The sequence below is a fragment of the Chiloscyllium punctatum genome, chromosome 25 (assembly GCF_047496795.1).
Source record: "Chiloscyllium punctatum isolate Juve2018m chromosome 25, sChiPun1.3, whole genome shotgun sequence".
Lineage (NCBI taxonomy): Eukaryota > Metazoa > Chordata > Chondrichthyes > Orectolobiformes > Hemiscylliidae > Chiloscyllium > Chiloscyllium punctatum.
In genome coordinates, this window is record NC_092763.1 from 50113424 (window position 1) to 50257602 (window position 144179).

The 144179-nt window shown below is 40.8% G+C and overlaps 1 protein-coding gene and 2 long non-coding RNA genes across 4 annotated transcripts; 1 reads left to right on the forward strand and 2 right to left on the reverse strand.

The window, feature by feature from the left end:
* Window positions 1–18707: 18707 nt before the first annotated feature.
* Window positions 18708–66072, forward strand: LOC140495937 (V-set and immunoglobulin domain-containing protein 4-like). 2 transcript variants are annotated; one of them, XM_072595258.1, is made up of 6 exons: window positions 18708–22366; window positions 41111–41467; window positions 43325–43381; window positions 58409–58522; window positions 61212–61233; window positions 65603–66072. In XM_072595258.1, exons 1-6 carry the CDS (start codon window positions 22312–22314, stop codon window positions 65742–65744), a joined length of 747 nt encoding a protein of 248 aa, XP_072451359.1. In that variant the 5' UTR covers window positions 18708–22311; the 3' UTR covers window positions 65745–66072. The 2 variants fall into 2 exon arrangements, with proteins under 2 accessions (XP_072451359.1, XP_072451358.1); XM_072595257.1 differs by lacking the exon at window positions 18708–22366 and adding an exon at window positions 22388–22536.
* LOC140495938 (uncharacterized) lies at window positions 54799–64144 on the reverse strand. Its single transcript, XR_011964130.1, has 3 exons — window positions 64063–64144; window positions 63359–63479; window positions 54799–57269 (listed from the first exon to the last, which is right to left on the reverse strand). It is a non-coding gene; the product is annotated as an uncharacterized lncRNA (long non-coding RNA).
* A 26977-nt stretch (window positions 66073–93049) lies between the features above and the next one.
* On the reverse strand, window positions 93050–99408 carry LOC140495936 (uncharacterized). The gene is made up of 3 exons (XR_011964129.1): window positions 99274–99408; window positions 98512–98719; window positions 93050–97381 (listed from the first exon to the last, which is right to left on the reverse strand). It is a non-coding gene; the product is annotated as an uncharacterized lncRNA (long non-coding RNA).
* Between the last annotated feature and the right edge of the window lie 44771 nt (window positions 99409–144179).

Sequence of the window (144179 nt, forward strand, 5' to 3'; positions counted from 1 at the left end):
ATACCAGAAGCCATAACCTAACCCAGTAAAGACCTGTCTCAGAAGTCAATTTGGCGAGTTTAGTTTTCAGAGTCTGGTTACAACACTTCATGACCCCTGTAGCCTGTGGGTGATAAGCACAATGTAGTTGGTGGTGGATCCCAAAATGAGAGCATAATTCTTCATTAGTATCACCATGAGGGCCATTGTCAGAAGATAGGCAAAAAGGGAATACCAAAGTGGGGAATAATCTGCTTGAGTAAAATATTTGCAACGGTCTTGACAGAAGAGTTGGAAGTGGGGTAAGTTTCAACCCATCTGGAAAAACCATCAACAATGACCAAAACCTACTTGGTGCTTACACATTTGCAACTCACTGAAGTCAAGCTGAAGGGTTTAAAGGACCCTTCAGGGAGGGGTGTCTGCTCCGCTGGGCAAGGTACACCCTTGCCCGGGTTGTGCTCTTGGAAGGTGAGGCATCAAACACTTTGGGCCATCTGCTGGAGTCGAGTGTGCCACCAGGTGGTCAAGAGGTGGTCAGATGGTGAGCGAGCACCACAATGAATAGCATTATGGAGACATTCAATGACCCATAAGGCAAGAGCATCAGGCATACAAATTTGAGAAATGGGAGTACCTGAAGATGTCAAAAACCCTCTTTTTCCAGAGCTGACCAAAATTATGCACAACTCCAAAAGCATAGCAAGAGTCAGTGTAAATGTTAACATGAAGGCCCGCCCTGAGGACAACAGCACGAATCAGAGCAAAACGTTCAGCTTGCTGGTCAGAAAAGGGAGTCTCAAATGTGATTCCAGGGCGGAGCCATGGTCATCAACTATCGCATAGCCTGAGCGGCACGTATCTGTATGGTCAGAAGAACAACTATCAGTGAACAGATTGATGTCACGGTCTGGGATAGGGGCATCAAAGATCTGGACGAATTTGGATATCCTCCTTGTCAACAGTCATGATCTGGAGAGGATAAGGGTGATGGGGGCTGTGCAAGGAAATCAGCATGATTAATGGTGGTACAGTACTTAAAGGTCAGTGGGGGGTTGTTGAGGAGGTAAACCTCACAATGGTTTTGGCAAGCAGCAGTCAAGTATTGAGTTTGCAATTGTCCTAACAGGCGATCATTGCACGAGAACTGTAGATGACGATATCTTGCTGAATTGTGAGGTTCTCTGCAGACTGTAAACTAAGATAAACAGCAGTAAGGATCTGAGTACAACTGGGATGTCCTAAAGGAACAGAATCAAGTTTAGTGGAGAAATAGGCTACTGGGTGGTGTTGATCTCCATGCAGTTGTGAGAACTGAGGAAGCACAGTCATCCAGAATAGTGCAGTAAAGTTGGAAAGGTCTGTCATGGGGGTGGGGGGGGTCTTCCCAAAGCTGGAGTTTGTGACAAGGCATGTTTAAGTTTGTTGAAGACTTGCTTTGCCTCTGAGGAGAGCGCGAAAGTACCTTCGTAAGAAGTAAAAGGGATCAACCTCTTAATGAGGAAGGCAGCGTGAGGGATCCATTGTCAGCAGAAGTTGACCCTGCCTAGCGACTAGTGAACCTATTTTGAAGTTGTTGGGACCAGAAAGTTGACAATAGGAGTGATGCGGCTCTGTTCAAGAGAGTGTGAGTCAGCTGCCAGGATGAAACCTAGAAACTTTACCTGCGTTGTGCAATTGAGACTTTTTTTTGGAGAGAAAACATAACCCAGGCATTTCAATAGTAGAGGAGGAGGACTACATCAGAGCGGTTAGATTCTCCATCTAGACTGGCAACAAGGAGGTAGTCTACGTATTGGATTAGTGCAGACCCACCTGTGAGGGTGAGAGACTGCAAGTGTTTCAGTAAGGCCTGAGAGAAAAGTGTCAGAGAATATATGAAACCTTGAGATAGTTGAGTCCACATCAACTGATGGCCATTAAAAGTAAAGGCAAATAGGTACTGACTGTCTTCATAAAGAGGCAGAGAGAAAAAAGCATGTTGCAGGTCAACAACAGTGAAACATTTCGTGTATGATGCTACCGAGGCTAGAATATGAGCTGGATTTGGGACCAGGGCATAAAGAGGCTGTACGATAGTGTTGATAGCTGTTAAGTCCTGAACTAGTCTATACTGGTCTGGCTTGCCAGATTTTGGGACAGCCATAATTGGAGTGTTATGGGGTGATTGGCAAGGGAGCAGCATGCCTTGGCAGAGAAAGTCATCAATTAGAGCACTGATGCTCGGTATCACCTATTATTTCAGCGGGTATTGGCAGATGGATGGTAGAGTAACATTTGGTTTTGGAGCGATCTGAATGGGTTCACATTCTGTAAGTCCAACATGGGAGGATGTTTCAGTCCATACATCAGGGTGGACTAAATTCTAGGACATCCAGGCTTTTATGGTGCAGGAGTGTGGCACTGAGAGGTAGGATTTGAATAATAGAGGATAGTCATCCCACCTTGGAGTGCTTGCAGATTATAGTAATGTGGGTCAGCCCTGGTGATTGCATGGTAGACCAAAGAGCCCAAGTCTTTCGCATGATAAGGTGGATTGACCTTCTGGGTAATGTGGGGGCTGAGGTATCTGCCCGTTTCCATAGGTGAGCGGGTATTTGAACATAATCTGCTTCACACTTCAGCCCGGTGGCCTGAGCCAGGATCTGTATAGTCCATTCAGTACCAATTAAATCCCTGAAAGAAATCTTGCAAGGGATTGATCTTGGCCTGTCCGATCGGAAGCAAGGGTGACATGACTTCTAGAACTTCGGAGCTCAAGGTCAAGTGACCATCATTGGCATTTAGTGGACATGTATAGTTGGCGTTCAACTGAGTCAGAATCAAGTTGGACACCGGGGAACAGGCAAATTTGACTTGAAAGACGCACAGCAGATCTTGTCCCATTAGATTGCAGGATAATGTGGTAGTAATCACAAAGCAGTGATCCAGGGAATAGCCTTGGAAACAGACAGGAACCGGATCAGAAACTGGATAACAATGGGTTTCTCCTTGAAAGCCAGATAATTTTTGGGTCTTCTTTGAGATTGGAAGGTTCATGTCAGAATTCACCGAGGGCATAGAGCCTCCCATGTCAATCAGAAAGGAATACCATCTGTTTTCAACTTTAAGTAAGATGATAGGTTTCTGCTTCTAAGATGCAGACTTCAAAGGAAAGTTTTATGTTGTTCGGAAAAGGGGCAATTTTGTGAAAAATTAGTAAGTCGTCCTCTGCCTCTCGCGTCAGAGGGTGATTATTATCATGGAGTTTCCCCTAGTTGTCAAAAGGGTCCTGAGGGTAACTTTCATATCCTCCTCCTTGGTAGTGTCTCTCTTCACCCCCCACCCCCCACCCCCCTCCTCCCCCAAAAGATGGTGGTCTGGAGCATTACTGAGAATGGACATATTTTCTTAGGGCTTCCAGGGCCAGTAAACACAGATAGTGGCATTTTGACTGGCAGCGCCAGCTTCTGGATTCAGCAGTTCTCTCATGGGGAATATTCCTGGAGTGGGTATTTCATCTTCCAACTCCTCAGAAGAGGAACTCAGCAAAGTTTCTGATCATTGAATGAGTTGTGACAAGGCATGGTGAGACTTTTTAGAAGATTGGTGAGATCTCTAATTTAGTTGACTGCGAGTATTCCAAGAACAGGATCAGTAAACTGAGGAGGGGGGTGGAGGAAGAGGCTTGGCCATGGCAGCAGCATATGTCTGAGGATGAGCTGTAGCTGCTGAACGAATGGGAATCTGAGGAGTATGAGAAGAAGCTGTAATAGCGGGGGCGAATCCAGGTGGGAGAATGACGGGAACAACGGGAATTTGAGAATTAGATGCAATAGTTTGATAGGCAGGAGGTTGAATAACCTGTGGAAAGGTGTTAGGGCAGGGGGGTGCTGGGGGCATTTGACTTGATGTGGCAAGTACTGGAGTAACCAGGGCGCATTAAGATGCACTTGGGGTTAGGTGGGGGTGAGGGAGGTGATGGCGGTGCAAGGTGCAGATAGGAACATTGATGTTTGACTCGAGCACATTCATTTTTGAGGACCTCAATAGATTTCATGGCACCACCATTAGTTAATTCAATTCCCAATTTGTTGGCAATATCCTGCCATGAACGCAAAACTGATTCATTGTGGCTTTCACGACAATTGCTACCACAGTCCAATCAATTCTTTCGTTTTTGAGCCCTGGTTTCGTCGCCAAATCAATTGCTGGGCTGATTTAACCAATTGAGTATTTTTATGGACACCCAGTGGCCACTGTTCATCTCCCAATGTCTTATTTAAGGCGCCAGAATGTTTTTGCATGCTTTCAGACTTTTCCAGATACTTCTCACAGTTTCACCAGTGAACAAGACTGATCTTCTGTCTTGTCTATATTCTTACACATCTTAAAACAACCTTCCTTTTATAATCCCAATTTAAGACCTTCACTATTTAACAACCCGACAACAAAACTAATGATTTTCGCAAACCCTTCTCAACTTTCCAAAACCATCGATAGTCTTGTTATAATGTATAGCAATACAGAGCAATTTGGAAATCAATTTAGATAACACCAATTTGACCGAATTTGAGTCCCTGATTCACTGGAAGTACTTCCTCATTCGGGTCCCTGACCTGTTAGTGGGAGTCCCTGACTCCTTTTTCTTAATGAAATCTTACCAGGACCAATCCTTTTTGTGTTGGACTTAGACGATAGACAGTGAAGGGTCGAGTCAACCACTACTTTGATGTGAGGAAAACCAAACCAGTTCCTCTACACTCAGTAGTGGAGGACTCTAGGCTCTTGCACCGCTGTCCACAATCCATCCATACCGAGTCTGAGTCACGGCATCAGAAGAAGATCTGAACCCCCAGTGGGGTGTCTCAGTTCTGCAATCGGTCTGACTTTTAAGATTTTGCTCTTTTTCATACGGCCGGGCACAGTGTGTCCAGAAGCATAGAGGTTATACCATCCTGTGTTCCTCAGAGGAGCTGCACACATGGCTTAAAACAAACTTTTCTTAAAGAAGGGTACATGTCAAGATCACATGGTACATTCAGAGAATTACTGATCAATACACTGAGCTGCTTTATTTGACAGATACTTGGTCCAATGATATTTCCTGGGAACCAACTTTGTTTTCCAACACTCAGGCCACCCTTATCTCACTAATGGAGCCATTGCACCTGCATCTGAAGGTCCATTCGGATGACCAGTAATGTCTAGTTATTTCTATGCTGTAAAGGGAGTATTGTCTGCTAATCTCTATTGAAGCAGACTGTGGTTAGTCAATCATGCAGCGATAACAGAATTAGCAGTTAGTAACTTAAAAGCCATTTTATGCAGAATTGTTCATTTGCAGCCTAGAAGCCATTTTGTCATGTTACTTGCATTGAGAAGCCATTTTATTGCCACCTAAGTTATTAAGAACATCTGTGAAGTGGTTGTTCCTGACATCAACGAATTACCTCAGCCTGTGTTCAAGTTTCGGATCCTCACTGAGACTATTTGGAAAGGTTTTGTTTCCATTCTGACACAAGTGATTGGTAAAGCCAATCAACATAATTTTATTTTGGGTATGCCATGAGGGATGTTTACTTATCGATTGTTTTAGGGTCTTTGGGAGGCTTAGTATTCTATAAAAAGTTTGTGAGGAGATCTACTTTCTACCTTTTGGGCTCCCAACTGATGCATTTTCCCTCGCATACTATTTGATTGAGGTAACACCAACAATCAGTCATCTTGAAGGGCGCCTGGGTACATTTCCAGGTGAATGAATTGGGAGGCACTCCTCTCTATTGGAGTGTTTATGTTCCTACATAACTTCCATTCTCCTGGAGGGGAGTCCTGGGGTTCTGGGTAAACCCCCCTCCCCCCCAACTTTTTTTTTTCAAGGGGAAAAGGGAAGGGGTTCAAAGGTTACTTCTGGGCCTTTCCTCCCAGAGTTACCTAAGTAGGGCAGCGCATTTGTGAGCAAAATGTCCTGGCTGTCCACAATTATAACCGTGATTCTTTTCTGACTGCAGACACAGCTGTGATTCAAAGGTTTTTCCTGTCCTGGCTGCAAAGAAGGGTGGTTGCCTTCTGACTGTGCTACATCCTCTCCCAGACCCCTTATTGCTCCACACCAGAGCTGAGTGTCCTGTTGACTGCATTAATTTCCCTTTCAGTTTTTCTTTGTTTTTCCAGTTTGCTATATTTCTTCCCAAGCCCTAGCCATGCATCACCGATCTCATTGCTCAGTCTGAGTATTATCATCTGGATCATGAGCATCACATTTAATTTTGGCTAGGGTGCTGCCTGGACTGGAGGGCTTGCCGTATGAAGAAAGGTTGAATAAGCTCAGACTTTGAGGGATCAATGTACTTGCACACTCCCTTTGTTCCTCCAAACAGCCAAGAATCCTGTCTTTAATCATATTCAGCATTCGCGTTCGAACTTCCAAAATGCATCACTTTGCACTTATCCAGGTTGAACTCCATCTGCCATTTCTCAGCCCAGCTCTGCATCCTGTCTGTCGTGCTGCAGCCTGCAGTAATCCTCTATACTATCGACAACACCTCCAACCTTTGTGTCATCTGCAAATCTACTAACCCACCCCTCCACCTCCTCATCCAAGTCATTTATCAAAAACTACGAAGAGCAGAGGCCCAAGAACAGAGCCCTGCGGGACCCTACTCAACACTGACCTCCAGGCAGAATACTTTCCATCTACAACCACTTTCTGCCTTCTGTAAGCCAGCAAATTCTGAATCCGGATGCCCAAATCTCCCTGTATCCCATACTTCCTGACTTTAAGAATGAGCCTACCATGCCTTGTTGAAGTCCACATACACCACGTCCACTGCTTGACCGTCATCGACCTGTCTTGACACCTCAAAGAACTCGATAAGATTTGTGAGGCATGACCTGCCCCTCACAAAGCCATGCTGACTGCCTTGAATCACACTATGCTTTGCCAAATAGTCACAAATCCTATCCCTCAGATTTCTTTCCACAACTTTGCTGACCACAGACGTAAGACTGACTGGTCTGTAATTGCCAGGGATTTCCCTATTACCCTTCTTGAAAAGTGGAACAACATTCGCCTCCTTGCAATCCTCCGGTCTGACTCCCGTGGAGAGCCTGGAGGCAAATATTCTCGCCAGTGGCTTAGCAACCTCCTTTCTCACATCCCGGAGTAGCCTAGAATAAATCTGGTCTGGCCCTGGGGACTTATGAATTTTAATATTTTCCAAAATTTCTAGCACATCAACTTCAATCTTGATTTGGTCAAGATTGTATCCCAGTTCCTCAAAGTTTTAATTTATGACAAGTTCCCTTTCCTTGGTAAAAACTGAAGCAAAAAACTCACTTAGGGCTTCCCCAATCTGCTCAGACTCCACACAGAAGTTCCCTCCGCTATCCCTGATCGGCCCTACCTTCTCCCTGATAGTCTTATTCCTCACGTATGAGTAAAATGCCTTTGGGATCTCCCTAATCCTTCTTGCCAAGCTTTTTTCGTGCCCCCTCCTGGCTCTCCTCAGTCCATTTCTGAGCTCCTTTCTAGCAAGCCTGTAATCCTGTAAAGCTGTGCTAGATCCTTGGTTCCTCCACCTTACGTAAGCTGCCTTCTTCCTTTTGACGAGAAGTTCCTTTGTTCTCATCATCCAAGGTTCCTTAATCTTACCCCTCCTTACTTGTCTCAGAGGAACAAATTCATGCATCACACGCAAAAACCTATCCTTAAATAGTCTCCACATGTCTTGCTGTGCCCTTTCTGTGGAACAATTGCTCCCAGTTTGTACTTCCCAACTCCTGTCTGATAACGTCATAATTTCCTTTTCCCCAATTAAATATCTTCACTTGGTAATTGCTCCTTTCCCACTCTAAGCCTATGCTTAATGTGAGGCAGTTGTAATCACTTTCACCAAAATACTCTCCCACCATGAGATCTGACACCTCTCCTGTCTCGTTGCCGAATACCAAATCCAAAATGGCCTCTCCCCTCATCGATATGTCTACATATGGAGTAAGGAACCCTCCTGAACACACCTGACAAAAACTGCTCCATCCAAACCACCTGCACTTAAGAGATTCCAGTCAATATTGGGAAAGTTGAAATCACCCATAACAACAACCCTGTTACGTCTGCATTTTTCCAGAATTTGCCTGCCTATGAGATCTTCAATCTCTCTACCACTATTAGGTGGTCTGTAGAAAACCCCCACCTCAGGCCAGTTGTGGGATTGCCCTTATTTTATCATGAGGCAACCAATATCACCTGTTGCATGTTCTGTGGGTTATTTAAACCTCTTTGTTGGGAGCGTGTTTGTTGGACTAATAGAGTCATAGAGATGTACAGCATGGAAACATACCCTTCTGTCCAACCTGTCCATGCCGACCAGATGTCCCAACCCAATCTAGTCCCACCTGCCAGCACCTAGCCCATATCCCTCCCAAACCCTTCCTATTCATATACCCACCCAAATGCCTTTTAAATGTTGCAATTGTACCAGCCTCCACCATTTCCTCTGGCAGCTCATTCCATACACGTACCACCCTCTGCGTGAAAAAGTTGCCCCTTAGGTCTCTTTTATATCTTTTTCACTCCTCACCATAAACCTAAGCCCTCTAGTTCTGGATTCCCCCACGCCAGGGAAAAGACTTTGCCTATTTACCCTTTCCATGCCCCTCATAATTTTGTAAACCACTATAAGGTCACCCCGCATCCTTTGACGCTCCAGGGAAAACAGCCCCAGCCTGTTCAGCCTCTCCCTATAGCTCAAATTCTCCAACCCTTGTAAATCTTTTCTGAATTTTCAAGTTTCACAGCATCTTTCCAATAGGAAGGAGATCAGAATTGCACGCAATATTACAACAGTGGCCTATCCAATGTCCTGTACATCTGCAACATGACCTCCCAACTCTTGTACTCAATACTCTGACCAATAAAGGAAAGCATACCAAATGCCGCCTTCACTATCCTATCTACATGCGACTCCACTTTCAAGGAGCTATGAACCTGCACTCCAAGGTCCCTTTGTTCAGCAACACTTCCTAGGACCTTACCATTAAGTGCATAAGTCCTGCTAAGATTTGCTTTCCCAAAATGCAGCACCTCACATTTATCTGAATTAAACTCCATCTGCCACTTCTCAACCCATTGGCCCATCTGGTCCAGATCCTGGTGTAATCTGAAGTAACCCTCTTTGCTGTCCACTACACCTCCAATTTTGGTGTCATCTGCAAACTTGCTAACTGAACCTCTTATGCTCGCATCCAAATCATTTATGTAAATGACAAAAAGTAGAGGACCCAGCACCGATCCTTGTGGCACTCCATTGGTCACAGGCCTCCAGTCTGAAAAACAACCCTCCACCACCACCACCCTCTTGTCTTCTACCTTTGAGTCAGTTCTATATCCAAATGGCTAGTTCTCCCAGTATTCCATGACATCTAACCTTGCTAATCAGTCTCCCATGGGGAACCTTGTCGAACGCCTTACTGCAGTCCATATAGATCACGTCTACCGCTCTGCTCTCATCAATCTTCTTTGCTACTTCTTCAAAAAACTCAGTCAAGTTTGTGAGACATGATTTCCCACGCACAAAGCCATGTTGACTATCCCCAATCAGTCCTTGCCTTTCCAAATACGTATACATCCTGTCCCTCAGAATTCCCTCCAACAACTTGCCCACCACTGAGGTCAAGCTCACCGGTCTGTAGTTCCCTGGCTTGTCTTTACCGCCCTTCTTAATCAGTGGCACCAGGTTTGCCAATCTCCAGTCTTCCAGCACTTCACCTGTGACTATCGATGATACAAATATCTCAGCAATATGCCTAACAGTTTAACCAGTTCTAAATCAACTGTCCTATGTAGGATCATCTGATCTACTGCCACAAAGGTGGCAAAAGAATCTCTCATTCCGTCAAACTTTTGGGATTTCTTTCCTGAAATCAACCACCTGGGCTCGCTTACAGCGGGCATAGCCAAAGAGGTCTACATTATGTGAAAAGTTGGTTTATTCCATCAAAGTCTACTCTGTTCAAAAATGCCTATTTATTCTAATCCCAGTTTCCCAGCATTTCCTATATCTTGTCATCGCAAGTGCACATCTAAATATTTTTAAAATGTTCTGAAAGTTTCTGCTTCTATCACCCTTGCAGTTGAGTTCCAGATTTCCATCACTCTGGTTGAAAAACATTTCCTCGCATCCTCATTAAACCACGTGTTACTTGTCTTAAATATATGCCCCATATCATTGATTCCTCCACCAAGGGGAAAAGTTCCTTCCTGTCTACTCTATTTATACCCCTCATAATTTTATACATTCCCCAATCCTATCCCTCCCATCAGTTTCCTCTACTCCATGGAAAACAAACCCTGTCTGTCCAATCTCTCTTCGTTACTACAATGCTCCAGCCGAGGCAACATCCTGGTAAACCTCCTCTGTGCATTCTCCTGTGCAATAACATCCCTTCCATAATGTGGATTCCAGAGCTGCACACAATGCTCTAGCTGTGCTTAACCAATGTTCTACTCTGTTCTTGCATGACCTCCCTGGGGTGTGAAACTTTATGTTTTGGCTAATAGAGGCAGGTATCTCATTTGCTGTCTTCACTAATTTTGTATGTGTGCCTTGCTATCTTAAGGGACTCGTGGACTTCCAAGCCAAGGTCCCTCTAATTCTTGGTGCTTCCCAATGTCGTCATGTATATCCTGGCTTTGTTTGTCCTGCCCAAGAGCATGACCTCACAACTTTCTGGGTTGAATTCCATTTGCCATTGATCAGCCCATCTGACCAGCCCGTCTGTATCCTCCTGTAATCTAAGGCTGTCATCTTCTCTATTTACTACCCCACTGATTTTAATTTCATCCGTCAACTTAGTGATCAGCTCTCCTACATTCAAGTCTAGGTCACATGTATATCAGAAATGTAAAAGGCCCCGACATGATCCCTACAGAGCTCCACTTTATACAAGGTTCCAGTCTCCAAAACACTTCATAACCTTCACGGTTTGACATGGTGCTCATTGTTGCTAAGTTTGGGTTCTGTCAGGCTGTTCAGCTCTGCCTTGGTCCAGACATGGTCAAAAGATCTGAATTCCAAGGTTGAGGCAAGAGGAAAGTGACCTGTCCTGGGTGTTCTGTGGTGAGTAACTCACCTGACTTTCCAAAGGCTGTCCACAAATACAGGCATGTAGTAGAGTGCTCTACTTGTCTGGATGAGGGCAGGTCCAGTAACACTTGAAGATCAATACCAACCAAGACAAAGTAGACCACTTGATATGCACCATCTTAAACATTTCTCCACCACCAATGCATAAAGGTAACAATCTGTACTGTGCACAAGATGGGCTGCAATACCTTGCCAAGGCTCTGTTGATAGTACCTTCAACATGCATGATCTCTACCACCTGGAAAGACACAAACAGTAAGTGAATGGGAGCACCAATACCTGCAAGTTTCCCTTCTAAGCACACACCATATTTACTTTGAACTATCTGTTAGCATTACTTCATTGCTGGGTCAAAATCCTGGATCTTTCTCAGTAATAGCACTCTGAATGTGTCTACTTGACTTGGGCTAGAGTTTTCACTAAGTAGCTTACCACCACCTTGTCCAGGGCAATAAGTACAGGTCCAGTCAGTGAACCTAACGGCCAGGATGAATTTGAAATTAAAAAATGAATAACAGAACAAGATGAGGTAATGTAATAGTTTAGACATAGTTCTGATATGAAATATTGAAGAGTTTGGGGAAATGGTGATTTCATATGTGATTTCAGATTTCATTTTGAAAAAAAATCTCATTTTAAAAGAAATCCAATTTTATATTCATGGGTTTATGTTTATAGTCATGAGTTGAATTAATTTGAAATAAATATGAAACAGCATATTAGAATGTTATGAAAGAAGAACGTAATCTATGAAGAGTAGCTTTTTTATACTTATTTTATTTAATTGTTTCATGTATTATCATAGAAGTATAAAATTTGATGTTTATTGTGTTGGTCACTTACTATACTGGTGAAAGATAATGTAATTTGTGTTGTGTGTGGGTAATGATATATAATAAGGAAGAAAAAGCACAAACATTGGAAATGAGGTTACATTGAATTTGGATTAGAAAATAGAATCAGGATTTGCAGCTGCAGATAAGGCTACTATTGTAGAAAATGACTAGAAGTACAGCAGGTCACTTGAGGGAAACAGACAGAGTCGAAAATGAAGTTGAATGCTGGGAAGTAATACCTGAAGAAAGGTTACTCTGGGAAGACCAATGACCCAGGGTTCTCAATTCTTTTAAACTGTAGAGAAAATGTTGGAATTTGTGAGGACCAGACAGAGTGTCCTTCCAATTCATGGATCGTTGTTTCAGAAAAGACTATTTGTTCCTGTCTCCTCGACTTTCTGCTTAATATGCATTTTGAAATTTAAAAAAATACTTCAGGGATGAGTTGTCATTTATAGCTAATACCAAAGTAGTGTTTTGCGAGTGCTGGAATTATTTTAATGCTCTCCCTATACTGGCCAAGATAAAATTGGACCAGCAACTTTTCACAGCTGGATGGAGAAACAGAAGTTGGCCATTTTAGACCCTTGAGGCTGTTCCTGACATTCAATTAAATCATGTTGGATATGTGATTTATCTTGACTTTGGCATTTGCCTGGTATTGCTGAACACCATTTTAATTCTGATATTGCAAAACTAACAATTGACCTAGCATCAATTGCTTGTTTTAAAAATTCTTTAATAGGTTGGGCACATTAATGGCTAGGTTAGCATTAAATGTTCATTCCTACTTGTCCTTGAAAAGGTGATTTTTGAGGTTTTTCCTGAGTTACTGCAGAATATGTAAACCCACAGTGCAGTCTGGAATTTGAGTTCTAGGACTTTGAGCCAAAGACAGTGAAGGAAGAACAGTTTTAGTTACAATTCAGGATGGTGTGTGACTTGGATGGGAATTTGCAGATAGTGGTATTTCCAATTTGTTGTCCTTGTGGGTTTGGAAGGTTGATAAAAGTATAGATTTGAGACAGCCCAGGGAATTCCTTATGAACTCCTAGCTGTAAGCCTCTCTTGGTTCTTCCCAGAGATCATACCTTTGGTAGTCTGGAATTAAAAAAAAAACTCTTACAGTTTAGTTTGATTTTAATCATCCCCTTCATTTACTAATAGCGTCACTGTTACAACATAACACTGATACCTATAAGCCAAGCAAACTGGATTTTAATAACCCCGGAGAGGAGGACATTGCTCTTCCTTCAAGCACCCTGGCAGGCTACTCTGTTGTACTATCACAAACAGACTACCTTTTATACACAAGTTTACAAAGGCTGTACTGTCACAATCAAAAAGTTAAGAAAAGCACTGCATGTTCTGAAGCAAGGCAAGTGGGTATGTGATTGTTTCCATGGGCAGAGAGAGATCCACATACTGGTTTTCATAAAGGTATTGTTTGAAACCATTAGCTTGACTTCAGTTATAGGCAATTCTTGAGCAGTAGATGTTATGTATGGACATCCGCTGTAAGAACCTACTGACGTATAGGGATTATAATTCAGTCTTACCATGGCTTCAGGTGAAGAAGCTACACAAATAATAGTGAAGGACAGTACTTGGGGAGAGAAGTTAATTGATACCAAGTTTTGTATTGAGGTCAGAATCAAACATTGTTATTAATTTCACAAAGGAACAGCTTGAATGTTATCACTTGGTGTCCTGTTTATACAGATTCACTGATGTTAAGGCAAATGTTCTTAATTGTCTTACCCGCCCTGCCTGTCTATTTTCTAGTGTTCAGCAAATCTGTTCTATAATTCAGAATTCCATTTTAGCCTAAATGTTTAAGGACAAGTTTTAAGGCAATAAACTTTCTCACTCCCTCCTTTTGTCATTTCATGACAAATACGTAGCTTATACAAATATAATTAGTCCATTTAGTCAGTTTGTATTCTTAATAAGTCAAGTACCTCCTTTGGCGAGTCATCACCTGGATTCAGCATGGAAGTTTGGGCATGGAGATAGAGGTGTAGACAAAGGTTGATTAACCAGATTCCTTTTTGGCTTAGGTGAAAAGCAATGTATGGTCCATTTCATGCATAAACAGATGATATTGTACATTCCTAGGATGAGTTCAAGGACTATCAGTATGTCACACATGATCCATCTGCATAGCGACCATAGCCAGCAAGTAACACTCCATCCACATGAACTGGACGATGGTTGTGCAGATATCTTCCCTGTGTCTTGACCAATTTAGTTGATAACATCTGTGTCATCTGAAATGTAGGCGCAACACTGCGACTGAACAAGCACCTCCTTTAGCAAGGAGGAAATCTAGTGCTGGCCGATTCTGAAGCGTCATCCGGGTCTCCTGTGACTCTTTGTTCACCAGCTTCAAAGTGTGGGCAGTTGAGTTGGCAAGTTTTTCAATGTCATCCACAAGGTCACTTATCTGATCTAGGGCCAGCTCAACACGCTAGCCAGGAATAAGACCTTCCAGCAATCTGGACCACCAGGTTTGTTGATGGAAAAAGTTGTGTGAGTCCTGTTTTGTTTTTCCTCTACTTTTTGTTCCATACTGATTCACATGTTGGTGAGCGTTTCATTCATCATCTACTTCAGGTGCTTCATGGTGGAGGGTAAAAAAGTGGTAAGGTGTATACTAGGGCACAACGTCCATACCAGTCATTGGGTAAATATGGGTAGGCTTTATTTTTGCATAGCCAATGAAAGCTAAAAGGAGTTCCAAGAGTGCACTTCTGTGAGTGAATGATGAGTACACTCAAAGCGAAAGCTGAATCTTGTAAACAGTGGGTGCTATCAAATGTATGTTGTCCAAATGTATTAATGGATGGAGAGTTGGAGTGCGACCAATGTCGTTGATAATATTTTTGCATAGTTTTTGTTCCACTTGCCCCATGTCATGGGTAATGGAAGGTCTTTCAATGCACCATTCTAACAGCGGAACAATGTTAACGTTGAATCCTTTAGGTTTGTTAGTGCACTTCACACAGCGACACACTGCTTCTACCAAATGGGTTTTTCCATCACAAATGAGGGATTGCATAAGTGGGTGAGTCCTGTTTATACACTACAGCAGAATGATGGAAGAGTGAGCAGATAACACATGGATCAGAGGGTTTAGCTTGAATAAAGAAACCATTTGTAACAGAAGGAGGATTGGGAATGCATATTATTTTTGGTCTTTCTTCTTCTTTCCAGCTTGTCTTGTTAACTACAGTAGCTACTTAACACAGGAAACGTAAAAGTATTCTGTCAGTGGTGGTAGGTCGGATAGGAAAGGATTCTGTCAAGAAGGTATAGGTGGGCAGTCTCGTAGCAATAGGTGCCTTAGGCAATGGGTACTAGTGATTTTGGTACTATGTGCTCAATACAGCAATCTGTACGGTTCATTTTGAGAGGGGAACAAATAAATATTTCAAAGTAACAGTTTCTGGTTAGCTTAATCAGGTACCTTTGCCATGACATGCACATCAACAGGGTGTTGGGCCATTAATGGTGTAGACCAGGGAGCCTCCATATCTCAGTTCATCCGCTGAGAATCCCGTCTTTTTCTGAGTCATGGTTCTCATATTAAAAAGAGCAGTTGGGAGTACTTGCAGTCAATTCAGGCCCATTTCTTCTATCAACTTGCTTAGCTGACCTTTTAAAGTACAATTCCCACTGCTTGGGGATGGTTGGCACAATGGAATTTTTGATTCATATTCCAACTCTTACGTAGTGCCTTGTTTAGCTCCGCACAGAAGTGGGGGCCATTATTAGAGGAGACCATTACTGATATTCCAATAATTTCCCTTTAGTAGAATTTTGCAAGTAGTTTTTGCTGTGCAGTCAGTACAGGGATAAGCTTCAATCCATTTACTAAATACATCGATTATCACTAAGCAATATTTTTTATAACAATGACATCTAGGTAACTCTATAAAATCTAACTGGATAGTATCAAAAGGTGCATTTGGCAAGGGGTTTCACCTGGTGGACACTTTACTTCTTTCCTGGGATTATTCTTTTGACAAATTAGGCAATTTGTAGCTGCTTGTTTTGCTTTTCCTTGCAATTTAGTCTAAATGTTTAAGGACAAGTTTTAAGGCTATAGACTTTCTCAAGGTGTTGTTGAAGGGACCTTGATAAGTTTTTTTTAAGATTAGATTCCCTACAGTGTGGAAACAGGCTGTTCAGCCTCACCAGTCCACACCGACCCTCCGAAGAATAACCCACCCAGACCTATTTTCCCTCTAATGCACCTAACACTATGGGCAATTTACCATGGCCAATTCACCTGACCTGCACATCTGTGTGACTGTGGGAGGAAACCGGAGCACCCGGGGGAAACCCACTCAGACACGGGGAGAATGTGCAAATTGCACGCAAACAGTCGCCCAAGGCTGGAATTGAACCTGGGATCCTGGTGCTGTAATGCATCTTGTGGGATAGTACATGGCTGCCTTGTTTTTGGGTTTGGAGGAATGAATCTTTAAAGTTGGGTGACAAGCAATTGAGTGCTTTGGAGTGTTTTTGTACCTGCACTCATCTATGAAAGTATTCCACACTCTTCACTTGTGCTTGTTTATGGAGGGGGATTTCAAACTAATAGCAGTTTTTATGTGGATTGTTTCCTGACTTCATTCCTGAATGGTTCAACTTTCACTTTTTAGATAGAGTTCCCAAGTCATAGTCTTCACGAGCAGTTACCAGTTTCTGCCTATCCACCCTATTTACTTTTGTTGCTTAACAGCCCAGAAAGCAGATTTGATCAATGGTAATCCTCTTTCAAATTGCCCTCTTACTTGTCCATGATTTTTCCAGCCAAGATATGGCTTCTCCCAGATGTGTCCATCGGAGGAAACCAAGGGAGAAAATCACTCAATGCTGGATTAACATTGCATCCCTTTTTCACAACATTTGCTGCCATATTTCAGGAGGTAAAAGTCCCAAAGGCGATGGTGGTTGAGCAAGCTATGGTAAGTGAAGGCGTCAGGTGTCAGGTAAGTGTCTGAGTGCTTAGGACACATTGAGGGACAGGGGCCTTGAAAAGGAAGAAGTGGTGATGGCAGGTTGGTGTTTAGAGGCGATGGGTGTTGATGGTGTTGGACCATGAAGTCTCAAGTCTGGTAGGGCCAGATTTGGATAATTGGAGGTTTGGTGCTGTGTTGGGTTGGACTGGTGATTTTGGACATGTGTCCAGGGATTGCTGGGTCAGGTTATGTTGCTGGAATGTTAGGGAAGCAGAGGTCACTATTCAGTAGTGCATCTGAGTTTTAAAAATTTCTTTATTTGCCTGAGTAACCTTGAAACAACAATGAGTAGTTTGATCAGCAGTGTTGAGGGAATTCTGTAGATAGGTTTTGAAGGAAACTCTCCGTTATTTTGGTTCTTCATCTCTGTGGACCCAGGAGGGGCAGTAATGTTTCTCCTTGCTCAGCAAAACTGTTGTGGCTTGCTGCAAATGTGCTTGGTTTTCCTGATGTTGCCATCCCACTGTCATGGTGGCTGGTGGCTGGCTTGGCATAGAGGTCCAACAATTTTAAGCTCTCCACAACTGTCAAACGTCATTGACTCTGGATTAGTGGTCCTGGAAGAGCACAGCAGTTCAGGCAGCATCCAAGTAGCTTCGAAATCGACGTTTTTTGAAGCTACTTGGATGCTGCCTGAACTGCTGTGCTCTTCCAGCACCACTAATCCAGAATCTGGTTTCCAGCATCTGCAGTCATTGTTTTTACCAAACTTCATTGACTTGCTAGTTTAGTATGTGTAGCTCTCCAGATGTACATAAATGAGATTTAGCCTCAGAATAACTTGGGCCATGCAGTCGACAGTGAATGTTGAGCAGGCGTGAATGTTAAATTCTTGCCAAGGTTTCATTGGACCTGTTTTTGGCCTCACTCTTTGCATTGCAAAATGTTACGAACCAAGGCTATAGCAGTAGTCCTGGCCCCTCATTAGTTAAACTGCTGTAGTACTTTGCTGTTGCTGAGCAATGCTGATATCTTGGATTGACTGAGAATAAATGAAAAGTATTATACAGCTCAACAGATCTTTCTTTCCAATGGGCAGTTGATCCACTAGCATTACTATTACAGCCGTGATGTGGAAGTGCCAGCATTGGACTGGGGTGGACAAAATTATAGTCCAAAAGGTTTATTTGAAAGTACAAGCTTTTGGAGTGCGACTCCTTCGTCAGGTAGCTAGTGGGGCAGATAATAAGGGCAGATAATTAAAGTAAAAGACAAAAGTGTCACACAACTGATGCGATGTATTGAACAAACCTAGTTTGCTGTTAAGTCTTTAATCACTTAGAATGGGGATGCAGGTTTCGATCGATTAATATGTAAATCTCAGAATTTCCTTCAAGTCACAGGTAACTTAAGGTTTTATTTTAAAAAAAAGTTGAAATCTCAGCTCAGACTGTGCATTACAGGTTTGAGGTTAGAGTCTGACTGTATCCTAACCTTGAGTCAGATTGATTCTACTCGAGGTTGGGATACAGACAGACTCTGGCCTCTTCCTTTAATGCATTGACTGAGCTGAGATGTCCTTTTTTTATATATACCAATAAGACCTTAGGTTATCTCAGGGCTGTCACTTGAAAGACATTCTGGGATTTACATATTAATCAATTGAAACCTGCATCCTAATGCTATATGATTAAAGACTAAACAGCAATCTAGGTTTGTTCAGGACATTGCATCAGTTGTATGATACTTTGCTCTTTTAATTGTTCTATGATCCTGCCCCACTAGCTACCTGATGAAGGAGCAGTGCTCCGAAAGCTTGTACTTTCAAATAAACCTGTTAGGTTATAACCTGACGTTGTGATGTTTAACTTTTACAATTGAAAGCCAATATCTACCCCATTTATTTAAAAGCTTTACTAATTTAGTTTCATAGTTTTAAACAGACTCTTTTATGATATCTTTGTCTTTTTTGTTATTTGTTAATTTTTCAAAGTTAATGACTAGGGTCATTTCACTTTCTGTTTTTTGAATGAGGGGGTCATGTACTTTGTCTACATTGTTAATCTCAGAGCAAACTGTCCCCACATACTATTGTCATCTGATCCCTAGCAGCTGGGACATTGCACAATTAGATTTCTTAGTACAAGGGTGGAGGGAATAAAAGACGCCAGCAAGTCTAAAATAGCGTGGGCAATGAGCCAGCAGGCTGTATGATGTTAACTTCATTACAGCTGAGTTCAATTGCAATCCTAGATTCACCTAATGTTCACAATAAATATTTTCAAGTAGAGGGTTGGTGGATGGCTTTCAGGGTTAGGAATCCTAAATCTGTTTCACGTTTTCTTGCCCAAACTATCTTAATCACCTTAATGAAATCAGCATAAATAGAGACTAAACCAGAGACTAATGTGACTCACCATTGTATGATGTGATGCATTAGAAGACAGATTGAACAAAGTGGAATTTATTTGTTTTTTAATCGGAAGTATTTTTGCTGACTTGAAACTAATGATGACACAAACCTTGTGCAACAACGCATCTTTCCTGAAATATTTGATTTGCATGCGTTCTTAAATAAATGTCTTTCATTTGTCTATCACTTACATTTTAAGCCTTTCTTACTGGTAGACATGGCATTTGTTTGTAACAATTGTGGCACTTGTGTTCGAGAACTAGATTTTTATTATGATGAGCTGATAGTTTTGTGTTCATCATTATTAATGCTACCTAACATTGTATAACAGATGTAATACCTGGTGAATTTAATTTATATCATTGTGGTGATGAGATTTGAATTCATAGCAGAAGGTCTCCATCATAAATAAGTCATCAACTTGAATAAATGCTAAGTTAGAGAATAGTGAATCAAAATTTAAAATATTGGAATGGCTGCAGTTTGATTTCACGTTAATTGAAATGGTTAACAATGATATGCCTGGAGATCATATCCATAAAACCTGTAGACTGGGTCTTGGATGACTTATAAGAAGAATTTATTTTTATAGAGTGTATTCCAATAGAAGAAATATAAAATCCAAGTTGATTCATTAGCTGGAGACAGACGTTGGAATTCTTAAAAGGATGGTTTTTAACCAAAAGAAGCGCACTGACTGAATCTTAAGAAGATGCAATTTGCATCATTGTGAAATTTGAGTTTTACTCCATTTGGAATAGAGATTAAACGTCAATATTAAGTTACCACCAAAGACAATAACCCCTTGGATATCTTGATTCTTGATTTTGCAAAATTGAGAAATAAACAATTCAGAAATTAATTGCCAGAACAAAAAAAACACATGATTTTGTTAAAATGAATATGGAGATGAGAAGTATTGCATGCTGTCTTTTGGAATATCTAGTGGACTTTTGAACTATCATGAAACTAACCAAGCTTTGTATATGCATGTGTATCATGGAATCTCTACAGTGTGGAGGCACGCCATTTGCGCCATCCAGTTCACACCATCCCTCTGAAGGACATTCCACCCAGACCCACCTCCCATCCTACTCCTGTAACCCTGCACTTCCCATGGCTAATCCACCTAGCTTGCACATCCCTGGATACCGAGGGCAACTTACCATAGCCAATCCACCGAACCTGCACATCCTTGAATTGTGGGAGGAAAGCTCAGTGCAACATCAAGGGTTGAAGGGCCTATGTGTGCTGTTATGTTCTATGAAACAGGAGCACCTTGAGGAAACCCACGCAGACACAGAGAATGTACAAACTTGACACCAACATTTGCCCAAGTCTCAAATTGAACCCAGGTCCCTAGCACTGAGAGGCAACTGTGATAACCACTGAATGACTGTGCCCCCATTCATCCCCTCTTCCAATGGAATTGCAGAATACTAGTAGCAGCTGTGAAAAGAAACTGCTGTTCTAGATTGAAGACAGCAGTATATCTGCTATGTTTTAATGTGTCTACATTCCTGAAGAAGGCAACTTTTTAAAGAGGACCTTTTCCACAAGATTGATTCCTGAAGATCAGCTGTATCTCCAAACAGCTAGCTGAGAACCAAAGCATTTGGATAGCTGTAGCCAGACCAATGACCAGGTAGAACCCAGTACCCCTTAGTTATTTTCAACTGAACTTTAGCCAAAATTAACCTCCTGTACTCTCTAACCCATTTCAGTGCCTTTGTTTTGAGTCTATGTACACGTGAGTTGTAAAAAATCAGGAATGTGTTTTACATTTTTAATAGTTTTAATATTTTAAATATTTTTACCCGGATGGTAACCCAAGAAATCCTTTATTGCTACTTTACATTGTGTAACAGATGTAATACCTGGTGCCTGCAAACAGAAGTGCACCCAGATTTGGCAAGTACAACCTTTTATTTACAGTCAAACCCTTGTTACTATAAAATTTGAAGTGTGAAAAGAAACAAGATATTCCATCTCCATCTGATTGTAACATCAGTCACAAGTAAGAATTCATAACAAACTTGTTCTTGAATCCCTTGAACTCATTTGTTTACAAAAGCATTCGCTTAGAATACCTTTCTCATTGACAAGTCTATTCCTTCAAGATACAAGAAAGTTCAATTTAATCCTCAACTTTTAGGTGTCCATCATATTCTTTGAAGTGTTTAAAAAATCTATTTGGACAATTTCATGTGGATTTGTTCACATCTTGTGGTTTGCTTGAAAGAGAGGATCAAATGAATGAGGTACCCTGAAACTGCCTTTCTTTTTGACAAAAATGTTCTCAGATGTCTTTCTGTGCTTCAAGACTGTCATGAAATACTCAATTATCCATCTTTACTGCTAATAGAATGACAAATATTGTGGTAATGGGATTGTGAAATAGTGTAGCAATTCAAAGCAGCAAATACCAGCATGCACAGAGAGCATTACAGATATCGGAACATTTCAAAATAACAGCTTTACCTACGGTAATAAGTGCATTTTATTAACTTAGAAATTTCCAAAGAACTGTGTTGCAATTCCAGAAGGTCCATTTTTATATATGGGTGAGCAGGTGGCAAATTAGTATCTTTGGCTTGCATCATGTTGAAGTAAATTAAATTGAGCCTCTTAATTGACTTTTTTCACTGCTTGCAGTAACTTGAAACATGTTGATAAGCATTGAATTTAGCATTTCAAATCCTGAGTTCAGGCTACTGATTGGATTAAGTGTGATTTACTTTCCAAATGGTAATTGCACTTACAATGCAGAAACAACTTCATTTTCACGACTGTCTAAGTCATAGCGTAACATATCTTTGTTTATGCTTGCGTCCACCAGTAAGCTGCAGAAGATATACTGTCATTGTTTTATTATCACAGAATATACGTGACAGAGAAAAGCTGAAATTTGCTGTCTGAGAGGATGTGGAAAGGTGTTGATCCATGATTTTAAAAGAAGATTGGATGAGCCTTGGAAGGACAAACCCATGCGGCCTGCAGGGATAGAGGGGGAATACAGCAAATGCTCTCTTCAGACAAATGGTATGGATTGATGCACTAAATGGCCACCTCCTTTAGTGTAGTAATGACGCTGATTCTGATTCATAGCAAAACTAAAAGGAAGTGTTTCTTAACTGACTTTAATAAAATTAGATTCGACATGGAGAAGCAAGTGTGTTGGTGGTTGGCATTGTTTTTGTTCCAGGATTTCAGTAAGTGCTAACTTTATCTTACTCCTTTGTTAAGAAAAGTATGTTTGATCATAAAATATTTGTGAAGTTTTGTTTACACCTTTGAACTTTCAATGCCAAGTTTCAAATCAGCCCACAAACGAGCTAATTATGTGTTTGGAGATTGTTATTTCTTCTTTTTTCTGAAAAGGATAAATATACAGAATATACAAGAATAGCAATTTTATGTCATAGCTCCTGCAATGAAATTATTATGTGGAATTATTCTTGAAGGTGCCCAATCTCAACAATATATAAACTAAGCTGATCTTAGCTAAATGTATAGGGACACAATGATTAACCTTGGCCAGTAGTTGACCTCGCAGCTAGATGTGAGTATATCTGTTTGCGTTCGACCTCTTAAGTGAGTGTTGTGAGAGAATTGAATTGGGCTTGGTTATGCTGACCCTAATGCTTATTTGAGCTCATGTTTGAATAGTCACATTGGTGATATCCGTTAGGTGGAAGATCTTGTGATAGTGTATCATCAATGTTGTTGCAGTGTGTTTCTTTCACTGACCGTAATAATTATGCAGAATCTCCAGGTTGTTGGCGAAATTACCTCTTATTGAATAAGATCTTGATGTTTGTGTTCAGTGCACTTTGAGCTGCAGACTAGTGAGACAAGCACAACTGTTGCCGGAAATAAGTGGGACACTTAGAGTGCTTTATGCAATAGCATCGAGTGCAAATGGGTAACATATATACTTTTATTGCCAATGTAAATAATTGCACATTTTAAATATGGATTTCTAGGTGTAGGGAACTGTATTTGAATAGTAGCTGTTTGTTTGCCTGGAAGTAGAACTGTGGCCATGAATAGAAGGACTGATGTGAAAACATGTGACTTGCTTATTGGAGTCCACATGAGGGTCAGCTACATTGCAGTATATCGAAGCAAAAATTCAAACATTATAATTCTGAAGATTACCACCAAATGGAATATTTAACAATATTGCCAAATGCAATATTTAACAATGTACAATAATATGTTTAATAGATTCTTGAGTTTGGTTAGGAGCAGTTTCCCCAAGGTAGAGAGTGCAAATTGATGGCCGTGAAACATATTTTTAAAAATTCTTATTTCCACAAATAACTAGCTTCAAGTGAAAAAGGACTGCTTTAAGAAGGGCAGCTTGCACTGTAACACCAATGGAACTTTCAAGACAACTTTGAAAATTGTAATCTTAGCTCAGACAAACCTAAAATTCCCATTATCCTTCACTGCATTTAGCATCTTTTAAATGGCACCAAAGTTTTTTGCTTTCTGGAAGTTCATTTGTAGAAGAAAGGAGTGTTAAAAAGAAACTGGAAAGAGTGAAAGTGCACATTCAGCACGTGATAGATTTAAGCAAAGGAACTCTTCAGGATGTTTGATCTCACTATCAGTAGTTTGCAGCCTTGCAGCCATGGAAAGGAAATTTTATTTGAGTGGATATGTACAAAGGTAGAGTGAGCTGCAATATATTTTAGGTTTGTGCAGTGGTGAAAACTACAATTTAATTGGATATGAGAAACAAGCTTCATTGCTAAAACTGGAAGACTTTATGGTGTTTGAGAAAAAGTGCAGAGAAAGGGAGTGTGGCAGCCCAATGTCATAAAGATGCAGGAGAAGTTAGGAATTCATGCACTCCCAACAGTGTCTGCATTAAATAACATGCTTCATATTTCCAAATGTTGATTGACACTATATAAATGAGAATTCTAGGAGAGTACTATACATATTTTAAATGCAAGAAGTGCGTGAGTAATCTTCTATGACATATCAACTGTTGGGTAAGTGCAAGGAAGAAGGTTGTATTAATGAGAGATTTATGTTTGATTATGCTGACCCTTATGCCAATTAACCGGTTAACATTGTACTTTAGCTCATGTTTGAATAATTACATTGGCAATATCCATTAGGTGGATCTCTTATAAATGTTTATGAATCTCTTATAAATGTTTAATACTAGAATGGTTTAAAAGCAGAGGATGGAATTTCATAGCAATCTGAGCAATGTGGGCTCTGGTGAAATATATGGCAATTCCAATTTTCAACATTAGGAGCAATTCATGCCATCTTTAATGCTTTCTACAAGTAGCATGGTAATATTCTCGCTAAACAATAGTGAAGTACTAGTTGATGGTGATAATTGCTTATGAAACTTTTTAAAAATCCTAACTCACCTCATTAATATTCATCTTACCACGCTCCCTAATGAAGTGCAATGTTGGGAAATCTCAGCAAACCAACAGAAGCAGGGCGCCTGGCAGTTTCAGCTAGTCATTTATTTTGAGCCATCTCCATATTGGAAACAAAATGCCAACATCCCTGAGCATGCTTCTCTGGCACCAGCCACGAGCACCCCATATCCAAGGAGATTGGTACTTGGGTATGTGCCAGCCTATAAGAACCATTAAAGCATGTTTTCAATCCACTTATAGGACGCTTCTGCCCTTCGGTGCTGCACTGACAGGTATCATTCTAATGTTGCAGCAAGCACACTGGGCACTCATAGTCATGAACACAACTCATGGATTGGACCATTTACATCTCTGGGATCTTCATTCGCTCTTAAAGTGATTGCACCTTTGGGATTACCTGAATGCTTACAGCATCTGTGCTTTGCCTTTTTGTACTTTGCCCCACAGCCAGAGCTACCCAGGCTCATATTACTGCTGTCTTGCCATGCAATAGCAAAGCCAGGGAGTTTGCCATAATTGTCAGCAGGCCTTAGTCAAGCCAAGAGGCATACCTTTCGTTCATTAGTTCTTGGCTCGGTAAGTCAAGGGCAACTCCCAAAATGAGTCCAAGGACAGTTTGGACAGTCAGAGTCAAGCTCCTCTGCTTATGTGGGCAGAGGAGCAGAAAAACAGGCAGAAACTTGCCTCTCTTGACTTTTTCTGGCCTATTGTGATCTGATTTCTTCATGGAATGAGAGAGGTATTACAGGAGTGGCATAGCTATTACTGTAGGTGAAAATGGGGAGGTGTCCCAAGGGAGTAACTAGGCAGCACAGGGGGCATGCAGGGTTAGTGATGTCAGGGTATTACGTTGATTAGACCAAGTGGGGAAGATGTTGTAGGCAATAGTGAGAATGGCAGAGAATGAGCCTTTTTTGAGGGTAGATACGTTGTCAGAAAGAGTGTGAGATATCAGAGAGAAAACATTGGGACTTAGCTTATGGAGAATGATATTTACTTAATTCCTACAGAGTTGGGCTTTCTTCCAGATGGTGAAGACTACACTGAGCTGGGTGGCAAACTCTTGACTGGATTGGCATGATCTGGCATCATGAGAGAGGAAGTCCCGTAATGCCGCCCTGTTCATCAGGATCTCTAGGAACGTGCCTACAATGTGGGGTGCTATTTCCACCCGTCTGCTGTGTCTGGGGCAAATGTCAGCTGCTATACTGGGCAGCTCCAGACAGGTGCACAACAGGCTTTAAAAGGCAGTGGGGGCACAAGGGCTGATGGTGAATTCTAGAATATCTAGTGAATACCAAGTTGTTCTACAAACAGCACGTCGTAAAATAGTGTGGAAATTGGACACGAGAGACACTGTAGGGGAGTGCTACATAATTAAAGAATTTAGTTGGCCAAAATATGACTAGACAACTTGCGATACCTTATAGAAGCACCCTTGAAACAAAAACTTTACAACTTTTAGCCGATAAAATATAACATTCGGCCTAGAGTTATGAAATATAATACAGTATTGTTTCATCATCAAGTGCAGTTGGGAAAGTGCAGCACTTTTTCTTGACATGTTTATGGAGAAGACACCAAGTTGCAGAGCTTCCATTGTCTAAGCTGAATCCAGATAGATTTGGTGACTTTGACATTTGTGAACTGGAGGTTCAGGTCCAGAGTTGAATGGACCTGTAGAGTATTGAATTTCCTGAATTAATCACCATTTACCAGCATCGTGCAAAGTTACCTTTTCTGAATTAGATTTTTAAATTTTTGTTGGCAGTATAGGATAAATTATCTCTGTGTTTCTACAGTTAAGTCAATGATGGTCAAAAGGGATTTGATTTCTAAAGTAATGTTGAATCACATTTCCTTCTAGCCCCAGTACTTCACGTGATACTGCATGAGGCAAACAAAGTGCAAGTTAGGGCCAAGTTGATTTTGTTCTCTGTGCTAAACTGTGTGACAATATGCTGTTTAAATTAGCAGCAACAGAATGCCGTTATTGTTTCAGTTCCTATTTGCTGTCCAGCGCATCTGTTAAATTGCAATGGACATTAGGTGAAGACAATTGGGTTTGTCCCTTATACCCCTGATTACTTTAATTTGAATGGACAGATAATTCACCTGCAGTTTTTGGCGGTGGGATGGTTGGAAAGTGGCCAGGAGGAAGATGAGGTTTTTTTTCTTTGTTAAGGATGAACATCACTGCTCCTGGTTTATCAGTAACTTACTTGATGCATTTGTCCATGTCTGGTTCAACATTTCGAATGACTTACTGGCAGCTTGGGATATAGCCTCAGCATAAGGATTCAGGGCATTAGTGATCTCTACAGGAGCCTATTTGTGTAGTGTCAGTGACAGAAGTGACGGGGCCAGATTGCACACATGGGATAACTCATTGAGTCGTCTTGTGAACTGCAACCTTAGTAAATGCTATTGCTGGATCAGATGTAGGTTGAAACACTGCTGTTTAGGCAGGTGTTGGGATGAGTGCCAGATGGCACCTATATTGGCTAACCATCTGATTTCCACCCTTCTCCTGATCTTTGTTTAACTCCCAAAGGAAATACTCTGAAAGAAAATCCCATCATTTCACTAATAAAAACTGAGACAAAAATTGAAGCCACTGAGGAGGACAGACAGTTCCTTATATTTTTAGGAGGAGGGAGGTGCAGGAAAATCTCAAATATGCATTAGAACTTCAAGTAAGACATTGTTTTCAGTACCAGTTCCATAACCCTTAAAATTATTTTAATATTTCTTTTTAGGCTGTCCCACAGGTTGGAGGATTTTAGATTAGATTAGAATAGATTACTTACAGTGTGGAAACAGGCCCTTTGGCCCAAAAGATCTGTACAGACCCTCTGGAGAGCAACCCACCCAGACCCATTCCCCTACATTTACCCCTTCACCTAACACTACGGGTAATTTAGCATGGCCAATTCACCTAACCTGCACATTTTTGGACTGTGGGAGGAAACCGGAGCACCCGGAGGAAACCCACGCAGACATGGGGAGAATGTGCAAACTCCACACAGACAGTCACCTGAGATGACTCTCTTCCACTCCAGTCTTTGTAGGTTCTGAGCAATGTCCCCTTTTATTTTTCTTGCTGCTGGGTGGACCTTGAGGTCCATGCTCAGCATTTGCTTCTGGAAGTTTACACTGGCATGCTGATCAACATGTGCAGAGTATCTCAGTGACTACTGCGTAGCTTTGAGGCAGTGTTGGTCGTGAGGTGACTAACTAGCTCAATAATGGATTTGCACAGCTTGCTGAAGGTATGGCAGATGATGTTTGAAGAATTGGCTGGGTAGGATGCTTGAGCTTTTGCATTTCCTTCTGCTGTTTGTGCTTAACCTCCCATCGGGACCTGTTGGAAATGTTTAGAATATGCACATGCACTTTCACAGACGTGTCTCCAGTTTGGGTCATTTTGACTTCAAGATTCCCATGAATTGATGGGGTTGTTGCGTTTCTTTTTCAAGGAGACTTTAAAAATGTTCTTGATGTGTTTCCTCTGTCCTGTTGGTAACAGCTAACCATGGCAAAGCTTGAAGTAAAGAGCTTGTTGTCTTGTGTCATGTATGCGGACGTTGTGGCTCACCCTGTGCAGCAGATTAATTATAGACAGCACTTGAATGCTGGGAATGTTAACCTGAGAGATGTCACTGATACTGGAGTGAATTTCCTGCCAGTGGATTTGCAGCGTTTTGCAGAGGCTTCGCGAGTAATATTTCTGTGATTTGCAATGCCAGCTGTTCATTGTCCACATCTCCAATGCGTTGCAGGAGACCTGGCATGAGCAGGCTGATAGAGGACCTTTTAATGTTCTTGATGTTTAGCCTAAGGTCAGTTCTTTGATTAGCTTCTGTGAAATCAATGATGATAGTTTGGCACTGAACCTCTGTGCACATGCACAAGAGTCCTTTGCCTTCAGTTCAGAACAGTCCAACCTCTGTCATCCAGCTGCAGAATGCAATGTAGGTCAGCAGTTTCCTGTTTGCCCTGTAGATTTTGTATTTATGTTGCTATTGAGTAGCAGCGAATGAAAGTTTCATATCGCTGTTCTTAATGCTGAGTAGAAATAAAATTTAAGTGTGATGATGATGCGATGTGCAGTTTATCACCTTTTCTTACTTGTCCAACTTTGGGTGTATCCATGTCACCATCATTCTAGTTGGAAATCATTATGACTTGTATTATTTGCAGGGTTTTAAAGAAGTGACTGTAGAGATAGTAAATGATTTGTGTGCAATCTTCTGAAATGTCTTTGATTCTGAAAGGGTCCTAGTAGGTAGGAGATTTGCAAAATAACACCTGTTCAAAAAATGAAAGGAGACAGAAGGCTGGAAACCAAAGGTCAGTTAAGCTGACATCTGTCATTGGAAAATTGCTGGAAGCCATTATTAAGGAAATTTTGGCTGGGTACTTAGAAACTCATAATATAATCAGGTGATTTTGTGAAAAGTAATAATCTTTTTAGAACTAGAAAAATGAAACAGGAGTAGGCCATTCAGTCCCTTAAGCCCATTGTGCCATTCTAGATTATGGCTGATCATCCATTTTAATCTTGTTTACTCGAGCTATCCCAATATCCCTTGATTCCATTAGTGTTTAGAAATCTATTGATTGTCTTGAAGATCCTCAATGGCTGAGCTTTCACAGCCCTCTGGGTTAGAAGGCTCCAAAAATCTGCTTTGAAGAAATTCATCTTCATCTCTGTCCTAAATGGCTTTCCCCTTCTTATGAAGCTGTCCCTCCTTGTTCTAGATCCACCAGCCAGAGGAAACGTCCTTGCTGTATCTATCTTTAAACCATTTAAGAATTTTAGAAGTTTCAACATTCACCTCTCATTCTTTTAAACTCCAGAAAAATCATGCCCTGTCTCCTTAATCTCACCTCAAAGAACAGTCCAGCCATACCAGCGCTCCTTTCCCTTTATCAGACTCCCTTAATATACTTCCTGAGGAAGAGGGACCAAAACTGTGGGTGATCCTGGATTCTGTCTCATTAAGGTTCTGGACAAATGAATTGAGGTATCTTTACACCTCGAATTAAATCATCTTCTGTTCACAACCACCTGATAAAGGAGTGGCGCCCCGAAAGCTGGTGTGCTTACAATAAGACCTGTTGGACTATAACCTGGTCACAGAGTCATTGAGATGTACAGCATGGAAACAGACCCTTTGGTCCAACCCGTCCATGCTGACCAGATATCCCTACCCAATCTAGACCCACCTGCCAGTACCCGGCCATATCCCTCCAAACCCTTCCTATTCATATACTCATCCAAATGGATCTTAAATGTTGCATTTGTACCAGCCTCCACCACATCCTCTGGCAGCTCATTTCATACACGTACCCCCTCTGCGTGAAAACGTTGCCCCTTAGGTCTCTTTATATCTTTCCCCTCTCACCCTAAACCTATGCCCTCAGGCAAAAGACTTTGTCTATTTATCTTATCCATGCCCCTCATAATTTTGTAAACCTCCATAAGATCATCCCTCAGCCTCCGACGCTCCAGGGAAAACAGCCCCAGCCTGTTCAGCCTCTCCCTATAGCTCAAATCCTCCAACCCTGGCAACATCCTTGTAAATCTTTTCTGAATCCTTTCAAGTTTCACAACATCTTTCCGATAGGAAGGGGACCAGAATTGCACGCAATATTTCAACATTGGCCTAATCAATGTCCTGTACAGCCACAACATGAACTCCCAACTCCTGTACACAATACTCTGACCAATAAAGGAAAGCATACCAAACGCCTTCTTCACTATCCTATCTACCTGCAACTCCACTTTCAAGGAACTATGAACCTGCACTCCAAGGTCTCTTTGTTCAGCAACACTCCCTAGGACCTTACCATTAAGTGTATAAGTCCTGCTAAGATTTGCTTTTCCAAAATGTAGCAACTCGCATTTAACTGAATTAAATTCCATCTGCCACTTCTCAGCCCATTTGCCCATTTGGTTCAGACTCTGTTGTAATCTGAGGTAACCCTCTTCGCTGTCCACTACACCTCCAATTTTGGTGTCATCTGCAAACTTACTAACTGTACCTCTTATGTTCGCATCCAAATCATTTATGTAAATGACAAAAAGTAGAGGACCCAGCACCGATCCTTGTGACACTCCACTGGTCATAGGCCTCCAGTCTGAAAAACAACCCTCCACCAACACCCTCTGTCTTCTACCTTTGAGCCAGTTCTGTATCCAAATGGCTAGTTCTCCCTTTATTCCATGAGATCTAACCTTGCTACTCAGTCTCCCATGGGGAACCTTGTTGAACGCCTTACGGAAGTCCAGATAGATCACATCTACTGCTCTGCCATCATCAATCTTGTTGGTTACTTCTTCAAAAATCTAAAATCAAGTTTGTGAGACATGATTTCCCATGCCCATGTTGACTATCCCTAATCAGTCCTTGCCTTTCCAAATACATGTACATCCTGTCCCTCAGGATTCCCTCCAACAACTTGCCCACCACTGAGGTCAGATAGTTCACCGGTCTATAGTTCCCTGGCTTGTCTTTACCGCCCTTCTTAATCAATGGCACCAAGTTTGCCAACTTTCTGGCACCTCACCTGTGACTATCGATGATACAAATAACTCAGCAATCACTTCTCTAGCTTCCCACAGAGTTCTCGGGTACACCTGATCAGGTCCTGGGGATTTATCCACCTTTAACCATTTCAAGACATCCAGCACTTCCTCCTCTGTAATCTGGACATTTTGCAAGATGTCACCATCTATTTCCCTACAATCTATATCTTCCATACCCTTTTCCACAGTAAATACTGATGCAAAATACTCGTTTAGTATCTCCCCCATTTTCTGTGGCTCCACACAAAGGCTGCCTTGCTGATCTTTGAGGGGCCCTATTCTCTCCCTAGTTATCCTTTTGTCCTTAATGTATTTATAAAAACCCTTTGGATTCTTCTTAATTCTATTTGCCAAAGCTATCTCTTGTCCCCGTTTTGCCCTCCTGATTTCCCTCTTAAGTATACTCCTACTTACTTTATACTCTTCTAAGGATTCACTCAATCTATCGTGTCTATACCTGACATATGCTTCCTTCTTTTTCTTAACCAAGCCCTCAATTTCTTTAGTCATCCAGCATTCCCTACACCTACCAGCCTTCCCTTTCACCCTGACAGGAATATACTTTCTCTGGATTCTTGTTATCTCATTTCTGAAGACTTCCCTTGTTCCAGCCGTCCCTTTACCTGTGAACATCTGCCTCCAATCAGCTTTGGAAAATTCTTGCCTAATACCATCAAAATTGGCCTTTCTCCAATTTATAACTTCAACTTTTAGATCTGGTCTAACCTTTTCCATTGTTGTTTTAAAACGAATAGAATTAAGGTCACTGGCCCCAAAGTGTTCCCCCACTGACACCTCAGTCACCTGCCCTGCCTTCTTTCCCAAGAGTAGGTCAAATTTTGCACATTCTCTAGTAGGTACATCCACGTACTGAATCAGAAAATTGTCTTGTACGCACTTAAGAAATTCCTCTTTATCTAAACCTTTAACACTATGGCAGTGTCAGTCTATGTTTGGAAAGTTAAAATCCCTACCATAACCACCCTATTATTCTTACAGATAGCTGAGATCACCTTACAAGTTTGTTTCTCAATTTCCCTCTGACTATTAGGGGGTCTATAATACAATCCCAATAAGGTGATCATCCCTTTCTTATTTCTCAGTTCCACCCAAATAACTTCCCTCAGCACAGCTGTAATGCTATCCCTTATCAAAAATGCCACTCCCCCAATATCTTGCCTTCCTTTCTATCCTTCCTGTAGCATCTGTATCCTGGAACATTAAGCTGCAAGTCCTGCCCATCCCTGAGCCATGTTTCTGTAATTGCTATGATATCCCAGTCCCATGTTCCTAACCATGCACTGAGTTCATCTGCCTTCCCTGTTAGGCCTCTTGCATTGAAAGAAATGCAGTTCAATTTATTAATCCTACCTTGTCCCTGCCTGCCCTGACTGTTTGACTCACTTCTGTTCTCAGCTGTACCCGTCTCAGATCGATCTCTTTCCTCACTATCTCCCTGGGTCCCACTGCCCCCCACCCCACCTTACTAGTTTAAATCCTTCCAAACAGTTCTTGCAAATTTCCCTGCCAGTATATTAGTCCTCTTCCAATTTAGGTGCAATCTGTCCTCCTTGTACAGGTCACTTCTACCCCAAAAGAGATTCCAATGATCCAAAAATGTGAATCCTTCTCCCATATGCCAGCTCCTCAGCCATGCATTTAAAACACTGGAGAATGTGGTGTTGTGTGATTTTTAACTTTGTACACCCCAGTCCAACACCGGCATCTCCAAATCATGTCTTCTGTTCGTGGCCACCAAACCATTTACCACCTGAATTGCTAGCTGTACTTGCTGTTAGCTGTCATGAACTTATGAACAAGGACCCCAGATGTTATGACATGGAGCCAGACAGCCAAATGGAATAAATCTTTCGACCTCTATATTGACAATGCAGTAAAATTAAACCCTTCAAAGACCCTCAATTGACCACAGTGGTTCCTCTTCAGACTTTTTGAAAAACCATTCCAGACTCTGAATAATCAATTCAAGACACTGGGTCTGTAGTCTAAACAAAAGACGTAACAATTTATTAATAGTACTTTAGCAGAGCAAAATTAAACACAGAAGTAATCTAATTAGGTCTGTGATTTAAATCTTTGTTTTCAGTCCCACTCACGTAAAATGCAGACAGGCAAAAAAAAGAGTTGAGGGATAATTAAAAGAAAATAACAAAGTTGGGCAGATTACTGGTGGTTTTTCTGACTTGATATTCTACAGACATATATGATTGTTCCTTGGCTGACTTCAGCTCACTCAGGAAGTCAGTAATACTTAGTCTTTATTCTCTGAACTTCCAATAACTGATAATGGAGGTTAGGGAGGGATTTTTCAAATCTACATGCTGTAGCATTGACAGTTCACATAGCCTTCTCACAAAAAGCACATTCTGAATCCCAGTCCAAAACTCTTGTCCTAACCCTGTCAGTCAGACTGTGTCTACCCATGAGGTCCCAATTACCATTCAATATCTGCCACCTGCTTGAGAATATGTTCTCTCCCAGACTTGCTTTAACCAGTTCCCAGGTGCTGACCTTGTTAATGCCAAATGTTTACTATCTGAGTATGCATACTGCTTTCTCATGTGTCAAAGCGTCTATAGAATCCTTTTGTTCAAGTTTCAATCTACAATTAATTTCAAGGCCTGATTTTACAAACCAAAAAAAACATCTTTTTTGTCCTCTCTCCCTTTTTTAACACAAGTTGCTGCCCATAGTCCAAAGACCATTCTCCGCTCACAATTCTCAGTTCACAGGTCCAAACCAAAATTGATAAAGAATAAAATAGAGATAATGAAAAATCAGTGAGTGTTCTAATAAAGGTCCCTTTAGATGTCAACCGTTCCAAATCTGTTGAAGTACTCTGCACCTCTGTCCCTCCTACCAATAACCTCCCACTAATCCATAGTATATCCCATCTGCCATCGTTGCTGAAAGGAAGCAGAGTATAGGGATAAATGGGTCATTTTTGGGTTGGTAAGCACAATGAGTGGAGGACCTAAGTTAATTATGCTAGGTCCTCAGTTATTTATCAAATATATCTGTGGCTTGGATGAATGGATCAAATGAATAGGAGCTAAATTTACTGATCAAACCAAGCTGGATAAAACAATAAAGTGTGAAGAAGCGGTAAGAGTGTCTACAAATGGATATATGTTGGTAGTCAACAGTTTTATTTTCTTTGAGAGAATTTACTGCCAGTATAGTTGTTTATGCATAACCAACGAGAAGGAAATAAAGAATTGCAGTAGCAATTTTACAGCCGATGTTGCTAATGTGAAACACCAACATGGTAGCCAAAGAGAATGAAGTGAAAGAGAAATACAGAAGAGTTTTGATTCTTCATACTTTTCATCCAGCACAGGTACATATGATGGTATGTTTGTCTAAATCAGTGATATGACTGTATCCTTCAAGCTGTCTTCTGTACTCAGTTGTTGGTGTATTGAGGGAAATAGAGGTGAGGCAGATGTGGACTTTTGGGAAAGTTTTCACTCCTATGTAGTCACAATCTGTCAGCAGGCACTTGGTTATCCTTAATATTCTGCTGTTTCTCAGCTTCAAGTAAGCTCCAGGTTGTGGAGACTGCCACTTTTGCATGCCCACCCACATTGGGTAGAGTTATTCCAATCGGAAGACACCTGCTGAGTAATAATGCCTCCAGTAGACTGACCCTCAACTCGTAGGCCCTGCAATATAGAGTCCAATGCCAACCAAAGAGTAACTCTTGGAGGAAGGGGATTTAGGGAGATAGCCAATGCATCTTGGATATTGTGTATTTGATGCAGCCAAGCCCAACTGGATTGCTCCTGGTTGACCATGTACTGAGGGCTCCATCTCCCTATCGACTTGGAGCCTTCTTCAAAATCTTCTTTCATGCCACCTCTGTCTTACCATAGAAATCAGTACCAAGAATAAATGCTTCATCCATTCTGTGCCTTTTGAATGAGCAAGAAATTTGCTCGATGGAATATAATGTGGGTAGATGTGAATTTCTCCATTTTGGCAGGAAGAATAGAAAAGCGCTCTACTATTTAAATGAAATAAAACTACAACTCTGTGCTACAGAGAATGCTAGGTGTTCTGAATCACAAAAGATTAAAATACAGGTTCACCAAGTAATTAGGAAGATAAATGGAATGTTTGTGTTTATTGCAAGGATAATATCAGCTCAGCACCAACAGAAAATTGGAGTGGTGGGAAGGGAAACCTCTCATTCCAAGCTTTCATTTCCCTCAAGACCATTGCAAGAATGATTTTAAGCTGGAGGAGGAACCATATGCAAACCTCCAGAAGCCCTTCTCAGGATGGCGAGGCCTTCCACCTCCATTCTGCCCACCATCCCTAACTGGTTGAAGAGTATCCTCATGTTCTTACTCATGCTCTCACAGATCTTCCTCATTCATCCCATAGCATCGATGAATACTCTGGATTTCTGGGTTAGAGATTTGTACTCAATCAGCATGCTCTGTATCAACAACACTGGTATGAAACTCCAGACATGACCGGCATGGAAACTAATATAGAGAATATGTCTTGCCAACCTGAAAATGACCCATTGATCCTGATGTTCTGTTTTCTTCATGTTGACCAATTCTCAATCCATGTTGATATGTTACCACCAATGCTCTAAGTTTCTATCTTCTGTACTAACCGTTTATGTGACTCCATGCTGAATGTCGTCTTGAAATCCAAATACACTACATTTACTGCTTCCCCTTAATCAACTCTGCTTGTTATATGAATTTATGAAATGGAAATCCTTCTTGACAAATACACTGGAATTCTTTGAAGATGTAGTTGGTAGAGTTAATGAGGAGGACCTCACTTATATGAGGTTTATTTGGATGTTCAGAATGCTTTTGACAAATTCCCATTTAAGAGATTAGCATGTACAATTGGAGAATATGGGATTGGGGATAGTGCATTAAAATGGATAGAAAATTGATTGGCAGACAAAAAAACAAAAAGTAGGAATAATTTTTTTTCCTAGGTGGCAGTCAGTCATTTGTAGGGTACTGCAGAGATCGGGTATTGACAATATACTCATGATTTAGATGAGGAAACAAAGAATAGAGCTGTGAAGATGATATAGAGATGCTTGTGTGATTTGAACAAGCTGGGTGAGTGGGCAAATGCCTAGCAGATGTGGTATAATATGGATAAATGTGAGGTTATCCACTTTGCGAGCAAAAGGCAGGAAGATGGTTTATTAGCTGAATGGCCATAAATTCAGAGGGGAATGTACAATGAGACCTGGGTGTCTTCACACCAATCCTTTGGAAGTTAAGTGTGCAGTTGCAACAGGGGGTAAAGAAAGCAAATGGTATGCTGGCCTCCTTGGTTTGAATGCAGAAACAGGGATGTCTTGCTGCAATTATACAGAGCCTTGGTGAGACCACACGTGGATTATTATATGCGTTTTTCTGTCTCCTTATCTGTGGAAGGATGTTGTTGCTAGAAAGGGGATATCCCGAAGATTTACCAGACTGATTCCTGGGCTGACAGTACTGATGTAAAAGGTGGGCTTGAATTGGTCAGGATTATGTTTGCTGGAGTTCAGAAGAATGAGGAGGGATCACTTAAAAACATATAAAATTCTAACAGGATGTTCAGCCAGAGTAGACGCAGGAAGGAAGACCTATGTGATGAGGGACTCTAGAACCAAGGGATCAGAGTTTAAGGATATAGGCAATGTGATCTAGGACTGAGATGAGGAAAAACTTCTTCATCCCGAGAGAGGTGAATTTCCTACCACAGAAAGCAGTCGAGGCAAAAACATTATGATTTCAAGAAGGATTTAAATGTAGCACTTGAGGCTAATGGGTTCAAAGGATGTGGGGAAGACTGGGAACAGGCTATTGAGTTGGACATAATAGTCATAATGAATAGAGCAGGCTTGAAGAGCCTTATTTCATAGGACCATAGGATCCCTACAGTGAGCAGAGGCCATTTTGACCATCAGGTCTCCACCATACTGCCGAAGATCATCCCACCCAGACTCTCTCCCCCTCTTTGTGAAGCAACATTTGGAGTACTGTGTACAGTTTGGTCTCCTTATCTGAAAGGAAAGAAGATGTCAAGGTTGAAGAGGTCGTACCGATGCCCATTAAATTTTAGAAGGAGAGGTTAGTGGGACTTGATCAGGTGAACACTCACAAGATGATCTGCCTTTGTGGGGGAGACTGGAACTTGGGAACAAAGTTTAATGTCAAATGATTTTTTTTTAAACAACAAAATGAGAGATTTTCATCTGAGGGTTTTTAGTCTGTGGATTTCTCTGCCCCAAAAAGCAATGGACATAGAATCCTTAAATTTATTGAAAGCTGCATTGGACATATTCCTGATAGATAGATAGATAAACGAATTAAAGGTGGGGGTAGTGGTGGTGGGCAGGGTGTAAAGTGGGAGTTCTGGCCACATTCAGAACAGCCATGATCTTATCAAATGGCAGAACAGATTGGAACGATCTACTCATGCTCCCATATACAACCAATCTCAGGACCTACTGAAAGCCCAGGCAAAGCAGCTTGGAGAATCTAAGGTTATTACCACTCAGTGAGAAACTTAGAAAAGTTGATTGTGTTAAGTATCTATATAATGGTTAAACCTATACGTATAATTTATTTTTGCTTCTGCTTAACTTGGCAGTAATCAGTTTCATTGGATATACTTTACGCAAGTTACAGTTCTTGTTTCAATATAGTAAACATTTCTAGTTTCTTGATCACAAAGAGAAAATGCTGGAAAATCTCAGCAGGTCTGGCAGCATCTGTAAGGAGAGAAAAGAGCTGACGTTTTGAGTCTAACTGAGCCTTTGTCGTAGCTTTGTTTTAGCATTGACAAAGGGTCAGTTAGACTTGAAACGTCAGCTCTTTTCTCTCCTTACAGATGCTGCCAGAGCTGCTGAGATTTTCCAGCATTTTCTCTTTTGGTTTCAGATTCCAGCATCCACAGTAATTTGCTTTGATCTAGTTTCTTGATGATCTTGGAAGGAATTCTATTCGTTTGATTTGAGGCATTCATGATTGGAACATTGAACTTCTGTCGAGTTTGGGTGGGGAAGAAAAGGAGATGTTATTTAAGGCACTTGGCCTGAAAGGGTTGACTGAAGGTTTGAAATAGCTCTACCCACCAAGAAATAAATAATTTGTTTTGAGAGGAGTCTGTCAGTTCTGCATTCTACAATCTATAATCATTTAAAATGATAACTAGATTTATTTCTTAGGAAAGAGCAATGTTTTCTCACCTATTGTTAACTTGTCTTAAGTGAATGGAACCTGTCACTTCACTTTTGAGTAACAAGAAATAGTTGATTGCATAAGTAGGTACCTCTTCTGCCAAACGCTTATTAATAGTCCATTATTCACCACCTAAGACTAGTAAGCACCCATAGACTAGTATTACAGAAAATGTTGATGACTGCTAATCTACCAAAGATGATCCCACCAGCAAACTGTGTCAACTTTATGCATCTCTTACAACAATTTTGACCTCTGTATCACCACCAGACTCCATCCCTGTCACACCTCGTTTGCTGTTGGAACCCTTCATACGTTTATGACTTCTAAACTAGGTTTTACAGCCCATTTCTTGCCAGTCTCCTGCCTTCCACCTTTACCAAACTTTAAACATAGAAAAAACTTTAAAAATGGGCCCATATCCTCACTAAGCCCAAAGCCTGTTCACACCTCATCCTGTGGTCTGTGACCTACATTGACTCCTAGTTAAGTGTCACCTGGGTTTTAAATTTCTCATCTTTATTTTCAAATCACACCACAACATTACATCTGCTTGACCCTAATCTCCACCAGCTCTACAATTCTCAGATAGCTGCATTCCTTCAAAACTCGCATATTCTTTATTCAGTCTTTGGTAGTGATGTCACAAATGAGGGACTTATTGTTTTTTTTTGAGGCAATGTGTCACTTAAATTATAAATGCTGCAACTAGAGTGTACTGACCCAACCTGGATCATGTTGAGTTTCTTGAGTGAGTATTTGATGGTAAATATCCCTTCATAATTCTTTCTTGCGCTTCATGTGTGGGAAGCTATTTCATATAGTCTTTTAAAAGTGAGAGGTCATTTTAAGTATTAGCACATAAAATTGTAATTGCGCCTTCTGAATAGGATGAGATATCCACATTGATACATGTAATGTTCTACTGTAGCTAACATTTGGGGCTGTGGTTTTGTGCACTACCCATCTAAGTTGTTAAGGAAAAAAAGAGGTTAGCAATTTCCTAGATTCTAAGTTAGTCCTTAGAGGTGAAAGACAGTGTTCCATCACTGTACCAGCACGTTTTAAAACAAATTAGTTCAAAAACGATCTGAGACCCAAGATTCAAGTAAATAATATGACAAAGGAAGGCCATGCAGAGAAAGCATGAAGTAAGCGATTTTATCAACACAAAAAAAATTGCATCAATGAGTTTTTTTTTAGCACTTTTGTGTGCTTCATCGCTATATACTGCATAAGAATTTATGTACATTAAAATTTGTCTCACTCATTTTACAATTTTTTTTATCATTAACCTAACCCGAGTCAAACATCTCAACTTCTACTAGTAAGAAACATTTCTGGCTTTTATACTGCAGTTCGAACCCAAAGCAAGATTGTACACTAATGCCCTGGTCTCTCCAATAACATTTTATCAGCAAACCTTAATGTCAAAAATGATGATCTTGCATCAATTTTGCTTTACATCAGCCTGCACAAAACTACTTTCAACAAAAAGTTAGATAGTTTTTATCTCTACAGCTCTGTTTACATTAGGCGCAAGTTTACTTGTGAGTGCATTCTCCCCAGTCGTACATGCTTGTGCACAAACACAAAGCTGGTTGTAACCAGCCCATCCCTCTGCATAGCAGTAATCTATTTGAACCTTCTCTCAACCACTATATGCAATTTAGCATGACTGCGTTAGAAACAAGAAGTAAGTAGATGACCACGACAGTCATCTTGTGCAGAATGGAATAGGTGACTACGTGACTATATTGGTTGAAAGAGGAAAGATGCCCAGGACACCAAAAAACAAATTCCTTACTCATCGAATATCTGTAGTGTTGTGAGCACATTAGTTCTTCTCTAACAGGTTTTTAAACTGGGATTCACAGACATAAAGGGGTTCATATTTGAGTACTTCATTTGATTTATCTGTATGTAACAAATTAACATTGTGGATGCTACCAATTTGCTCAAGTTTGAAAATCACTAATTTTAGCCAACTGGAAGCATGTTCTCCCTGTGTCTTGTGGATTTTGTCAGTGTGTTCTGGTTTCTCCCACAGTCCAAAGATGTGCAGGTTAGGTGGTTTGGCCGTAGTAAATTGCCGATAGTATCTAGGGATGTGCAGGCTAGTTGGATTAGCCATGGGTGACAGGGATTTTATGGTGTGGGTGGGAGGGGGGGAGGAAGGGGGAGGCAGGGGAGTGGTTTGGGTGGGATGCTGTTCGGAGGGTCGGTGTGTACTCAATGGGCTGAATGGCCGTCTTCCACACTGTAGAGAGTGTATGAATTCTAATTTCTCATGTTACAGAGCAAATAATATGGCAATCCAGACAACTGTAATTTTAAAATAACTTCACTCCTATATTGTGTATCGACTCTGTTCGCTTACTCCAATTTCACTAACTGAGAATATCTTATTCTTTGTTGATCTCAAAATGGCAGCTGCAAAATCTGCACTATTGACTGAGTATTCCTGCAGACTTTATTTTGCTCCTTAGTGGATCATGGAATCTATTATTTAATGTCCTGTTTATCTATTTTACAGCTGACTCACTTACTCTGACTGCTCCTGAGCTGGTGACTGGGCGGTTGAGGAATTCAGTCAACATACCTTGTACCTACCATCCATCGCCTTTGTATGTTGAGTTAGAAGTCACTTGGTATTTTAATACATACAGCATTATTATTCGAAGAGATATAAATGGTTATTATATTCCTCGTTTCAACAATCGGGACAGAATCAGTATTAAGCGTAGTCCTGGATCTGGTGATGTTTCACTTATTCTGAAAAATCTGGCATACAGTGATCGAGGAACCTATACTTGTGAAGTAAAATGGCAGACTAAACATGGATTAAATCAAACTGAAACAAGAGCAGATGTCGATTTAATTGTACGAAGAGGTAAGTTTTCTTTTGGATGTTGATTGTGATTAACTACAACAAGGATCAGAATAATTGCTGAAAGATTGTGATCTAGCATGCCAGAATTTGAGTTTATGGAACTATCTTCTTTCTCCATAGATACACAGCAGTTCCCATGACATTTTCACAATGAATAATTTTACCTTTTGTAAAGCTGCATATTATTTAGGTTAAGACAAGTTTTGCAGTTTCCTTGTCTTATTTGGAATTGCTATAGTACAAGTTTCCCTCAATGAGTGAGTTGAAGTCAAGTCCTATGTCCATTCAAATAAAAATAATCATATCTGCAGCTTTTTTGGACTTTATACACTTGTCTACTCTTCACAAATAATTTAACAACATTCAGAAATGCAAAAGTCACAAATAACATCATTTGCAAATTGACCTCTGACACAAGCAAAAGAGGGCAGTCTCTATTGAGGTGCTGTCACTGATAAGTGGAATTCATTTTGTGAGCGAGAGGCAAGCAGGCCTTGGCACTTAGAGGGGTGAACCCTTTGGTGCTTTTATTATTGCCATTGTTGCCAGGGCACCCCTTTCGGAGTTTAAACACTCAGGAAACCTAAGCCCTCTTTCCCCTTGCTCCTTCCTCAAAAAGGTGCTGGGAGGTTGGTTTAATGCAGTTTGGGGACACTCCAAATGGCAAGGGAATGTTTAAATGCTGGCAGTCTGATCAAATATCCAATAATAGACAAATTAATTGGCTATCTACCATAGGTGACCATGCTTCTGTTGACACCATCGCAGGTGGCAGTGGGAACTCATGGGGGTTCCCTCTCACAGATTTTCACCACCATTTTATCACTGCTGCCAGTCAGTCTCAAGCTCTGAGGAAATCTTAGCCAATAACTTGTCAAAACTAGAAAATGCTAGAGACTAACAGCATTTAAGCAGAAATAGGGAACAGAAGTAGGCACAGGAAAAGAGCAAAACTAGAGTGTGGAAGCAGGCTGTTTGAGTCCACACTGACCCTCCAAAGAGCAACCCACCCAGACACACCCCATTCTTGTAACCCTGCATTTCCCATGGCCAATCTAATTAACCTGCACATCTTTGGACTGTGGGAGGAAAGCAGACAACCCAGAGGAAACCCACGCAGACATGGGGAGAATATACAAACTCTATGTAGACAGTTGCCTGAGGATGGAACCCAGGTCCCCTGGTGCTGTGAGGCAGCAGTGCTAAACACTGAGCTAACAGAATGGGGGCAGAGGAACTAATATACCAAAAATGACTTGATTGTGGCCAACTTTAACCAGTTTGTTTAACATGATTGTATTCTCTCAAAAGACTGAATAGCTACAAGTGACTAGGATCAACCAGTTCTGTTCAGAACTGATTTTGCAGATACACCCCCATCAGCATTCATTGTAAACCTTGGTGCTGATATTTATTTTGAGACAATAATTAACCTTGTAACTTGAGTATGCTGCACACAGTCATAAAGTTTCTTCTAGTATATTGGTTCCAGTTACACTGCAAGTAATAATGGCAGAACACAACAGCTGATTGTTTAATGAATGAATGCAAAATACTTGTGACTTTTCTCCATGATTCATTTTCTCAGAGAGAGGGAATTATTACACAGTTGTTTTTTCGCTAAGATAGTAACAGAGTTCAGTGCCAGCACATAAGTATATTAATTCACTGATAATCGCCACACTAAATTTCTACTCTCATGTGTTGGAATTACTGGTAACTTCAAATATGCCATTACAGAGTTGTGTTTTAATGCCTTGGTATTTCTGAATTAGTCTTTACATATCTTCACACTTTGGATGTCTTATTTCATGTGAAGATAAAACTTTTCTGTAACATTTTAATTACTTTCCCCAGCTTTACCTTCAACTAGACCTCCGGCTAGTTTGTCCCCTGTGGTTACTTCTGCATGTGGTAAGATTGTTACTCTTATATTTCTGTAGGCCTCTGTATTGTGATTCTGTTTTTCAAAATTCATTATTACAATTTTGTTCCTTTTAGAAAGGACAGATTAATATTATTAACTTGAAGCACAGATTTGGATGAAAAATGAAGGCAAGAGAGAGTTCGACAACACAAGAGTTCTTGTTTGGTTTTGCAGTTCATGCATCTTGATATAAAATTAAGGATGTTAGTATTGTATAGTATTATTTTAATTCAGTAACATTTACATAAGTAAATTGACAGACAAATCAGTTAAAAGTTCATCTCTGTTGGGATGGAATGTCTAAATATATCACTTGACACCTAGAGTACACTTGCAGGATCAAACAGCTTATTGAAATTACACCAGTGGGAAGAAACCACCTGGGGGTTAGAAGTTTCTTCAATGAACAAAGGAAAGGCATAAACTTTTATACATTTATTTTGAATCCATTCTTTGCAATTACAGATCAATCATGTTATTAATTAATTACATACGCATTCAATCAAATTTATTATGTGCCTATGGTCAATGATGGGCAGCCTTATAGACAACCCTTGGTCGTATTCCATGATCTTCTAATATTCATCAAACCCCCTTATCTCTATCCTTGGGACTTTCACAATGCATGCTGTATGTAACTATATTCTGACTTCTGCACCTATAGTTCAGTCCTCCCTGCTAGTAATATGGGGCCCACCCTTATTCTGTAGTGCTGTATTGTCCATTGGGTTTATAATGGAATCCCTTTAATGCTTATTGTATTCTTTTTAGGAGGTTATATGTATAATCTTTCAATAATTCAAAATATATACTTATGATTATCTGGAAATATTAACCAAAGTAGATCTATTTGTGATGGATCTCAGATTTTATATCAGTTCAGTATGGAATTCTTTTATCAGCATACTCTAAGTTGTTCTTATCCACCTGTCTCTGTATAAACACCTGTATCTGTGTGCTTGCAACAGGACCCTTTGTGTGCTAACTTTAACTCGTTACCTCGAATATATTCTGTCTACAAAGCTACAATTGTCCTAACTTATGGCTTACTTTAATGCTACACTGAATAAGCTATTCTAGGTCAACTCAAAACCACTTTCGGGATTTTGTGCTGTTTTCAGCCATGGCCACTCCCAACACTGACTTATCCAAAATCCTGGGTGGTGAATCTGAAACTCATTGTGTCAAGTAGACAAAAATCTTACTGTCTCAATACAATAAATGCAGCAATTGGTACCTCAATGTCTCAGGCCCTATGACATAGGGGCAGAAGTAGGCTCTGAGTTTGTTTTGCCATTCATATGATATGATAATCCTCAACTCCAGTTTTCTGCTTTTTCTCTGGAACACAATAGACAATAGACAATAGATGCAGGAGTAGGCCATTCAGCCCTTCGAGCCTGCAACACTTTACTCCCTTGCTGCTTAAAAATCTATTTTAGCCTTGACTATGTTTTGTGACCTAGCCTTGACAGCCCTCTGTGATATAGAAATCCAAGATTCACAACGTCTGCTAGTTTCACTGGCTGTCCCAGTATTTGTCCATAAATCAGTCATAAATGTTAAATTTGAGATCGGATAATGTCTATCAAAGTTATTAAGGGCTAAAGGATATAGGTTGTTCTATTAATTTAGGTCATATAGTCGTCACACTTTCAGGTGTGGAGCTGATTAAGAGGAATTTTTATTTATTCACGGATGTAGGCCTAGCTGGCTGCCACGGCATTTCTCATCCATCTGAGTTGCCCTTTTGAGCTGCTTAATTCTATTTTGTGTAGATACACTTACAGTTTGAGAAGTTATTCCAGGATTTTGTCCACGTGACATTGAAGGAAAGTCCAAGTCAGGATGGACAGTGGTTTGGAGGGGAACTTTCAGGTGGATGATGTTCCTGTGTATTTACTACTTTTGTCTTTCTAAATATGTTGTCTTCAAGACGTAGATCATGATTGATTAGTTGATCACAGAAACTGAGTTGTTTTCACTGCTTACCCATGTTCCTTTGCTGCACACATGTCAAGCGTCTTGATGTTGCATGAGTTCCATTTACTGAAGCCAAACAACTAGGGAAAAGCTTATGCTCTTAATAGTACTTGCCAACTTGTTGCATTGTTTTAATTTAGCCCAAATAGAGAAGAATTTCCTTCTTATATCTGCCTTAAATATACAACATTTTATTCTGAGATTAAGCCCTTTGGCCCTAGACTTCCTCCCCGGGGTTGGGGGGTGGGGGTGGGGGGGGTAACAACCTTTCTGCATCTGCCCGGCCAAGTCTCCTCAGAATCTTGTGTGTTTCAATAAGGTCGCCTTGTATTATTCTAAGTTCCAAAGATACAGCCCCAAATCTATTGACAGACCCTCCATTCTTGGTATCAGCCCAGTGAACCTTCATTAAGCTACTTCCAATGTCATTATTTCTTTACTTAGGTAGGGGTCACAGTATTCCAACTGTGGTCTGACTTATTTCAGCGAAACAACCCTATCTTTGTACTCTATTCCCCTTGAAGTAAAGGCCAACAGTCCATGAAGGGATTAACATTCCATTAAAGTTGATCATTTATGAAGATGAAATGACTGGTCAGTTTTGTTACAGTTCACTTTCTTTTTGTTCCACAGCTGCTTTCTCTTGTGGTAGGACCTTGAAAGGCTGGCGATTAAACTAAATAAAAATAAGTTATACAAGTAGACAGCTCCAAATGATTTAAGACTCAGGCAGCAGTAAAATAACAATGTGTCTTCATTAAGTCATACAGCACGGAAGAAGACCCTTCAGTTCAATTCATCCATGCCGACCAAGTTTCCCAATCTAAACCAGTTCTATTTGTCTACATTTGGCCCATATCTTTCTAAACCATTCCTATGCAATGGAGATTACAAGTGGGTATTTTATAGCTTCACTAAGAGCTTCAAAATGGCAAAATTAAATTAAAGAATGTTCTGAATAAATTCCTTGTATAGCTGTTTCAGATCTATATTGCTAATTGGTTTCATCTTAGAGGTAACACCAGGCAGAGATAAGGCAGAGGTAAATAGATACTTCACCATCAAGGAAATCAAAGTGTATCAGATGTAGAATTGAAGTCAAAGACAGATCAGCCACAACCTTCCTGAATGACTGAGCAAACTTGGGCAGCTGAACTGCCAACTTCTCTTAATTCACCCATGTTTGTGTCCACAATAGTTTTGCTGCTTTCAGGCTTTTGTTAGATGCCATTTCAGTATCTTATGAAATTTTTTGTCACATTAATATTACTAAATCAAATGTGATACAATCTTTGCATTGTTTTGGCTTGCCTTTGAGTGTTTATAATTGTCTTTGACTGGAACACTAAGGAGAGTGCACCCTGATTCTTTCAGAAAATAAAGATGGAGAAATGAGGAATGCCATTTGGTGTATTGTACCTTGAAAAATAATGGAGTGCACTCAGTGTCTGCAGTTGAAGCGCTTGCACCTTCTTTGCATTCTGTCAGAAACTTCGCCAGTAAGATCTTGAAAACCATAACAGTTCACTCTTGAAAACAGCACTTTCTAGAAAAAAGAAAAGGAAATTAAGACAATCAATTCACCCATATTTCCTGTTCTTTAAAGTGTGTGGATGTGTATGTAATGTTTAAAGTGTGGGAATTACAATACAGGACTTGTGATGTATCTTTTAAGCACAAAAGTAACAAACAGAACATCGAAGGGAGTGGAGAATAGGTCGATGAACAGGGTGGTGATGAGGGAGGAGATTGGACAATTACAGTAGAAACAACAACAGGAGCATTGCTTGTGGTTCCAGTTCAAGTTTCTAGTTATGGTGTGGGTGCACAATTACAACACTAATGGCACCAGTTTCCTGTGTTATTGCATTAACAGGAAATACTAATAAGGTTAATAACACTCCAGTCGTTTGTCCATCAGAGTATCCAATTAGTTTCCTTGAAGACTGTGGGGGTTTTGACTTCACTATCCTACCCAGAAATTCACTGTCAAACCTTAACTTCTCTTTATTTGCAGAAGAGATTTCCAAGTGTTCCAGACTGATTTCTTTTTACCACTTATTATCTTACAAACGATGTGATCCATTCTTTTTACATCATTGTCTTACTTGAAGAATTGATATGATATTTGAGTGGCAATCACTTGGGTGACTGATGTGCAGCAGAGGGCAGTAATAACCCACTAACTGAGAGTCCAAATTGAAATTATCTCCTTTCACTGGGAGAAAAATGCATGGCAGAAACTTTTATAGTTCACATTTTTGTCAAGCCCAAAAATTAATGCGTGTGATCACAATTTTATTCCTGATGCTTTTGCTTTTGTCTCTGAAAATCAAAACCATTAACACTGTATATACATTTTTTGTTCCTTTTCATAACTCAAAATGTTAAGGGAGCAAGAATAGCTAGAGACAAATCTGAGGAGTCTAGGACTAGGGGAAAAAACTGGCAATTAGAGTCTGACCTTTCAGGAATAAAACTAGAAAATATCTCTTCATACGGAGGGTGGGAGACATTTTGGAATTGTAAGGCAAATTATGATAAATCGGTCATAAATTTTCAACAAATCAGTAAGAAATATTTTAGGAACTGATGTGTGAAGCTACTATATTTCAGTACTAGAAACAGGCTTTTCAGCCCACCATGTCAATGTGGATTCTCTGCAAGTACAGTTCAGTTAGTCTTGCTCATCTGCCTGTTCTCTGGAGTGTTATTTTTCCTCACAGTTGCTTGTCTTGACTTTTTGTCTTGCATGAACTTTTATGGGGCATGCTGCCGTGACCTATTTACAATAATTAAGTAATTCAATCTGATTGGGTCCCTGGAAACAAGTTGTGACCTCAGGAATGCCTTCCCATGGCTTTGCAGTTGAAAGCAATTGGCAACATTCTGGATGTTCCAGTGGCACGGATCGCGAGGTCTATGCGCAGAATACTGCAGCAGAATGATGTCACAAATTACAAGGTGAAACAATAATGATGAATGATGAACCTAGTCCATCTAAAAATAAACCAAAAATATACAACTTCCATTGGGAAGGGGAAAATGAATTTCAGTTCACAAATGTTTTTAAAAAAAGAGGGTGTGCCTTGTGTGTCACCAACTTATATTGATAAGTTAAAGGGAGAGTTTTAGGATGACAACACCGAATGCTATCCAGTAAAATCCAGAATAGCTTTTATTGGACAAAGATAGTTGACCAGTTGAAAGCCAGTTTTGAAAGATCAACAGTCATTTTTACTCTTGACCAGCAACAAAAGCTAAGCCTGAATGATGCATTGTTTTGCATTTGTGTTTTTCTGGCAAAAGGCAAGAAACCAGATGGTGAAATAATATAAAAAAGACAAAATCCCTCCATGAAACAGGCAGGAAGTGCTGTTCTCTTTCACAACGATAAGGACCCTCCATACAGTAGACAGGGTGTGCTGCTTTCTATAACAAAGGCAGGGACTCTCCGTAACACAGACAGGGAGTGATGTACTCGAAAAACAAAGCTAGGGACACTCCAAACCAATGATTGTACTGTGGTACTGTCTCTCCATTTTTAAAATCTTCGAATAAAGAAATAAAAATGACAGTTCAGAGCATGTTGCTTGGTGCTTCAAGTGGCATCGTGAGTGGAAAATGTGTTCAAGGATGTATTGCAGCAATTATAGTAGGACTGAATACTTCTCACTGCTGTTTAATGAATCAATTGGCTTGACTGACACAGCCCAGCTGATTTGTTTTTGTTTCAAGGATGTAAGCGATAAGAAGATCTTCACTCCCTTTTGCCCCTTAAAGAGAAATTCAAAAAATACATGTTTTGAGGAAATATTCCAATCGAGAAGATGGTTCCCATTCCCAATTGATGCTGCATTAGCCATACTGGACACAAATGCAGACTTGTTGCATTTTGTGGAAATGATCCCAATTTTCCCCTCTTTTTTTTCCCAAAGAATCACTGTAACGTCCACAAGTAAGCATTGTCAAATAGTTATAAACTTTTGTCTTATGATAAATGTTATTCTTATGAAGCCTTCAGTGAATTGATCATATGCTGATATGAGGGGATGGCCAGGAGGATCTTTAGATCTGATGCCTGAAATCATCACTCCCTGAGGGAGTCAGGGAGCCGAGGAGGGAGTCAGGGGACTGAGTTGAGTATGGTTGCCATTACAAAAGAGAAAGTACTAGAAAAGCTAAAAGGTCTTCAAATTGAAAAATCTCCTGGCCCCAATGGGCTACATCCTAGAGTTCCGAGGGAGGTGGCTGAGGAAATAGCGGAGGCGTTGGTTGAGATCTTTTCAAAAGTCACTCGACGCAGGGAAAGTCCCGGATGATTGGAAGATCGCTGTTGTAACCCCCTTGTTCAAGAAAGGATCAACACAAAAGATGGAAAATTATAGGCCAATTAGCCTAACCTCGGTTGTTGGTAAAATTTCTAGAATCCATCATTAAGGATGAGGTTTCTAAATTCTTGGAAGAGCAGGGTCGGATTAGAACAAGTCAAAATGGATTTAGTAAGGGGAGGTCGTGCCTGACAAACATGTTGGAATTCTTTGAAGAGGTGAAAAGTAGGTTAGACTAGGGAAACCCAGTGGATGTGGTCTATCTAGACTTCCAAAAGGCCTTTGATAAGGTGCCACACGGGAGGCTATTGAGCAAGGTGAGGGCCCATAGTGTTTGAGGTGAGCTACTGGTATGGATTGAGGATTGGCTGTCTGACAGAAGGCAGAGAGTTGGGATAAAAGGTTCTTTTTCGAAATGGCAGCCGGTGACAAGCGCTGGTATTGGGGACAAAGTACTAACTTGGATTGAAAATTAGTTGGCTGATAGGAAACAAAGAGTAGTGATAAATGGCTCCATTTCAGAATGGCAGGCAGTGACCAGTGGGGTACCGCAGGGATCAGTACTGGGACTGCAACATTTTACAATATATGTTAATGATATAGAAGATGGTATTAGTAATAGCATTAGCAAATTTGCCGATGATACTAAGCTGGGTGGCAGGGTGAAATGTGATGAGGATGTTAGGAGATTACAGGGTGACCTGGACAAGTTAGGTGAGTGGTCAGATGCATGGCAGATGCAGTTTAATGTGGATAAATGTATGGTTATCCACTTTGGTGGCAAGAACAGGAAGGCAGATTACTACTTAACTGGAATCACTTTAGGTAAAGGGGCAGTACAGAGAGATCTGGGTGTTCTTGTACACCAGTCAATGAAGGTAAGCATGCAGTACAGCAGGTAGTGAAGAAGGCTAATAGCATGCTGGCCTTCATAACAACAAGAGGGATTGAGTATAGAAGTAAAGAGGTTCTTCTGCAGCTGTACAGGGCCCTGGTGAGACCACACCTGGAGTACTGTGTGCAGTTCTGGTCTCCAAATTTGAGGAAAGACATTCTGGCTATTGAGGGAGTATAGCATAGGTTCATGAGGTCAATTCCTGGAATGGCGGGATTACCTTACACTGAAAGACTGGAGCGACTGGGCTTGCATACCCTTGAGTTTAGAAGACTGAGAGGGGATCTGATTGAGACATATAAGATTATTAAAGGATTGGACACTCTGGAGGCAGGAAACATGTTTCCGCTGATGGCTGAGTGCCGAACCAGAGGACACAGCTTAAAAATATGGGGTAGACCATTTAAGACAGAGATGAGGAGAAACATCTTCACCCAGGGAGTGGTGGCTGTGTGGAATGCTCTGCCCCAGAGGGCAGTGGAGGCCCAGTCTCTGGATTCATTTAAGAAAGAGTTGGATAGAGCTCTCAAGGATTGTGGAATCAAGGGTTAGAACATAGATCGTAGAACAATACAGCGCAGAACAGGCCCTTTGGCCCTCGATGTTGCGCCGACCTGTGAACTAATCTAAGCCCATCCCCCTACACTATCCCATCATCATCCATGTGCTTAAGCAAGGATTGTTTAAAAGCCTCTAATGTGGCTGAGTTAACTACATTGCCCTGCCTGCTAAAGAACTTGCGGCTGACATTTGTCTTAAACCTATCACCCCTCAATTTGTAGCTACATCCTTATATACAAATTGGTGTCATCATCCTAGGAAAAGGACTCTCGCTGTCCACTCTTTCTAATCCTCTGATCATCTTGTATGTCTCTATTAAATCCCCTCTGAGCCTTTTTCTCTCCAATGAGAGCAGAGCCAAGTCTCTCAGCCTTTCCTCATAAGACGTTCTCTCCAGACCAGGCAACATCCTAATAAATCTCCTCTATACCTTTTCCAATCCTTCCACATCCTTCCTGTAATGGGGTGACCAGAACTGTACACAGTATTCCAAGTGAGGCCGCACTAGTGTTTTGAACATTTGCAGCATGACATCGCGGCTTTGGAACTCAATCCCTCTACCAATAAAACCGAACACACCGTATGCCTTCTAAACAGCACTATCAATCTGGGTGGCAACTTTCAGGGTTCTATGTACATGGACACCAAGATCCCTCTGCACATCCACACCATCAAGAATCTTTCCATTGACCCAGTATTCTGCCTTCCTGTTATTCTTCCCAAAGTGAATCACCTCACATTTATCAGCATTGAACTCCAGTTGCCACCTCTCAGCCCAATTTTGCAATTCAGCCCAATTCTGCAGTTTATCCAAATTCCCCTGCGACATTTTTCCACTCTGCCCACCACTCCATCGACTTTAATGTCATCTGCAAACTCACCCTCAATCCCATGTCTCTGCATTTTCTCCAAAAACCAAGTGGAACTTTATCAAAGACTTTACTGAAGTCCATGTACACCATGTCAACTGCTCTACCCTCATCCACAGCTTGGTCATCTTCTCACTCAACAGGGTTTGAGAGACATAACCTGCCCTTGATGAAACCACGTTGACTATCTGAAATCAAACTGTTGCTTGCTAGATGATTATGAATCCTCTCTCTTATCTTCTCCAACAACAGATGTAAGTTATGGAGATAAGTCAGGAACAGGATACTGATTAAGGATGATCAGCCATGATCATATTGAATGGTGGTGCAGGCTCGAAGGGCGGAATGGCCAACTCTTGCACCTGTCGTCTACTGTGTCCCACAGGGTTCAGTGTTGGGGCCGAAGCTGTTCGCGTTATATATTAATGATCTGGATGAAGGGACTGGGGGTGTTCTAGCGAAGTTTGCCGATGATACGAAGTTAGGTGGACAGGCAGGTAGTACTGAGGAAGAGGGGAGGCTGCAGAAGGATCTAGACAGTTTGGGAGAGTGGTCCAAGAAATGGCTGTTGGAATTCAATGTGAGCAAATGTGAGGTCTTGCACTTTGGAAAAAATAATACAAGCATGAATTACTTTCTAAACGGTGAGAAAATTCATAAAGCCAAAGTACAAAGGGATCTGGGAGTGCTAGTCGAGGATTCTGTAAAGGTAAACATGCAGGTTGAATCCGTGATTAAGAAAGTGAATGCAATGTTATCATTTATCTCGAAGGTTGGAATATAAAAGCAGCGTTGTGCTACTGAGACTTTATAAAGCTCTGGTTAGGCCCCATTTGGAGTACTGTGTCCAGTTTTGGTCCCCACACCTCAGGAAGGACATACTGGCACTGGAGCATGTCCAGCGGAGATTCACACGGATGATCCCTGGAATGGTAGGTCTAACATACGAGGTACGGCTGAGGATCCTGGGATTGTTCTCATTGGAGTTTAGAAGATTAAGGGGAGATCTAATAGAAACTTACAAGATAATACATGGCTTGGAAAGGGTGGATGCTAGGAAATTGTTTCCGTTAGGCGAGGAGACTAGGACCCGTGGACACAGCCTTAGAATTAGAGGGGGTAAATTCAGAACAGAAATGCGGAGACATTTCTTCAGCCAGAGAGTGGTGGGCCTGTGGAATTCATTGCCGCAGAGTGCAGTGGAGGCCGGGACGCTAAATGTTTTGGCAGAGATTGATAAATTCTTGATGTCACAAGGAATTAAGGGCTATGGGGAGAATGCAGGTAAGTGGAGTTGAAATGTCCATCAGCCATGATTGAATGACGGAGTGGACTCGATGAGCTGAATAGCCTTACCTCCACTCCTATGTCTTATGGTCTTATTATTTCAGAAATGCTATGAGACAGCATTGTTTAGAAACAGCATGTTCATAAGTTTGTGACATTGAGAAATTGTTTTCTTAAGAGTTTTGCCGACCAAAGTTAATTGCACCAAAGTTCAGATGAAAAACAGACCCTTTTTACTTGGCCGCAAAGTCATCTTATTGCATGTTCTCTGAAATATCAAAACTGTTTCTTGGTCAACTCTGCCAACTCCATCATTAGAGTGGGTGCTGAAAACAAGTGCTGCATTATTCTACAGGATTTGAAAATTCTTTATAGGTATACCATTGACAAATCCAGCTTTGTTGTTCCTCTGCAATTGCCCTTGACAAGTTGCTGATAACTGCTGAAGTCTATCTTGTGTAACTCACAACTGTGTTTTAAAACATCTTCACAATTTGTAAATTAAAATATTTTTTTTCAATGATATTACGTTTTTCTATATATTCGCAAATTATTTGTTATTGATTTTAATTAAAAATCTATATTCTCCTAAAATCTCCAATAAATCATTAAAATTATGTTATCTATTACATCATGTAATCTTCTCTTACAGAAATATTATTCTGTAACACTGATTATGGGAACAATGAATTTGCATTGCATTGTCTGTTAAATCTACACAGACACACCTATTGGGAGAAAGTGAGGACTGCAGATGCCGGAGATCAGAGTCGAAAGTGTGGTGCTGAGAAAGCACAGCCAGTGAGGCATCAGGAAGAAGAAAGGCTTTCCTGATGAAGGGCTTATTCCTGAAACATCGATTCTCCTGCTCCATGGATGCTGCCTGACTGGCTGTACTTTTCCAGCACCATGCTCTCGACACAGGCACACTTATTGCATATCAGCATCGACTTCTGACTTATTTCTTCTATAGTTATGTGTTTTAACATCTGTCATTTGTCTGACATTCATAGTTTACTGATTTTACTTGCCTCTTGAGTCCTGTATTACCAAAACTCAAAGCAGCTGTTGTTCCCAACCTTTCCCAACTCCAATCTTCATTTACACTGTAGAGATTCAGCTTCAGACTTTAGCATTTTTAAGCTTAAAAAAAATTTATTTAAACCCTTTTCATTTTTTGTCACAGTCAACCACACCATTTCTCTCAAGACCAGGACCATGAGTGCTTAATTATTTGTTCTTGGATGTGAGCATTGCTGCTCTGCTCAGCATTGTTCCCCATCTTTAATTGCTCTCAAGAAGATGCTAATGAACTGCCGTTCCATTGGACACTGGGTACAACTACAGACTGCAGTGGTTCATTAAGGCAGTTCATTAGCATCTTGATGGTGAACAGATGATCATGGAGCAGGAGTAGACCATTCTGCTCCTCTAGCCTGCTGCGAGCACTTATTCGAATCTTAGCTAACCTGGCTGTAGCCACAGTATTTATGTGGCTGCTGTATTTCAATTTTTGGTTAGTGGTAATCAGAGCATGTTGCTAATGGAATATTTAGAAGTGCTAATGACTTTGAATATCAAAAGGAGATGGTTAAGTTCAGTTTTTTGGGAGTTAATCATTACCCGGTATTGAGTAACACCAATGTTATATACCACTTATGAGCCCGATCCTAAATGTTTTTGTTACATATGGAATTAGCTGCTTCAGCATCAGTTTGAAATAGAAGGATGAAGAATCGTGAAATAATTGAACCAAATAGAATCAGATAGGCAGCAAAATCTATAGAGTGAATGCAATTAAGGAAGCTAAAGAGATTGTCTGGGAAATGACGCAGTGTTAATGACTTTGCAGTGACTTGGGCTGAGAAGTTGGACAAAGATCATTCTGAAAGGACTCCTAATTATTGAGTACAGTGCATGATGTTTGCATCTGATGTTGAAATGGCATAATGCACTTTTGCTCAAAACGTGTGACGTCAGTTCAATATTGAAACTGCTGATGTTGTGATGACACAGGAACCCCCAAAGTACTTACAGTACAAGCATTTTGAACTTTTAATTATAAGATGCATTTAAGGCATGTAACCAAAAGATGACTGCAGATGTAAATTCAGTGGCTGCCTTTCGAGAGGAGCCAGAATATCGCACAACAAGGTATAAAGGAAGCTTCAAACCGGTGACTTAAAAGAGAGAAAATACAGTACAAGCTGAACTGCAATCAGCAACAATTGACAAGTTTAGTGACTTCTCCCTTCGAGAATATGTAGGAATACAGGTTAAAAGCCAGTTCAACTCTGGTCTGTGTGTGCCAATAGAAGAAAGTGTGCTAGTAAGCTGAGACATTCCTGTGTGGCAGTGGAATGAGGTACTTGTTTGTACTCTGCTGGGTTCGAGCACTAATATGCTATGAAAGTCACATTCAAAGAGCCACTCATTAGTCATTTCTTCAGTGGATGTAAAGGGTATTGTAAGTCACCGTCAAAAATAAGCAAGACAAAAGAATTTTAAATAACCTGTCATGTCAGAAATCCCAATACTGACTGCTTTACTATCAATGTTCCAATATCTCCTTTCCATTTCCTGTAGACACAGATCCATGTATCTTTTCAACTGTATCTTTTTTTGTACTTCTCCTTTCTAACCTCTGTGTATGTGTGTTTCATTTCTGTTTCTTCTCTCTTCTAGTAACAAGAAATGACATTTTTAACTCCAGTTTGGTTAAATTGGCTCCTTTTGAAACACAATTTTATTTGGTCTGGGTGAAAGGTATACATGAGGGAAATGATCCTTTTCTAAATTAATTCTTGTGATCACCGCAGGGTGCGGGTGAATAAAGAAGGGGAACCAGCTCATCTATCCTCATCTGTGAGCTTGACAATTTGGGGTATCTGGAAAAATGATCAGGTTTGGGAACCTTACCCAGAGTCTATCACACAAACGGTAATGAGATTAAAATAGATTCTATAATGCTTTTCATTAGGAAAACACTGCATGTGATTTTGTTATCATAAAACACTGGTTACATCCAGTGCTGCTGGGAAACCTGTGTTTAATGAGAGAGTATTTGCATTTTTATTCAGAGAGTATGTAAATTTTAACTTTGGCCTTCATGAACTGAATTTAAGTTTACTGGGCAGTTTTGTTTATTTCAGGAAGCATTTTTTTTAATGGACCAGCGATTTACTGACAAGATTTACCCCAATAGATTGAAAATTAGTTTTAAGTTATTATCATTACTGGAAGGGACACTGACACTAGGGTCAACGTCTTGGTTTTTCTTTGCACCATTCTCTCTGGATCAGTATGCATCTTCAATAAACGAACCACAGACCCAATGTGTTAATTTTCCATTTATAGTTGACACCTAAATGTTTAAAGTTGTCAAGTATAGTCAGACTCCAGTAAAGGACTGAGAGTCATGCATTATGGGATGATCCATCCTTCAACAGACACCCTGAATGAAGGCACACCTGCTCCATGCTGCTAACCAGGAGTGATTAGGTGCAGGAAGTAATGCTCCAGCAATTCCCTGTGCAAAATGGTAGATCTATCTTTGTCAGTATACCAGCCATCACTACCCTGCTGACTCTCCTGTGAATCTCTGGAATCTTTGTCCTTCCCCAGGTACAAACAGAAAATTTACTGCTTACAAAACAGCCACATTGCTCTAGAAACATTGCAGCCAAAGGATACCAAGCTTTTTTTTTGTTTCCTTGGTCATTTGCTGCTTCAGTTGTCCATCATCATCTTGTTTGCCCAGTAGACTTGGAACAAAAGCCATTCTTAATGAAGATCCAGGATTGAGAGTCAGGTGTACAGGGTTTCCTTTACAAACTCATACTGGCCGTGGACAGCTATGATCAGTTTTGCCCGAAGTTCTCATGTCGAATAGATTTATTTTCCAGTAGCATGAAGTCAGTGCTAATAGCCAAGTGTTTTGAATAAGCTCCTAAAAAAGGCAATCAGAGAAACCAGTTCCTCAATCTTTTGAAAGATAATTCTTTGAGGACTTTACTGCATATTTTGACTTTAGTAAGCATCTACTTTCTTTTTTTTTTGCTAATACTTGCACCTTATATCTTTGTTAATAACTCAGTCCACATTATTATTAACTCAAACTCAAATACCTGAAATATAGACTTTGAAATATAGATTTGTCTTTTGAAAAGTTGAATGCAACCTTAAGACAATTAACTGCAGAATTAGTTGTAACAATATAGATATACAGAAGACCAGTCTAATAGCAAACTAGGAGCTGTAAAGATTATCCAGTAGCTTTGGTTGTATTGGAGGTTGGAAATGTATTCGAAGTAGTTCTAGCAGTTGGTCATTGTTTCTCCTCAGACTAAGCCACAAATGCCAGTAGGCAATGCAGAGATCACTCTAAGGATGATGTTTCTTATGAAAAGAATTTCTCTCTTTAATTTAAATGTGATTCACAAAAAATTTAATTCAAATGTTTTTGCCTGTGGAGAGTCTCCTGATTTGCTATATGGCTACAAAATGTGAAATTTCCGCAGAGATTCTGTTGAAATTATCATTGAATCATAGAATCCTTACAATTTGGAAACAGGCCATTCCGCTCATTGAGTCAACACCAAACCTCTGAATACCATCCGACCCAAATCTTCCCCCCCCCCCCCCCCCGCCAACCTTTTCCTGTAACTCTGCATTTTCCATGGCTGATCCACCTAACCTGCACATCTTTGGACTGTGGAAGGAAACCAGAGTACCTGGAGGAAACCTACACAGAGAATAGCAGAATGTGAAAACTCCACACAGACAGTTGCCAGAGGGTGGAAACAAACCCAGGTCCCTGGTGCTGTGAGGCAGCAATGCTAACTACTGAGCCACCGGTGCCACTTACAGTGAATACTAAGAAACCCTTTTCAAAGTTCCAAGTCCTCCTTTGTTTCTATCCCAACTGTTCTAATGCACATGCGCCACATTTGAAAACTATGGCCCGTAAGAATCCTATGAGGTATCACTGGTCCAGGCAAAACTAATTCTATGGATTTAAAAAAAAATTCTTTGTTTTTGTCTTATTGTGACGATATTGGCACTGATTACTGTGACTTTGTCTTTTAGGGTTCAGTAACGCGAAAATTGATGTCTGGGTGTTTGCGTTGACAGTTTCTCTGATCATACTGATTTTTTCAGTTATCGTTATCTGCATTGTGCTCTGGAAAAGGACAAAAGCAGGTAAAAGTATAAGTTACTTCAGAAATAACTGACTAAGAAACTGTGGTTTAATACTTAGGAACATTTGACCTTAGCAAGCTTGGGTTCCAAAGAAGGACAAATAACCTGTGGTGTTGTCCTGATCGATGATTAGCAATGCCTGCTGAAAACTGCATATGCATGGATATATCCGTAGACATAGAATCCCTACAGTGAGGAAACAGGCTATTTGGTCCAATAAGTCCACTTCGACCCTCCGAAGAGTATCCCACCGAGACCCATTCCCCTACCCTATTACTCTATATTTACCCCTAACTAATGCACCTAGCCTACACATCCCTGAACACTATGGGCAAGTTAGCATGGCCAATTCACCTAACCTGCACATCTTTCGACTGTGGGACATATCCATGCAGACACTGGGAAAATGTGCAAACTCCACACAGACATTTGCCGGAGGCTGGAATTGGGTCCCTAGCGATGTGAGGCAGCAGTGCTAACCACTGAGCCACTTTGCTGTTTATGGAGACGTGACCTGTCTCTGCTCTGAAGCCCCACAAGATCAACTAACCTCCAAATACTCGCTCTTTGGGCTAAAAAAAATAAATTAGACCCACAGGGAAAAGTACTCCTGATTTGTGCAGCAATTACTCAATAATAATCAGGGTTTGGGGATAAGATACAACAGAAAGAAAAGCCAGGGTGGACTATGGGGACAACTTGGAATATACCGTGGCAGCAGGAAACCTTAATCACCCTATGCATCAAGGAAAGTTGAAAACCCAGTGCACAGCCGATTCAGACCAAGTCACCGACAGAAAACTTGTAGTTTTCTAATCGATGCTTGGAAGATTTCCATTATATCATTTTTGTTTTGAATGCGCCAAACTTTCTTCTGAGTCACTCTGCAATCAATTATAAATTGCACTGAAAAGGGCAACAATATGTTTGAAATAATAATCACAACCAACTAATAGTAACATAAAACCATAGTTTTGGAGAACGCAATAGGTCTGGCAACACCTGTGGTGGGAGAAACAAAGTTAACTTAAAATGTTAATCCTGTTTCCCTCTTCACATGTTGGTAAACCTGAGTTTCTCCGGCATTTTGTGTTTTCTTCAGAATTCCAGCATCTGCAGTATTTTGCTTCAGTTTGAGGGATAATAGCATGGTTTGTTCAAGATGCCATTGACCTTCCATGTACCTCCTGGAATAAGGTGAAGTCTCTGTATTTGGGTAATTTTGTGGCACAATGGACATGTCGGAGAGTGGTATAGTTCAAAGGATATGGGATAATCATAGGGTCACTCAGATTAGGGATTGGGTGGCTGGTGTGAAAGGTTGTAATGCTGAATATTGTTAAATCTTCAGTGGGGGCTTGTCCTTTGGACACTGGAATGCTTCACAAACCCTTCAGCTCTATTATAGAGTCATAGAGATGTACAGCATGGAAACAGACCCTTCAGTCCAACCTGTCCATCCCGACCAGATATCCCAACCCAATCTAGTCCCACCTGTCAGCACCCGGCAATATCCCTCCACACCCTTCCTATCCCTATACCAATCCAAATGCCTCTTAGATGTTGCAGTTGTACCAGCTGCCATCACATCCTCTGGCAGCTCATTCCATATATGTACCACCCTCTGCGTGAAAAAGTTGCCCCTTAGGTCTCTTTTATATCTTTCCCCTGTCACCCTAAACCTCTACCCTCTAGTTCTGGACTCCCCAACCCCAGGGGAAAGACTTTGTCTATTTATCCTATCCATGCCCCTCATAATTTTGTAAACCTCTATAAGGTCACCCCTCGGCCTCCGACGCTCCAGGGAAAACAGCCCCAGCCTGTTCAGCCTCTCCCTGTAGCTCAAATCCTCCAACCCTGGCAACATCCTTGTAAATCTTTTCTGAACCCTTTCAAGTTTCACAACATCTTTCCGATAGGAAGGGGACCAGAATTGCACGCAATATTCCAACAGTGGCTTAATCAATGTCCTGTACAGCTGCAAAATGACCTCCCAACACCTGTACTCAATACCCTGACCAATAAAGGAAAGCATACCAAATGCCGCCTTCACTATCCTATCTACCTGCGACTCCACTTTCAAGGAGTTATGAACCTGCACTCTAAGGTCTCTTTGTTCAACAATGTAAACATTCGTCTCAAAGTCCAACACACACTTGAGGTATAAGCTCCCATTTTCTTTGCTAAAAATCACGCAGCACCAGGATATAGTCCAACAGGTTTAATTGGAAGCACTAGTGTTTTCAATTAAAACTGTTGGACTATAACCTGGTGTTGTGTTATTTTTAACTTTGTACACCCCAGTCCAACACTGGTATCTCCAAATCATTTTCTTTGCAGTTGCCAGTGATTACTATGGATACCTTAAAGGCCTGTAGACTCTCTCTGTCCAATTTTCTAAACGGAAATCTGCCCTGTACCCTAAACATTGTGACTTTAATGTAGTCTTATGTTGTTGACACCAATTTCTGTTTTAAATGTTTTATCATGTTGTCTGGATATTGAAATTAACAAAGCCACTATTTCCACAAAACCTTTCCACATTTCCATGTAGTGATTCAGTATCACTCATCAGATCCTTGTATTCCACGTTTGGTCCTTATTGCCTATTGTTACAAAAAAAAAATCAACATTTACATTAATCTAATGCCTTTCAATTCTAACTGTTCCTTTGCTTTCTCTCCTTTAGAGCACTTAAATGAATTGTCAAGGTAGGCATATGTTCACTTGTATTGCTCAAGTTAATTGCTTAAGAGTTAACTTTAGAGGTACACTGAATAAATCAAATTTGACTTTCAATACTTTAAATTGTAAGAATTGCAGTTCCTGGTGATACTTGATTTTTCTGTTGTAAATTTCTACCAGTGATCTTCATAAATTGTAATTTAAAAAAAAAGTCTTTGGCATATGGGTGTTCTTGGCTAGGCCAGTATTTATTATCCATTCCTAATTGGCCTTGAGAAAGTGGTGGTGAGCTGTCATCTTGAACTGCTGTGGTTTTGTGGACCTGACCATGAGTCATAACTCTGCATCAATGGGGCATTCTGGACTTTCAGTTACGATGGTCTTTTCAAAATAAAAGATGATGTATACAAAAATTCTAGAATGTCACTTATGTACCAGGGAAACTTCGAGCAGAGGGACTAAAAAGAAAGAGACACCGAAAGACTGACTAACCTCTCCCCTTTTGAAGGAAACCACCTCCTGCAAACATATCCTTTCAGGGATATATAGAATCAGATTAAAAGTGAACACTAACTCTGGTCTCTGTGTATTAGTTATAAGTTGATATGGTCTCGATAAAAGGTATTCACAACATTTCTTGTCTGATATGACACTTCTTCAGAACCTTCAGCTTGACAGAAGACTCCTATTGGACTCAAAAGTATTCACACTGTTTCACTCTCCACAAATACACCAGACCTGCTGCTGAGTTTCTCCAGCGCTTTGTTTTTATTTGAGTCAAGCATTCCATTTCGTAAAGGGAAATTGCAGGACTGCCATCACAAACTCTGTTTCTGCCCAAGATGAATTAACAGGGTGAATGGGTTAGAGAAAAATCCGATCTCTTTTAATAGAAGAATTAATGGCTTTGCTCGTCTTTAATTTATGGTGTAATGAAGAAGTCAGATGAATTGATGAGTCGGGGATTCTACTTTCTCAAACTTAAATAGTGATTGACACATAAATCGCAAATAAGGTTGGAATTACAAAGACCTATTGACTCATTTCTTTGTCATTCTTCCAAAATACAATCAGTTTCTTCTATTGTGACATCTGACTGTTAACAAATGGGAGCATTATCCTGATATCAACAACCTACTTCAGCTTAAAAAACACCAGTGACTAACATGAGAAGTGGAACTCACATGGTTAGTTACCAAGTGTGCAACTACAAGAGAAAAAAAAGCTGATGGTTTAGATCAGAATACAAGTTCAGCACCAAAGGTTCCTATTTCATTTTAGAATCAGCAGGATCTACTTAGTCACCCTCCTGAGGCAACTTTTAAACATAATGGATTTGTGTAGTTTTTCATTTGTTAATGGTGCACAAATAGCCTGATTTCGCTCTATTTGTGCTTGACCCAAAATTAATGGATATGAATTTTTTTGCTCTCTTCTCACTGTTAATATATCAGATAAGCCCCATTGCACTTTGCCTTGCATGCTTTTGGTTGTAATTCTAGTGGCACAGTGGTTAGCACTGCTGCCTCACAGCGCCAGAGACCCGGGTTCAATTCCCGCCTCAGGCGACTCTCTGTGTGGAGTTTGCACATTCTCCCCGTGTCTGCGTGGGTTTCCTCCGGGTGCTCCGGTTTCCTCCCACACTCCAAAGATGTGCAGGTCAGGTGAATTGGCCATGCTAAATTGCCCGTAGTGTTAGGTAAGGGATAGATGTAGGGGTATGGGTGGGTTGCGCTTCGGCGGGGCGGTGTGGACATGTTGGGCCGAAGGGCCTGTTTCCACACTGTAAGTAATCTAATCTAATCTAATCTAATCTAATCTAATCTAGTATTTTACAAATGAGAACTCTTATGAGGATAGTATGACCTGGAGTGATGTGGAGGGTTACTTGATTATCAACTGACCACAGACTTCAGGTTTGTTTTGGAAAGTTGCAAGCTTGGAAGGAGCATCATTTGACTACTTTAAATTGAATAATTAGTAGGCGACTTGGAATAGCAAGGGTTATTACAACCAGACTTGCTAACTATGACGTTTGTAGGCAACTGTTCTGCTAGATACTCATGATAAATTATATTTTTGTTCAAAGTTCCTTGACCTTTGATTCAAACAGCTGAAATGATAAGTTGCTACCCAATGAACTTGACTTACTCTTGAAGTTCTTCCTGTTTGAAGTTTCCCTAGCTCTTTATAGATGCAATGTTCCACGGGCTTCACACAGGACTTTGCCAATGAGTAAATTTACATCCAGTTTTCCTTTTCTGTAACAGCTCTTTTAAAAAAAAAAATACACATTTAGAATTAAAAGTAAAAAAAGTCTATAACTTCTTCAGGATTTAGATCCATTGTGCGAAATGGAAACCTGAGAAAATGAAGCAGAAGACATTGTAAAGTCACTGTATTCTCATTGCTATCCAAGCAGCAGACATTGTAAAGTCTCTAAATTCTCATTGCTATCTAAGTATTGGCACTCTTCTTCCCTCGGAGGAACTCACAGAAAATTCAAAGCATCACAAAAAGACAGTGACCAGATATCAGATGGCCTCTTGCCGTTGTGCCCAGTTTTATGGCCAGGCCAGACCCCCTGAAAATATTTTAAGAAAGTCGCCTGGACCCTAACTTTTAAAGGCAGATGTGAAGAGGATATTCCAGGTGTGATGCAGCTCATCAAACTAGAATTTATTTAAACACTATAGTTGAAACACGAACAAAAGAAAATGGAATTTAGATTAACCTAACTGTTGGAAAACTTAATTGACCCAATATAGCAACTTAACTAAGGAGCTGTTCCAGTCCAATAACATTCCGTAACCACAGCCCTTGGCAAAAAGGTAAATTCAAACACAGATTCTTACATGCAGGAAGGAACAACATCCAAAGAGATGTCTGAGAGAAAGTTCGTCAGGAATCATCTACAGAAGTTTGCAACCTTTCCTGGTCTCCTGCATCTGGTGACTGTCACAGCTAACCGAACTGGAAAACTCCTGAACTGGGCGACTGGCCACTCCCCTGCCAGATTTAAACTAAGCTCTTTCTAAACTCCTCAGCACCTCTGCCTTTATGACCACTCCTTAAAAAAAAATCCAAGGACAAAATAACTTTGTTAAAGTGATAGCATCGTCACACCAATGTAAAGCCTTGAGGAAATCAGCCTGAATATTTTCAGTTATAGAGGCCAAATTGCTTGTTTTATTTTACTTTCCATTGTAATGTAAGCTTCATTGCTAGGGCCAGTATTTATTGCCCTTCCCAAGTGTCTTTAAGAAGGTGGTGGTGTACATCCACAGTGCTTTAGAAAGAAGTTCCAAGATTATGATGCAGTGACAGTGAAGGAGTGACAATATAATTCTAAGTCAGAATGATCTGTTTATTGCAGAAGAATTTGTGGGTCATTTTCATTTCTTGCACCTGCTACAGTGATGGTGATACCATTGTATGTCAAGAGGAGGTGGTTAGCTTCTCACTTGCTGGAGATGTTCATTGCCCGGCCCTTCTGCACAGTGAATGTTACTTGTCACTTATTAGCCCAAGCTTACATGTTGTCCAGGTGTTATTGCACGTGGGGATGATTTGAATTATTAACTGTGGGATTGCAGTAGGTACTAAATACTCTGCAATTAACTGTAGGCATCTCCAATTTTGAGCTTATATTGGAGTAAGGATCATTGCAGTAGCTGAAAATAGCTGGAATGCAAAAAGAAAATAGTTGGACATACTCAGCAAGGGTCTGGCCTCACCTAGGAAGAGTGAGAAACCAGAGTTAACATTTTAATTCAATGACCTTTCATCAGCATTGAGAAAATCTATAAACCCATAGAGACCAGTAACATTTAAAAAGAAATTTGAATATCTTGTTTGTAGATGAAAAACATCTTGAGTTCGCATTTGTTAAACTTTTACCGTAACTGTTGACTAAAACTTTCTCTAGATACCTTATGTTTTAAATGACAGAAAGGAAGGGTCCCCTTTTATACTTAATACACATGATAGTATCCACAGAATCCCAGTCCTTCTAGCAAATGGTCCACTGTAACTTTCAGATTCTAGTGAGTTTGTCTTCCTGTTTTTCCATGTAGCAATTTTGAGGAACCGTCCCTTGGTGCGTCTTTCAGTTTCAGAGGCACCCAAATTTACTATCAGCAGTAAAGTTGTTTGAGCGCTTCAGCCCCTGCCCCACACAGGTTAAATGTCCCACAGCCCTTGTTGACTGCAGAAGGTATCTCTCTCACACAAGTTTGCTTCCCTCCTGTGTCTGGGTTCCCAAAGAGCCTATGGCTGTGGTGTTGGCCAAATTCCGGAGTCAACGTTGGACTCGAATCAATTTACTCTTTTATATTTGTATTGCTGTCTCTTCTTTAAGACTGTAGAACCTATTCACTTTTTTTTTACTTTCAGTGCTAGGTATGAAAGTTTTCCGTATCCGACATCTACAAATGTGGTCATAAGTGGAAATAATGAATATGAAACGATGACGACAATAAAAGAGAATGAATATTCAGTCATATGTGCGGAATCCACCTATGCCTCTGCACAGTGACATGTCTCAGTGTGAAGAGTTTTGTGAGAAGAACAATGTGAAGTTTTCTTCCTGTGCAGATTCAGAAAAATAAAAGTTTAAAATTGCATGTTGAATTCCGTTTATTGCATTTACTTAACCTCAAAGACAAATGGCGTAATAAGTTTATTAATGTTTAAGTTGAGATAAATGAGAGAGAGTTTGGGCTGTTTCTGTTCACAGTGCTAGTAATACCCTGAAAGATCCTAACAAAACTTCAAATAACCTTTTTATTTAGTTTCTCAATTTTATCTAATACCTTCCAGAAGATTATGCTAACTCTTACTAGGGGCATAATTGCATTGGCTCAGATGGCTTTCTATTAAAATAAAATAATTTTCCATTTAAAAATGTGTTTTTTTTGTTTATCATTAACATTTTTATCTATATACACAGGCATTAAAGCAGTTCTGTACAATCTTGGCATATAAAGAGCAAACAAACATTGGAATTTGACATGCCCTACAGTTGCAAAAACCAAAGACGTTTTCTACTCATGCAGGACACTATTTACATACATTGCCTCAATGAGATGGTCTGATAACTAAATGGACCCTGGTTGTATTTTGGTAGAAAGACCTTAGATGGTAACATAAATAATTATTTTAAAAGTATGCTTTATTCATAAAAGCATCTTTATATACAAACATAATCACTGGCGCAGTTTGTTTCTGTGCAGTCTTTTACATATTGAAAAGAAAAAAACATTGGAGTTTGACTCTCCAGGTAGTTCCAACAACCCAAAGGCATTTCGTGTTATGCAATATATTATTTACATAATTGAGGTACCGGGAGAGTCCAATAACTGAATGGACTATTATTGCACTTTGGCACAATGACCCTGGATGGTCGTCTTGGTGACAGCTGCTCTTAGCTTTAGTACATCCCTCAGCACATGGTCCTGGACTTTGGAATGTGCCAGTCTGCCCCACACAATAAAGCTCCACTCCTTGTTCTGGAAGGCCAACAAATTTCGTGCAGACCAAAGAAGGTCTTTCATCACGTTGATAGTCCTCCATACGCAGAAGATGTTTGTCTCTGTGTGCGTCCTTGGGAACAGACCGTAGAGCACCGAATCCTGTGTCATGGGGCTGCTCAGGACCTTGACAAAAAACCTTAAACGAGAATAAAAACATAATGCTCCAAGTTTGCAATGAAAGCAAGGTGCTGGAAATGTTCAGGTCTGGTAGCTTCTGTACCGAGAGAAACCTTTCTTGTTTTGTGTTGACTGTGAAACTTCAAAACATTGTTAGCTTTAGGTTATACTTGTTACTTGGTCATTATTCATTGATAACTTTTGGTTGGTGAGTTTGAGCATAATTGAGAGCAGCAGAACTAAGTGTCAAGGTGACGCGCCTGTGTAATTTTCCAGTAGATGTCATTTGAACAGGACTCTTATTGGTTCATTTTACTCCGAGGTGCCAAAGCTAAACAAAGATTTTAAATGGCAGTTCATTATGTTTTTAGTTTTATTACTATGTACAAAAAAGTTTGTTCAGTGCTTGTTCCATTGCTAGCATCATTTCTTTCTACAATGTAAAATATTTTTCAGGCTTGTTATTTTAGATAAGTATTTGATTTTCATATCTGACTTTACAGTTAAAATCAATATCATTTCATTTTGCATGCGATGCTTTAATTAAGATTGGTGTATTAGTTTGTCTTCTGATCTAAAACTGCAAAATCTTCTAGTAAATATCTGACCCAGTTATTCACATTTACTGCAGGGGTATGAAATTAATAACATATGTTTGCCTTTGACCCCTTGCCTTAAATGCACGAATAGTATCTGTTGTCATGATGTAGAGGTGCCGTTGTTGGACTAGGGTGGACACCAGGTTATAGTCCAACACGTTTATTTGGAGAGCTGCTCCTTTGTCAGGTGAAGTGGAGAGACATACACAGGCACAGAATATCATAGAATCATAGAATCCCTACAGTGTGGAAACAGGTCATTTAGCCCAAGTCCACACTGAGCCTCCGAAGAGTATCCCACCCAAATCCATTCCCCTATCCTATTACTCTACACTTACTTCTGACTAATGCATCTAGCCTAGACATCCGTGAACACTATAGGCAATTTAGCATGGCCAATTCACTTAACCTGCACATCTTAAGACTGTGGGAGGAAACCAGAGCACCTGGAAGAAACCCACACAGATGCCGGGAGAATTTGCAAACTCCACACAGGAAGTTAACTGAGGCTGGAATTGAACCCGGGTCTCTGGCGCTGTGAGGCAGCAGTGCTAACCATGGAGCCAGTAGGCAGAGAGATAATGGCAAGATAATTCCATGTAATTAAGAGTGTCAACATATCAGTTTCTGCTTGGCAATTTTATTTTGTCATGAATCTCAAAGGCTGCCTTAACTGAAGATTGGAGGCTGAATGTTTTTGACCATTGAAGTGTTCCCCGATTGGGAGGGAACACTCCGGCCTGGTGATTGTTGTGTTCAGTGTCTGTTTATCTGGTGTAATAGTGTCTGCACGGTCTCACCGATATACCATGCCTCAGGGCATCTTTTCCACCAAAATTGATAGCCAAGTTGCGTACTCATGAGGATGGACTCAACCTGATCTTCGGTCCATGTCGTGTTACATGTAACGTCACCATACTGTTCTGTGTTTGTATGACCTTTCTTACTGTTCTGTTTTGACACCATTGCCTTGATTACTTATTATTATCTCTCATTTAATCAGTCTGTTGTGGAAGTGCTGGGGTTGGACAAAGTCAAGAATCTTATGACGCCTGGTTATAATGCAATGGATTTATTTGAAAACACTAGCTTTTGAAGAACCTGACGAAGGAGCAGTGCTCCGAAAGATCGTGTTTTCAAATAAATCAGTTGGACTATAACTTGGTGTCGTGTGGTTTTTGACCTTAATCAGTCTATACAGTTTTTTTTATTACAGAAGAACCTCCATTGTCCAAATATCAAATATTGGCTTGGCAATGGAAGAGTGCTCACTACTGATTGAGAAAAAAGCTACCTATAACGCTCCAATATATCCTATTCAAATAAATCCATTGCATTATAACCAGGCGTCGTAAGATTTTTGACTTTGTCCAATCCTGGCACCTCCACAACAGACTGATTAAATGAGAGATAATAAGTAATCAAGGCAATGGTGTCAAAACAGAACAGTAAGAAAGGTCATACAAACACAGAACAGTATGGTGACGTTACATGTAGCACGACATGGACCGAAGATCAGGTTGAGTCCATCCTCATGAGTACGCAACTTGGCTATCAATTTTGGTGGAAAAGATGCCCTGAGGCATGGTATATCGGTGAGACCGTGCAGACACTATTACACCAGATAAATAGACACTGAACGCAACAATCACCAGGCCGGAGTGTTCCCTCCCAATCGGGGAACACTTCAATGGTCAAAAACATTCAGCCTCCGATCTTCAGGCAAGGCAGCTTTTGAGATTCATGACAAAATAAAATCCACTAATTCCCGTTCTAGTTTCCCTTTTCTGGATGACATTTAAAGTGGATTCCTCATCTACCCTCTCAGGTAGACAAGAAATTCAGTGGTATTTCAAAGAGCAGAAGCGTGACCTGGCAGCACTTGTTTCTGAATTGCAGGAAAGGTAAATCTGTTAATGCATTAATGTGGCTGGTTAGTCCATGCTGCATTCATATCAATGATAATTGCACTGTTTTTCACCTGATGTGTCGCAACCTTGCTTGCCTGAGCAGGCTTTTGTTTGTTGAGAGGACCTCTTGCAGATACATCCACCACACAGGAAGAGATTACTGGATACTTTAGCTGATTTTAGTCAATTTGTATGTGCTTGCAAGTACAGGTAAAGGAAGGTTCAGTTGGGAACAATTCTTGAGCAGGGTGCCTGCTCACACCCTCCTGTAATTGAAAATCCAGCCCCATGTCTTCCTTGGACGGTGTTAGGTTCAGTTTTAAAGCTTCATCAGCTCAAATGGTGGAAATTGTCTACCAAGGTGTGTGGCCTTCCAGAAAGGACATAGAGAAAAAGAGAGTCACAATACATGCATGCAATCTGCTTTTTTATTCAGAAATGTGTGAAGGAATGCCCTGTTTTCTAAAGACATCATTGTGTTAAGGAAAGGTAATCAACAAAGGAGATGGTGAAGTGTGTACAAATGATTTACAATTATTACCATGTGTTTAAAGGATTGAGTAATTGAGAGGAATCAAATGATGCTCTTTCAAATTATAAATGATTAATTAGGCAAATCAGAATTTAAGAGCAGAGGTAAGCCATTCCATCCTTCAAGCCTGCTGTCATTCAATAACATCATGGCTGATGTGATTGTGGTGTCCAACTCCACTTTTCTATCTGCTTCCATAACCCTTTATTTGTTTTGTCTATCAAAAATCTATTGAACTCAGCCCTGAATAAATTCAGTGACCATTCTCTGCTGCTATCTGAGGAAGAGAATTCAATAAACTAACAATACCCTGAAAGAAGGAACTTGCTTTCATCTCCATTATAAAGGGGAGGCCTCAATTTTTAAATTGTGTTCCCTAGTTTGAGCTTCTCCAACAAGAGGAGATATTCTGGATTGCACTGTACCAAGTCCCCTCAAGATCTTGAATGTTTAAATAAGATCACTCTTCATTCTTCTGAATGGGTATCCAACTTTCTGAACCCTCTCTGAACTGCTAACACAATAATACAAATAAACAGACTACAGTATACATAGTACTCCAGATGTGATCTCTCCAATGCACTGTACAGCTGCAATAAAACTTCTCTACTTTTATATTCTGTTCCAGTTGCAATAAATGGCAACATTCCATTTGACTTACTAATCACTTTCTGTAGCCACATATTAACTTTTCCTGCTATGTGTACCAGGATACCCAGATTCTTCTGTACCACCAAGTTCTGCAATCTCTCTAAGTTTAAATCACACATTGACTCTCTGTTTTTCTTGCCATTTTCATTTCACAATATATTCCCATGGTCAAATTTATATCCACTTGCATAATACCAATATCCTTTTGCAGACACTTGTTCTCCTGTTGATTACTTTCTCCCTACCTTTGTGTCATCAGCAGGTTTTAGCATTTGGTCCCTTCATCCATGTCATTGATTTATATTGTACGTAATTCAGTTCCCAGCACTGATCCCAGTAGTACTGTGCAACTTTGCTTTATTTATACCGGCATGTTATCCCTACATCACGTGCTCTCATTTTGTGTCGTAACCTTTGATGGGTACCTTATTAAAATGTCTTTTGAAAATCCAAATACGCTACATCTACAGGCTCCTCTTTCGTCATTTAAATGTTACTTCCTTAAGAAGCTCCAGTCAATTAGTTAAACACAATTCTTCTGTTACAAACCAGTATAATTACAACCTGATTGTATTATGATTTTCTAAATATCCTGCTTAATAATGGATTCTAACAATTGCCCTGTGATGGATGTTAGGCCGCCTGCTTTCTGTCTACTTACTTTCTTGAATAAACATTGGATTGCCAAATAGCAAATAACTATGTGACCCTTCCTAAATCTAAGGAAGTTTAGAAGCTTATATTTATCTATCTTGGCAGGATGGGGTGAAGTGTGTAAAACAAACAGTCGGTTTGCTGTTCTACATTGATAGTTACATAAACAAGAGTGAGAAAATACTTTTTATGCAGCATGGATGTTAGCAGTGACTAAATACAAGTAAAAATGCCATGATATTGAATATCTAAAATAACAACTGGAGAATGCTGAACAAGCTCTGCCAGTGTGATAGCATTGGTGGAAAGAAAAAAGTGTTAATGTTTTTAGTCCAAAGACTAATTATAACTGAAGAGGGCTGGAAAACTATTATTTCTATACTGTTGACAATATCGTAAGGGAGGAGCAGCAACTGGAACAGATGGTGAGGGTGTCCAGAGTAAAATACAAAGGGAACTGATGGTGGTAAGAGAGATTAAGATGTAAAATAGAGGCAAATAGTAGAACATACTACAGTGGAGTATAGGTCTTTTAGCCCTCGATGTTGTGTTGGCCTTTTATCCTATTCTAAGATCATAATAACCTGTATTACTTTGATTGTACTACCTTCCATGTGCCTATCCAAGAGCTGTTTAAATGTCTCAAATGTAGCTGTCTGTACTACCTCTGCCAGCAGTGCATTCCACGCACCCACCACTCGCTATGTAAAGAACCTACCTCTGACATCTCCCCTAAATCTTCCTCCAATTATCTTAAAATTGTGCCCCTTTGTGATAGACATTTCTGCCATGGGAAAAAGTCTCTGGCTATCCCCTCTATCTATGCCTCTCAACATCTTGTACACCTCTATCAAGTCACCTCTCATCCCTTTTCACTCCAATGAGAAAAGCCCTAGCTCTGTCAATCCTGCTTCATAAGACATGCCCTCCAGGCAGCATCCTCTCACCCTCTCTAATGCTTCCACGTCTTTCCTAGAATGAGGCGATCAGAACTGAAGACAATATTCGAAGTGTGGTCTAACCAGTGTTCTATAGTGCTGCAGCCAAACCTCGCAGCTCTTAAACTCAATCCCCCTGCTAATGAAAGTCAACACATCATATGCCTTCTTAACAACACTACCTACTTGGGTGGCAACTTTGAGGGATCTATGGACATGAACTCCAAGTCCCTCTGTTCCTCTGCACTGCAAAGAATCCTGCCTTTAACCCTGTAATCTGCATTCAAATTCGACCTTCCGAAGTTAATGACTTTACACGTTCCAGGTTGAACTCCATCTGTCACTCATCAGCCCAGTTCTGCATCCTGTCAATGTCCCATCATAACCTACAACAGCCCTCCACATTATCCACAGCCGCATCAACCTTTGCATCATCGGCAAACTTACTAACCCACCCTTTCACCTCCTCATTCAAATCCTTTATAAAAATCACAAAGAGCAGAGGTACTAAAACTGATCCCTGTGGAACACCACTGGTTACCAAGCTCCAGGCTGAATACTTTCCATCTACCCTCTGTCTTCTATAAACTAGCCAATTCTGTATCCAGACAGCCAGATTTTCCTGTATCCCATGACTCCTTACTGTCTGAATGAACCTACCATTGGGAATCTTATCAAACGCTGTGTTAAATCCATTTACACCACATCTACTGCTCTACCTTTATCAATGTGTTATGTCACATCCTCAATAATGTTTTTAGAATTAGAATCCCTACAGTGTGGAAACAGGCCATTTAGCCTAACAAGTCCACATTGACCCTACGAAGAGTATCCCATCCAGACCCATTCCCCTACATCTAATACTCTACATTACCACTGACGAATGCATCTAGCCTACAAATGCCTGAACACTATGGGCAATTTAGCATAGCCAATTCACTTAACCTGCACATCTTTGGACTGTGGGAGGACCCCCATGCTGACACTAGGAGAATGTGTGGAGTTTGACAGAGTGTCGACCGAGGCTGGAATTGAACCTGGATCCCTGGCGCTGTGAGGCAGCCGTGCTAACCTCTGAGTCACTGTGCAGTTTGTGAGGAATGACCTGCCCCTCTCAAAGCTATGCCGACTATTTCTAATCAAACTATGGTTTTCCAAGAAATCATAAATCCTCTCTCTCAGAATCCTCTTCGTAATTCCCAGGGTTATTCCTATTCCCTTTCTTGAACAAGGGAATAACATTTGCCACCTTCCACTACTCCAATGGACAGTGGGGATGCAAAGATCATTGTCAAAGATGCAGCAATCCCTTCCCTCACTTCCTGTAGCAACCTAGGGTATATCGCATCTGGCCCAGGGGATTTATCCTTATGTTTTTCAACATTTTTAGCACATCCTCCTTCCTAACGTCAACCTGTTCTAGCATATCAGCCTGTTTCATGCTGTCCTCAGAAACATCAAGGTCCCTCTCAGTAGTGAATACTAAAGCAAGGTTTTCATTAAAGATCTCCCTTTCCTCCTCCAACTTAAGGCGCAAGTTCCCTCCACTGTCCTTGATCAGCCTTCCCATCACTCTTGTTCCACACATAAGTGTAGGATACCTTAATCCTACCCATTAAAGCTTTTTCATGCCCCCTTCTAGCTCTCCAAAGTCCATTCTTCAGTTTCTTCCTAGCTACCTTGTAACCCTCTAAAGCCCATATGATCCTTGCATTCTCAACCTTAAGTAAGCTTCCTTTTTCCTCTTGACTAGATGTTCCACATCCCTTGTCACCCAAGGTTCTTTCAACCTGTTATCCCTTGCCTCAGTGGGACAAACCTGTCCAGCACTTTCAGCAAGTGCTTCCTAATCAATCTCCACATTTCTATTGTGCATTTCCCTGAGAACATCTATTCCCAATTTAGGTGCCCCAGTTCCTGCCTAATAGCATTGTAATTCCCCCTCCCCCAATTAAATACTTTCCCATACTATTTGCCCCTAAGCCTCTCTATAAGTATAGTAAAGGTCAGGGAGTTGTGATCACTATCACCAAAATGCTCTCCCACCGAGAGATCTGACACCTGGTCTAGTTCTTTGCCGAGCACAAATCCAATATGGCGTCCCCTCTAGTAGGCCTATCTACATATTGTGTCAAGAACTCTTCCTGGGAACACCTGACAAAACAGGTCCATTCAGACTATTTGAACTAAGTGGCCTCTAATCAGTATTAGGGAAGTTAAAGTCACCCATGACAGCAACCCTGACAGCAAATTCTGCTTCCCAATCTGCTCTTCCATGTGTCTGTTGCTTTTGGGGGGGGATCTATTGAAAGCTCCCAATAAAGTGACTGCTCCTTTCCTGTTTCCGACTTCCATCCAGACTAACTCTTTAGACACATCCTCCTTGACAATTTCCCTTTCTGCAGCTGTGATACTATCCCTGACTAGCAATGTCACTCCTCCACCTCTTTAACCCCGTCCCACCCCATTTGTTCTGAAACATTTAAACACTGGAACATCCAACAACCATTTCTGCTCTTATGATATCCAAGGCTCTGTAATGGCCACAACATCGTAGTTGCAAGTACTGATCCATATTCTGAGTTTGACCCTTATTCCTGATCCTTCTTGCATTAAAATAGACATACTTCAACCCATTATACTGACTGCACCTTTGCCCTATCAAGTGCCTATCCCTTCTCACAGACTGCATGCTGTATCTGCTTCCTACTCCCATCATCTATTTGTTTTTTTTCCAGAAGTTGTTTGATAAGATACTATGCCATAAGCTACTTAATAAGATTATAGCCCATGATGTTAGAAGTAGTGTATTTGCATGGATAGAGAATTGGCTAACTTATAGAGGGCAGAGGGTTGGGATAAGTGGGACATTTTCAGGATGACAACCTGTAGTGGACTGCTACAGGAATCAAAGCTCGGTGCACAATTATATACAATATATATTGATGACTTGGATGAGAAATGTGAATATACTTTACTCAAGTTTACAGATTGCACAAAGTTATGGGCTTGACCTGACCCCCCCTCAATATTTTAAGAAGGTAGCCTCAACTCTAACTTTTTCTTATTTTAAAGGTAAATGCGAACTTCTGTGTTCCAGATGCAATGTGACTGATCAAACTATTCGGTGTTAAGCAAAACACAATTTATTTAATCACTATAATTAAAATACAAACAAAATAAAGTCAAATTTGGAATAACTTAGCTCTATTAGAAAACTTAACTGAAAAATAGATATAGTAGCTACTACTAATTAACTGTTCCAATATTGTAATATCCCGTAAACAAACACTTACCAAAAAGGAAAATTCAGAAACAGATTCTCATATGCAGTTCTCCAATCCAGGAAGGAAAAAAAAGTATCAAGAGAGAATAGAAGCCAAGTAACAATTCTTTTGAGTCTGATGCTAATGAGAAACCAAAACCGAAAAATCCTGATCTGTGAGAGCTTGTCGCATCCAATCATGCTGTTAGCACAAAACCTAAGGTCTCCCAAGCTGTTTACTCAAGTGACATTCAGTAGTCAGCTCAACACATCTCTTTAAATCTCTCTCTTTAAAGAAACCAGGACAAAATAACCTGTTAAAGCCACAGCATTGTCACAACAAAAATAGGTGAGAAGGGAAATGATGAGGATAACACAGTCTGCAGATGGACATAGACAGGTTAAGTCTGTAGTCAGAAACTAGGCAGGTAGAATAGAACATGGGAAAATATGAAGTCATGCATTTCGGCAGGAAGAATAGAAGAGTTGAATATTATTTAAATGGAGAAAGAATGCACAAATTACAGATCAGAGTAATTAGGGAGTCCTCATCCATGAATCACAAGAAGCCAGCATCCAAGTTCATCAGATAATAGGGAAGGCAAATGGAATGATTGCATTTATTGTAAAGAGAATGGAATATAAAAGAAGGAAGGGTTTGTTAAAACTTTACAAAGTACTAGTCAGATTACAGGTTGAATACTGTGAACTGTTTTAGGCTCCTTATCTAAAGAAGCATATGCTGGAATTGGAGGTAGGTTCATGAGGCTGATGCTGGATACAGAGAGACTGTTTTATGAGGAGAGGTGAATTAGGTTGGAATTTAAAACTATCAGCAACAACCTTATTGAAACATGCAAGATTCTTAGGGGAATTGACAGGGTAGATCCAGAAAGGTTTCCCCTTGTGGGAAACTCTAGAACCAGAAGGCATAGTCTCAGACTTGGAGGTTGTACATTTAACACAGATGAGGAGGAATGTCTTTTCTGAAAGGGTGGAATTCATTACTACAGAAGGCTGTCAAGGCAGTGTTGGTAAGTACTGATGGGCTGAAAGGCCTACTTCTGTTCAAAGTACAGGCTGTAGATGTCTCACAATGTAAAGGAGACTATATAAACTGGACTAAATTAAACAAAGTACAAATAACTTGCTGCTTCTGTTGGAAGGTGCATTTGAGGCTTTGGACAGTGAACGGGGCAGAGATAAAAATTCAAGCATTATTCTTGATCTCTCCATCAAGAGCTGGTGCTTCCCTTGCCCTGTCTAACCTGTCTCCCTGTACTTGCTGCACTCTGTTTGCTCAGATCTAACCCTGATTTTGTTATCATACTTATTTAAGGTGACACTGAAGGGCTTTTGCCCGAAACGTCCATTTTCCTGCTCCTCAGATGTTGCCTGACCTGCTATGCTTTTCCAGCACCACACTAATCTTGACTCTGATCTCCAGCATCTGCAGTTCTCACTTTCACCTAGGGTGGCACTGTTGTATGGCATGCTGATGTCTATCTTACAGGGGCAGAGCATGAACCCTTAGACACGTCTTCCCACCTAGGCCATGACGCCACACTGAACATCAAGCTGTTATTTCCAGGACTGTCACTAACCTCATCTCCTCTGGAAATCTTCCCTCCATAGCTTCCTACCTCATACCCTGAATTAGCCCCCTTGTACCTCCATCCCAAATTCCACAAACCAGACTGCCCTGGTAGACCCATCATTTCAGCTTGCTCCTGTTCCAGTGTACTTATATCTTCCTATCTTGGCTCTTGTTTCTCATCGTGTCCAGTCTTTTCCAATTTACATTTGTGATTCTTCTGACACTTAGCACTGGTTCCACAATTTCCAGTTTCCTGGCCCCAGTCACCTCTTCTTCACTATGAGTGTGCTATCCCTCTACAGCTCCATTCCCCATCAGGATGGCGATCTCACTGCTTCTTCCTTGAAAGGAGACCTGAACAGTTCCCATTCACTACCACCCTATTTTACCTGGCTGAGCTTGTTCTCACTTTAAACAACTTACCCTTTAACTCATCTCACTTTCTTCAGGTCAAGGCTGTGGCCAATGGGGTATCCGCATGGACCATAGTTATATCTGTCCCTATGCTAGGTATATTAGAATTAGAATTAGATTTTTAGGATGAGAGTTAGATTTTATTTTCATGCATACTCAAGTATAGCAATACATAAAAATAGTGAAAAGTGTACAAAGGTGCCAGTCTTCGGCGCCATCTTGGTTACAAAACCAGAATCTGAGGAAAAAAGAAATAAAAGATAACCAAAAGGCAGGAAAAAACATCCAGATGTCAAAGTCCAAGTCATATCTCCATGAAGGGTTTTGGAATCATTGATGCAGGCACTTGGGCCTACTCACGGCCTGAAGTCTTGGTCAGCTTGCGAGTCTGGCATCGATTGCTGGGAGGAGCCACATTCTTGCTGCCGCTGCCACCTCTGATTACTGGAGGAGTTTTGCCACCCCTGCCACAGCGGGCCCTGAACGCTGGGAGAACGTACTTGCCACCATCTCCAATCGCCAGGAGGAGCTGCGCCTGCTACCGCCCCCCCAAACTGTTGAAAGTTTACCACCATTCTCTGCATGGCCCGCCCTCGTTGCTGTGCTGATGCTGCCAATTAACCCACTGCAAAAGGTTTTGAAGAAAAGAAGAATGAGGGAAAAAAATGTAAGAAGAAGAAAATAATAAGAACAGAAGTTAAAAGAAAAAAAAAGGAAGAGAGCAGACAAACCCTGCTACTCTACCACCTTCTTTGAAAGCTCCTGAACTGCAATGTGAAACATTCCTTATTCCATCCAAAATGTTTTCTCCAGCACATTGATAATGTCTCTGGTGCTTCTTGGCTGAAATTTGAAAAAGCCATCAATTTTGCTTCTAATTTCCATCCTCTCATTTTCACCTGGGTGGTTGATAGGCTGTCTACCAAATCTAGTACAACCCTTGACTCCCATAGTTATTTTGACTGCCCCTTCTCACACCTTGCTTCCTGCAATGATGCTAATCCATTGTTGCAGATTCTCCATCTCTGTTGTATCTATTCTGATGACACCTTTCACGGGGTGAGTCTGACATATTATATAAAAGAGACTTTATAAAGCTCCGGTTAGGCCCCATTTGGAGTACTGTGTCCAGTTTTGGTCCCCACACTTCAGGATGGACATATTGGCACTGGAGCGTGTCCAGCGGAGATTCACACGGATGATCCCTGGAATGGTAGGTCTAACATATGAGGAATGGCTGAGGATCCTGGGATTGTATTCATTGGAGTTTAAAAGATTAAGAGGAGATCTAATAGAAACTTACAAGATAATACGTGGCTTGGAAAGGGTGGACGCTCGGAAATTGTTTCCATTAGGCGAGGAGACTAGGACCCGTGGACACAGCCTTAGAATTAGAGGGGGCAAATTCAGAACAGAAATGTGGAGACATTTCTTCAGCCAGAGAGTGGTGGGCCTGTGGAATTCATTGCCGCAGTGTGCAGTGGAGGCCGGGACGCTAAATGTCTTCAAGGCAGAGATTGATAAATTCTTGATGTCACAAGGAATTAAGGGCTACGGGGAGAATGCGGGTAAGTGGAGTTGAAATGTCCATCAGCCATGATTGAATGGTGGAGTGGATTCGAAGGGCCGAATGGCCTTGCTTCCACTCCTATGTCTTATGGTCTTATGGTCTTATATTCTCCCTTTTCCGCAATGGAGGATTCCCACTCCCACTTTGCTTGACAGGACCTTCTGCCATGTCCAACTCATTTCTTGCAGTTCTGCCCTTATCCTTTCCCCTTGCTCCAAGGGCAAGGACAGGGTTCCCTTGCTTTTTCTTTTTGAATTTGAAAGTTGTCTAGAGGATTTGGAAACATTAGAAAAGAAGTGAGACACTCTACATTTCTCCATTTAGAAATGCTGTTTTGTTTACTCTGGTTAGAAGGGAAAAGGAAACTATTTTCTCTTTTATCCAACTTTCCTTCATTCTAAATGTAGCTATCTATCAACATATCAACACATCCCTTTTTTGCGAAAACAATGTTCTCGAAGAGGAAGTCATGAATAACACTGTTATAGACAGATCGCAGAAAGAAACTATTATGACATGGCCTACCTCAGATGCATGGAGCGTTTGTTTATTAATATGATCACATACTCTCGTTGGTTGCAAAATAGCAACCATTTTGACTTAATTTTCAGTTTATAATTTAAACATGCAACATATGCTTTAAAATTTTCTACTAATTTTATTCGAATCAAAATGTGCAAAAGTGGAACTACAGCAGAAACAGATTATGTCATCTTCATAAGAAATGGAAAATGTTGGAGTTCAAATGTGCATGTTTTGTGTTTAGATTCTTTACTGTTTGAGGCATTCTAATAACAAGTTCACATGAAGTAAACTGGCTTTAAACTGTATCTTCTCATTCTATTTGACAAAGCTGCTTGCACGGCACCACTCATACAGAAAAAGGTAAGAATCAAGAAAGAAATTACTTCTATTTTGTAGAACCTTTCACAGGCTGTCCAAAAGTGTGTTTTTGAAATCATTTCACTTTTCTAAATGTGGCAGTCACTTTGTGGCACAGCAAGATCTCACCAACGGCGATGTAAGGAAATGACCAATGTCTTGTTAATAACTGAGGAATTGGGCTGGATAATCCCCTGTCGGTTATTAAATTGCACTATGATCTGTGTACATCCACTTGAGACAGCCTAAAATACTATAAGACAATAAGATGTAGGAGCAGAAGTAGGCCATTTCGTCCATTGAACCTGTTCTGCCTTTCAATGAGACCATGGTTTAACTGATAATCCTCAACTTCCCTTTTTGCTTTTTCTCCATAATCCTGGAGTCTCTTCCTGATTAAATATCTATCTACATCAGCCTTGAATATCCTTACTGATACAGCCTCAAGGGGTAGAAACTTTCCACATTACAGGTCAAGCCACCTCAGAATCTTATATGTTTCAATAAAGTTACCTCTTCATTTTTCTAAACGCCAATAATTAGCAGTTCAACCTACGCACAGTATTCTTAGTATGACTAGTACTTTGTATCGTTTTAGCAAAACTTCAGTTCTCATGGAAGGCCATTGGACCTGAAATGTTGATTCTGCTAGCTGTCTCCATAGATGCTGCCAGAATTTCTCCAGCAATTTCTGTTTTTGTTTTAGCGGGACTTCCCTGTTTTAATACTCCATTCCTTTTGAAATAAAAGTTAACATTCTATTTGTCTTCCCTATCATTCACTGAACTTGTATCTTTTTGTCATTGATGCATGAAGGCCACCAGATTGTTTTGTGATGCACCTCTCAGCAGCCTTTCACCACCCTTGCTGCCAAAGTGAATAATCTCTCAATTTCCTACATTGTATTCCAACTACCAAGGTTTTGTCCACTCACTTAACTGTCTGTATCCCCCTGCCGATTCATTGTATGACCCCCCATTAAACACCCATCATGTGCCTCTTGTCAATTTTTGTGGCATTCACAAACTTGGTGATAGTACATTCATTTCCCTCATCCAAGTCACTAATGCATTGTATATTGTAAATAATAGTGCTCTCATAGTTGATCTCTGTGGCACTCCATTAGTTACAATCAGTGTTGCCTCTAATTTTTCTTTTCTTCTGCACAGACATCCAAGGTCTGTGTTTGGAAGTTTTGACTTCCAAAACTGGAAGTCAATGTTGCAGTTTGCGTCAGCATACTGATCATCATGTGTGGGATGTCAGAGTTGTACAACTTGAAACATTGTACAAATGTTGTACAATGCCATCCTGAAAATGTCTCCCTTATCCCTATCCTTTGTCTTCTACACAGTGGCTCAGTGGTTGGCACTGCTGCCTCACAGTGCCAGGGACTGAGGTTCAATTCCAGCCTCAGGAAACTGTGTGGAGTTTGCACATTCTCCCTGTGTCTGCATGGGTTTTTTCCGGGTGCTCCAGTTTTCTCCCACAATCCAAAGATGTGCAGGTCACGTGAATTGGCCATGCTAAATTGCCCATAGTATTAGGTGCACTAGTCAGAGGGAAATGGGTCTGGGTGGGTTACTCTTCAGAGGGTCGGTGTGGACTTGTTGGGCCGAAGGGCCTGTTTCCATACTGTAGGGGAATCTTTTAGTTGGCTAATCCTCAATCCATGTTCATATACCCTCCCACCATCATGGGCTCTTAGCTTATTATTATTATTATGCTTATGGGCAGTATCTTATCAAATAGCTTTTGGAAATCCAAATATTATATCCAAATGAACTTCATCTGGTTCTTTCCCCTTGTCTATCCTGCTTATTATCTCTTCAAAGAATTTGAATAAATTTATCAGACATGATTTCCCTTCATGAAGCCATACTGACTCTGCTTGATCATGTTATTTGTTTCTAAATGCTCTGCTATTAAACCTTTTGTAATACACACAAACATTTTCCAAATAATTTTTAAACTATGTGGCCTATCATTACTTCTTTCACTCTCCTGCCCTTTTTGAATATGACAGTTTTCCAAATCTTTTGACTTTGCACGAGTCTATGGATTCTTGAATGATTACTGTCAGTGCATTCATTATGTCTGTAACTGTAAGGCCTTAGCTTAGTGTGTCAAATAATAGACAGAACCTTTTAATAGTATAGCCAGTACAGGACTGAACTTCTAGTTTCTAGCTAACACTGAGTAGACGCCACATTGGAAAGTAATTGTTAGTTATTGCCAAGGTTGTGGTAGAAAATATTTATGCATTTTAAAGATTCTGAAAACGAATGAAGGAGAAGCAGGCATAGTACAATAAGACTAGATTTTTACAAAATTTGCAGTGAGGATGTCAAATGTGTAAGTTTTTGTATTTACAGCTTAAAAGGAATAATAATCGTAAAAACCAAGTATATACTTTTACAAATGGCAAAAATAAAGATAATGTTACAGCTAGCAAGGTGGACGGGGAGCTAGAGGAGAGGGATCAGCTGTCAAATTTCTAGGTGTCCTTCCTCGTCACTTTTCTCATTGATCGAGCACTCTCGTGTTTCCTACTTTCCAACAGTGACTTCAGGCACTGCCCTGGGAATGTCAGTGTCTCTGTGAAGCACACATTTAGTGTCTTCTGTCAGGGAGATAGCATTTTATCCTCCCAATTCTGCCCTGCTGTACAGAACCTCAGCCAACCAGCCAACCAGTCCTGACTGTTACCTCCAGTGCTCAGATGACGTTGTCTGCAGCTTGGCCTTTTAGGAAAAAAAAGGCTGCTTGAAATTGTCCATCAGGATCAGTTGCAGTTTCTTCCACTGGAGGTCAGCAGACTTCCATCAGCCACAAGGATAGCATTGCATAAGAGCAGTAGGATGCTACCCTATGGAAGATAGGCACTAAGCAAACGCACATGGGTGAATAGTTATCTTTACCATGCAGTATTGAATGATTTACTTTCTAACTTAGTTTTGGAATGTTTATTTAATAGTGGTTTTTATTTTTCTAGTGGGGCCAAATTTAATGGTTAATGACAGAGAAGGCATGATACTCCTTAAACATTCTTTCAAGCTCTTTCTTTTTCTTTTGTTAATTCTTTCTTTTAAGTTAGATTGACGGGAATGGGATCCTGACAAGAATTCAGAAGGGAGAGAAAGTGTGAGTAAGTCTGGAAGGCAAAGGAAATATAGACTAAATAGGAACAAAATGCATTTGGACAGGCTAAATTGAATATATTTTTGTGCAAGCAGCCTGAGGTATAAGATAGATGAGCTCAGGGCACAGTGGGGCATGTAGCAGTGTGATAACATGGCTGAAACATGGGCAGGGCTGGTAGCTCATCATTCCTGGTAATAGGATATTCACTTGTACCTGGTGACATATGTTGAACCCTTATCATGGCAAGATTGTGCAGCATGTAGCAGGCCATGAAAAATCTTAACTCCAACCCACAGAGTACTGCAAGGCTGTTCCAGAGTTGTCCAGGCAGCAGAAACATGAGCTTAGCACACCGACAGTCTGCTGTGTTATATTTTGTATGGCTCTCATTATGTTCATGCGTACACCTCAATGATTAACAAAGACTGTTGCAAAGATGCCAGGTATTGACCTATATGATTTGCTGCCTCTGGTCATACACTGGCTGGGTGGTTTTGCAATGGAAGCCTTTTCAGTTGGGTATTGGGTGCAGTTGACACATAGTGCCTTCAAAATGACGCATGTGCACTCAATGGCACCATGTACCATGGGGAAGAATACAATCCAGTGGACCCATTGGTTTGCACTATCTGCTTCTGTCTGGCATAAGTGAATGAAATGGCTCCAATAAATATTGAGTGTCAGCAATGGCAGTCTGTAAGATGTTGTGACTATATCCAACTTCAGCCTGGAAGGAGGCAATCCATGACTTCACTTGCCTTTACAGTTGCAGGCCATCAACATGATTTGTACGTTGCTCCCACGTGTCAGGGTCAAAAGTGCCACAGAACAGCAGCAGGACATTCTGAATGGGGAGGATGAACAGCCAAAGTTTGTGGACCATGTTGGAACCAGTGACACAGGAAGAAAGAGCAATTAGGTTCTGCAAGCAGACTTGAAGGAGTTAGATAAGAATTTGGAAACCTGCAAAGGTAGTTAACTCTGGATTAGAGGATATCAGTTACAGCTCAGGTGGTCAGAACAGTGGCAAATGGAATTTAACCTGGAAAAGTGCAAAGTCTTGCAACTGAGGAAGACTAACAGAGCAAGGAGTTATGCAATGAATGGTATGGCTCTGGAAAGTAGTGAAGATTGAGGGACACGATATACATGTTCTCAGGTCTCTGAAAGTAACGGGACAGGTACCTATGAGATTGTTAAGACATATGGGTTGCCTGCCATTATTAACTGATGCTGAAAACTGTATAAGACATTGGTTTGGTCACAGTTGGAGAACTGTGTGCAGTTCTGGTCACCACAATATAAGAAGGATATGATTGCACTAGAGAGGGTGCAGATGAAATTTACCAGGATGCTGCCTGGGCTTGACAGTCTGATCCATGAGGTAAAAATGGAAACACTGAGGTTGTTTTTCTTTGAGAAGTGAAGGTTGAGAGGGAACCTGATAGAGGTTATAAGATCATGAGGAGAACAGTTCAGGTGGATAGGGAGGCACCTTTTCCATTTAAATACCAGCGCGCACAGACTTAAGAGGTAGAAGGTAAGAGGAGAATTAAGGAGATTTTATTTTCACCCAAATGTTGGTGGGCATCTGGAACTCTCAAAAACACTTAAGCAGTACATAGCACTACCATAGTCACTTGCACTACATAGTCTCCAGGGCTAAAGACCAAAAGCTGGAAAATTGGATTTGTGTAGTCAGAACTTTGTTAACCAGAATGGATATGATGGGCCAAATGGCATCCTTCAATACTGTAAATATCCCAACCCCGTTAGATTTCTGGAATCGGTTTTTGCAGTGCACTCGACATCTATAGAAAGTTTCCAGTCATTGTCAAACTTATTTCTCTTAGGTTCTTTGAGACTGACGTGTAAATGAAAATCTGTTGGTATAACTGCAAAAGTTGAGGAAATGTTGGCAGCTGCTTTTAGAAGTTTGAATTCACATTTTCCAAACTATAACTTCAACAATTAATAGCAAGATACAATTACAATGATTTCCAAATGCTAACTTGTTGTTTATGTTTGTTCTGACCAGGCTGGGAGAAGCGGTTTGAATGATAAACAGTTATATTAAAAAAAATCTGATCGGTTTGTTACGATGTGTTATGACACCCCTCTGACTCAGGTGGTACTTGAACCTGGGCCTCCTGGCTCAGAGGTAGGGACACTGTCACAGTACACTATTACTCTGACTCTATCACAAGAGTCCCTGAAGCATTTATAGCTGGACTATAAATATTGTTTATTTTCTACATGACAATGGGAAAAGATTTTACAGTTCACCAAACCTGGTCCTTCCACATTCCATGTAAGATGACCTCAATCGAGGATTTGCCTCCATATAGATACACAAAGTATTTTCACTGCCTTGCTAAGATTCATGTCAGTTAAATGAGATTATCAATATCTCTGTAATCTTCAATGTTATTCCTTAATGGCTCATGATTTAGTTTCTTGGCTTCATGCAGTTTGTATGCTCCAAAACAAGAATCTAGTTTTTGTAGATGAGAAGTGATTTGGAAGCTTGCGGTGAAGTTAGTTAGACTAGTCATGTTACTGATATGCACTCTCACTGTGATTTCATATGGAAGCACTAGGTGTTAAAGATATCTATTCCCATTAGTGTCTCATGTGGAATAGTTAGAGATTTTAAACAATACAGCGAACTGGAAGAAATATACAATTACTTTGTCAGGGTCTGAAAGAAACAAAGTTGAGAAATGTTACAGAGAAAGGGTGGTCGGAAACCCTATCTTTGAATTCCTTGAAGTGACCCATCAGATTGCTTCTCTGATCTGACTAGCAGGGATCTCAACTATCTGCTGTTGTCTGTTCTGTCCTAAGCACATAACTGCACAGAAATTGGACTTGGGAAAGTGAACCATTTCTTTGTCTTCCTGCCACTATATCACTGACTCACAGTTATACCAGTACTGGGTGACTTTTTTAGAGGAAGAGCACAGCATTGAGTGGAGGGGGAGAGAGCCTATTTTTGGCCATGCCACCTGACCTTTCTTTGTCAGCAAGTCATTAGAGCTATGAACATGCATGTGTTTGGAGACCATCACAGGACTCATTTTACACCAGCTCATTCCCATTCAGATGGTGCATTATGTGTAATACTGTGGCTGACAGTAATGTCTTATTTTGAAAGTTGCTGAGTTCGAGGATACTTCTGTTGCGTTACACATTTAAAGATTTGTACCTTGCTTCTTTTTATTATTCACGCTTGCAATGTATGTGCCATTATACCAAGCATTGATTTCTCAGTCCTGGTTACCTATGGTACAACAAAATAATTTGCTATACTACTTCAGATGGCAGTTAAGAGGCAATAATTTTGGTTTCTCATTTATATCACATATAAACGAGACTGGGTAAAATTGACAGATTTCCTTCTCTAAAGGAAATTAGTAAATTTGTTGAGCTTGTGCAACAATCAAGTAACACCTATATTTGCAGATTTTAAAAATAAACAATTTATTTTCTAGTAGCTGAATCTGAATTATTTAGTCTAACCCTCAGGTTTACTAGACCAGTAACAACTATAACATCTGATGAAAAAGCATGACCTGAAACCTTGGCTATCTTTCTATATCTAAAACTACTAACGCATTGGCTGAATATTTCCAGCAATTTTCTGTTTTCATTTTAGATCTCCACAATCTGCACTATTTTTCTGAGGACTACTGTTCCCACTTTAGGTAATAGGATTTTATTAAGTTTGCATATTAATTATGAGCTGATTTTCATTCATTTATCTATATAGATACTTCATGTTAAAAGTCATAGAGTTAAAACTCATGTTTGGCATACATTAAGATCAGCTTCATTAATTGTACAGTATACTCAATAATTTCCAGCATCTACAAGAAATGCAAGTGTGGTTTTGTAAAATATTTAGGAAATGGATGTAAGATTCTGGTGCTGTAAACATTTCTCAATTTGCAGTGGTAATGTGCTGTTGGAAATGTTGAGCAGTATAGCCTGAGGTTACAGCTTGTGTGTAATAATTACAGAAACCCACAGCTTCTCCTTTTGCTGTCATAGTTGCAACAGTTTGCCCATACACCCCTCTAGATCTTATGTTTTAGGTTTAACAACTGAAAAACCAAGTAAAGTACAGTGGAAGTTGCACATATCACAAAATGACAGAATTGTTACAGGGCAGGAGGAGGCCATTTTCTTAATCATTTCTGTCTTGACGTTTTGATCATTTTAGTTTGGTAGCAATTTCCTGCTTTTCCTCCATAACTCTGGACATTGTTTTGGTTTAAGTAATCATGCAATACTCTCTTGATTGACTCAATTGAACCTGTCAGCACCACACTTTCAGGCACTGTATTCCAAACCCACTCTAAAATAATGTTTTCACCCCTCACTCGTTTCTAATACAATACATTTTAAAAGTGAACCCTCTGGCTCTCAATTTGTTTACAAGTTAAAACTAACTCTATATCAACCCCTTTGAAAACTTCTGTAAATCTCCACTTAGCCTTATCTCCAAGGAAAACAGTCCCAAGTTTTCCAACCCTTTATCATAACTGAAATGTCTCATCCCTGAAACTATTTTCGTAATGCCCTCTCTCTGAAGCACTGACATCCTTTCTATAGAGTGACACTCAGAACACTACACAATACTCCAACTGAAGTCTAACTAGTGTCTTACATAAGTTCATTATAGCCTCAACTAAAAGCAAAATACTGTGTGAAATAAAACAAAAAGCGCTGGAAAATTGCAGTAAGTCCAGTAGCATCTGTGGAGAGAGAAAAACAGTTAACATTTTGAATTCTATGTAACTCTTTATCATAACCTCCCTGCTCTTGTACCTATACTCCTATTTATGAAACCTAGAATACAGCATACTTTATTAACATCTCTCTCCATTTGTCCTATCACCTTTAATGACTTCTGCACATACATACTCAGGTCTCTCTTCTCTTGCACAGCCTCAAGAGTAATACCCTTTGTCTTGTCTTATCTCTCAACAACCTTTGTACCAAAGTGCATTACTTGATGGTCCCTGGAATGGAGACATTGTCTTATGAGCAAAGGCTAAACAGATTGGGACTCTACTCACTGGAGTTTGGAGGAACAAGAAGTGACCTTATTCAATATATTGGATTCTTAAGAGGCTTGACAGGGTAAATGCTGAGAGGATGTTTCCCCTTATGGGAGAATCTAGGACCAGAGGGCATAATCTCAGAATAAATGGGCACCAGTTTAAGACAGAAATAGGGAGGAAGTTAAGTTCTTCTCTCAGAGCGTTGTGTGTTTTTGAAATTCTCTACCACAGAGAACTGTGGGGGAAGAATCCTTGTGTATTGTTAATGCTGAGATAGATAGATTCTTAATCAGTAGGGGAATCAGGGGTTTTAGAATCATAGATGAAGAGTTGATGCCTGAAATGTTGACTCTCCTGATCCTCGGATGCTGCCTGACCTGTTGTGCTTTTCCAGTGCCACTGTTTTTGACTGCCACATTCCTACAGTCCTTTCCTATTAATGAACTTATCCAAATGTGTTTTAAACATTGTAACCAAACCCACATCCACCACTTCCTCTGGCAGTTCATTCTACACACTAACAACTCTGTGTAAAAGCGTTTCCCCACCCTCCTCTCCCTACCTCATGTTCTTTTAAAATCTTTCTCCTGTCAACTTAAAAATATGCACTCTAGTTTTGAACTCCCCACTAATGGGGAAAAAAAACCTTTGCTATTCACCTTATTTACGCCTCTCATGATTTTATACATCTCTATAAGGTCACCCCTCAACCTCCTATGCTCCAATGAAAAGTCCCAGCATATCCAGTCTCTTCTTATAATTTAATCCCTCCATTCCCAGCAACATCTGGTAAATATCTTCTGAACCCTCTTCAGTTTAATAATATCCTTCCTGTAATAGTAGACCAGAACTGTAGAAGAGGCCTCACCAATGTCCTGTACAACCTTAACATGATGTCCTAACTCTTATACTCAAAGGTTTGAGCAATCAAGGCAAGCATGCTAAATGCCATCTTAACCACCCTGTCTTCCAGTGACACAAATTTCAAAGAATTATGTACCTGAGCTCCTGGGTCTCTCTGTTCAACAAACTACCCAGGGCCCAACCATTAATTGTATAAGTCCTGCCCTTATCTGTTTTACCAAAATGCAATACCTTGCATTTATCCAAATTAGGCTCCATCTGTCACTCCTCAGTCCATTGCCCAATTGACCAAGATCTCTTTGTAATCTTAGATAACCTTCTTCACTGCCCACTATGTCACCAATTGTTGTGTCATCCACAAACTTACTAACCATGCCTTCTATATTCTCATCCAAATCATTTATTTAAATGACAAACAAAAGTGGACCCAGTACCAATTCCTGTGGAACATTGCTGGTCATGGTCCTCCAGTCCGAAGAACAAGTCTCCATCACCACCCTCTGTCTCCTGTAGCAAAGCCCTCTGCCTCCTACTCCCCCCTCCCCACCCAACACTGGGCTCACTCTCCCACAATACTGGGCTCACTCTGCACACCCTGAATCTCATGTGACCTATCTTTCATTTTGATATCAACCTAATATACATACTATGGGAAAGAGAGGAAAGTGGACTTGAAGAATGTCGGATCAGCCATGAGGCTGAGGGGCCAAATGGCCTGCTCTTGTTCCTGTTTCTTACAGTCTTATGTATTCACACTACTCCACATTGAACTTCATCTGCTGTCTATCTACCCACTCCATCAACATGTCCATGCCCTTTCATAGTTCTACACTGTCCTCTTCACAGTTTATAATTCTCCCACGTTTGTGTCCTTCACAAACTTTGAAATTGTCCCTTACACACCAAAATCTAGATCATTAATATAGATCAGGAAAAGCAAGAATCCCAATTCTGACCCCTGGGGATCTCTACTACAAACCTTCTTTTAGGCTGACAATGATCATTGCCTATTACTCTCTCTTTTCTAATCCTCAGGCAATTTTATTTCTTCAGCATGGTTGCTCAATGATTAGCACTGATGCCTTACACTGCCATGAACTGGGTTCAATTCCAGCTTTGGGCAACAATCTGCATGGGTTTCCTCTGAGTGCTCCGGTTTCCTCCCACAGACTAATGTACCTGACTAATGCAGGTTAGGTAGATTGACCATGCTAAATTGCCCATTGTATCCAGAGATGTGCAGTCTCGATGGATTAGCCATTGGAAATACAGGGTTACAAGAATAGGGTTAGGGGTATGGGTATGGGTGGGAGGCTCTTCAGAGGGTTGATGTGGACTCAATGGGCTAAATGGCCTGCTTCCACACTGTGAGGGTGCTATGATGCTAATGTGCCTTTTATTCTATGACCTATACTTTCCTCTCAAGTCTATTGTGTGATACCATATTGAATGCCTTTTGGAAGTCCATGGACACCATATCAACCTCATTACCATTAACACTCTTTGTTATCTCTTCAAAGAATTCCAGCTAGTTCGACATGATTTTCATTAGTGAATCCATGCTAACTCTTCTGAATCAATCAATTTTTTTTCTGATTATTAATTCTGTCCTGAATAATTTTTCTTCGAAGTTACGCTACCACCAAAGTTAAACTGACTGGTTGTTTTTGCTGGGCCGATTGTTTACAACATTATTTGAACAAAGATTTAATGTTTGCAATTCTCTAATTCTCCAACACCATCCCCAAATACAGGCACTGTTGAAAGATTGGAAGATAATTGCGTTTGCAATTTCTAGTCTCACTTTCTTCACCATTCTTGAGTGGATTTCATCTAGTCCTAGTGCCTTCTCAACGCTAAGTACTGACCGTTTATCCAGGACCACCACCTTATCAGTTTTCAAATCTTCTAGTGACTCAACTTCCTCTTCTGTCACCATGGCATGGGTGACATCTGCTTCATGCATTAAGACAAATGCAAAGTATTCATTTAACAGCTCAGCCGTGTCTCTTACCTCACATTGTAAGACTCCTTTTTGGTTCCTAATTTGTCATCCTCCTCCAAGTTTTACCATCCTTTTACAATTGACATGCCTAAAGAAGTTGGTGGGATTTCCTTTTGTGTTAGTTGCCTGTCTTTTTTTTAAAAAATCCATCTTTACTCCTTCCTTTTACTTTAACAAGTCCCTTCTGACCCTTCTGTATGCAGCTTCATTCTCAACTGTATTTAGGACCAAAGACCTGTCATCACTACACGTTTTCTTCTTTAATTTCATTTCTATCTCCTTTATCATCCTGAGAGCTTTGGATTTTGGGGGGATATACCTTGACTGTGCTGAAACCATCTCCTCTTTGAAGGTGGCCCATTATTCAAGTGTTTTTCCTGCGTTGATGGAGTCATAGAGTCACAGAGATGTACAACACAGAACCAGACCCTTTGGTCCAACGTGACCATGCCAACCAGTTATCCTAACCTAATCTAGTTCTATTTGCCAGCACATGGCCCATATCCCTCTGAACCCTTCCTCTTGCTATAGCCATCCAGATACCTTTCAAATGTTGTCATTGTACCAGCCTCCACGACTTTCTCTGGCAGCTCATTCCATACATGCATGACCCATCTGCTTAAAAATGTTACCCCTTCGGGCCCTTTTTTAAATTTTTCCCATCTCACCTTAAACCAATGCCCTCTAGTTCTGGACTTGCCCACCCCAGGGAAAAGATCTTGTTTATTTACCCTACCTAAACCCCTCATGGTTTTATAAACCTTTATAAGATCACCCCTCAGTCTCCAATGCTCCAAGAAAACAGCCCCGGCCTATTCAGCCTCTCCCAAAAGCTCAAATCTTCCAACCCTGGCAACATTCTTGTAAATCTTTTCTGAACCCTTTCAAGTTTCACAACAACCGTACAATAGGAGGGAGTCCAGAATTGCGCAGAATATTCCAAAATTGGCCTACCCAATGTCCTGAACAGTCGCAACGTGACCTCCCAACTCCTATACTCGATGCTCTGTCCAATAATGGAAAGCATACCAAACACCTTCCTCATTATCCTATCTACCTGTGACTTCACTGTCAAGGAACTATGAACCTGCACTCCAAGGTGTCTTTCTTCAGCAACACTCCCATGACCTTACCATTAAGGATATAAGTCCTGCTCTGATTTGCCTTTCCAAAATGCAACACCTTACATTTATCTAAATTAATCTGCCTTTCCCCCACCCATTGGCCCATCGAACAAAAAAACTTCCCTAATTCAGAGACAGGAGGCTCCATTGGATTCTGAAATACTCATTGCATTATTTTCTCCCCTTGTCATTTCAATTTCTTTCATTCTCCAGTGTATTCACACGGATTCAGTACCACAGGCTGCAGCAGGCAGACCTTCATGGTTGAGTCTAGATTATATGCAAATACCTAAGTAATTAAGGATGGAATCATAATCAAGCTTGATCCTGTTCACTCTCTGTTTCTACATGACTGTACTCTCCAGCATGTGGTAGTAGTCATGAGTGGGAGTTCTGTCTGAGCTTTCCATTCCCTTGGCTGAAGGACACTGAAGTTGTGAGGTAATTCACCAATTGCCACTTTGACTGAGATCAATTAATCCAGAACAGAGTTGAATTAAATCTGGATCTTCTAAGCTTTTATGATTGAGCATTATGCCTTCATTAAAAACCTCCAGTGAACTTAGTTGGCTATCAAACAATCTGTCAAATATTAGTGGTAGAGAGTAATTGCCTTTCCAGTAACACATTGTAGCTAGTTTCTGAAAAATAACATGCTCTAATATCACATAATCTTGGAACAATTTCCTCAAAACAGAAAGCTGATAAAAATATGTGAGTAATATTGAATATTTTCAGAAATGTTTGCATTTCTTGCAAAACTTAAATGAAATACATTTTCTAAATCAATGTATTGACTACAATTAAAACTACCTCCTCAACAAATATAACAAAGTGTGATTGCACTTTTCAGATGAGTCATTTGTGCTGAAATATCTTTTAACTTGTGGTTATGTTAAATGAGTCACTTTACTTTGCAAAGCTGTGTGTTTTTAACTTTGCATTTCTTACCCAGTATAGTGAACAGAACATGTTAAGTCGCAAACATAATTTTATTAATATTCTCGGTTTCATTTAACTTATACATTCTTCACAAATTTGGCTCAATCTGCATCATATCATATAAAGCAGTGTTTTCCATCTTTAGAAATTTTAATGCATGAATTTGCAAATTTAGAAATTGTGGCAACTCTGAAGATTTATATATATGATGAAGAAATAAGCTGTCAAGCTGTATATCTGAAGTAAAAGCAGAAAGCCTGCACCAAAACTGATTTCAGAGCTGATACATAGTGTCAAACTCAAATATTAGCCTGTCTATTCTCTTTTCAGAAACTGATGGAACAGTTACTCATTAGAGAGAGTTTTTATTTCTATTCTAAGCCTCTCACTAGCAAATAGTAATTTCTCTTCAAAGAAGATCACGCAGTGATAAACCTAAATGTGTGGAACATCTGAGGTGTAAATCATAGATATTTTCAGTTTTATTTACTAACCACAGATTACCAACTAGAAACATTCATCAGATAGAAGCAGTCTTTTGAACCTGTTGGCCAGGGGATTGGACCACAAGAATAAGGAACACTTGTTACAATGTATAAGGCTTTGGTGAGAACACACGTGGAGCACTATGTGAAATTTGGGCTTTATTTTGTTAAAAAGAATATACCCTGTACTTGCATTGGAGGTGGAATAGCAAATGTTAACTTAATTGATGTGTTGATGAAAGGGTTTTTTCTATGGTAATAGGTTGGGTCAACTGTGCCTATTTTCCCTGAAGTTTAGAAGAATGAAGGGTGATCTCATTGATACATGCAAGATTTTGAAGGGGTTTAACAGAGTCAATGGTGACAGATTCTTTGCCCTCACTGAGAAACCTAGAACACATGGTCACAGTCTCAGGCCAATGGACCAATCATTTTGGACTGAGGTTTGTGAACTGTGTTCTCTATCCCTAATGATTATGGATGATTCATCGTTGAATATATCGAAGGCTGAGATAAGCACACATTTGAACTCTCAGGAAAAGAGGCTGTGAGTGGGCAAGTGCATGCTCAATGGAATGCGATGGAGAAAAATGTGTGGTTATTCACTTAGGAAAGAGGAATGGAGATACAGAGTATTTTTTGATTGTGAGATTGGAAAGTGTTGATGTCAAAAGGTGTCTTTGTTAGTAATTCACTGAAAGCTAATAGTCAAGCAATTTGGAAGGAAAATTGATAGGCTATCTTTTATCACAAGAGGATTTGAATATATGATCAAAGAAGTCTTGCTTTAATTGTATCGTCACTGGAGTAATGTATGCAGTTCTGATTCCCTTGCCTAAGGAAAGATATAGGGAGCAGCAGAGATTTACCAGACTGCTTTCTGGGATGGTGGGACCCAATGAAGAGAGATTGAGGAGACTAGGCCTATATTCTCTGTAGGAGAAAGTGAGGACTGCAGATACTGAAGATCAGAGTCGAAAAGAGTGGCACTGGAAAAGCATAGCAGGTCAGGTAGCATCCAAGGAGCAGGAGAATTGTGTTTTGGGCATAAGCCCTGATGAAGGGCTTGTGAAGATCGATTCTCCTGCTCCTCAGATGCTGCCTGACCTGGTGTGCTTTTCCAGTGCCACACCTTTTGACTATATTCTCTGTAGTTCAGAAGAATGACAGATGATCCTATAGAAACATGCAAAATTCTTAAAGGGGCAGTCAGAGTAGATGCAGTAAGGATGTTACCCTGGCTGTGCGCTCTAGAATCGGGAGACATAATGTCAGAGTAAAAGACAAGTCATTTAGGACTAAAAAGAGGAGGAGCTTCTTCACACATAAGGTGGTGAATCAATGGAACTCTCTACCATAGTGAGCTGTGGAAGCTCATTTGTTCAATAAGTTCAGCTGAGAGTTACTAACGACATAAAGGGATATGAAAATAGTGAGGGAATATAACATTAATGTAGACAATCAACCATCATTCTCAAAGGGCTGAATGGTCTAATCATGCTCCTATGTTCTAAATGTAGGAGAGGATTTAAAATTGGATTTAAGCCAATCATCAGGCAGCATGGTGGCTCAGTGGTTAGCACTGCTGCCTCACAGCACCAGGAACCCAGGTTCGATTCCAGTCTTGGGTGACTATCTGTGTGGAGTTTGCATATTCTCCCCATGTCTGTGTGGGTTTCCTCTGGGTGCTCTAGTTTCTTCCTGCAGTCTAAAGATGTGCAGGTCAGGTGAATTGGCCATGCTAAATTGATCATAGTGTTAGGTGCAATAGTTAGAGGGAAATGGGTCTGGGTAGGTTACTCTTTGCAAGGTCGGTGTGGACTGGTTGGGCCAAAGGACCTGTTTCCGCACTGTAGGGAATGTAATCTAATCTAATCTAAAAAAAAATCAGCTAATGTCAGAGCAAGTTTGATAGACTACTCTGATCTATTCCTGCTCATATTTCTTCTTTTGAAATTTTTTTGTTGATGGGATGTGGGCATTGTCGACTAGGCCAACATTTGTTGTCCATACTTTATATATATGTGTCACTTACTAATGAAACATAAAGGCTCTTGCCGTAAATGCACGCGGCCTGTCCTGAAGGTGCTGAGAAATGGTTTGAAGCTTTGCTAGAGCATCCAGAGTAAACCCACACAGACATGGGGAGAATATGCAAAGCTTTAACAAAGGGTCAGTTAGACTCGAAATGTCAGCTCTTTTCTCTCCTTACAGATGCTGCTAGACTTGCTGAGATTTTTCAGCATTTTCTCTTTTTTGGTTTCAGATTCCGGCATCCGCAGTTATTTGCTTTTATCCAGTGTCTTTCAAACCATTTCTCAGCACCTTCAGGACAGACCGTGTGCATTTACAGGCCATGTCAACTATTTTCTCTCCTTACAGATGCTGCTAGATTTGCTGAGATTTTCCAACATTTTCCCTTTTTTGGTTTGAAAGACAGCCTGATTCTGCAAGCGATCAGAGAATTTTCTTTAAACTGATCCTAATCTTATCAAGATAACCCTCATACTTGCAATTAAATTTCAGATGGTGTAATGAAGACAAAAGTTTCAAATCAGTCAATGGTCTGTTGAATGCAACAATGGAAAAAATGTAACTTGTTTCTTGTTGATGACTTAAGGTGAATTCATAAGTACCTGTTTTATTAACTTGCTGGTTTCCACATTAACAATGTTACTTGAGGACAGAAATTTAGACAATTGACCTATGTTGAACATTATCAAATGTCCTCTCCAAGGAAGAACAGCTAGTCTTCCTGGTCCATTTATGTTAACTGATGGAGAGGCATTGATCACATTGTTCAGAATTTGCCTCCTGCAGAGGCAGTGATAGAATGTTCAGATATTGATGATAAATGGAAAAGGTGAAAAGGTGAAACCTGTCTCATTGAGAATGGATGGGGCCTAGACACTCTGAATATTTTTACTGTTCATGCAGGAAAATAAGTGCTGGATAAGCACCAGAGATTCAACTGTTTATTTACATTAATAAAAATTCTTATTATTTTAACAGTCTTAATATTGATTAAATTAAATTTCCTACAGTATGGAAACAGGCCCTTTGGCCCAACAAATCCACACCGACCCTCTGAAGAGCAACCCACCCAGACCTATTCCCCTACATTTACCCCTGACTAGTGTACCTAATGCTATGGACAATTTAGCATGACCTGCATATCTTTGGATTGTGGGAGGAAACATACGCAGAAATGGGGAGAATGTACAAACTCCACACAGACAGTAGCCTGGGGTGGGAATTGAACCCAGGTCCCTGGTTCTGTGAGGCAGCAGTGCTAACCACTGAGCCACTGTGTGCCCCAGAAAATTACTGAAGGAATGAAGTGCTGGGCAGCGCCTGTAGTTAACTGGACATGAACATGCGACCAGACAGATTTCAAGGAAATCGAAGTAACTACTGAGCTAAAGCCAGTGCCGAATATGTGGTTAGTGATGTCATGATATCTTACAAGCTGCCCATTAGTTTAATATAACGAGAATGTAACATCCATTTTGAAATAAACATTTTGAGGTGGGTACAGAAAGGCTCTGTAACATCTTAATAATAACCATTCCAACAGCTATTCAGTTCACAAAGTGCACTTAATTCACTCTGGGTCTTGGAAGCACGTGTACACATACATATGCAGATATTGGAGTCTCGTCAGTTGTATGCTTGTCAGCCTCGCCCAGCACTGGACAATGTTCAGCTGCGTTTCAGCTCTGCACTTGGGGTATTTGACAAACTGACACTGTTTTAAATTGAGTGTCTGAATTCAGCTTGTCAAATACACTCAGTGCAGAAGCTGTGATCACTTGACTCATGGATGGAAAGTTATTTTATCTTGGGTTATCTTGAATTTATCTTGAGTTTCTTGGTATCTGAAATAACAGTAAAGAATAAATACTGGAGCATGGATTTCAAATTATTATTGTGCTTAACTTTAGAAAGAAATTGATACAAGCTAAATACAAAAATGACCAAGCCATGAATTGCATAACATTCCAAATTTTCCAATCACTCTGATACATTGTTAAAGAATAGAAGTTATGGACTTGTTTTAATCCTTTTGGTTTTATCATAGATGTAAAACCATATTTTAACAACCCAACTATGAGAGAGAAAATAGTGATATTTGCTGTGGCCGAGTACATCGCCTGTAAACAATGTTTGGGCTGCAGTTGTGTTCAAGTGCAAATATGAAGGCTGCATGATGGTATTTTGTAATCAGTGAGGGTAGCAAAATAAATGCCACTGATTATCCTGGACACAGATATAGATCATAAATGAAGAAAAATAACTGGATGCATGTTAGGTACATGCAACACTATGTATTTGAGGAAAATGGAGTCATCTTACAATAAGGTTTTATAGAGTGAACACAATGTTACTTCCTGTGAGACTGCATGTTGTGTTAAGAGCTGTGGGCCATCACTTATACTGACGTTTGCATGTTACTTCCTGGGTATAAGACACTCCTGTGGCTCATATGCGCCTGAAGAACTGTAATGAAACTAAAATGTATTTAAAATAAAGCAGAGAACTGTAGCTGCTGGAGATCTGAAACCAAAACAGAAATTGCTGAAGACACTCAGCAGGTCTGGCAGCATGTTTATAGAGAAAACAGAGTTAATGTTTCAAGTTTCCAAGTGACAAGGGTCACTGGGCTCACAGTGCTAACTCTGTTTTCTCTACACAGATGCTGCCAGACCTGTTGAGTTTCTTCATCAATTTCAGTTTGTTTCTCAAAAAGTATTAGTTCCCCCTAGAGTGTAGTCTGTGGTCAAGAACAGCCCTTTGGTACTCACCTACAGCCACCTTTATCCAGATTTCAGTCTTGGGTAAAGGCTATCAAAGTATTAGTTTGATTCTCATTATGTTTATAAATTTACATTCAGCAGGCAATCATGACCCCTGGTCAATACTTCCCACTCCTAACCCAGGGCTACTGGGATCAACAATATTAAACTAACTATTGCCCCAGTTGTATCTTTATGGATTGAATACAGACCTTACTTTTAGGGTGCAGTACTATAGTGGGTGGTGTCTTTGCTGAATGGGCCATGAGGAGAGCACAAATGTTTTTCTCTCTTGTCGAGCTGCAATCACTTCAGAAATATGGAAGTCACATTTCTCTTTTGTCTTCTGAAGAAACAAAGGCTAGAAGAGAATGAAGTATCCGTTCCTCTGTAGTTTTCAAATATGTATTTTGTATCATTCTATGAAGAAAAAATAGTTTATTTGTTCCTTTACTTAAGCTTATTAAAATATGACAAATAATGTAAAAACAACTATGAAGCTCTGTAACCATTTTTACCCATGTTATTTATACCAACACGGAATTGCCAACTCCAGGCTAACTTCCACTTTATTGTCATCTTCTTCCTCTTGCCTCCTTTATGTAGGGGATTCAACCAAATTTCTCTAAGGGACATAAAGCCTTTCTTAAAAATGACTTTAACCAGGTCTTTACATTTCCACCTTATTTAAGTTTCATAAAATCCTTCTTTATAAGTTGAGCCAAAGCACGTTGCACAATTATTAAAACATTATTTTGGAGCTAGTCTGGGGATTTCTGATGTAGACACTTGCGCAGGAACGTAACCTGTTCCATAAACCTGTACAGATACCCATCAAATTAATGAGGATTAAATTGATGAAAAATTATTTAAATTAACTTTGTTTCAGGAAATTTTAAAATCAATTGTCTGAACATTAGAGTTTCCCAATAATTACAAAGTATTATTTTTGATGATAACCATTAATTTCATACCTGCATAGCTATATGTAACAGTCAAACCGACCAGAAGAATGGAGTCTGCTTCAGCTGTGGTGTTCAGTCTGTGGATAAATGAAGGCAGGCGGACTACCATCTGGTAATGAAGCAAATGTTTTTCAACTTCTTCAATATGCGTGGTTCTCTGAAATACAGAAGGTTGTCATATCGAACCCTTAAATCCCCAGCAGGAAACTCAAAATGAGGAAGATAACTCTGAGGTTTTGTTTGCAGGAAATATCTGTATGAGAAGTGACAAGATGACACAGTCTATTGTGAAACTAGAGGCTGAAGTGTTTTCTTTTCAACCTATACCAATATATAGGAGTTTCAAGCTGTAAGTCCAACCTGTTTTATATCTTCACTGAGAACACCACCTTCTGCAAGTTCCCCTTCAAGACTTGGAACTGCATTGTCATTCCTCTACCATTGCTTTGTCAAAATCCTGTAACTCTGCAGCTAACAGCATTGTGGGAGTACCTTTGCTAAGTGTTCTGCAATGATTCAAGTAGGAGGCTCATCCCCACCTTCTCAAGGGCAGTTAGGGATGGACAAAAATTGCTGACCTCACCAACAAGATTCACATCTCATATGGATGAAATAAGTTCAAACTGGAATTACAATTAGATTAGATTACTTACAGTGTAGAAACAGGCCCTTCGGCCCAACAAGTCCACACCGACCCGCCGAAGCGCAACCCACCCAGACCCATTCCCCTACATTTACCCCTTCACCTAACACTACGGGCAATTTAGCATACATAGCCAATTCACCTAACCTGCACATTTTTGGACTGTGGGAGGAAATTGGAGTGCCCAGAGGAATCCCACACAGACATGGGGAGAATGTGCAAACTCCACACAGTCAGTCGCCTGAGGTGGGAATTGAACCCAGATCTCTAGCAATGTGAGGCAGCAGTGCTAACCACTGTGCCACCGTGCCGCCCACAATTATTTGAATTCTTTTGAAAAAATATTTGTATAGAAAATGTGCTGAGTGTTGTTAAAGTTCAAGGAGGTATACCCAAATGCAATTGTGTGTTTAGGTATTGTTCAATCCAATTTCTCCCCCTCTTCCCTAAATTTGCATATCCTTTGCTCAGCTATCAGATTATAAGCAACAGAAGCAATAAGACTTCTGTTGAAGTCCTTTATATATTTTTCATACTATCTCTCAACTCTCAAATGTTGATAGTAAACCCAATAGTTAATTCACTACTTTATGTGATCGAGGACTCTTGCTCTCAATGAAGATACCCAACAGGAAATGCCAAAAAAAATTCTCCCTCTCTGAAATTATTTATTCAGAGTGACTTGTAGTCACTCTATTTTTCTTTCTCAAGTTCCTAATCTACAAATCGCTTTGTAACAAATAAGGCAGAGTGCTTAGAAACTGGGATAGTTCAATTAAACAGGATAGATCTGGGTCATTCTTGATTCAGAATTTCCATGGTCCTAGAAGGATCAGTTTACACTGACCTGGCATTTGCACAGCAAGGGATATGCGCTCCTTTCCAGGAAGATCCGTTGTTAGGAAGCCATTGGAGGAAACATTAAGGAAGGAGCTTGAGTGCTTGCTCCTTAGAGAGGCATTAATTCCTGTAATTACACTTGGCATCCCATTGGTTTTGGACACAGTAATCGGGGTTATTACAGGCTGAATACTCCAATCAATTCGAGAAGCGCCGTGGAAGTGTTCTATGGCAGCGTTGTTATTTGGCATCCCATCAATACACTTTGAAGTTCTTTGAACCTCAAACAATTGCCTGGATGGGTTTCTAGGATTATCTGCATTCTGTGTGAAGCTGCCTGCTGAGTTGCAGGTGTGGATGCTGGACTCCAGCATTCATCATGTTAACCATGCAATTAGGAGCCATTTCCTCTGCCTACAAACTCAGGGCATGGTTAGGAACATGGGACTGAGATATCATAGCAATTACAGAAATGTTGCTCAGGGATGGACAGGACTGGCAGCTTACTGTTCCAGGATACAAATGCTATAGGAAGGATAGAAAATGAGGCAAGAGAGGAAGGGGAGTGGCGTTTTTGATAAGGGATAGCCTTACAGCTGTACTTAGAGAAGATATTCCCAGAAATACATCCAGGGAAGTAATTTGGGTCGAACTGAGAAATGAGAAAGAGATAATCACCTTATTGGGATTGTACTATAGACCCCCCTAATAGTCAGTGGGAAATTGAGAAATAAATTGTAAGGAGACTTCAGTTATCTGTAAGAATAGTAGAGTTGTTATGGTAGAGGATTTTAACTTTCCAAACATAGACTGGGACTGCCATCGTGTTAAGGATTTGGATGGAGTGGAATTTGTTAAGGGTGTACAAGAAAATTTCTGATTCAGTATGTGGATGTACCTACTAGAGAAGGTGCAAAACTTGACCTACCCTTGGGAAATAAGGCAGGGCAGGTGACTGAGGTGTCAATGGGGGAGTACTTTGGGGCCAGTGACCATAATTCTATTAGATTTAAAATAGTGATGAAAAAAAAATAGACCAGATCTAAAAGTTGAAGTTCTAAATTGGAGGAAAGCTAATTTTGACGGTATTAGGCAAGAACGTTCAAAAGCTGATTGGGTGCAGATGTTCGCAGGTAAAGGGACGGCTGGAAAATGGGAAGCCTTCAGAAATCTGATAACGAGAGTCCAGAGTGAAAGGAAAGGCTGGTAGGTATAGGGTATGCTGGATGACTAAAGAAAGTGAGGGTTTGGTTAAGAAAAAGAAGGAAGCATATGTCAGGTATAGACAGGAGAGATTGAGTGAATTCTTAGAGAGTATAAAGACAGCAGGAGTATACTTAAGAGGGAAATCAGGAGGCCAAAAAGGGGACATGCGATAGCTTTGGCAAATAGGGTTAAGGAGAATCCAAAGGGTTTTTACAAATATATTAAGGACAAAAGGGTAACTAGAGAGCGAATAGGACTCCTCAAAGATCAGCAAGGCGACCTTTGTGTGGAGTCACAGGAAATGGGGGAGATACTAAATGAGTATTTTATATCAGTATTTACTGTGGAGATGGGCATGAAAGATATAGAAAGTGGGGAAATGGATGGTGACATCTTGAAAAATGTCCATATTACAGAGGAGGAAATGCTGGATATCTTGAGATGTATAAAGGTGGATAAGTGCCCAGGACCTGATCAGGTGTACCCTAGACCTCTATGGGAGGCTAGGGAAGTGATTGCTGGGCCTAGATTAAAGTGAAGGATCTTGAAGGAGAACCGTTGCTGGCGTTTTTGAATCTGTAGTGTGTACTGTTTGTCCTGTTCGATTCCGAACTCTGCTGGTTTAAAGGTGGTCCGGAGTCCGTGTGAGATGAGTTGGTTACGGAGGCAGGCATTGAGGAAGCAAATGTGACTGTGGTAGTGAGTCTGTTTCAGGACATGGTTGAAGAGCTTCAGGGCAGAGGAGATGACCTGGGGGTTGCAGTGAGAGAGACACTCACTGAGATTCTTGTAGAGAGAGGAGGAAAACCTCTTCAAGGCAGGCATTCTTGCAAGAGTCTGGAGCCTTATCTAGACTCTGGTTTCCAGCATCTGCAGTCCTTGTTTTTGCCTGGTTGATTTTAACACTGCTGCGAATCCTCTTGCAAGGATGCCTGCCTTGAAGAAGTTTTACTCCTCTCTCTACAAGAATCTCAGTGAGTCTCTCTCTCGCTGCAACCCCAAGGTCATCTCCTCTGCCCTGAAGCTCTTCAACCATGTCCTGAAACAGACTCACTACCACAGTCACATTTGCTTCCTCAGTGCCTGCCTCCGTAACCAACTCATCTCACACGGACTCCAGACCACCTTTAAACCAGCAGAGTTCGGAATCGAACAGGACAAACAGTACACACTACAGATTCAAAAACACCAGCAACGGTTCTCCTTCAAGATCCTTCACTCTAATCTAGACTCTGGTTTCCAGCATCTGCAGTCCTTGTTTTTACCTAAGTGATTGCTGGGCCCCCTGCTGAGATATCTGTATCATCGATAGTCATGGGTGAGGTGCCAGAAGACTGCAGGTTGGCTAATGTGGTACCATTATTTAAGAAAGGTGGTAAGGACAAACCAGGGAACTATAGACCAGTGAACCTGATATCAGTGGTGGGCAAGTTGTTGGAAGGAATCCTGAAGAACACCTACTTGGAAAGGCAAGGGCTGATTAGGTATAGACAATATGGCTTTGTGCGTGGGAAATCATGTCTCACAAACTTGATTGAGTTTTTTGAAGAAGTAACAAAAGGCAGAGCAGTGGACATGATCTATATGGGCTTGGTAAGGTGTTTGACAAGGTTCCCCATGGGAGACTCATTAGCAAGGTAAGATCTCATGGAATACAGGGAAAACTCGCCATTTGGATACAGAACTGGCTCAAAGGTAGAAGACAGAGGATCGTAGTGGAGGGTTGTTTTTCAGACTGGAGGCCTGTGACCAGTGGAATGTCACAAGGATCGATGCTAGATCCACTACCTTTTGTCATTTACATAAATGATTTGGATATGAACATAGGAGGCTAGTTAATAAGTTTGCAGATGACATCAAAATTGGAGATGTAGTGGACAGCGAAGAAGATACCTTAGATTACAATGGGATCTTGATCAGATGGGCCAATGGGCTGAGGAGTGACAGAGAGGTTAATTTAGGTAAGTGCAAGGTGCTACATTTTGGGAAAGCAAATCTTAGAAGGGCTTATACATTTAATGAAAAGGTCCTAGGGAGTATTACTGAACAAAGAGACCTTGGAGTGCAGATTCATAGCTCCTTGAATGTTGAGTTGCTGGTCAATAGGATAGTGAAGAAGGCGTTTGATATGCTTTCCTTTATTGGTCAGAGTATTGAGTATAGGAGTTGGGAAGTCATGTTGTAGCTGTACAGGACATTGGTTCAGCCACTTTCGGAATACTCTATGCAATTCTAGTCTCTTTCCTATCAGAAGAATGTTGTGAAACTTGAAAGGGTTCAGAAAAGATTTACAAGGATGTTGCCAGGTTGGAGGTTTTGAGCTCTCAGGAGAGGCTGAAGAGGCTGCAGCTGTTTTCCCTGGAACATAGAGGTCCATGAGGGGCATGGATAGGATAAATAGACAAAGTCTCTTTCCTGGGGTGGAGGAGTCTAGAACGATAGGGCATAGGTTTATGGTGAGAGGGGAAAGATATAAAAGAGACCTAAGGGGCAACGTTTTCACACAGAGGGTGATGCATGCATGGAATGAGCTGCCAGAGAAAATGGTGGAGGCTGGTACAATGACAACATTTAAAAGGCATCAGGATGGATAAATGAATAGGAATGGTTTGGAGTGATATGGGCCAAGTGCTGGCAAATAGGACTAGATTAGGTTGGGATATTTGGTCGGCAAGGATGAGTTGGACCGAAGGGTCTGTTTCCATGCTGTACAACTCTATGACTCTATAAATGATCTGAAGTCAGCAATTCCTTTCTGAATGCAGCAACATTTCTCTCTTCAAATGCTCACCCCACTTGTCATCTGTGAATTGCTCAGGGAAATCAACTCTCACACAAACATAAATTGGTGGAAAATCTCAGCTAGTCTGGCAGCATCTGTGGAGAGTTAACATTTCGGGGCCAGTGACCCTTCCTCTGAACAATGTGACCTGTTCGGGTCACTGAACCCAAAACGTTAACTCTCCACAGATGCTGCCAGGCATGCTGAGATTTTCCAGCAATTTCTGTTTTTGTTCCAGATTTCCAGAATCTGCAGTTCTTTTAGTTTTTTAAACTCTCACCCTCTGACCAATACCCTGTGAGTCGGTTTCTCTTTATTGTTGATTATGTAGGTAAGATGCCAGGAAGGAGTTCATGAGGATTAGATTAGATTAGATTACTCACAGTGTGGAAACAGGCCCTTCGGCCCAACAAGTCCACACCGCCCCGCTGAAGTGCAACCCACCCATACCCCTACATTTACCCCTTACCTAACACTACGGGCAATTTAGCATGGCCTGCACATCTTTGGACTGTGGGAGGAAACCGGAGCACCCGGAGGAAACCCACACAGACACAGGGAGAACGTGCAAACTCCACACAGTTAGTCGCCTGAGGCGGGAATTGAACCCAGATCTCTGGTGCTGTGAGGCAGCAGTGCTAACCACGTTGCCACCATGCCACCCATTAGTTTCTCAGAGTGATTTCCTCCACCAAGGCATTCTCATTGATGCAAGTCATGCAATAATTTGTTTTACTGAACAGAAAATTATGTTTGTCTTGAAGATGTTGCAGGCTTTTCTAGGCACATTACAATATTTTGAAGAGACTAAAATTGCATTTGATGAGTCATCTCCAGTTTTTACTTAAGTTCACCTTGCTAACTTCAAAACAACAACAATTTTCATTTATATATCATCTTCAACCTGGTAAATTGCCTAAAGTAATTCACAGGAGTGTAATCAAAAAATAAAATTGATATTGAAACAAAGATAAGGCATGAGGACAAGGGAGAGAAAAAACTTAGTCAAAGAGTTGGATTTTAAGAAGAGAGATGGAGAGGTTTTGGAAGGAAATTACAGAGTTGCAGCTGAGATAAGCTCTAGTCCAACTGCCAATGGGGGAAATGAGAAAAGTCAGAGAAGGACAACTATTGCCAGATTTATATAGCACCTTTAAAGCGGTAACATATCCCAAAGTGCTTCTCAAAAATATTATGAAACAATGTCTGATATTATGCCACCCGAATGGATAAATAGCACATGATCATATTTTTATCAAATAGGTGAATGTTTTGGAAAAAGGAGGGAAAAACGACTGAGAAACAGAAAGGTTTGAAGAAAACAATCTAGAATCTACAGGCTTAACAAATCAAGGCATAACTACCAACGATGTGGTCATTAAAATTAAGATGTACAAGAGGCCAGAATTTGAGGAGTGGAAATATTTTGCATGGTTGTAGGCAGTGGAAGAGATTAAAAATCAGGAAACACAATCACAGAAGGATTTAAAACCTAAGGTGATCATTTTAAAATCAAAGCATTGCTTACCTTGATGCCAATGTAGGACAGCGAGTCCAGGGGCAGTTGATAAAGGTAGTATTCATTTATAAGAGCAATTTTTCCAAATGCATACAGGCAGATTCAGTCACCGAAACTGTGACGCATTTGTGTAATAGAGATCATTTTGTTCATTTGAAGCTATACAGAGAGTTTAAATTAAGTTTTGCAACACCACCTTTATAACTGTGTTAGAATTCATCACAAAATGTATTGTTTGTTTGTTAATCATTGCTATTAAAAATCTCATCAGAAGTACATTGGATGTTATTTTACTTGGTAGAATGTTTTGCAGATATTATAAAAATGAGTGAATTATTGACTAACATTCATTACCTTTTTCATGGCTGAGCACTTAATCCAAGAGTCACTGTCTTGAGCCCAAATTTGGTCAATCATTTCTGATGTTATTATTCATTTCTTTTTATTTAAGTCCTGGAGCATGGATTGGAATTCTGATTGGAGGGATTCATGTAGATTCAGGGGTAAAGCATGTATGGATTTGGGAGACAGCAGCATTTTGAAGGACTTTTGAGAGGAAAAGCAGGTTGGAAATAGGGGGATAGTTTGCAAAGTCAAAGGTATTTTTTTAGGTGAGGGTGATGATGGCTGTTTTGAGGGTTTTTGAAAAGAGAGAACCACTAACCATATCGGCTAACATGGAAGTTAGGAAGGGAAGTTGAGTGATCAGTGGTTTGGTATGCAATAGGAGGTGGCTCTCATGGATAAGATGAGCTAATGTTGTTTAGGTACAATCATCGCATTGTAATGGAACTATGTAGCTTGTTAATTGAATGTTAATGGTGTTTCATTTCATGCCAGTGGTGGGGTTTAATGAGGGTGCATTTACAACCCAACAAAGAGAAATATCCCAAAATTATGATCGTTAGGTTAGGGGGTAGGTATTTGTATTGTTCATCTCTATAAATCACAGCTTATGGTGACAAGAACAGGAAGGCAGATTACTACCTAAATGGAGTCAAGTTAGGTAAAGGGGCAGTACAACGAGATCTAGGTGTTCTTGTACATCAGTCAATGAAAGCAAGTATGTAGGTACAGCCAGCAGTGAAGAAAGCTTATAGCATGCTAGCCTTCATAACAAGAGGAATTGAGTATAGAAGCAAAGAGTCCTTCTGCAGCTGTACAGGGCCCTGGTGAGACCGCACCTGGAATATTATGTGCAATTTTGGTCTCTAAATTTGAGGAAAGACATTCTGGCTATTGAGGGAGTGCAGCGTAGGTTCACAAGGTCAATTCCCGGAATGGCGGGATTACCTTACGCTGAAAGATTGGAGTGACTGGGCTTGTATATGCTTGAGTTTAGAAGGCTGAGAGGGGATCTGATTGAGATGTAGAAGATTATTAAATGATTGGACACTCTGGAGGCAGGTAGCATGTTTCTGCTGATGGGTGTGTCCCGAACCAGAGGACACAGTTTAAAAATAAGGGGTAGGCCATTTAGAACAGAGTTGAGGAGAAACTTCTTCACCCAGAGAGTGGTGGGTGTATGGAATGCTCTGCCCCGGAAGGCTGTGGAGGCCAAGTCTCTGGATACTTTCAAGAAAGAGTTGGATAGAGCTCTTAAGGATAGTGGAATCAAGGGTTACAGGGATAAGGCAGGAACAGGACACTGATTGAGGATGATCAGCCATGATCATAATGACTGGTGGTGCTGGCTCGAAGGGCAGAATGGCCTACTCCTGCACCTATTGTCTATTGTCTTATTGGAAACAAGAAAATAGTCCAGTTCTATACTGGACCACATGGCTTTCTGAAATAGTTAACTGTTAGGTTATTTCAGAAGGTAGTTACAAATCAATAACATTGCATGGGATTGAAGTCACATGTAGATCAGACCAGGTCAGATTTTCTCCCTTAAGGAACAGTCATGAACCAGATGAAAATGCAGCTGCCTTGATTAATGGAAAAAATACTCTTTTCCATCAATGTATAACTCATTTGTGATCATTGGTAGCAGTGTTTAGATCTCTGTGCCAGGTATCCTGGAAGCTGCCATGATGCCTATATCCTCAAAACCTCTTGGGTTCCCACTTCAATTCAAGGGCCAGGCGCCTTACAAGGGTGGTTACGGGGTTGCTGTGGCCATGGCTGATGATTCTATTTTGCTGCCTTCTGAAGCCAAGTGTAGATGCAGTTCAGCCCATTCTTCCAACAGTGCCCATTGTGGAGCAGAGTTAGGCTTCCTGAAGATAAGATTTTGATCTTAGAAGGATTTTCAGTAAATTCCTGAGAGAGTGCAGTGTAATCTTTATGCTGTACTCTGCATAACTGTGGGGGTGTGATGAATTCTGAAGAGATGGGACAGTGGCAGCAGTCTTCTGAGGAGGAAGTTGAGGACATTGAGCAGCAGAAACAGATAGAGCAGTCGTGATAGAGTGCTGCAGTATTAGATCCAACAAGCCTTACAGAACCTGAATTGGGTGCAGTGATCATAATGTAAATGTGTTGTTGTCTGAAAGGCAAGCAGTCCCTGTTTATTCCCAGTAACAAATTCAGCTGTTTTAAATTTGTTTTTAGTCTTTGCTTTTCCTGTTATTCAATAAAGTTAACGTTATCAACATTTGAAGCCTTCCTAACATCTGATGCTCCCACATTGAGCAATGATGAGCTATCACATTACAATGCGCATGAGGGAAAGTTCAGCACTTCTTTTAGCATGAGTTCTAACATGATATGGTGCTAAAGAAGGTAGCCTACATACCTTCATTTTTGTCGCTATAGCTACAGTGACAGTCAGTCAGAAAGATGATGATGTAAAGTAGCAATACCTCAGATTACAGCAGGATCTTGACCAGATGGGCCAATGGGCTGAGAAGTGGCAGATGGAGTTTAATTCAGATAAATGCGAGGTGCTGCATTTTGGGAAAGCAAATCTTAGCAGGACTTCTACAATTAATGGTAAGGTCCAAGGGAGTGTTACTGAACAAAGAGACTTTAGAGTGCAGGTTCATTGCTCCTTGAAAGTGGAGTCGCAGGTAGTTAGGATAGTGAAGAAGGCGTTTGGTATGCTTTCCTTTATTGGTCAGAGAATTGAATACAGAGTCAGGAGGTCATGTTGCGGCTGTACAGGCCATTGGTTAGGCAATTGTTGGAATATTGCATGCTATTCTGGTCTCCTTCCTATTGGAAAGATGTTGTGAAACTTGAAAGGGTTCAGAAAAGATTTACAAGGGTGTTGCCAGGGTTGTAGGATTTGAGCTACAGGGAGAGGCTTAACAGGCTGGGGCTGTTTTCCCTGGAGTGTCAGAGGAAGAGGGGTGACTTTATAGAGGTTTACAAAACTATGAGGCGCATGGATAGGGTAAATAGGCAAAGTCTTTTCCCTGGGGTTGGGGAGTCCAGAACTAGAGGGCATAGGTTTAGGGTGAGAGGGGAAAGATACAAAAGAGACCTATGGGGCAACTTTTTCACACAGACCATGGTACATGTATGGAATGAGCTGCTAGAGGAAGTGATGGAGGCTGATACTATTGCAACATTTAAGAGGCATTTGGATGGGTATATGAAAAGGAAGGGTTTGGAGGCAGCTGGGACTAGATTGGGTTGGGATATCTGGTGGCATGACAGGTTGGACCGAAGGGTCTGTTTCCATGCTGTACATTTCCATGATTCTATGACTAGATCTATAAATGTGGAAGTTCTCTTTTCGATGAAAAGTCATCAATGTCACCCTGAAGTTATTCTCTTTTTGTTTCCATCTCACTTTGTGTACTGTGAAGGTCTACTCCTATCTGGTATCATTTGGTTTATAGATGGGCTTTAAATGTGGTGCTTCTTGTGGACATCTTGGAAGGTCCCAACAATGGCAGTATGTCTGCCATTGGTGAGAGCAAAATTGCAAAGTTAGCATGGCGACAGGAGACGTGCTGTATATGATGGGATGAGCAGCAGATAACTGTGCGAGAGAATCCACTAGAGTTCAAGGAGAGAAACCCTCCAAGAGACTCCCTGATGTTGACACTTTGCCAATCTTTGATCAGATTCAGACCAGAATTAATGTCTTAGGCTGTGACCTTTGATCAGTTGGTTTTAATTTTGTTAATTTGAGTATTATACTACAATGCAATTAAAGAGTAAAGCAAAGGTCTTGCATTGACTGATTCGAGTGGAGGGATAAAGTTTGATGTTGGTGGCATAATATGGAAGTTAACCCTATTTCCAAAGTGATGGTTGCTGATACATAATAGATAAATGATGGTGATCAACTGTGGAGGTGTTCAGCACTCTGGAAGTAACTGCCTGAAGGTGTGGGGAAATAATTTGGGGAACTGTGTCCAGGGAGAAAAAAGTATGAACTCGCAAGAATGGGGCATTGTTGATATAAACCACAAAGGAGGTCACTGGAGGAGAACTGAATGATCGATAGTGTTGCCGCTGATGATGTTGAAGGTGACATTTTGGTAGATAATACACCCAATGATTTTGTAGGGAGTATTTTTTATAGGGGATAGACTAATGTATTGGGACAGGATGAGACTTCTCTCCATTTCAGGGACTTTCTTCCTCTGTGAGTCATGGAAACATTTCTCATACAATCTTCTACAGCTCACCTCATTAAATGTGCATCCATGCCCTACAATACCCTTCTTGTTGAACTGTATGATCAGCGATGGAACTGCTCACCACTGCCAATATCAAATAGCATAGCTGACACAGGCATCAAATTGATATCACAGCAGTGCACCACTTTTAACACTGCAAGCCAGGAATGATCATTCTGAAAGTGTTGCTTAACCTCATTTCAGGTGGTAAACGTAAAGTCACCACAGACCCACTAAACCCTAGGCCTGCTGGTTTAACTTGAGGGTCACCTGACCTCAGGCAAGGGCAGAGGTTGAGAAGGAGAGTCCTTCATGGTAACCTCAGTCAGTGCAATAATTGAACCTGTGCTGCTGTTCTGCTTTGAAAAACCAGCTTTCCAGCCACGTGAGCTAATCAAACTCTTTTCAAGAGGAAATGCCTGAGAAGTGAAGTTGATCCCTCAGTTTGCTGTTGGGGAACTGTAGTGTATGCTATATTGTGCAAATACATTGGGATAGTAAACTGGTTGAAATATTACCACCTTGACACCATCCCCTTACCCCCATTTTCATCTCACAAATAACCTATGAAATGCAAACTTGAGTATAAGAGCCAATGCTCCCACACACTCACAGCGTGAGAGGAAGGCAGCCGTATGCCCTTGTGCAGCCTGAAGACCTTTGCATTGTATTTAAGAATTGACTAAGGCAGGTGACACATAGATCTAGCATAAAACAACGCAGGCCATATCTGAAAAGATTAGGCAATATTTAAACTTAAATATTTAATTTTAAAAATGTTTCCACCTTTTAATGCAAATCCACATTCTTCTTATCTTCTTTTCCATGGTAAACATCTCTTAAAAATATATTTGAACTATATGTGTTAGTAATAGCTGACAAAAACAGGTTATTTCAACATTCTGCTTTGAGATTGCTAAGTCATAGTCAAAGGGAAGTAACCACATTAATTTAACCGCTGTTGATCAGTTTTTGCCTTTTTGTCTATGATATTGCTCAAGAATGGCCGTTAATATTCAACCACCCTGTATGTGCAAGATAGGGAGGTGACTGCAAAAGATTAGTTGATTTTTAAATTCTTTCTTAAAGAACCAGTATAAAGACAGTTGACATTGATGCCAGTCTAGGACGCTAATAAAAGTGAAAAACAAGCTCCAGAAAAACTGACAACTTGCAATTCATTTGGCAACTCCGAAATTGACCCAAATGTAGATCTATGACCAACAATTACTCTGTGGGAATTCAGCTAAATTACATAATTTTTTCAATTATACCAGTGTTTTTGGGATCAGTGCTTTTTCTGAAAAGACTATCTCCAAAATGCGTAGCGTATTTTTGTGAAACAGATATCTGTACAGTCAAAGCAAATATTGTGTTTTACATTGGAAAAACATCCGATATCCAATCTCTTGGATTGCAAAAGGAAGTAGAAGCATTCAATGTATGTTTTTTGCAGGGTCAGTTTTAGAAAATTCTTAAGGGGACTGTCAGATTTAATTTCTGAGAGATTTGGGGAGGGTGTCTGGAGAAATTGGATGTTTAGTAGTGAAGGAGTAGGGCTCCTGAGCTGGGCCTCATCTGCTCCTCCTGCTTTTCATTGTCTTTTCTTTGTTTTTGTTTTTACTTACCTCTCGTACTGAGCTTGGATGGCATCGGTGGTGGTGAGGAACGCCAGCCCAGACCTCATGGCAGCAGCAAATGGAGTGTTGATTGAGTTTCTATTTCTTTTTCCAGGGCAAGCAAGAGACCTGTCTTCAGAGGATCGGCAACTTCACCGTTGGTTGGGTCTAAAATGGCCGTGGCAAAGCGGTGGTGGAAGAGCACGACAGCAACATTGTTGAGGTGGGTTCAGCTGTGGCCGAGGAGAATCGGCCTAGCGGTGAAAGGGATCTGAGGATTGGTGACTTCAACATTAGTTGGGTCCACTATAGATGTCGGTGAGGTGATGGAGGAATTCTGGCAACGCAGGCGTCATTGATGATGAGCTGGCCCAGGACTAGCGGGTTCTCTTTAAGTTATATCTTTTTTCTTATTCTTAAAACTATTCAAAATGGCGGCAGATGGTGGTGACACTGGAAAAGCTTTTCACTCTATTTTACAGTTTTTCTCACTGTAAAATACATGTGAGAATAAAATTCATTCATTCATCCTTCTTTGCTTTCTCCTTAGCTACCTAAGGGATATGTTTTGAGTTAAATGCTACTGTACAGTTAACAGTTTCATTGAACTTTTACATACAGAACATGAGCTTCCATGACTGTGGAATGCTGCTTTGATGTGTTTACAGCTCCTTTGGTGACAGAAACGAGGGAGCCCTGATTCACTCTCAATGATCACTTTGTGACCACTAATAGGATGACTGCATCTAACTTTATTCACCAGGAAGCCACAGGTTGAGGGAAGAAGGGGAAGGGGGAATAAAATTAAACAGCAAAAACAAACATTAAATGCTAAAGTTTGGTATAAGCTTATTTCTTTGTTCCTATATTCATGCCATTAAATATTTACCATGTGAATGTTTTTGGTGATATCAAGCATCTCTAATGTCATGAATATGCACAGCCTCTCTTTAAATCAATAGCATTTGATGTTCCATGTATTAGTAAGATTGATATTTAACTCATCCATTGAAAAAGAGCCTATAATTTCCATACTTTTCTTTATAAAGTGCTATGGGATCTTTTGAACAGGCAAATGGGTTTAATGTTATTAGATAGATGGCAGCTTCAACCATGAAGCACATTCTAACTGAACTGAATCGTCGATCTGGATTGAGTGATTAATTCCCAGAGTGAGCTTGAATTTGCAATTTAAATCAAAATTCCATTTTGCCCACAACTGAAAAATCAAATATGAATCAGTCGAGATAAAATCACTTTGAAATGCATTAGCAACTACCTGCAACTTTAGAGGCAATTTGCAGGCACAAAGAATGCGTGGTAATACACAGAATGAGTATGAGAAATTCTGTACAACACCGCTGAGCATGTTTACATGATCATCTGACAGACTTCAGTTCACTTTGTCAAATGCCATTGGATTAACCAGGCATCCACACATATTCTCTGCAACCTTCTGCTTGGCTCAGGTCTGCATGGGATTTTAAACCTTTAGTAATGAACGGTAACAATTTCCTAGAACTCCATTCCTAGCAGCACCTATAGGTTACCTGCACCACAAGGGCTGCAGAAGTCCAAGAAAGCAGCTCACCAACACCTCCACAAGAACAACTAGAGATGAGTAAAAATGCCAGGCTGGGCCAGTGACATCTACATCCTATGAATTAATAAAAATGGTGGGTGTTGACTGTTGCCATGTATTATCTGTATTTTAGTTTAGTGCTTGGTTTCTTTGCCTCAAATTGGCTCCCCTGCCAAGGTGTTGGTATTTACTTGGTGCAGCCATTTCTACTAGATTCCAGTGCCCATTCTTTACCTGTACATGTTAAGTACCTCAGCAAGCTGGTCCATCATGGACACCATCACATGAATCCTGACCTTGTTTAAGTGTGGTTAGCTGGTGATCAGGGGCAGATAGTGCTAGAAAAGTTAAAAAGTCTTAAAATTGATAAATCTCCTGGCCCCGATGGGATACACCCTAGAGTTCTGAGAGAGGTTGCTGAGGAAATAGCAGAGGCATTGGTTGAGATCTTTCAAGAGTCACTGGAGTCAGGAAAGGTCCCGGACGATTGGAAGATGGCTGTAGTAACCCCCTTGTTCAAGAAAGGATCAAGGCAAAAGATGGAAAATTATAGGCCAATCAGCTTAACCTCGGTTGTTGGTAAAATTCTAGAATCCATCATTAAGGATGAGGTTTCTAAATTCTTGGAAGAGCAGAGTCTGATTAGAACAAGTCAACATGGATTTAGTAAAGGGAGGTCATGCCTGACAAACCTGTTGGAATTTTTTGAAGAGGTAACAAGTAGGTTAGACCAGGGGAACCCAGTGGATGTGGTCTATCTGGACTTTCAAAAGGCCTTTGATAAGGTGCCACACGGGAGACTGCTGAGCAAGGTGAGGGCCCATGGTGTTCGAGGTGAGCTGCTGGGATGGATTGAGGATTGGCTATCTAACAGAAGGCAGAGAGTTGGGATAAAAGGTTCTTTTTCAGAATGGCAGCCGGTGACGAGCGGTGTCCCGCAGGGTTCGGTGCTGGGGCCACAGCTGTTCGCATTATATATTAATGATTTGGATGAGGGAACCGGGGGCATTCTAGCGAAGTTTGCCGATGATACAAAGTTAGGTAGACAGGCAGGTAGTACTGAGGAAGTGGGGAGGCTACAGAAGGATCTAGACAGGTTGGGAGAGTGGTCCAGGAAATGGCTGATGGAATTTAACGTGAGCAAGTGCGAGGTCTTGCACTTTGGCAAAAAGAATATAGGAATGGACTACTTTCTAAATGGTGAGAAACTTAATAAAGCCAAAGCACAAAGGGATCTGGGAGTGCTAGTCGAGGATTCTCTAAAGGTAAACATGCAGGTTGAGTCTGTGATTAAGAAAGCGAATGCAATGTTGTCTCTTATCTCAAGAGGGTTGGAATATAAAAGCAGAGATGTACTACTAAGACTTTATAAAGCTCTGGTTAGGCCCCATTTGGAGTTCTGTGTCCAGTTTTGGTCCCCACACCTCAGGAAGGACATACTGGCACTGGAACGTGTCCAGCGGAGATTCACACGGATGATCCCTGGAATGACAGGTCTAGCATATGAGGAACGGCTGAGGATACTGGGATTGTATTCGTTGGAGTTTAGAAGATTAAGGGGAGATCTAATAGAGACGTACAAAATAATACATGGTTTTGAAAAGGTGGATGCTAGAAAATTGTTTCTGTTAGGCGAGGAGACTAGGACCCGTGGACACAGCCTTAGAATTAGAGGGGGTCATTTCAGAACGGAAATGCGGAGACATTTCTTCAGCCAGAGAGTGGTGGGCCTGTGGAATTCATTGCCACGGAGTGCAGTGGAAGCCGGGACGCTAAATGTCTTCAAGGCCGAGATTGATAGGTTCTTGTTGTCTAGAGGAATTAAGGGCTACGGGGAGAACGCTGGCAAGTGGAGCTGAAATGCGCATCAGCCATGATTGAATGGCGGAGTGGACTCGATGGGCCGAATGGCCTTACTTCCACTCCTATGTCTTATGGTCTTATGGTCTCTGCACTGTAAATTGCAATGTTGCTTTTGCTATTTATGGCTAAAGCTGTTTGAAAAATGAAGAAGATTTCCCTTTCTTTGATGCTTTGTCTTAACCCATTTTGCATTGTATTTGTTAGTAAATTTAATATTGGAATCTTAAAAACAAATGGCGAGGATCAGTATTAAGGCATGGCTAATTTTAACTTTACTTCCTAGTTACAAAATGCATATCTGTGAAATGAATAAGCAACCTTCAAACAACCACACATGCAGCAGTTCAAAGCCTAGAAAGCTTATCGGAGACTTCGTCAGAAACCTTCATACTTTAAATTATCCTTTCAGTCATGTTTTTGGTGATATTAAGAAATTCCTGAGTCTTGCAACCCATTTATATAGAAAACACATTATATTTAACTTCAACTTTTTCACCATTTTATTCTTCCCTTTTTTAACATTCTTGCAGCATGTATTCAGTTCCTCAGTTTGAGGCAATTGTCTCCCAGATTCTGGTCTCCATTGTAACTGCAGTGTTTTAAAATTGTAAGAAGTGCACAGCAGCAACCCGGTGGTTCTGGTAGACTTTTCTGCCTAATACAAATTCCTAAAGTAGCAAAATAGAGCAGTGATAACTGTTCAAAACTAGTGCATTCATGCATTTGCTGAACAATTTTATTTTAACACAGCAATAAAAGACCAGGGTTTTTATAGTTTACTGTGCACAATTTTTGCCTTGTTTTCTGTGCAGAATTGACTGGTTTAATTATATTTTGATAATTAAAAGGGTTATTAATCCACCTTGGGCTGAATATTAAGGGGCAGGGATTGCTGCTCATTCATCCCATGTGCTGTACCAACAGATTCACAACAAGGCTGCCTTGGACCATAACACGCTCCGGTGGCCTTGAGGAGGCAGGGTTTGGACATTAGTCCGTCAGGATCAGGATAATCTGCAGTTGGATTGGAATAGGGGAGTCTATGGACAGGGGCACTGGAATAGGGTTGAGGGGTAGGGTTTTAATGGTCAGGCAGGGTAGAACAAAATTGAATATCATGTTTGGAGGGTGCCCTGTTCTGCATTTAGCATTCTTCTGAATGGTTTTCATTACCACCCGCTGCCTTTCTAACACTTGTTTTGAAAATGTCATTCTGACTCCCAAAATATCTTCCTCCTTTCAGATTTTCAGGGTAATGTGGCAGTTCTGATGAACACACTTCTCCTTTTTAGTAACTGATATTTAAAACAATTTCCTTTGATGATTCATTTTGAGTTGAAGTCAGAACTGAGTTACTCTTGTTCAAACTGTTTGAAAGTAGGAAAAGGACTTATATCCAGGTTCCTGCCATTTTACATGATTTATATTATATAAACTACTATTACTGAGATTTCTTGCTAAGTACTGTGGGGAGGCCTGCATTGCTGTGACTAGACTGTAGACCCTGGTATCAGGTAACTACCCTGTATCACAGTGAAGCTTAAGAGCTGTTTAAAGAGAGTTGTACAGACCACCATATCAATTCATTTTCTTCCAGAAATATATTTTATTCATAACATTTGTCAAGGTACATTACATGACATTCAAACTGAACATCACATAAAGTTCAAAATGGATGAGTTTCTTTCAATATATCGCATGACACTTTGGGGTATCTCACTAAACCTACAATTACAGGTTATATTTACAATGTATTAACAAATTTCACGTTGAACATAAAGAACAGGGGTCTTTACACAGTTTGCAGACCCTTGCGATATTTAGTGGATCTTAGACAGTAGCCTTTCCCCATATTAGATAAAGAGGTAAATAAAGGATATACATTCAGTTTCAAGTATGCAAACCTGATGTCAGTGGGAATGTCTTTGCTGACAACCATGCCAGCCCACATATACTTTATGCTCTGAGGAGTGTTAACTGCCTGGAGATGGGACTGTAGCCCTCACTCAGGCAGAAGAGCTACCTCATTTGGGCCAACACCTCTTTAGTCCCATTAGCATGACCAAGATGGATGCCAGGATTAAAGGTCGTCCCAGATTCTAAGTTCAGGACTGGGAAAGTTCCTAGAGAGGGAAAGTGGGGAAAAGATGACCATCTTGATGGAGAGACAGGATGTAGGAGTGGAGAAGACATTCATAGAGTAGGAAGGTGAGGGAGTCTAATGTGGAGGGAGGGCCCTTGAGGGAGGCAGCCCCATCCACTCACCTTTCCATTGCAAAGTCTAAGCAGGGTGAATAATCAGAATAATTACTCCGTGCCTCTGTTTTCCCACCAGCCTCAAAATTGAGGTCAGGTAGGAAGTCATTTTTAAAACAATCTGTTTGGACATATTATGATACACTTCTAGTCCAGGTGGGATCCAGAGGTAGGGACATATATGCGGCACCACAAGACCACTAGGAAGCAGCCTTTAAGTGGTCATTTGATTTCAATAAGAACAAAGATTGGCAGGCCACAGTCTCAGCAACCCTTAGAAAACTGCAGAGAGTTCCATGGCAGGCAACAGGGAAATTTCATGGCACTGTCTCCTGTAAACTTACCAGTAAAGAATAATTAATTTTTTTCCAAGATCTCCTGTAGATACACCCCACCCCATATCATGAAGAATCAGCGCTCTGAAAATCCCCCTTTGTATCTTTACTTCTGAGGACTGAGGCTGAAGAGTTAATTGTGCAAATACAGAATTTGTATTTATGTAGTTTCTTTCACATTTCCTGGCTATTGTAAAGCACCTCACCATTTTCACATGTGCCAAAGTTCCAAAAAACAGCAACTGAAATACATGGAGAATGAATTTGTTGTGGTCAAGGGGCTATTGTTGGTCAGTTCACCGAGAAAGCTCTCTGACTAGTGCCATAAGAAAGGATTTTCTTGTGTATAGCTCAATAACTTAATTAGCTGAAGATCTGCACAAGTAAAGAAAGTTAAATTAATAAGATTGCCTTCTTTAGCGCTTCCTACATCACAAAGGTGTTATCTTATCAATTAGAATTGATTCTGTCAGCACAATAGCAGTTCTAATGGCAACCTTCCTGTTTTATACTGAAAAGGACTTCCAAAACCTTCAAATGCCTTTAAAATTCTGCCACATGATTTTATGAAAATGTAGCTGAGGTTACCCTCACCTCCAGAACTGTAGCTCCTGAATTGATGGGCAGCTTAGAAAGAGGAATTAGTCAGGGTCCTTTATGATCAGTATATAGATGGACTGTTTATTTGTGCTGCTGACGGGCAGTGTGCCTTTCCGGGCTGTGACTGCTCAGAGTTTCTGATACAATTTAACCACAGGCAACACCGACTAGAGGTGCACTTTAGTTGCATATAATTTCACAATTTGGCAGATAAAGGAGAAGTTTCAAGACCCCCTTCCGCTGTCTTCTCAGATGCAACATTGGAAGTCCTGAGATTCACAGGTAAATGGATGACCTCTTTCCACAGACAGTGGGATGAAGGACGACAAGCTGTTCAGTGTTAGAGGCTGACAGAACCAAGATCATCTTCCCATCGACTTGGCTTCAATGCACGATTAAGTTTAATGACGTGACTAGAATTTCTAAGTTATTATCTGAAAACAGTCTCTTCATAATTTGGCAGTACCCTGAAACCCCAGCACAACCATTACCTTCCTGATTATCTGCCCTCTCCTCCATTCACTGTAGCACACATCGCACCCACTTACTCAGCTTCTAATGTAACATTTTGCACTCCTACTCTCCTCTGAGCTACTGCTATCACCGCTAACACTCTGCCACTCTTCACACACAAGAACTACCATCTGCCACGCGTGTCCATCACATCATCCGATTCAGCTAACTTATTTTTCCGCATCACTAACTGTTAGCAACAGCAGGAAGGCGGTTTGCTGAAGAATGCTGAAATCTGCACAGGGACATGGAATTCCATAGACTTTGGAGTAGTGATCAGAAGCAGATCAAAGTTTAGCTTTCTCTCTCAAATGAGTATAATAGAGTTAAGTGATTGGCAAAATCTGTCAGCCAAAACATAGAGGCAGATCCAATTAAAAGTATTTCTTCATAATGGTGATTATCAAAAGGTTAGTGAGATAAAGGTATTTATTTCAGAAAACAATTTCCCTGACTTTGCATTGCACCAAATAGGGGCCACAATAAAAGGACATGACTGAAATTCTTAAGATCCTTATTAATTCTTCTTATAACATATTTATTGGAAATGGGTGGAAACAATAATAGATTTTGATTCACATAAAGCAGCTAAAGTAAAGTTGTAGGAAAAGGTGAGGACTGCCGATGCTGGAGATCAGAGTTGAGAGTGTGGTACTGGAAAAGCACAGCAGGTCAGGCAGCATCTGAGGAACAGGAGAGTCGATGTTTCGGGCCTTTGCTGATGAAGGGCTCATGCCTGAAACATCGATTTGCCTGCTCCTCAGATGCTGCCTGACCTGCTGTGCTTCTCCAGCATCACCCTCTCAACTAAAATAAAGTTTTGTAAACTTACAACTAGGTAATCATAAGGGTGTTAGTTGTTGCATTTGTCCTACTGTATCCTATTCTATATTATTTGCCTTTTCTGAAATCAGTCAAATGTTTGGGAGACTGTCTCTAGCTCCTCTGGGAAAAAATCCTTTGCTCTTAAGGAATGTTCCCATGCAGGAGTTTTTGACACCAGTCATGGGAATGTACTCTTTATAGATGGCATGCATGACAGAAACAAGCAACCAACGCAATTGCAAGAACTGATTGAGCATTTCCAGTGGCAGGTCTATAAATATAAACACAGTACAAAATCACTCTAAGGTAATGTGCATTTCTTCTCTTTTACATAATTCACTCAAATGAAGCAACCTCAATACCTCATTGTAAACTTCCCCTTGTTATCAAAGATGGCCATTTCACACATTGTATTTTAATACGACTGTGGAATTTGATTGTGCACCTTTGTGATAAGGATGAATTGTTTGATTCTGTTAGGAGTGCCCAGTCTTTCCAGTTTCTCTTATGTCCTGTAGCTGCCTGCATGCTGCTAATTGCTTGTTGGAACTTCTTGAGATTGCTTCCCACAGACTTCTTTTCGTTTGTAATTTTCTCCCAGTCTGCACACACATTTCCTGAAGTCTACCTTTAAAGAGCTTTACCTTTCAAGAACATTAAGCTCAGTTAACTGTGCAGATGGTGTCTAAATTTAAGATGTGGATATGGGACTGCCTAAGGGATGATTCACATGTGTGAAGGAGTCAGTATGGTATGCACACAATAGATACCTTTATAAAAATAATTTCTTCATGGGAGACAGACATTGCAGACTAAGCCAGTATTTATTGCACATATCTAATTGCCATTTGACCTACGTGGCTTGCAAGGACCATGTGGAGCTGAAAAATGTGTTGCTGGAAAAGTGCAGCAGATCAGGCAGTATCAAAGGAGCAGGAGAATCGACGTTTCGGGCTTTTCCAGCAACACAATTTTCAGCTCTGATCTCTAGCATCTGCAATCTTCACTTTCTCCTAGGATCATATGGAGGGCAGTTAAGAGTCAACCACATTGTTGTGGATCAGGAGTTGCACGTAGGCCAGACCAGGTAAGGATAGCAGACTTCCTTCCCTGAATAAAGTCATAGAGATGTAAAGCATGGAAACAGACCCTTCAGTCCAACCCGTCCATGCCGATCAGATATCCCAACCCAATCTAGTCCCACCTGCCAGCACCTGGCCCATATCCCTCCAAACCCTTCCTTTTCATATACCCATCCAAATGCCTTTTAAATGTTGCAATTGTACCAGCCTCCACCACTTCTTCTGACAGCTCATTCCGTACACGTACCACCCTCTGCGTGAAAAGGTTGCCCCGTAAGTCTCTTTTATATCTTTCCCCTCTCACCCTAAACCTATGCCCTCTAGTTCTGGACTTCCCGACCCCAGGGAAAAGACTTTGCCTATTTACCTATCCATGCCCCTCATAATTTTGTAAATCTCTATAAGGTCACCCCTCAGCCTCCAATGCTCCAGGGAAAACAGCCCCAGCCTGTTCAGCCTCTCCCTGTAGCTCAAATCCTCCCACCCTGGCAACATCCTTGTAAATCTTTTCTGAACCCTTTCAAGTTTTACAACATCTTTCCGATAGGAAGGAGACCAGAATTGCATGCAATATTCCAACAGTGGCCTAACCAATGTCCTGTACAGCCACAATATGACCTCAATACTCTGACCAATAAAGGAAGGCATACCAAATGCCATCTTCATTGTCCTATCTACCTGCGTCTCCACTTTCAAGGAGCTATGAACCTGCTCTCCAAGGTCTCTTTGTTCAGTAATACTCCCTAGAACCTTACCATTAAGTGTATAAGTCCTGCTAAAATTTGCTTTCCCAAAATGCAGCACCTCACATTTATCTGAATTAAACTCCATCTGCCACTTCTCAACCCATTGGCCCATCTGGTCCAGATCCTGTTGTAATCTGAGGTAACCCTCTTCGCTGTCCACTACAGCTCCAATTTTGGTGACATCTGCAAACTTACTAACTGTACCTCTTATGCTCGCATCCAAATCATTTATGTAAATGACAAAAAGTAGAGGACCCAGTACCGATCCTTGTGGCACTCCACTGGTCACAGGCCTCCAGTCTGAAAAACAACCCTCCACCACCACCCTCTGTCTTCTACCTTTAAGCCTGTTCTGTGTCCAATTGGCTAGTTCTCCCTGTATTCTGTGAGTGAACCAGATGAGTTTTTATAGCAATTGGAAATGGTTTTATGGTCACCATTTTTCAAAGTTTACTATATGTCGTGATGAGATTTGAATTCATGTGCCCAGAGCATTAACAAAAACTGAAATTGCTGGTGAAACTCAGCAAGTTTTGTGCAGAGAAAATTGAGCTAATGTTTCCAGTTCAGCAACCCTCTCCTGAGGAAGGATTTCTGATTTTCAGTATTTGTAGTTCTTTGTTTTACCCCAGAGCATGAGCATGGGGTTCTGGATTACAAGTCCAGTGACATTGCCAGTACATCGCTGCCTCCCCTGTTGATCGCAGTGGTGACAGATTGTACTTTGGGATTCACTCTCTCAATTTTGGGCATCTGTTTCCATTGGCTGGACAAGTTGAGATGATTGGAGATTGCTCTGGATGATCTACAGCAACTTCTGCGTCTGAGCCAATGAATGTGACAGTTGTCCACACAGCTGTGCTGCAACTGCAATCAAAGCAGCTTACCTTTGAACTGAAAATAAGTTGTTCAAGATAAGTATTCTCCCTCACATGTGAATACCAGTCCGCATGATGCACACACTCAGTCTGGCTTGTGAACCAATGAAATTACTGTGTTGTGATGCCGATTAGTTGGTTTATTGTTGTCACATATATTGGAATACAACAAAAAGTGTTGTTGCTTTGCAGACAGCTCATACCAAACAAAGTACATCAAGGTAGTAGAACAAAGTGCAGAGGACAGTGTTAAAACCGCAAAGAAGGTGCAGAGAGAGAGAGAGAGAGAGAGAGATATCAGAATGAACATTTGAGAGATCCATTGAAAAGTCTAATAACAACAGGAAGAAGCAGTTCTTGAATCTATTCATATGTGTAATCAAACTTTTATATCTCACGCCCAAAGAAGAAGGGTAGAATAACATATAGGAGGAGAAAGTGAGGACTGCAGATGCTGGAGATCAGAGCTGAAAATGTGTTGCTGGAAAAGCGCAGCAGGTCAGGCAGCATCCAAGGAACAGGAGAATCGACGTTTTGGGCATCAGCCCTTCTTCAGGAAGGGCTGGGTGCTGGGTCCTTCTTCCTGAAGAAGGGCTGATGCCCGAAACGTCGATTCTCCTGTCCTTGGATGCTGCCTGACCTGCTGCGCTTTTCCAGCAACACATTTTCAGCTAGAATAATACATAATTGGGCTGGGAGGGGTCTTTGATTATGTTGGTTGCTTTCCTGAGGCAACAGAAAGCATAGATGAAGTCAATGGAGGAAGGCTAGTTTGCATGATGAACAGGACTGTCTTCACAACTCTCTGTATTTTCTTGTAGTTTTGGGAAGAATAGTTGCCAAACCACTCTGTGGTGTATCCAGATAGCATGCTTTCTCTAGTGTATCTCTTAAAAATCGGTAAGAGTTTTTGTGGACATGCCAAATTACCTTAACCTCCTGAGGAAGTCTCAAGGCATTGCTGTGCTTACAGAGCTGCAGGCGAGAGCTGGCTGATTTGAAGACAGTAATCCACCTAATTATGAAGTAGGACATAACTGTCTCCAGTAGAAGGGACTATTTCCGATACAGACCCCACACTCCACATTGTAATTATGCTTATAATTGATCACTGAATCCTAGGAATGCCTTTAGCCTGTTCAGGTCTCTGCAAAGACAATTGAGCCAGTCCTGCTGATCACAACAAGCTGACCTAATGGAATTATTTTTCATGTTATAAGTGAAGAGAGCTGATAAGAAAGTGGGGACAATGCCCAACATGAGGGTGGTCACAGTTCGTCATTCAACAGGGTGCAGGCCTGAGTAACAGAGCACTGGAATTAGTGGCACAAACTCTTGAATCTTTCAAGCACACTTCCATATCTTAAATAATTTAACCTGAGTTTTGTGGTTGGCACATAAAGTCCTAATATGTGACAGTGGTTCCATTTTGTGGCACCAAGTGAAAATGTTGTTTAGATTCTTACAGCAACCATCACAGCAAGAAAGAACATTTCTAATATCTTTTAAAAAGTTAGTGGCAGTAACTAGTGGTTGTATTGCTGCTGCACTGAAAATCAAATTTGATAAAGAGAAGAGGAGCATTCCTAGAAGGGGGCAGCATGCCAGATGTATGTGTTGGCAATGTTATGAGTTTCTTTATTTTGCTTAACTTTGGAGATAGGCTGGTTTTTGCTGGGGTGAAGGGGTATGCTGAGGATGTTGAAAGTGTTCATAACAACATTTAGAAGGCTCAAATTCATAAGAGATTATAAATCTGAAGCAGGGGAACCACAGCAGTAAATGTTTTATTTTGCACATGGAGCCTCTTCATGTTAGAGTCTGATACAAAGGAATAACAGCTCCAGAAATAGCAACTCTAACCTTGATTAAGAGAAAATGATGCCTTATGTTGTACCTTCAATTGATAACCTCTGGACATCCCAAACTGCACTGTTGTCACAATCATGTTCCATTAGAATTTGAGCTGTTAGGAAAATCTTTCTCCCATTGTTACATACACAAACATCAATTTTATTGTTCATATTAGGAAAAGTGGAAACTACTCAGCCTGGGATAGTGCAATCGAAGAATGCACTACTACAGTTAAGCCACAGTGTGGAGCACAAGAATGCTTTTATGAATCGCTGACTGAGAACTAAAAGCTGTTGTATTCTGGAAATATACCCCTGACATTTACATGCATATATTGTTACATAATAATTCTGGCAAAATAAATGTACTTTACATCGCTGTACATAGACATAGTTGCAATGAGCTAACTATTATTTTAAAATGTTCTTCTCCAGTTCTCTTTCTGAAGGTCAGTCTGACCTTCAGCACTGTGAGTTACACCACAGGTAAGGGCATGGAGGTAGGCCGTGGTTCTCACTCTAGCCGGAAGTTGCATCCCAAGCAATTGGCACCAATCTGATCCACATTGGTCATTTAGCCAAACAGAACAAACCTGCCTCCCAAGGACTTTACATTGCTATGGCAAGCTGCACCTTTACTTGCATATTGTTGTCTGCAGGTACCCAATGATGATTGAAGCTCCAACGTTCATTTCACCACCTGGCTGAGCAGGAATCTCTCTTGTTCTTTATTAGAGCATGAGGAGTACCATATTCTGTAGTAATTTGAATTTCCAAAAACAATACAAAATTAAACAGTATTAAGAATGGAAGATTTTACAATTGTCTGGTGCCTTTTATGATGTCACAAATTGCTTTCTACCTATTTCGATACTTTAGGAAGTGTTGCCATTATTGTACAGTAATGCCCTGCTGTTTACATGACCATCTTTACTGAATTCATTTATCAGTGCAAAAAATACTGTACACTTTTTCACTCACTGTAAGGAGAATTTTCACTTATTTGCACTTTGAAAGCAAAAGAATTACAAGAAATCTTAAGATTTTCCAAAGTGCGCTTACACTACAGATTCGTCTCATGTCGTCTGCCATGTTTGCCATCTGTGGAAATCACTGTTGAATTGTTTGAGGTTTTTGAAGAATGGCACAAATATGCAGTCATGATGAAACTATCAGACTTTGTTGTAAAAACATATTTGGTTGACTATGAGTGAAATATTCCCTTTGTTAAAAAATGTAGGGATGAGTATGTTAGATGGTGACTACAGGTTACCATGGGCAAGTTGTTACAAATCACAGACCTCGACACTCAGGTTGTCAGATGAGTCCTAAAGTTCACTTCTCTGGAGATCCAACGGTGGGAAGGTAAGTAATTTTTATACCCTTTTGATGTGTGTAAGTCACAGTGAGATGGGAAGCAGAAGAACTGGGGATAGAAACTGGGAGAAGGCTTTCACAGACCACCTCTTTGCCCACATTCATGCCTCCAATTGAACCTAGTTTGGACAATTGGAGATCACACCCTAACCTATCAGGCAGGTCACCATGGTTTTGTCATAGCTTTCCTGTTGGGAAGTTAGCAACCATTCCTTCTGCCAGGTTGCAGGTGATCATGGGAGGTGGTGAGTTAAGACATTTAAGTGACCATTAATTGACCACATAAGGGCCTTAACTATTGGTAGGTTGAGCAGGTCATTCTTTCACATCCAGAACTTAGTGAGATAGCAAGAGGCAATGAGTTTCTCTCCAGGGTCAGTTTGCCCAATTATTCTTCCCTTCTTCCCACTTATCTCACCAAATCCAGGGAAGAGAAAATTACATCCTATGTCCTTTAAGGAAGGGAACTGACAACAATAAACAGGATGGCCTCTATGACATTCCATATCTACAGCAATTTGGTTGACTGGTGCCTGTTATCAGAAAAAGCTTAATAAGCCATTCAGTTATGGCCAAACTACAACAACAGAGGACCTCAATAGTTCAGGTAGCTCACCACTGCCTTTTCATGTCTGGTCTTGACAGTATAATCTGCATCCTATGCACTAATAGATTGATAGCACAGTAGAACACAGAATTATGTGATGACAAATAGTAAATAATACTTAATGCAAAGGGTAGTGATTAACTTTAATAAGAGAGTCAATATAAATTAAATGATGCCTTTTTAAAGATAGTGGAGAAATAGAGAGGCCTACGTATGTATCTTAACAACATTGAGAAGGTTGCTAAAAAAAAGGCTTATGTGATCTTCGGCTTTCTGAATAGAAACCCACTACACCTCAGCAAGGATGACAGGAGATTGCAAAGAAGATGGCTCAGAATGATACCAAGGATGAAGGACTTCAGTTATGGGAAGAAAATAGATGAACTGGGTTCAAAAGAACAGGCAGCGTTAAGCAGAGTTTTAGTAGTAATGTTCATAATCATGAAGGCATTTGCGAGGGGAGATAGAGATATTCCGCCACCTCCAAGTAGACCCCACCACCAAGGATATATTTCCCTCCCCTCCCCTATCAGCTTTCCGGAAAGACCACTCCCTCCGCGACTCCCACGTCAGGTCCACACCCCCCACCAACCCAACCTCCATTCCCGGCACCTTCCCCTGCAACCGCAAGAAATGCAAAACTTGCGCCACACCTCCCCACTCACTTCCCTCCAAGGCCCCAAGGGATGCTTCCATATCCATCACAAATTCACCTGCACCTCCACACACATCATTTACTGCATCCACTGCACCCAATGTAGCCTCCTCTACATTGGGGAGACAGGCCGCCTACTTGCGGAACATTTCAGAGAACACCTCTGGGACACCCGCACCAACCAACCCAACTGTCCCGTAGCTGAACACTTTAACTCCCCTTCCCACTCCGCCAAGAACATGCAGGCCTTGGCCTCCTCCATTACCAGACCATGGCAACACAACACCTAGAGGAAGAGCACCTCAACTTCCGCCTAGGAACCCTCCAACCACAAGAGATGAATGCAGATCTCTCCAGCTTCCTCATTTCCTCTCCCCCCCACCTTATCTCAGTCCCAACCCTCGGACTCAGCACCGCCTTCTTGACCTACAATCTTCTTCCCGACCACTCTGCCCCCACCCCCTCTCCGGCCTATCACCCTCACCTTAACCTCCTTTCACCTATCGCATTCCCAACACCCCTCCCCCAAGTCCCTCCTCCCTACCTTTTATCTTAGCCTGCTTGGCACACCTTCCTCATTCCTGAAGAAGGGCTTATGCCCAAAACATCAATTCTCCTGCTACTTGGATGCTGCCTGACCTGCTGCACTTTTCCAGCAACACATTTTTCAGCTTTGATCTCCAGCATCTGCAGTCCTCACTTTCTCCGAGATAGAGATATTAGACTGAATAATTTTGTTTGTCAGTTTTGCCAAGTTGCAAAGAGTTTCTCACTGCAAGGCACAGTACAATCTCTTGCTTTATCTTACCAAACTCACCTCAGTAAATACGATTCCCACCCCTCCCGCCTGATTCAAGCTATATCCTACGCTTGCCATACATGGAGCAGCTCATCATTGCCAGGATATCCGAGAATAGACTGGTATCCTTAGCATTTCCCTGGACAAGTGCTGTTAGTCCGGAGCTGCTCGGCCTGTTTCCTGATATTTGCCCTGGGCATAGCAGAGCAGTTCCCTTCTGGCATATGTTTTGATGCCAGTGACTTGGAGGGTGTGGGAAATGGGATGGTGCAGATGCAGAATATCCAGTACCCCTCGGCAAGACACCATAACATGTCAACCTGGTCTGAAGCTGACACCTGGGTCAGTGCCCTTCTTCACTCTTCCAGTGCAAATGCCACCATTTTCTCTCCAAAACCTCACCCTCATTCTATCTCTGCTATGGCACCCATCTCCCACCTCCCGCAGAGAATCGTTCGCACTATTGCTCGCAACATCTTCCCCACTTGCATTTATCCATCTCAAACCCCCGACACCATTAACTCTGCATATCCTCTGCACTACCTACTCACTAGCGTCTACTTGACTCCATATAACAGTTGTCCCATCCACTTTCATCTCCCGTAATACCCGCCTCATTCCAGGAAGAAAACAGTCTCCACTGTGAAAAAAACATCAAAACAGCTGGTGGGTTGTTTGACATTTGGCTCCTTAGCCCTCATGTGAAAAGATTAATTAATATCCTGACTGACAGCCCAGAATGGCTTACCGACCATGTCCAAACTCTGGACTGCTTTCAGAGGCTACCCTTGACTTGCTGTACTGGGATCTACTGAATGAAGACTATCTCCTGTTATGGTGTTGAAGGTGTGTACTGTACCTTTAAGTGAGAAAGATGATATTCTGAACTGATAGCATACATGTACCTGTGTATATGTCTAGGTAGCAGTCCCAGAGTATTCTGGAAAATTGAAAATATGTATCATTTGGCTATGAAATGGATACCCAACTTTTGATTGCTGTTTTGACAACAATTCAAATTATACCAATCAGTTTAAATTATGGCCCAGGATACTAAAACCCAATCAAATTTGAATTTATTGTTTTGCCAACATTGAACCCATGCGACGATCTGATATTGGGGGTATAAAAATGTGGGCATTTTAAAAATGGGTCAGACAGCAACTGCCGTTGAGACAGATCCAAGAAATTAAGAAACACTCTTTATCAAAATTCGGAGATGCCGGTGTTGGACTGGGGTGTACAAAGTTAAAAATCAGACAACACCAGGTTATAGTCCAACAGGTTTAATTGGAAGCACACTAGCTTTCAGAGCGACCCTCCTTCATCAGGTGATTGCAATCACCTGATGAAGGAGCGTCGCTCCAAAAGCTAGTGTGCTTCCAAAAAACCTGTTGGACGATAACCTGGTGTTGTCTGATTTTTAACTCTTTATCAAATATACCTTTTCGTATGAAACATACTTACAGTAAAAAGAAAAAAATACAACCCAGGGAATTCAGTAGCTGGAAGAGAGAAGTCACTGAAGATGACAGCGGCTGTATGGTTTTGAAACGAAGTTGATGTAATTATAATATGTGTCTTATTGGAACAGCATATTTTTATAGAGGTGGAGGCAGGTAATAAGAATTTAAGAGAAAGGGGTCTTAGAGTAGTGAATAGTTGTTGTTTAATATTCACCTTTAGAGTAAAAAAAATTAATGTTATTCTCTTTAAATAGTGGAATTTGGGTGTTTTCTGTCACACATATTTTAACAGGTTATGAGACAAGGTGAGCTTTTCTGGGTGTTTGGTTTAATTAACAGAAGGGTTCGCTGTTGTGTTGAAACACTTCCTTGACTCAACCATGACAAGCTTTCTTCATTTGTGACTGCACTAAACAGCAAGGCATTGTAGCAGTAATGGGAACCTGGCATTTGGCTGAGGGGCAAGGTGTACAATGCAAGGAAAGGATGCTGTCAACATCCATCTTGACTTAAAGTGAGTGAGTGCTAAGAGAATAAACAAAGAGCCTGGAGATGTTGCCTGGTGGAGTCCACTAGCTGTGTGCATGTCCCTGAGTGCAAATTGTCCATTCTGCAGCATTATGTGGGCGGCACGGTGGCACAGTGGTTAGCACCGCTGCCTCACAGCGCCAGAGACCCGGGTTCAATTCCCGCCTCAGGCGACTCTCTGTGTGGAGTTTGCACGTTCTCCCCGTGTCTGCGTGGGTTTCCTCCGGGTGCTCCGGTTTCCTCCCACAGTCCAAAGATGTGCAGGTCAGGTGAATTGGCCGTGCTAAATTGCCCGTAGTGTTAGGTAAGGGGTAAATGTAGGGGTATGGGTGGGTTGCACTTCGGTGGTTCGGTGTGGACTTGTTGGGCCGAAGGGCCTGTTTCCACACTGTAATGTAATCTAATCTAATGTTGATCGTTCCATTGTGCCCAGAGATGCAACACTGAAGTGCAGAAATGTCCTATAGGTTTCTCAGAGGCTGAGCTGTGTCAGATGTCAATATCCGTGTACAAGGATATTGATATCTTGGAGCTTGACCTAAGATATTGGAACCCAGTATCCAACATGGAGGTCCTTTTGAGAAAGTGGTGAGCAGAAGTTGCCAGGTACCTGTTTTGACTTCCATGTAAGACATCTTGGTGTCGAATTTGCTAGCAATGGCTGCATATTAATGAGATGAGGTGTGCAGTTAATAAGGTGGTCAACAAACAATATTCCCTTTTAGTAGACAACTCAAGGCTCCCTCGAAAAAATCTTGCTTGAATCCTGGAAGCTGGTTAAAAGATGCAAGGAGTTGCTCACCACAATGTCGATAGGCCTTGTTGGATTTCTCATCTGATTCTGCCACATTCTTCGCCATAGCCCACGTTCAGGCCTTCACAAGATTCCGCACTTCAATTCTGGTGATAGGTGTAGTGATCTAAAAATCAAGTCTCATTACTCCCGAAGTTGTCACAAAATTCCACCACATTCCTAACTTTCAGACCCAAGTTAACAGAAAGCACTGACCAGGTTTCTCTACTTAACAAGAATGACTATTAGAAATAAAAATATTCTAGCTAAAGGCAAACAATTATGAGCCATCAACACATGTCTGTACTTGTTAAGATTCTAGCCCTCCATTACACACAGACAAACACAGAGGAGATGGGTGAGATGGGTGCAAGGAAAAACTGGGAACTTCCTTCTCCAGGTACTTTCACTTGCAGTTGGCACAACTTCACAAATGATAACGTCTATGATTTGATGGTTAAGAGCCACAGGTTACAGCAAATGAAGTAGGGATATACACTAACTTTCTTCAGGCATGAGGTTTTTTTAACTGCAGAGAGAATGGCATGATCATATGCAAGGTCTTCTAGCTTCTGTATTGTATGATAAGCACCATTTTCAGCTAACCGTTATTTATTAGAAAAATTTATTTTGTTACAAATTGTAACCCAAAAAGTCTTTATCTCAATTAATATAAAAGTGACAAAGTAAAGGTTTAGTTTTCTCAAATGTGGATTAGCCACTATGTGGAAAATTGCATTGCAAAATATTTAGGGCACTGCATCTCAGGAAAGCTACAATGGTCAAGGAAGGTGCCTCGTTTGTTTTTCTTTCATATCCCCTGGTGTCGGAGTCTAATTGCATGAGCACAAAGTTGATAGGTCATTCAGATAGAATGTCACAGACAAAACAAGTCCAGACCTCACATCAAGACATACACCTACCAACAGAGGTCAGCTAGTGGTAATGCAGAACAGAGAGCTCAGTTCAGTTTCGGGGCGACTTGTATTACCCAACTGCCGAGCATTGACTAGCAATGGAAACTTCCCTTCTCCATGGCCTGATGTTACAATAGTCAATACCTTTACTTTTTGTACCATCAGTTTCATAACTGATGATTTATATGAACAGAGAACAGTTGAGTGTTACTCGTTGAATAAAAATGTGGATGTTATAGGGAGATATCCAACTCAGAACCATTCATGTTTACAAAGGAAAAGTAAATGTAGGCCTCCAAATTTCACATTGCAATCTGCAATGCTTAATCTAGACTGCAAGTGCTGTGAACATTTTTAAATGGAAAGATGGAAAAGTGTTTGAAGGGAAAAATTGCAAGGATATTGGAAAATAGCAGACAGGGGAGTTGGTTGGATAACTTTTTCAAACAGTTGTCCCAGACATGATGATAGTTATCCCTAAATGTAATGCAGTTTTCAAAATAATATGTAATCAAAGTTTGACGCAATTAAAACTTCATGTTGCCACTTTTATACTTCGCTTTGCCACTTTTATATTCCTTGAGATAAAAGATTTTTGGAATACTATTTGTACAAAATATTTTTTCTAAATAAATAATCGTCATCTAAAAATAGTGTTTATTATACAAAAGGCTGAATCAGCGAGAGCTGAACTGAATAAATATAACTCATAGGTATCTTGCTGTCAGAAGGGTTATGGGTTTTGTTGATACAGAACGGAATGACTTGAAGTAGATTAGGTCAACAGCTCAACGCTCAATTGAGAGCAGGGTCAACAAGAAAAAATAAAACTGACCTCAGCTTAATGTTTGGACCACTGAAGAGAATGCCAATGATAATAAATGTAATCTGTGTTACTTAATGAATAGCATTTGTTAAATTAAATGGAAGCATCTGACTGTTGTTAGTGGCAATGACTGGATTCTCACAAAAACAGTTGGTGATCATATCCGTATCAGTATTTTATGCTTTTTTTTGTAACAGTATGGGGTACCTCATTAAACAGATTAGCTGGATAGTGGGCACTGTGATTTTCCACTTGTTCAATGTTGTCACTGGAGACCTGAACCATCTGAATTAACCCAGTGAGATGGCTGAATCAGATTACAGTTCAGCGTAGGGTCAGATTAGATGGTATTTCTATATGGCTGAATCTCACATTTATTTGGTTAAGCCCGAGTTGCATTGAAGTTTTTGGAGGGTTATTCAACAGGAGACCTAGCAAGTTCTCTCACCATGTCTTGCCAAAGCAGCCTCACTTATTACCTATTGCACCTCTATGGCATCTTTTGCATTGGATTTGTGGCCTGTGATCTGGGGCCTTTCTGACAATGTGCCGTTCCCACAACAACTCACCACTCAGCAGATATTCACTGAAATACAGGAATCCTTTGCACCAGCATCATCTTTGAAATGTTCTTATGCATCCAAACAAACATTGGCAATCCAACAGTGCCCCTCATTGGCATTCTCATGACACAACTGTATCAAAGCTACGCTGCCCATGGCATGTAGCCGACATGGCTGCCACTCTCTTGCACATACAACCCATCGTCCACTCACCCTGGTCACTCTTTAACTACCACGTCACATGCTTAACCTGTCCATACCTACATGCTGTCTAACCACCCTCTGAATATACTGCTACTTTGTCTCGAATGCCCAAGGTACAACCATTGTCCATTCAGGGAACATCACATATAGGCAAACAATTGGACAAAATCAAAAATAAACATGAGCTTTGATTTGCAAGAAGCAAAATGGAATACAAACAAAACCAACAGAAGTTGAAGTTCATCTCACAATGCAAATGGCCTGTGTTGCTCCCGACATTGAAGTGGTCTTACCATCTTTGTTGCCTGGTTCTGCTACACACCCCACCATAGTCATTCAGACTCCTCAAGATTCTGCCCCTGAGCATGGATTTCAATGGTAAATGGGACAGCTATTGTATTGAGAAGAGGGAAGAGGCTGTCAGCTTTTTATGGGGACAGGAGGAATATTTACAATCCTTGGAACATCACGGGATGAGTTTCTACAGTATTAGCACTATACATTCTAAACTGTCACTATTTTAATGTATTTTCCCATATCTTCAGCAACTACTTGCCAATGTGGAGCGCAGGCAAGTAAAATGGCTCCAGTTGCCTCCAGATTCTGAATGGGAGATTGGAAAATTATTAAAGCTCAATACATGGCAATCCATTCTCTCCCTGACAACACTGCTAACCATTCTCCTCCTCTATGACCCTTCTGCTCTGTCACTATCTGGCTCTATGACTGTCCTGTCCATCCATTCACCCACCCTCCCATTCGTTTGTTTTTTTTTCAATTGTCTTCATCCTCACTTGACCTGTCATTCACTCTCATCTTTGCACTCAGCAGCTTGGAGATGCCCATTCATTAGTACAGATTCCTGAATAGTTTTTCCATAAGGAGACAATATTAGGAAGAGTACAAAATACATTGCAATCCATTACCAGCCATTAGTAAGTATGAGGCAGGGATAGCTGAGGCTCAGAATGATGCTATATGGAGGCCTGTGGTAAACCATGATTTGTGTGTGATGTGAACGCTGACTGCTCACAAAGCTAAGAACCTGGTCTGTTTTTGATATTCCCCAGACTGATTCATTGGAACTGTGACCAATGAATCCAGCCATAGCAGAAGTCATCTTGAGTGTGGCCATGGTGCTACCAATGTGCAGATAGAATAAGAAGAAACAAATGTATCAGCAAGCCCAGGACCAGCAGTAACTACCGGTGGCTGCCAATAACCTCCAATGAAGACATTACAATTGAAGATCCCCTCAAGATGTTGCTAAAGTGCAGGAGGCCCAGAGTCTATCATCCTCATTACTATTAACTCTAGATCAACAGGCGAATTGTCACTGCAGACTGGGGATGGTCCTGGTCAGTATTACAGAATAATGCCAACTGCTGGAATGGCACCATCAAAGGGACAGCTGATCAAATTTTTGTGCAACTGGCTTCTGAGAATCCTCTGGGACCTGTGTGCCATCTCTCGATATTCATCCCACAAGTATATTAGAGCATTATTAAAGTAATCTGTGCCAGATCATACTGCCTCATTCTGTTTCCTGTTGACAAGGTCAAGTCTTGCAGCCTCGGCAGGAGGCCTTGCCAACAAAGTTGGCTTCTCCGGGTGCAGGCCATGATACACTGTACACTTTCTCATTAAAAGTATGATAAGAACATAAGAACATCAGAAAAAGAAGCAGGGGCTGGCCCATCGAGCCTGCACTGCCATTCAATAAGATCATGACAGATCTTTTCGTGGACTCGGCTCCACTCACCTGTCAGTATTCACACTGGAAATGGGCAATGTTAGTGAGAATATGGAGATACAAGCTACAGGGAGGAGATTGCACAGTCTTTGGCTTTGATCTTTGTGTCAGCATTGTTGATAGGAGTAGTGCGAGAAGACTGGAGGATAGCAAATGTTGTTCCCTTGTTTAAGAAGGGGAGTTGGGACAACCCTGGTAATTATAGGCCAGTGAGCCTCACTTTGGTTGTGGGCAAGATGTTGGAAAAGGTTATACGAGATAGGATTTATAATCATCTGGAAAGGAATCATTTAATGAGGGATACTTACCACGGTTTTGTGAGGGGTAAGTTGTGTCTTACTAATCTTATTAAGCTCTTCAAGAAGGTGACAAAACAGTTGGATAAATGTAAAGCAGTTGATGTGGTATATATGGACTTTAGCAAGGCGTTTGATAAGGTTCCACACGGTAGGCGATTGCACAAAATATGGAGTATTGGGATTGAAGGTGATTTAGCAGTTTGGATCAGAAATTAGCTAGCTGATAGAAGACAGCGGTGGTGGTTGATGGGAAGTGTTCACCCTGGAGCTCAGTTACCAGTGGTGTGCTGCAAAGATCTGTTTTGGGGCCACTGCTGTTTATCATTTTTATAAATAATCTGGAGTAGGGGGTAGAAGGATGGGTTAGTAAATTTGCGGATGACACTAAAGTAGGCAGAGATGTGGATAGTAATGAAGGATGTTGTGGGTTACTGAGGGTCATAGATATGATGCAAAGCTGGACTGAGAAGTGGCAAATGGAGTTTAATGCGGAAACGTGTGAGGTAGTTCACTTTGAAAGAAGTAACAGGAATGAAGAGTACTGGACTAATGCTAAAACTCTTGGCAGTGTGGATGAACAGAGAGGTCTTGGTGTCCAGGTGCATAAATCCCTGAAAATTGCCAGGATTGTTCAGAAGGCATATGGTGTGTTGGTGTTTATTGGTAGGGAGATTGAGTTTTGGAGCCACAAGGTCATAATACAACTGCACAAGACACTAGTTAGGCCGCACCTGGAGTATTGTGTGCAGTTCGGGTCACTGCATTATAGGAAGGATGTGGAAGCTTTGGAAAGGGTTCAGAGGAGATTTATTAGGATGTTGCCTGGTATGGAAGGAAGGTCTTCCGAGGAAAGGTTGAAGGAACTGAGGCTGTTTTCATTGGAGAGAAGAAGGTTGAGAGGTGACTTAATCGAGATGTTTAAAATAATCAGAGGTTTAGATAAGGTGGACAGTGAGAGCCTTTTTCCTCGGATAGCGAATGCTAACATGAGGGTACATAGCTTTAAATTGAGGGGTGATAGATTTAGGACAGACATCAAGGGTAGTTTCTTTACTCAGAGATTAGTTGGGGCATGGAATGGTCTGCCTGCAACAGTAGTAGACTTGCCAATATTAATAGTATTTAAATGGGCATTGGACATACATTTGGATAATAATGGAACGGTGTAGATTAGATAAGCATTAATTTCACAGGTCAGCGCAACATCGAGGGCTGAAGGGCTTGTACTTTGCTGTAACATTCTATGTTCTATGTACATGATCTTTGCCTTGAAAGCATTCAATGAGATAGCCTCAACTGCTTCATTGGGCAGGGAGTTCCACAGATTCACAACCCTTTGGGTGAAGAAGTCCCTCCTCAACTCAGTCTGAAAACTCCCTCTCTCCCTTATTTTGAGGCTATGTCCCCTAGTTCTTGTTTCACCCGCCAATCTCCCCGCTTCTATCTTATCTATTCCCTTCATCATTTTATATGTTTCTATAAGATACCCCCTCATTCTTCTAAATTCCAATGAGTGTAGTCCCATATCATAACACAGCAGACTTCAACAATAGAAAGTGTTCCATGCCATCAAAATACAAATCATTTATGATAATTGGATCTTGACATCTGCACCAGATACCCTGAAGCCTCAATAGTCCCAAATCCTTGAGAACTCTTGTGTTATAATAGAATCCCTACAGTGTGAAAACAGGCCATCAGGCCCAACAAGTCCACACCAACTCTCCGAACAGTAACCAACCCAGACCCACTCCCCTATCCTAGAGGGCTCTATATTGCAGAAAGTAGTAATTTGGCCCACTAAGTCAGCACTGACCCTCCAAACTGCATTCCAAACAGACCCAGCACCCTAACCCTATCACCATAATGCCACATTTACCATAGATAACCCACCTAACCTGTGACACTATGGAGCCATTTACCAATTTCCCTGATGTGCACAGCTTTGGACTACCGCTATACTACAAGAGCCCCTCTTTCCTGATTCATGCGAATACCTTCACCACTTGTGGCATAGCCAAGTAATCATTTCTCAGGCATATCCAGACCATGAATACTGAGACCACACAAGCAATTCCAGAAATCTCATGAGTTTGAACCTGCCTCAAAACACAATCAAGCATTGAGCAGGGTTAGATGGACATGAAGTAACAAATGCAGATGCTCTCCAAATCTAAACGAGGGATGCCAAGCCCATTTGAAGCTCCTCTACCAGCACTCTGGCTAAAATCAGCTATGTTTAAACAAATACAGGATCAAAATCATGACTCTGCCAACTGACTCAATAGGAAAAAAACATTACTCAAAATAAAAGTCTTCCCTTGACTGAAAGGAGCACATGTTTATGTATTATAGTTACTGCATTATAGTCTAGGTATTATAGTTCTTGCATTATCTCAAGGGACAAGTGCCTAACAAAGATGGAGATTTGAAATTGATTGCAGTAAAATCCTATTTGGTTCATTAATGTTCTTGAGGGAAGGAACCTGCAGAACTGCAGTTGATTCTTAACTGCACTCTGAAATCGTCCAGTAAGCCACTCAGTTGTATCCAAGAGTAACGAGGGATGGACAGTAAATCCTGGCCCAGTCAGTGACACCCATATAACAGACAATACAGTCCATATGAAGGATGCTGCATAATTCTAGCATGCTGTGCTGTGCAGAACTGAAGCATGCAAAGAAGTTATATCGTGGCCTCTGAAGAGCTGTGAGGGCAGTAGCTATCTTCTGAGGAATAAGATGAGGACATTGAGCAGAAGGAACATTCCCTTCAGCATGGTGAAGCAGTACAGCATCAGGTACAACAAGCTGGACAGAATTAATGGACACTTGGTTCCAACAAATATGAGCTGGCTGCAGTGATCATTCAAGAAATACTTGAACTTGTTGTCACTTGAAACGCAAGGGGTGCCTATTTATTCCAAAAAGCAAATGCAGCCTTTTCTTTGGTTTTGCAGGTGTTCAAAAAGTTAATGTTTGCAACCCTTTGAAGGCTTTCCAACATTTATGCTCCCATGATGAACAATGAAAAGATGTTATGCAATGCTGGGCAGTAGGGAAAGAGTAGCACTCCCTTAGTAAAATATACTTTGCTATCTTGCATGATTTTGCACTCTGAGGGCTTCATCCTTCTATGTTTTTATTTCTATTTACTTTATTTTGTGTTCCTTAAACTGAAGAGTCTTAAGGTGAATGAAAAGTACATGAGGAAGGCAAATGATGGTTAAGTTCTTCACGAATATCTTGTTTTGTTGTTATCATGGTAACAGATATGTTTATTTTGACTGTCTTCAGAAAAAATGTGCTTGATAGATTGAGGGGATCTCTAAGAAAGCAATAACATATTAATCCTGTGCAGATTGAAGCAACTGGCCTTTTAAACTCTAATTATATTAACCTCAGCGAAAGGTTTATTAAAATATTTGGGCAGGCTTATGGATACTACAGTTACTGAAAATATTCCATACATTCAGTGTCACAAACATAACACAGCTGCACAAACCTAGCAGCAAAATGTCAAACTGTTGAGACACACAATAACAGCCTGGCGTTTCCACAGACTCTGAAGGAAGAACTTGGAAAATTGAAGATTCCACTGGGCAATCCTCCTATGTCTGGAACCCTCCAAGAGTGTCCATTTAAATTGGAGAATGCGGGGGTTCCACTGCAGTTAAGTAAATTGTTAGTTAAGGCAAGTTAGACCATTGAAAACCTAGTCCAACTCTTGAGTAACCATTTAACTGATCCCCAATCTACCACACACATCTCCATTTACATCTCCCACAGAACCCCCAAACCCCCAGATCCTGACTCACCATACCCATCCTGACTGAGACTCGATATCCTTGACAACCAACAAAAGCCCAACCCTTTGTGACCTGACACCACCTATTCCCATTGGACAATATATCTCCCACAGACCTAACCCAGCCTGTGCTTACCTCATCCGCTTGTCACATTGTGCCCTGGCATTACACTTAGCTGGCATTTTGCCCTGGTATCTTATTCCCAAACTAATTGGCACTGAACCCACCTGACACACCACTTACTTGGCACTCTACACATCTGGTGCTATGTTCCTGGCACCCTAACCCCTTGCACTCTACTTCCTTCTCAATTGGCATGCTTTCCATCTGTCACCAAACAAACACAACACTCTACCCCTAACCACCTGGCATTTTACTTTCATCGTGCTGTTTTGTTCCTACCACTGGACCAGGAGTTCCCACCTGCCTCAGAGATGTGTAATAGTATCATCTATTGGTTTATAAGGAAAACATTTATAATTCTAATCACACCAACCCAAATTTCATAAAATCTGTAAATGTGCTTGTGCTGATTTAAACATTCAGTAACCTGAATGAGCAGCATAAAGACAATCTGTTTAAGTATAGGACCAGCACATTACAGTGGATGTATTTGGAAGGGCTCATGACACAGTAGTAGTGAACCTACATCAAAGCCAGGAGAACTGGTTTCAAGTCCTACCTACTCCAGTGGTGGATAATAATATCTCTGAACAGGCTGGAAAGTATCTGAATGTATTTGGACCAATTGTAGTGGCTTGCAGCTGATACCCCAAACTTGGTGGTGAGCTATGAGGAGGATGCAAAAGACTTAAACAGATTGATTGAGTGGGCATGTGGATATGGATATGTATGAGGTTGTTCACTTTGCTAGGCTGAATAAATGTGCAAGGTATTTCTTGATTGGTAAGAGATTGGGAAGTGTTGATGTTCAAAGTGACCTAGGTGTCCTTGCTCATAACTCTGAAAGTTAGGTGCAGCAAACAATTCAGAAAGCAAATGATAATTTTGCCTTTTTCACAAAAGGTTTTAAGTACAGGAGCAAACAAGTCTTGTCTTAATTGTACAGAACTTTAGTCATACTACAACTGGAGTGTGGGGATCTAGTACCCTTGTCTAAGCAAGGATACAATTGCCCCAGAGGGAGTGCCGTGGAGACTCACCAGACTAATATCTGGGATGATGGCATTGTGCTGAGAAGAGGCTGAGGAGACTGGGCCTATACACTCTGAAGTTTATCAGAATGAGAGGCAATCATATGGAAAAGAACAAAATTCTTAAAGGAATAGTAGGAGTAGATGCAGCAAGGATGTTTTGCTGTCTGTGGGGTTTGGAACCTGGAGGGACAGTCTCAAATTAAAAGGCAAGCCATTTAGCACTTTAATGGGGAAAAGCCTCTTTTCTTAGCGGTGGTGAATCTTTGGAACCCAGAGGACTGTATGCCTGTGAGGAACAGCAATAAATGTATCTGTAGGTTCTGGCTAAAGTCTACCGGCTGACAGGTCCTTGTGGGGCCATCAGTGGGAGCATCCCAGATCCACTTCAGGAGAACCAGACTTTTGGAGTTTCAGCATATGTCTGCTTCCTGTAATTTCTGCAGCCCTCCATTGCAAACTGAAGATCTAGGCTGAATACCATATAATGTCTTTTCATGATGTTGAATGAGGGATAGGTGTTAACCAGGACAGTGAGGATATTTCCTTTGATCTTTTTTTTTGAATACTGTGATGGTATGTTTTACGTTGACCTGAGATAGGAGATAGTGTCTCAGTGTAATACATTTATAAGAAAGATGGTATCTCTGAAAGTGCAGCATACCCTCAGGACTACACTGGAACATCAACCTTGATTATATTCTAGAGCGTAGTCATTATGTCGTTGGATTAGTAACCCAAATTCATGTTCTGAGAACATGAGTTCACATCCTTCCCAGGCAACTGGTGGAATTTAAATTCAATTAAAAGTCTGTAATATTAATTCAGTCTCAGTAATGATGACTATGATGTAAAAAAACATTCAATGCACTGATGCTGTTTGGGGTAGGGATTCTGCAACCCTCACTTGCTGGTCTTCTTGTGTCTCCACACCAACAGCAATGTGGTTGCCCTCAGTCTCTGAAATGTCCTGGCAAGCAACTCAGTTCAGGGGCAATTAGTGGCAGCAGCAAATGTCACATCTCAGTAAGAATAAATGCAAAACACATCAAGGCTCTGGAATTAAATATGAACCCACAACCTTTTAATACAGAGGAGAACATGTTGCCATTGAGCAACGCTGGAATCAAATGGTTGCATGTTAATAAAAGGTTTAGTGCCCACACAGAAAAATAGGTCCACAGTGACTTAAGTGTCTCAGTATCAATAGTTCTGTGTTTAATGAAAAATGTGCCCGAGCATAGTTTGACATTGTCATAGCTACGTGTCTTTGGTCCAGTCCCAGTTTGAGTGCTTAAGTCAGGTGCCTTTCAAGTCAATGAAAGAGATCTTTTACATCATGGAAAAAATATCTTATTCCAAAAATGGAAGTAGCACACAGAAAGAGTTCTTAAGTATATTATTCCTGGGTAGTTTCCAAACACATTAGGGTCAAAGGTAGCCTGGCAGTGCAGATTCTCACAGGTGGCTTAGTCCCAGAACCATTGTAAAGAGAGCTGAAGATGTATCTTCAAAAAACCTACAGAAAACATAAACCTTTGAAATCCTATTTAATCTGAATTACATTGTTTGATCAGCTTGAGTCAAAATGAACTTTGAATGAGTTTCTTTTAAACTTATAAATTGGAAATAGAATTAAAATTAGGTTTATTATCACATTTACTCAGGTTACAAAAAAACAGGAATACAATGAAAAGTGTACAATGTTGATAACACACGGTACCATCTTAGGTATAAAGTACAATCTTAGGTACAAAAAAAAGCAGAAAATACAGATAAAGATTACACTACATTATAAGTATAAGTTGTTTTTGTTATTTTGTAAATAGCAGGAGCTGAATCCAAGCCAACCTTGTACTCATTATTTCAACTTCTACTAATTTGAACATTAAACATGTGGATGGCATTTTGAGCTTAATCAGCTAGAAATAATTTGAAATATACTAAGCTGTATGTTTAGTACCAGGCTGATTCTGCATGATTAGTTAGAAAGAAAGACTTTCATGCATGGAGAAAGTGCAGTCATTGTTGTAAAAGTAGGAAATCTAGTAATAGATGTCTTGACAAATCCTTTGACCTTTGGCTAAATGAATGCATTGTGACAACTGCTGTAGATTGGCATTATCTTAAGAGGACACTGTTGTGAAAATGTTAGTAATGTCACTGCCTTTCACATATGCAGAGCCTCCAGGCTGAAGATCTTATTGCAACAGGCTTTGGTGATGAATAACAGCCAGCCTGGTGGAGTCCACCTTCCTCCTGTGGTGTTGTTACAGTGGAACTTGTGGGATGCTAAGACCATTTTTGGTCGTCTTCCCCAACTGCTGCTTGACCTGGTTCTTTAGATTTTTGCTATCATTGTTGCTGCTGCTTCTCCCTTTGCTGCAATTATTTTTCTGATCAAAGATGTGAAGCAGGAATAAGTACCTGTTAAATCAGGATTTAAGTATTGTGGGAAATAATTGTGAAATAAAACACAACAAAACAACATTGTAGGAAGAAATTATGACACAGATCTTTTGAACTCCATGTACAATTTTAGATTGGAAGACCATGAAACCATAATATAACAGAGCAGAAGGAGGCCATTCAGGCAATTAAGTCTGCTCCACCAAAACATAATAAAATCAAAATTATACAACACCAGGTTATAGTCCAACAGGTTTATTTGGGAAGTACAAGTTTTCAGAGCACTGCTCCTTCACCAGGTAGCTAGTGGGGCAGGATCATAGGACATAGAATTTATAGTAAAAGATCAAAGTTACATACAACTGATGCGATGTATTGAACAAACCTAAATTGTTGTTAAGTCTTTAATCACTTTGAATGGGTTGCAGGTTTCAAATCATTAATATGTAAATCCTAGAACTTTTTTTTAGATTACTTAGATTACTTACTTCTTTCAAGTCACATTCCTGCAATAACTTATAGTTCTTAAAAAAAGTGACTCCTCAGCTCAGACAATACACTAAAGGTGTAGGTTAGAGTCTGCCTTGAGTCGGACTGGTTCTAATTCTAAAGTAGGAATTTATAAAATGTCACATGGACTGACTGCCAACAGATTGTGCGTTTTTTGAACAAAATAGAATGCGTCTACAAATACAAATCTGCAAAGACAAATTCACCCAATAGACTTAAATGTGTATGTGTGTGTGTGTGAGTGAGAAAGAGAGAGCGATGGAGCAAGTGTGTGTGTGTGCACGATGGAGCAAGTGTGCGTGTGTGTGTGTGCATGTGCACACAAGTGTGATGGAATATAAACCATGAGAGGATGTGCAAGTGAGTGAGTGTGTATGTGTGTGTGTCTGAGACAGAGCATGTGTATGACAAAAGATCTGCATGAGTGTGTGTGTGTGTGAGATCGTGTGTAAGATTCTGTGTGTATTGTGTAGTGGGGTCACCTGTAGTGTGACATGAACCCAAGATTCTGGTTGAGGTCATCTT

Coding starts and splice junctions, on each gene's coding strand:
- LOC140495937 (XM_072595257.1), top strand. CDS start 22,410: ATGACGCTGATTCTGATTCATAGCAAAACTAAAAGGAAGTGTTTCTTA. Junction 22,537..41,110: donor GTTTTTGTTCCAGGATTTCA/GTAAGTGCTAAC, acceptor TCTATTTTACAG/CTGACTCACTTACTCTGACT. Junction 61,234..65,602: donor CACTTAAATGAATTGTCAAG/GTAGGCATATGT, acceptor TTTTACTTTCAG/TGCTAGGTATGAAAGTTTTC.